At 40.3% G+C, this 144179-nt stretch overlaps 1 protein-coding gene across 1 annotated transcript; it reads right to left on the minus strand.

Annotated features, from left to right (window-relative positions):
• Nucleotides 1–14671: 14671 nt before the first annotated feature.
• Nucleotides 14672–90105, minus strand: STAC (SH3 and cysteine rich domain). The gene is made up of 11 exons (XM_064443970.1): nucleotides 89637–90105; nucleotides 65203–65479; nucleotides 44988–45088; nucleotides 42822–42903; nucleotides 40968–41083; nucleotides 36519–36600; nucleotides 31594–31658; nucleotides 30615–30703; nucleotides 26799–26850; nucleotides 26532–26669; nucleotides 14672–17715 (listed from the first exon to the last, which is right to left on the minus strand). Exons 1-11 carry the CDS (start codon nucleotides 89751–89753, stop codon nucleotides 17617–17619), a joined length of 1218 nt encoding a protein of 405 aa, XP_064300040.1. The 5' UTR covers nucleotides 89754–90105; the 3' UTR covers nucleotides 14672–17616.
• Between the last annotated feature and the right edge of the window lie 54074 nt (nucleotides 90106–144179).

Consider the following 144179-nt stretch of genomic DNA (forward strand, 5'->3'; position numbering starts at 1 on the left):
GGTTAGCAGCTTCAGTGCTGGGTAAATATTATTTTCTGAGTGATTTCTTTCTTAGACTGAAATTCTACCGAGCTTCTAGTGTCTTGTCCAACTGGTCAGTTACCCTTGCTCCTCAGAAAGCGGGCCTTATTTCTCGTCTGAATTTGTCTCATGCATCTTTGAATCCTTGGTGCTTTTTTATCTCTGTCTTGGACTAAAGAACTTGTAACTGGCCTTGGCCTTGCTCTCTGAAAGTAATAACACCAGATGAACAAATTACTTAGAAGCCATCCTTTTGATGAGCTTCTGAATAATGACCTGACTATAAGTCATTTTTGATGTGTCTGGCATAATTTTTGATGCCCTTTCCAGCACCAGGTTTTTTAGCACCTAAATTGCAACTAGTTCTGTAGCTGGTTGATAACACATCTTATCTGTGTTGCCTGCACAGGTAATACAATCTTCCTTACAGTAGGACACATATTTCTTTTTTTTGTTTGTTTTTTAACCTATCCTAGGATCTTTTTTTTTTAAATCCTTACAGCATCCTGCTGAAGATTCTTTTGTGCTGGGTGGGAAACCTGTACACCTTACATACTTTTCAGGATTCCACTGTCCTGATCTGAAGGTCTGTGGTTTCTCTGTCTTAGCACAAAAAATCTCTGTTCATCTGTCTGGGAAAGAACTTATGTCTGCAGGTGCCAGCACACAGCATGTTTGAATGGATTGGCTTATGAGTGGCTCACCTCCTTGTGAGTACCTTTTGCCATAATTTTCCAAAAAGATTGGCGCTGTATTTGTCTAGTGCTAAACTGGAACTTCAGCATCAACAATACAATTTCTATTGTACTGAACATACTCTGGAAACTCCTCTCACCCAGTCCTGACAGTCCTAGGTCTTTCCCTGGTATCTTCAACATAAACTCCAAGTTTTCATGTGTAGAAAGTAAAAAAGAAAAATTAAAAACTCTAAGGGAAAACCTAGAATCTACTTTTTTTTATGCAGTGTCTTTGGGCTAGCATCCTTTTGCTCAGGGCATATGACCTCACACAGAAGTGACTGGGATACTCATTCCCCTTTACTGACAGTCTGTACAGCATCTTCTTCCCCCTGACTGTAGCATCTTCCACGGGCGTATATGCACGTCACCGGATCCAGTATGTTCTTTCTTTAAGGAATACATATGTAGGCATTCAACTTCAAACTTCGAAATTTTAATGATTATATTTCACTCATGTATCTCTCATTGTCTTTAAATTTTAAGTTTTCTCCCAAATGCATCAGTCACTGTCCCTTCCTCCGCTCTGTCCTCCATTACATTTTTTTTTAAAAATAGTTATTAATCCATCTTGTTTAGCCTGACTCTTAATTCTTTTCAACTCTAAAACACAGGCAGTGAGAGGTAGGATCATATTCTCCATGGGAGTCTTACAGCTGACTTCAATGGAAGAGGGATTAGGACCTGTTTAGTCTGACCTCCATCCTGCTGTGAGCTCTTGGCAGTTAAACATATTTGCCCACACAAAACCCTCTGGCACCACTGGGGCTCGATTCACTGGGGACGAGGGCCATCATTTAAAAACAAGGATGGAGCATAGGTATTTTATTTACTCCTCTGGGATTCCACCATTTTCTTCAGGAAAATAGAGGCCGTTGGAGTTGTTATTTTGCTCCCAGTTGTTTCAAGGGTGATCAGTGCTTAAGTACTGTATGCACCTGCACAACGACAGACATGATCCTTTCTGTTGGCTTTTCTGTGGTATTGATTTAACAAAAGATGCCTGTCAAGTGGGAGGGTGTGTGGGTGGGCCAACACAGGATGACTTTCCTGGGCACATGTATCCCAGCATTTCTGTTTTCAGCAGCTCTCCTTTGACTATGGAAAGCAAGGCAGAAAAAAGGGCAGGTGGCATGCCCAGTGCAAGGCTAGTAAGGCTAAGCATAACAGACAATACATGAGTTGCATGGATTTAGTTTGCAATGTTGTGGCAATTTGGGTGTGAAAGCTTAGTGGCTCTTACAACAACATCAGATTATTTTTTGCTGGAAGGATGCCTATGTTCTAGAAAAGCCTTTATGAAGTTATTGTCTTCTTTTAATTTAATTTAAAATCATCTACCTTTTTATAACATCAGCCTCTGCGTCTTACTACTGAGAGATATTAATTTTGGAAAAAAAAAGGTCCAATAATTAAGTTACATATGTGCTTTTCTCTTCAGAGACAGAACAGCAGCAAGAGATTTTAGAGGGCTGTTCCTTCTCTTTGCTCTCTGATACCTCCCCATTCCCTCTCTGTTTTTCTTCCAGTTGCCAGACCTGCCATCTCTTCTGTTCCCAAAAAGAAGCAGCAGAGGTGGTAAAGCGTGCTCTGCTTGGCTTGTGCATTATGCTCTGCACATGCGTTTGCAGATATGGAGGAGTATGAAATCCTGGCAGCAACAGGTCGCCTTTTCCTTAAACTAAAGCAAAATTTGCAAAGAGATTTATTATTTGTCAGCAGCACTTGAAATTATCTAGTGCCGTATAAGACGCCACCTGACAAATATGAAATTAATAGGAAGAACTACACGGCAAATTTTCAAATTCAGACTCTTAAGTAAAAAAAAATAAAATTAAAAAAATTGCTAGGAGTGCAGTACTTACACTTTTACCACAAATATCTCTACTGAGGGCGCAAAGCCAGACCGCAGGTTTCCTCCGATGGACAGGTGCATGGCTGTGCTTGGACCTACCGCACCCAGGGTAGCACTGCAGAAACCAGGCGGGAGGTTTGCTGGGCAGGAATGGGCCTCTGTGCTGAGACCTGCATTGCAGGGGAGCTGCTGCAGGTGTCGGTCCTTGTACAGGTGGGCAGAGCTGGCTTGTGGCCCAGGGCTGTTTATCAAGGGACTAAAAATACAAGGGGATGCTGGAATATACAGGAGTCCCTGACCCTCAAGTGCCAGCATACCTGGGCTTGGTAACAGAAGGCCTTATGCTTCATTTTTTGTGATTATCACACACTTCCCTTAGGATGCTAGAAAAATAAAGCATGTCCACAGCCCATTAGCAGGGGCTAGATGACAGGCCAAAACTTATTCTGAGACGGCTCGTTTGTATGCTCCAGCCCCATCTGCCTATTGTATTATTTATTCCTGTGGCTTTTCCCCTTTAATCTCAGTTTTCTGAAGCTCAATTTTCTCTAGCTATCACTCTGTGTTGTGATGTATCATGAGTCATGCCCCATATTCTGAGCAGTAATAGTGCATGCAAAGAGAATTGTACCAGCCAGCATATCTGAAGGAAACGATTTTTTGAAAGTTGAATCTGCCCTGTTGCAGCGTAGCTAGTTTCAAGTTCCTAGTCTTAATGAAGTTGTTACATGAATCTTTATTTTTTTTTAAATTTCTTTCGAATACATGTGATTACAACAGCCTTGGTATCTTAAAAGACAGCAGAACAATTCTTCTCCAAAGCCAGCAGGACTGTAATTAGTATAATGTCCACTAAATGACAGCCCAGTGTGTGAACTTCAGTCACAGCTGCTCTGGGTGTTACTGGTCTTTCAGGACTTAGACTGAGCCAAGTCATGCAGAAATGGTGTTAATCTTGCATTGCAAATATGACTGAGAGCTTAATATGAACTTCTCCAATTTCCTCAAGATTGATGCTTTAGATCAACCTGGCTCTGTGTGCTCCAGCTAGCAGCTGAACAGATATTTATGCAAAAAATATTATTGCACCAAATATTGAACTTTGATTAGAAGGCATCAAAGATTTATTAAAATTGACCTTTTATTCAGCAGGAATCAAAAAGTCATAACTGGATGCTTCACAGATGTGGCACAGGGATCAGTCTTCAGCTCCAGGAGGTAAATGCTTTTTTATTTTGCCAGCTATCACAATGCGAACACTACCCTTTCAAATAATTTTTTCTTTTTTAATGAAGATGAAAAGGAGAGTTGTGACTGACAAGCTGCTAGTTTATCTGGAAGCCACCCCTCCAGACAAAAGCCTGCTCCAAGGTGTAACTTCCAAGAGGCCCTGACCTTTGGTGGTTGGATGTCAGGATTCACTAGGAAATGGACAATCTGGGCACAGAGAAGCTGAAAACTTAGTCCTGGTTGCCTCTGCCCCAATTTAAAGACTATCAGTTGTTCAGTAACAGCCAGGAGAGAAATTTTGACTTCTGAACATACAGCTGTCTCTGAAGTGCAATTTCAGTCCTGTTCTCTCTTTTCTTCTAGAGAGTAACGGTAACAGCTGATAATATCAGTGAATTAATTTTTCCTCCTGGAAACCTTTCCATTCCTCTGGTTTCCTCTGACATCAAAGCTTTTATTGACAGCTGCTCCAGTGAAAAACTGGGATTCTGCTTACTCTATGGTGTGATTTCTCTGTGTCACACCAGACCTCTGCTGAAAATCCAGATATGCTCAACAGGGAAGCATGGCAGAACCTGCCAATGGGCACCACAACACCCTGTAGCCCTACTGCATGTTTACAAGGTCCAAGTGTATAAGAAGCAGCACTCATTGCCATGTCTGTTGAGTGAGTTAAATTTTTTATAATGCACTTTCTTATAGAAATTGCAGTTTGTAGAAACTGAAGCATTTGAGTCAAGATTTTACTTATCGTGATAAAATTCCAGCTCTGAATATGCCATCAAGAAATTTTTTGCATGGGTATGGGATAACAAATTTCTTTAGTAGAAAATGTATTGAGCTTAACAAAGAGGTAGAAGTAACCCATGTGGAAACTGATTGCCGTTAAAAGACTATATGTTGATCAAATCATAGGCCCAAAGACTTCTATGAATGCAGGCTTTTTACTGCAGAACATGGTAAAAAGCATTTCATCCCTGGTTGTTCTGACTCTGGGGCTTTTCAAAGGAAAGACCTCATGAATCTTTTAGGTATTTTTAGGTTGTGCGCAGGTTTTTATCGTGTTGTGTTGGCTCATCAAAACAGGCTATTTCATTGGCTTTTGGCACCTCCTTCAGAAAGGAGATAAAAGCAGGAGGTGCTTTGGTGATATTGTCTGCCCCTGTAAAACAATGCCACAAGCCTGCGTCAGATCTGGGAGAGGTGAGTGGTTGGCAGGAGCTTCTTGGGGAGCCCTTCACACAGAGGAAGGCTCGTATGAGGAGGAGGAGGAGGATGGTGGAATTCGTGGCAGTTGTGCCGAAAGCATGGGATACTTAAAACCAGCAAAAGTTATAATGAGAGCTTGTGCAACTCAGCGGCTGCAGCATTCCAGGATATATCTCTGTGGTGTCCTCAGGGATCTAAGTGGGAGAGAAAACTTTGTCACAGAGATGCATAATGCAATCGCTGTCTGAAGCTTTCTTCTTCCAGAGCCTCGAAGGTGGCTGATGTTTGGCTCCCACTGCTTTGTCTGTGTAGTACTGACACAGCTAACATTATTAGGAGGAAAGGCAGAGTCAGAGGTTTCCCACTGAATAATTTAAAACAATAAATAAATGGGGATTATCACTATAAACCTTTTTCTACATTTATTTACTGCTTTTTCTTTTTACCTTATAACTAATTTTCTACTTTTCATCTTTGTCAGCCAAGATTCCTTACTCAATTTTTCTTAATATCAGTCCAAATCTGTTGCCTATCACCTGCTACTTACTTTTGAATAAAGAGCCTGTCCCCATCTTACTCATTTCAATTAATTGCCATGCTTAAATGATCTTTTCCAATCCTCTCTAACCCCAAGGCAACTCTTACCTGCCATCTTGATAGGTGATTAATGACTTTCCATTCCTAGAACCAATGTGAGAGACAAAAGAGAAATAAGACAACCCAGAAAAGACTCTCCTTCTAACCTTTCTTTCACCTCAATCATTTCATGAAGGAAGAGGAGAGGGGTAATAATTGTTCCACTCTTCTTCAAGGAACATCAGCTCTGTTGGTCCCCAGTGTTAATAACCTGAAAAATATTTAAATGAGTGAACACAGCTTGAAAAGAAAAAGTCCTTTTCTCCTGCCAGGTTGGGCTGGTGGCAAAAATAGATTTCTTCTGTGCCTGCTGACACTGTTAACACCCCCTCCCTTTGAGTAAGATCTTTTGTTTCTTCCTGCAATCCAGCCAAACCTAAGAACAAGAGCAACCCATTTTGTGGGTGTGATTTTAGACCTAGCCATGTGTGCCCTTGGAGTTAATCTAATTCAGTCTACAGTAATTTACAGAGCACCGGTTTCTGCCAGTTGTCTGTGTCGTGGTAACACTGTGGGCTCCAGTGGTACAAGATTCTCAAAGTGGTTTAAAGTCTTAACTCACCTTGTGCCATGTTTAATGGATTTTTATCACCCTTATCCACTTGTTCTCAGCCCTCAGCAGCATGACTGAACACAGAACCAAACATCACGTGGCATACAGTCATTATTATGCCATTGCCCTTGGGTTGCGGAGGTTTATATTTATCCACAGGGCCCTCCCGGTTCCCTTCATCTTCCCTAAAGCAAAACCAGGTTCCCAAACACATCCCACATATTTGAGTGGTGATCTGTCATGTCAGGACTTATTGCAGGTGCTTGACTGCAATTTGACACACAACTGTGGCTTTTAAATACCCCAAGTCTCCCTCTGCTATTACCGCTCTCCTGGGGGCTCTCTCCATTCCTCAGCACCACTTGAATCTGATCAGATGAATGTCAGCTGGGCCTTCCTACCTACAATAATCTCAGAGCCATGGTTAACTAGCTTATTTCTCAGTCTTCAGGTGAGTAGAGACTCACCATTCCGCTGCACCTCTGTGCAAAGCTGATGATCCTGTTTTGGGAAGATGGGACTTGTGGTGATGTACGAGCTTGGAGACAGATTCTCAGGAAGTAGGAATAGCATATTTTTCTTTGAGAGTAATTTATGGCCCCATTTTCAGTTCCTGTGGGGACTCACACTGTTTAAGGGTAGCCTCAAGGATGGCTTTGATATAACCTAGAGTGTTTTGGTTTTATTCAAACCAGCTCATTTTATATTAGTCTGTATCTGGTGTGGCTAGGGGGTATCGTGTAAGCTGGTTAGCAGGTGTCACTAATGAAGCAATGAACCCTGAAAGCAACATCTGCCTCATCCTACTCAGGCTCTCAGATGATAATTGCATCACCTGCTCTATATCTCATTAGCACTGACAGCTCTTCCTTCCCTTGTTCCCAAGGCAGTGGCGGGAAGGCACTTACCCCATCTGTGTTTGGATTTCCCCTAAGCAGGTGCTGAATCTTCATCTTCTGTGGAGAGACTTAGAGGCTACAACATTACATTAGATACTGCTCCATCTACTTGTCAGGTCTTTCCCTGAGCGGTCTGAGACCAAAGCCACAATGGTGCTGCTTAAAAGACAGTGAAAGCTTGCTTACAGGAAGGCAACATCTTTGAAAGCTGGTTATGAAGGTGGTATTACTTTGAAGGACCAAGGGGTATCCCCCCAGTTTTTAAGTTAAAGCATGCAAAGAGCACTACCTGGTGATGCCTGCCTGCAGAAATGATTCTTTGGGCCTGAGGATGACCTGGCTTAGTCTGGAGGTGGAACCACCCTACAGGAATGAGAGCAAAAATGACCATTCTTATTCCTTCTGCCACCCATGCCTGCACTGAGCTGGCAGGAAGAGGAGGTCACTCACAGAGATGGCACTGCGGGCAAGAGGCTTCTTTGATGCTTCTGGCCTGCTGCAGATTGTTTCATTAATTGCTAGCTTTAAATGTGACTAGTGTGCTGAATCTGTGAGGGGGTTAACTGGGGCACTGAAGCAGGAAGACTTCTTAAAGAGCTCTTAAACTCAAGAAATTATGTAGCTTCCTTCTTAATTAGCAGTTTTTGTGTAACTGAAGTCTAAGGGGTGAGTAAGTACAGTGATGTCAGATGAAGGGCTGTGTGTCTGCTCCAGCATCTGATCTCTCAGCTGATGCACTATGTTGATTGAGTTCGTATGTTTGGGGGTGGGAAGGGGGCATTACACAGCAAAGCAGACTGTGTTTTTGCAACCCTTACTAATGTCACACAAGTCAACATAAAGGGCACTGGGATTTTGGAGAAACCAAGCTAGAGCATTGTGACCTCTGAAAACAATGCGAGCAACACTGGGCAGACACTGCCTGAACACAGACTGGGAAGTGGTGTTTTCTGCACAGCTAACATTCACCCGGTGCACCAGCAGTGCTGCAGAGCAGCTGAGACCTAGCCTACAAGCAAAGCTTCATTATGTCTGCATGGAGCATGCTGTATGCCCAGCATGCCACCTTTCCCTTGCGTAAAATGCATATAAGTGTGCAGGATACAAAGATTGTTCCAGTTAACACTGTGTGCTGGCTTGCATCTCCCATTGCACTCCATTGGATGAAAGGCCAGCACGGTTGTCTCTGAGGTCTTTAAAGAGCACAGCCTTGTAAGCAGCATGGAGGATAGCAATGGTCTTGCTGCTGCAGTCTTCAAGAAGAAATCTGTCTCCCAGTCTGGGCACGTGGGACCTTTTGCCCTTCAAAGGAAGACTGTAGGAAATGTCTTTTACTGCCCGATGAAGATTTATGTACAGGAATTAAACTGATTTGCTGTTCCTTCTGTAACGCACCTGTGAGATTGTTTCAGGATGTCAGTAAAGCAGATTTGCCTGCCATTTGTACTCATAATTCATATTACAGTAGCCTCTAGAGGCCACAGGACTGTACACATCTCTACAGAAAAACTACAACAGATGGTTAAGAAGCTGCACGTGTAAGATGATGGGTGGGAGTAAGCTAATAATTCTGTCTTGGGCTATTTACCATTTTATTTACTTGGTAAATGCTGCAAACTATAAAAATGCTGAAAAAACATACCTGCTCCAGTGTGCTTTTCTAGACTGCCCCACCACAGTATTAACTTTCACTTTTGCTCCAGTACCATTAGATGAAGTACCTTGTCCATGGTTAAGCAAGAAACTGAACCCATGGCATCTAGGTACTATTTTGTGGTGTACCCTTCTCTTTACACTATAATAGCCTGGGCTTACTTCTTCCCAGTGCAGCTGATATCTCATTCCTGGCAGGGCTGAGCTTCAAATGGCTTAGTCAATTCAGCTAATACTTAGTAATGTGGATAGCTGCGCTTAGGTAATACATACCACATGTACTGTCAGCTTAGTCTCCCCCATGCTTAGTAAAGTAGGATGATGTACTTTATGCCTGCCTGCAAGCATGAAAGAGCGGCAAGTGAGTCTGCTGTGGGTGATTAGGAGCCTGATCACACTCAGTCCCACTAGTCAAATAATTCACCTTCCCAGTACCCATTTGGGGTGTAGAAACTTCCGGTTAAGGGGTCTCATATTGATCTAAGAAAAACCCAAGCAAACCAAACATGACCCTACATTTCCTTGAAGCAGGAGTGAATTGCAAACCAGATTGCTGTGCTGGCCATCTTCAGACCTGATTATGGTACAGGTATGTTAGTAGGGCTGGATGCTGAAGAGCTGGAGATCAGGCCTCTTACATTCAATTTACTCCAGGCACTGCCCAAAACACAAAAATGCTCATAAGGTCATTGCCTTCCCTCCCTTCCTTCTGCTTGGCCATTGGTGTTCACAGCATGAACAAGGATATCTTCAGGGACCTGCTTTTTAACAGGGGACACTATCAACATACAAAATCCTGGCCCCACCATCCTGCAGAGAGGAATTTCTCACTATACTTTGGATAATATCCACAGGAAGCATTGCCTTGGGCAGGAGAAGAAAAACCATGGAGGGGAGACCTTTGCAAGAATGAGCATAAAGACAAGGCAGCAGCTGATTAGAATGTGGATTGAGTGAAAGAGGGCAGGAGAGATTTGCATTCATTTTGCATTTATTGAGCCAAAATGTGGAGCTATAGCATAATAAATAATGTGAATAGGCTGAAAACAGAAGGGTTTTTGCCATGTTTAATATGACTCACATACCACTTGGGCCTTAAAGACCCAGACTTCTTTCAAAGGGTTAAAATAAGGTAGTGTTTATTTTTCCCTTTCCATCCTTGATCCCATGGGAGTGGACCCTCTCTGTCCCGAGCGCTGGTGGAGATGTGTCTCGCATCAGCCCCATATCTCTTTGAATGAGGGTTTCCAACCAGTTCACAGAATCACAGAATGGCAGGGGTTGGAAGGGACCTCTGGAGATCACCTTGTCTGACCGCCCGCCCCCCCCCACCCCCGGCTTGAGCAAGGACACCTAAAGCAAGAGGCACAGGAACATGTCCAGGCAGGTTTTGAATGTCTCCAGGGAAGGAGACCCCACAACCTCTCCGGGCAGCCTCCACTGCTCTGTCACCCTCACAGGAAAGACGTTTTTCCTCATATTCAGGTGGAACTTCCTGTGTTCCAGCTTGTGCCCATTGCCCCTTGTCCTGTCATTGGGCACCACTGAAAAGAGTATAGCCCTGTCCTCTTGGCACCCACCCTTGGCACCCACCCATACAGCATTGAGACGATCCCCCTCAATCTTCTCTTCTCCAGGCTAAACAAAGCCAGGTCTCTCAGCCTTGCCTTGTAAGAGAGATGCTTTTGTCTCCTGATCATCTTCATAGCTCTCTGCTAAACTCTCTCCACTAGTTCCCTATCCTTCTTGAACTGGGGAGCCCAGAACTGGACGCAGCACTCCAAGTGTGGCCTCACTAGGGCAGAGTTGTGGTGGAGGCTAACCTCCCTTGACCTGCTGGCCACACTCCTTTTAATGCACCCCAGGACACCATTGGCCTTGGTCACAAGGGCACATTGCTGCCTCATGGTCACCTTGCTGTCCACCGGCACTCCCAGGTCCTTCTCAGCAGAGCTGCTTTCCAGCAGGTCAGCCCCAACCTGTACCGGTGCATGGGGTTGTTCCTCCCCAGGGGCAGGACCTTGCACTTGCTCTTCACAGAAGAGCATAGAAGAGGGCTGTATGGAAAGGCTGGTGAGCCAAGGCCAATGCCAGCCTTGCCTTTTTTGGGACAACTTGCTTGATTTAGTACAGACAGCAAGCATTTAACAGAATGGATGCACTGGATGGACCTGAAAGGTTTTTCTGGCAGGACCGAGAGTGAGACTTAGTAAGGGTAAAACGAGGCTGACTGGTGGTGTGTTGGTGAGAAAGGTGCTGCAGCCTGCCCAGTCAGACAAGAACCAGGAGCAGTAGAGGGGAGCGACCCCTTGCAGGAAGGCACAAAGAACAACCATTTCCTGCAGTGTAGTTTGCAACATGACAGGGGTGTGCAGGAAGGCCAGACTCCAAGGTTTTGGGGAGTGCTGCCACACTGGCTGCTTTGTTTGGCTTCTGTTTGCTTGGGATCATTTTGGTTATTTTTCTCCTGCCAGACACAAGGGCAAGCAGTGGCCATCCAGCAACAAATCTGGCACAGTCCCTGGAAGGAAAAGCAGCTGGAAAGAGGCTCTGCTGGCCTGGGCTGGGCATGCTGGGAAGAGCCCAGAGGTCTGCTCTGTGATTGCGCTGGTGCACCTGCAGCGCTGCCGTCGAGCAAGAGCATGGGGTGGGAGCTGCTGCCACGGCCACCCAGCCCGGCCAGGGAGAAGGGGCTATGTGGAAAAGATAAAACACATTGAAAGGTTTGCTTCAGTACCACTACTGGACTGTTTCTTTTACAAGTCTGATTTTTGCCCACAGCTACCTCTTGATTTTTTTCCTTTTTGTGATGCAAAGCTGAAACAGTTTTTCTCTCACAGTTTGTCATTTTTGTGTTGTCAGCCTCTGACCCTATCAGCTGGCAAGCCACTAGTAGAATAGTAATTACTCAGATGTTGATTTACTTCATTCTAATGAAGGTAAATTTATGTGCCTTTCTCATGGGGTGTATGTGGGACTGACTAGCACTTTTAAAAAAATTTTAAGCCCATAGGAATGCTCCCTTCAGGCCTCCAAGGAGAAGTTATTCTTTATTTTCAATATCTTGTTATTGTGAGGCAGCCAGGTCAAAGAGGTATGATTTACATGTTGTTCTGACAACGTTTTTGGGCTGCCAATTTGTATGCAGCATGCAGTCCTAACTTTGCCTGATGAATGACACACATTTCAGAGCGGCGAGTGTCTTAACTGTTCTCAATATATTGCTTATTTGCAGTTCAATTGCCTGTAAGTCTGGGTTCATATATTATATGCTTTGTCTAACACAGATAAAACTTGTCAAGGCTAGACTTCTCTATCCGTACAGCGTCTGTCTCAGTACTTGTCGGGCACCAGTTGCCATCATAACTAGGCGCTAAGTGCATTAAGATAAGGAAAAAAATTCAGTCAGGACAGATTTTTAAGGGCATGTGCTCTTGCCATTGGGTTGATGTTAATCAATGTTTATGTGCCGCTGGTATGTACATACATAAAATAAATTGTTTATTTGATTGAACAGATGACATTAATGTGGGTGGGTGTTGTATAGAGTTCCTTGGGGTACTTGGGAAATGGACATACACGCTGACCTGAAGCAGCCCTTCTATAGTTTTCCTGGGCCTCTTTTGTGGAGACCCTGCCAAGTGTTCATTCCCCAGGCACATAACAATTTTCTATATAAAGAATGGTTTTAAAAATAACTCTCATGTACCTCTTAGATTCAGATGTTCTTTTTAGCCATGGAAAACTCAAAGTTGTGATGACATATATTCCCACTGGGGAAAATATTTATTCTCCTTGCTTTACAAAATGTAGTGGGCGCAATCTGGATGATAAGTTGGGACTACATTTTTATGAAATGTCTCAAATATGAAATTAAACACTTGTGTTGGTCTGACCCTGTTTGTAATAGGGCAATGTGCAGAAGGCGTATGCATGGGAATATCATTCACACTCCTCCCTTCTTGTATTTTAAATAGAACCTGACATACTTTGTACTTCTTCACTTTCTTTTGTCCTTACTTTCACTGCTGTATGAACTCTTAGATAAGTGTATCACCAATGAACAGAAAGTACATGCCCACGTTTTGCTTTTTGTTATGTATTAATGAGCACAGCAACACCCGCCCTTGTCTGATTGCCCAGGCCAATGTTAATCCTTCTGGTGGTTTGTAGCAACTCAGATTGTTGTCCAGCAGAACCACTGTGAAATGTTAATAGAAAATGAACCACACATCAATCTACCTCCCTAGGCATATGGTATGTGTGTGCTGATGTTGCTCTGGGAACTTGTGGACAGTCAGTATTCTTGCAGGCAGGTATAGGGCCATGCTAATATTCTTCACTTTCAGTATTCTAAATTAAAATGTCCTAATAGGATCAATTCTACATAGTATTAAAGTTATGCTTTAATTTAAATGCAAAATATTCTGTCTGGGAAATCACCCTTGTCCACCAGCCAGTAAAGGAATTTCTATAGGAAGAAAATGGGGTAAAAATGCACCTCTTTTCTAATTTCTGATAATAACCATTACTAGTAACTTCAGAGACATTGTAAAATGTACCAAACAGGCACATGGTAGTCAGATGAATGTGTCACAGCTATGTATGTTACACCTACACATCCAGAAATTAGGGCTAGAAATTCTTCTGCCCTGATACAGATGTTATGTCTGCAGAGATCTACAGCTGACCCAGCTAGCCAATGCTCCCTTGATTGTCAATGTGTAGAAACAAGCACTTGTGAGGCACAATCTAAGTCATGCAAAAGCCGAAGTCTTCAGTCGGTCAGATGAACCATAGTACTGAAGCACATGTTACTCTCTTTTCTGGAGAAGGGGGAAAGCAAATTGATTTGCTAGCTTAGTTGCAGACATCTGCAGTTAGGTCAGACAAATTACATCACAGATTTTTGGGAGAATGGTAACACTGACTAGCCTTTTGCAAGATAACAGCTGAACTCCAGTCCCTGTGGCATTCAAGGATTCTTTTTACCATGGACCTAAATGGGACAAGATTTATATGGTTTGCTGCATTTATTCAGTGTCCTTTAGGAAAAGAAAGATGTTATTTAAGTGCTCAATAAATCAGACTTGTCTGCACAAATTTAAAATAAATGAGTTGGGTTCACTTTCCAAAAATATCTGTCTAGTGCCATTTTAGACACCCTACATGGTCTCCGGTGGCTTTTTCAGAAGGTCATAGCTCTTCCAGATCTCCAGTGTCACTGCCCGCTGGCCCTGTGCTGTTTCCTCTAACAACCTTCTATTTAGCTAATTGAATCTCAACAAATAATTAGGGGGAAAAAAAAAAAGACCCGTAAGCAATGCTAAAGATACACAATATTTGTAGGAGCAAGCGTCTTAGTTCCCCTGGGGCAATGAGTCCACAGCTGATGGTGCACTGCAGCATCTGTCTCCAGAGGAAGTCAGTGAGTCAAGATGGCCAAATGTAGAGAAAGATGATAACAAAGTGAGATACTGTGTTATTTACGGATGGGAGGAGATCATGATTCAGGCAGCCCATCCTCAGCTCGTGTTGATAAACTATTCCTAGCACTTATGAAAATATTCGGTAGCCAGTTTTATGCTGTGATGAGCTGTTGAATGGCTTAAAATACATTCTGCTCTGCCAGAAACAAATGTTCAGGATGGCCCCATCACAAAACTTCACTCTGAGTCTACACAAGCTGCGTACATTGCAGAGGAACTACATTAGCAATGGTTTGCCAAACGCGGCAAATGCAAGTGCTGTAGATTTCAAATGGAAATGCACAGTAACATGTGTTGCTGACGGGTTTAGTGAATTTCTTGAAGGTGGATTACTGAAAATGATACAGACTGGTGCAAAGAAGCCAAGAAACATACACTTCTATTCTCCTTCCAACCATCGCATAGTCTTTATTAAGCAGAATATTAAATTAAACCTGAACAGCCTTTATCTCCTAAAATTCAATTTTTCCAAGCATATGCCAGACAAAGTCCATTCCATCTTCTGTTTGACTTTTAACTGCTTGCTAATGCAGTATCTATTGCGAAATGCATATGGTAGGAAAAAAAATGATGGGATGCTCATCTGGATTCAGAGTAAGGCATCCAAAAGAAATTTGAGGAAAGTGACCTTAATCCAGCAGATTTCCTCAGCTTTAAGCATGCAAATAGCCAAGGAATCACATGCTTAAACTTGAGCAGAAACTCATATATGAGCTTCTTGCTAAATTAGGCATAAATTATGTCTCCGTATCAAACAGCAGCAAAAGCCCAGTAAAAAGATAAACAAAATAAACAAAACAAAAAGAAAAGAAAAAAAGAAAATATAACCATGAAAGCTTTGGTTTAGAAGCAATGATTTCTCAGATGTAATACAGTCCACATAAGGTCTGTTTTGTTTTTACTCAGTCACTTTATTATTTATTGCTCAGTATCAAAAAGGAATCAAACCGACATTGATTAAAGGCCATTGTGAGTTGTAGGTAATATTTGTATAATTCTTTGAATAGTATGATGCACATTGTAGGGATAAAATGAAATCATAGGAGACTGAAATTGGAGGGAATCACAGTATGATACAATCATGTAAACAACAGCACATATGTATAGATAAATACAGATTTCCTTTGCCCACTTGATAGGCCTGATCAAAAGTAGCAAATATTTTAATTCCAACAAACACGTGAGTTTTTCCTTTGAACAGGTGAATATATATAAAAAATAATCTTATAAAGCAGACTGGATTAATTGTCTCTACTGCTTTTCCTCTTGATCCTTAAGGCTTATCAGGCTCCTCTGTCCTCCCACTGAGTTTGTTGGTTACTTCGGAAAATGAGCTGAGCAAGTGTTCATTGTTTGAACCGAAAAAACCTCAATTTATAAATTGCTGATATTCCCACAGAAGATATGAAATCAGATACTTTTGATCAGCCAGGAGGACATTAATAATTGGTATAGACCACTTACGTTACAAAGGAGCACATTTCAGCAGCTGGCACCTCTGCAACTTCCTCCTCTGCAATTAAGTGATACGTAAGTGCTGCAAAATGCGTCTCTCAGAGGTTGGAGACTGATTTGCTCTGTGAACTTCTGGTCACGTGTAGAGTTGCACTGGATTTCATAAGGCTTTGTGTAAGATCAGCTATTCAAATAGGGCAACCCAACTATGAGACCTGGACTGTGCCACACAGATTCAAAATTCCTCAGTATATCAAAGCAGACCTGGCAGCTCGTTTTTAGAAATAGCGTCAACTTTGCAAAGGCCTATATTAACCTATCAGGATTTAGGGCATCAGTTTGGGGTTAACTGCAGTAAAGAGTGGCATTCAGTCTGAAGCTGTCAAATAAGGCATGAATTCAGCAGGGGGCTTTGGGATAGGACTTAATCTCTACGTCAAAATACATGCTAAGCTGTTTAAGTGTATTTGGTGCAATTACATCCAATTAAATACTTGGAAATTAGGTTCCCTATCTTTAAACATCATAAGGCTTCTCCTCTACAACAGGATTGGCACTGGCTGACATGTTTAATTTGGTTGAGATCCACAGGTCCCACAGACTGCTCTCCAGGTACCGAAAGGATCATATGCCCAAAACATATTTGAAGATGAAGGCTTATATGGACAAAACAGACCTGTCCGCACAGTTCCACTGGGATGGAGAATATTTATGGGATGCTGTCAGTGGTTTATGCCAAAGAGGAATTCATGTCAGTGTACTTACTGCTGAATCTGCAAAACTTCTGTTTAGCAAATTAAGAAGAGGCCTTTGGTCTGTGAACACAATGCTAAGACACTCAGTGCCTTTCTGTCACGAGTTCTGGATTTCAATAATTGCAGACTTCACCTCTATGTGCAGTCTGTCCTTTCCTAGCATTTTCGGTCTTCCAGGGGGTTAGTTAACTGTTTTATTTTTTATAAATAAGATTAATATATAAAATCTTTTAAGTGCAATAAACACAGAAAAATATAAAAGGTTTCAAGCCGGTGGCTCTCTCCCAGCATTTCTCCTATTTTCTGTATCACCAGATAAAGGTGCAGGAAACACAGAGGGACGCTTCCAAGCAGGCTTGTGAATCAGAGGACTGGCTATTTTTGTGAGCTATGAGAGCAGCCATCACACCCAATGTAGGCTGAGAGCTTTTGTTCGTATACAGAGAAAACAAAGGACACACAAGTTCGCTACTCCTTCACATGGGAAGATTGCACAGAAAGACAAAGCTGCCAACTTCCAGGGCACAGTGCATTTCTCGGACTGACGTTCACATGGTGTCTCCAAACTGCTTTGTTATGAGACTAAACACCAGGATTAAACGCTTAAACTGATCGGTTGATACTGGGGACAAAACTGTAGAACCACAGCCACACTTTACTACAAGCATTGGACTGTAGTACGAGGACAGTTTGAATGGTAGTTTCCCCCCTCCCCCCTAAATACACACTTCAAACAAGAAAGCAGTCCAACAGTTTTCTAAGACACAAGAACAGGACGTGAATTTAGTCCTTCAGAACAAGCTGTCTGTCTCCATCAGGTTCGTAACAGCCATCTTGCACCAGAAATCAGCCAGACCTTTTTTTCCTTACCTTATTCCTGTTAGTATGCAAGGACCTCTCATTTCCCTAGTGTTTTCTGACTATATTCCTTTCAATCGTTCCACTTTTCTTATTTCTTATTGTTGCTGTGGCAGTCTAAATGTCTTTTTCTTCTTGTAGTTGCAGTTTTCTCACTGTTTCCCTGAACATCTGCAAGACAGCCCATCTGGGTTGACACAGTGTGAGATGAGGCAGATAGGCATTGCCAACAAAGGGCTCCTACTGCAGCAAGCAGGCTGTTGAAATCAGATGTTTTCTAAGACATCTATGGGGACAAAGCCTTTCTTCTTCCCGCTGTATACTTTGATAAAGCCATCGTGTTCCTTTTCAGAAGTCACACAAATCTGAATGCAAAGAAGATAGGAAAATAATAAACTCTTTGCCATGATCAAGTGACAAATTATTCCAGGTTGTTTATCAGATGGGTTAGACATCCTGCTAGCTACTTCTATAAGTAGAACAACCCTTTTTAGACTCTCACTACTTTGATAAGAAACTCAAACTCACATATTTAGAGAATTACATTTCCCCCTGCCTTCTTGAAGTACCACATATACATACGAGACATTAAAATTGTGAAGAATTTTCTAGTGGATAAAAGATTTTGAAATGTGAATTATGACTTCAGCCTACTGTAGTAATGGTGATTTAGTTGTCTGTGTATGAAAGGATTGGATATTTCAGATCATGAGCTAGCTGGCGCCCCCAACAGCTGGTGGCAAAAAGTAATCATGATGCCAAGGCGGGTCACTCGTAGCAGCTCATCTGAATGCAAGCATATTCCACTTCGCATGTGTAAGGAGCCCAGGTACTTCTCAGGTGGGTGGTGGGTTGTGTCATTTACTCAGTTCTTGCACCTACAGGTACCTGTGCCTGTTGAGGATACCGAAGTATCTGATCTGAACCCAGCTCTGGGAGTGTGTTTACATAACACCCACTCCAAATGGAGGCAATAAAGGTGAAACTATATGGTCTGTACACTAGTACAACTATTACATCATGGTAATGGTTTGCTTTTCCTGAAGACCTTTGTGATATCAGGTATTTCCTATTTAGGGCCCATCCTGAGATACTTTTGGTAACAGCTGAGCCATTTGAAAGCCTAGTGGCACAGGTGCTTTGGACTGGGCACTTGAGCACAGAGCCATACAAAATACAGAATTATTTTCAAACATCTGTGCCAAGGAACTATGTATTTCCTACTAAACAAACAAGGTTAAAAAAATAGCCATAAAACTGATGGTCTTATTGAGACCAGCTCACTGATTCCTCATGATGTCAGTGCCAGGTATTTAAAGCCCTCTGACTGGACTAACGCTCACAAAGGCTCTGTCTGATAGGTATTTACAGTGTTTAATTACAATAATTCAGAGGGTATGAAATGAACAAAAATGACTTGAAAATGTTCCTGGATAAATGCATTTCAGCATGACTGTTATGGATTGTATGGTGACACCTAAATACCACATCTGAATTCTGGGCCAGCTTGTCCTCCTGTTGTTACATACAGAAAATTTACTAGTACCATTAATGCTGCCAGAGGGAAATGAAAGGTCATGAGAAAGAGGTGAAGCTGTTTCATATTTGCCACCTGCAGTATTTGGAAATGGTCAGGTGCATCTCTGTACCTGCAAACAAAGGTTTGGAAAGCAAATGGACTCATTAATTTTCTTACTTTAGCTACCCAATTAACACTAACTGAATTGGTTCCCTGAGGCAGGACGACTGAGCACACCAACAGAGCTGACATGCAATTAAAAAAAATAATATATTGTTGTTTGGGCTAAATCACACGGAAAGTGTGGGAGAGATATGGAATTGATGCTGTTTAGTTTAGGTATTGTTGCAAGAGAGCCAAGCTCATTTGTGCTCTGAATCCCTAGCAGAGCAGCTGCTCCCTCTCCAGTTACATCACTATTTAGAGGCAGAGAGGTGTAAAGCATGTGTACACAGGAAGGTGTTTCTGACTACTGCTAGGTGTTGGTCTGTGTCTCCTAGAAAAGCTATGAAAACTTCAACAATGAGAGGAAAAAGCCTACAAAGAAACTCCAGACTAAGGATGGTTGAGTGTGGCGGAGTATCCAAGAGCATCCTGGTTGAAAGATGGCCCTTCTTGGTTGACCCCTGCTGCTCTGTGGGAAAATGAATCTTTCCAGACCTGGCTGGTTAAAAGGAATGCCTGACCCCATCACTGTGCTTTCCCCCTAACTAAAGATGTCTGCAAGACCTCTAGCCTTTTGCATGGGCCAAAGAAACCCCCAAACTAGTCAGATCTCCAGAAGGGACCTGCTGCAGGTCTGCACTGCTGCATTTCTGCCTTAGCTTCTGGTGCTGTGCAGAACATATTGCGAGAACAGAGAACTTTTCCTTGATGTCTTGTACTGTCAGCAGAAAGATTTGTGGACAAAAGAAGAATACTGAACTTTCTGAACACTGGTTTTCTTTATTTTTGGAGTGAAAAATGATGGCAGATTTGGTCTTTTTTTCAGAAGGCTTTTTTGGTTCTGCTGCTGGTTTGAGTACTCCTTGATACCAGCGGGAGTGCTCTGCTACAGCAATAGCTTTAGACATTCACTGGGCATGAGGAGCACAAAGCCTTTCTGGAAGAACTCTCACTGTACTTACTAATACGTTGATCTGAATTCTTCCAAATTCCAGCTGAAATTCTTTCACACTAATACACTAATTCTTGCATGTGCTGGCCCCCAGATGGCAGATTTTTTTCCTACTCCTTCCAAAGGAAGGGGATGTGTTGGGGGCAGAGTGAGCTCAGCCACAATATGCCATACTTTCCTAATCCTGTGTGACTCAGGAGGTCCCCTGGGGCTGTGGCAGCTGCTGGAGCTTTCCAAAGGCCTGGAGCTGTTCCAGATTCTGCAGTTTTGGAAGGGAGGGAACACAACACCATCCTTGGTCACTTTTGTCCTCATCCCCTTTTGTGAGTGCTGCCAAGTATTTCACCCACAAGTTGTAGCTTTGGGATTTGGCTCTTGACTTTCTTAGGTGGGTCTAAATCAGGAGTAACCCCAGGTAAGTGCATGGTGGTATCCAGAGTTTTGGACTCCACTTAAAGAATCAGCTGTCGCTGAGGACTAGCTTTGGTGACAGATGGCCAACATGATGGTTGTGAGGGCACAAGGTGCCACAGATACCACCATGGTTTGCTGTATCAATTTGGAAACTACTTAAAATGGCAGCTACTCAGGCTGGCATGTTTTGGGGGGAAGGCTGCTGGCCTGACAAGGTAAGTGAGCCATTGAGCAGCCATCTCCAGTGAATTTGGTTGCAACACAAATGGAGACAAACAGTTGTTTGTTTTTTTTTTCCGTGCTCTGGCTTAAGAGGTTAGTAGTGGGGTAAGCAACCACATCTCAGGCTATTTCTCAGTCATAAGTGATCTTCAGAACTAGCTGAAAGTGGGATCTAATATTATAATGTCACCTCCCCACTCTTTCACCTATTTTTTTTTTAAATCAAAACAACACTAAAAATAAAACCAACAACTGTTTGGATCATGACTGTTGTCTGAACTTGTCAACATGTGCCCTCAGGATTTTTTTATCCATCAGTAAGCCCCAAGCAGATGGGGGATACGAGCAATTAGGAAATGATCCTTTAAGCTGCACAATCATTAGTACTCTTCTGTTCTTCTAAGTCCTGTGCCTTGAATTTAGGCTCAAGTGGCAAATTCTGTTTGTCCAGGAGTAACTTTGTACTCGCCGTAATTTTCTGCAGCTGTCTTCTGTTTATCTTCTCTAGCCCTTATATTTGACCCATCTGTCAGTGACAGAATGGTTCTGATGAAGTAGGAATTTAGTTAGGGGGACAGTACAGTTTCAAGAGCTGTCCTGGACCCTGCAGGCAGTGCCAGGTCAAGAGATTTGAAAGCTCAAGTCTTCTGTTTGTCTGTAAGAATGACAGCACAGCAACACTGAGTTTCTACATCTGCTGCTGCCTGTGCACTGAAGCTCTTGCCTCTGAGCTTTGTTGAATGGAAATAAGAAATTCAGTTTTCATACCCATTCAGCCATAGTGCAAATGATGATGACAGGTTTTATATCAGCTGTTTCATCAGCTTTTGGACTGGGAACACTGGCTTATTTTACCTACAGCACGTATTTAGGGGTTTAAAGATGACCTCGTCTAAGCTGGATGCATAATGGGTTGTGCCCACGTTTTGGACTCTCACAAAACTTGTGTGCCACTCAGTATCTCTGAATGAATGGGGACATCCCTCCCTGTTCAGCAAGACTGATGTCAGTGGAAATCAGAGATAGCTGAAGACTCTCTTCCCCTTAAGTCTAGCTGTGAAGTGCAGCAGTTATACCTGGGAAGCACAGGAAGAACTGCAACATCACTTTCTGCACTGGGTGTGTGTTAAGTGATTCAGTCCAAATGCATAAGTCACTATGATGCAACTGATTTTCAAAGGCAGCTGAGTCATGCTTTTAGCAATTTAGCTCCTTTTAGAGTATCCCAGGATGAAAAATTTGTGGATATAAAGTAATTCCTAGGCAGTGAGGTGAAAAGCCAGGTAGCAACAAAGCAGACTAATCAGAAGAACACTCGAGACAGGTGGATCCCCTGGGGCTGTAGACCTGGCCTGCAATCCCACCTTGTTAAGCCTAACCTCATGGAGTTGTTTAAGCCCATTGCCAGGCTCTTCTGGAGTGGCTGGATCAGATTAGCACACAGCTGCTAATGTATATGTGCCTAAAAGTCGCTCTTCTGGAAATTTGTGTTACTGGGCGTTGGGGTAGGAGGGAAGTTTGTCCCCTGAGCTGTGGTGCCAAGGGGACTGCAAGGCTGACAGCTCTGGTTTGGAGGTTGTGACCATCATAACAGCAGTGGCCCATCTGCAGTCACCACAGAAGCTGGCTGGGAGATGCTTAAGGTGATGGCTATTTTATATCAGTGACATTTATAAAACAGATCCATTGCAAAATGGATCTGTTGCACTGACCTTTATGTAAACTCACAGTCCACATTTGGATGAGGCAGAGAATTTCTGATTGCCAGTCTGGTTACAAATGTCATGGTTTGGGTCATTTCTATTGCACACGACCACTTGTGCAATTTAAAATCAGTTGTGTTATTTAATCACAAAAAGCCCAGCTCTAAAGTGGTTTGTATTAGTGTGACTGTAGACGTCAGAGAGGCTGCCCATGAAGGGTGTGAGTAGGTTTTTATTTTAGAGGTTATTTCCTTTATTTAAGTAGACTATTATAAGAGGAGTAAAAACACATATTCAAACAATAGATTATTATGACTTATTTAAAGATAAAGATGATAAAAAATGTTAAAGGCATTTTAAGAGATGCTTTTCCAAACATTGGTGATATATTAGATACATATTTTCAAAATGGTGACTTTAGTGAAAAGAAGTCAAATCAGAGCCTGTAGTGATGCAAATAAGCATTTGTATAATGTGTGGTAACAAATTCGGGCAGGCTAGAGCAGAAGTTACAGGATGGAGAAAACTTTAAATATCCAAGTGATAGTACAATCAATCAGACTTGGAAATTACACAGCCAGTATTTTGTGTAGAAAGAGTGGAAAGTCACAGAAATTGGCTGGGTTTGGTTTCCCTGTTAATTATCTCCCTTTATTAATGTCAGAGTGTACTTCTGCCTCCCTCCCATAGATTCCTGACTGAACCCTGTGGTGACCAGTCATCTTATGAATTTGTTTCAGGACCCACAAATCTGTCAGTGAACACTAAGCTCCAAGATGTTGATGTCTCTGAAACAGTACACTTTTTCTCCCCCAGGATGGGCTTCATATTTCATAGCGAAATTTTCAAGGGACCCTTTGTGAAGACCAGCACATGCATATTGCTCAAGATGGGTGAGTGAATTGTGTTGGTTTCCTTCAGTACCCTTCTTGAGTACTGGCCTTTCCAGAAAGGTTTGCATAAAGCTGAAGCTCGCAATGTTACTCCCAGGTCATGAAACTGCCAAGTGATTCCATAGAAAGCCTCACCCACTCTGTTTCAAACTTTGAAAATACCTCTGCTTACCTGAAATGGTTTTTCTTAAGGTATTCTTGTGGCTTTGTTGATGTGAATATGTTGTCTTTTGCCTTACAAGAATAGACTCTCTACCTGGGAACATTGATATAAGGCACAAAGGGGATAGAGACCTGCAGTATAAACCGTGGATGGTATCAAGCAATATACTGAAAATTCTTATTACTGTTACTGGATAAGTTTTCCTGGTGGCATATCTTGCTTGTCTTCATTGTCAGAATGGCTCTGGATTCTTGTTAGAATCTGTAGAATATGATCCAGTGAATTAACAGTGTAAAATGAAGACATTTTGCTGTACTATAGCCACAGGAATTTATTAGACCAGTTAATGAGTTTTTCTAGCTAAAGTGAGACTTGACAAGAATTGGTAGCAATGAATAATCTCCCCTTCTTGCTATTCTGGGACAAGCTTGTGCTTTGCATGTAGTACATACATTGTGCTCACAGACTCTGGACACTGTGCCCAGAGGCAGCTAAAATAGCTGCTTACATCTCACAGAATCCCACAACAGAAGAAAAAAAAAACAAACAAAAAACCCAAAACAAACAAAAAAATTCTGTCAAACTTTTCCCAGAAGTCCTATTCGAATGATTGTTTTTTTCTTTTTATCCCTTCCCTACTACACCCCTCTCTGCTTCACATTGAAAACAATGGGGAAATAAAGGACAGAAGTAAGAGAAATGGCCAAAGAAAGAAGAAAGGATATCTGACTTTGAAATAAAAAATAAATTTTTAAAGTAAAAAATTCCCAATAAAAATTAAAATGTTTTTCACAAACAGAGTTGTTCCACAGCAAAGGCAAAGTTGTTCTGCTAAGAAAAAAAAAAGATGAAAAAATTGGGCTGTTCAGGCAGTGATCTCCATAGCAGGCACACGGCCCACAGGCTGGGTTTAGGAGTCCTTGTGCTCCTGTCCCCACACTGCTGCTACATGTCAGCTATGTGCAGGCTGCCAGTTCTCACAAGAGACTATTATGCAGGACTCAAACCCTGCATGGGGGTTCGGGGGAAGCAGATGAGTGTTAATGGCTTCGCTGTGACTGTCCTACCTGGAAATTACTCAAAATGGCCTTGAAGCTACTTGAATGTCCCCTTTTTGCATAATTTGTGCGAGGGTGGAGTGGGATCTGTTGCCTCAGCTCCTTTCCTCTCATGTCTCTGCATTCGTGTGTTTGTTCAGTCTGATCTCTGCCCTCTGTTTATGCCAAATATTTATTTCATTCTTCCTCTGAGGCCTCTCCTATGTTGAGTGAGAACCTGACAGCATTCACATTCAACCTCAGCATTTGCATGGGTTTGAGATAGAGCTGAATAAGTCTGCTAAGAAAGAGAGTAGACAGATGGGTTGGATTCATCCCTTCCTTTAGCTCCTGCCCTACCAGAGACAATGACAAGCTCCTGACTGCAAGCTCCCTTGTGAGCCTATTATGAAATAGGGACAATAGGAAGTCCTCGTGCTTAGGTGAAGCTGCCAGACCTGCCATGTGGAAACTGTGGTTCTGTGAGAAATGAGACAAGAAGCTGCGCCCTCACTGTTTGCAGCAGCAACCATACTAACAGAAAGGATCCGGTACTGATGAGAAGGGACTCAGACCTTGACCATTCCCTCATGCTGGCGCGCCACATTCCCACACTACAATTTCCCCAGGCTTTGCCCTTGTGCATTGCTTATTCTAGAGCACAACCAGTGCAAAACCTCTTGTTCTGCTTTGGTAATGTTTTTTTTCCCCTTTATGTGCACATACATAAACAATCAAAAGAGGTGCTGGGTGAAAAGAATTAAGCACTTTCTCTGTTTCTAGCAACTTCAGGGCTGCCCAATGTACTATGGGCACAGGGGCGGTTAAAATATATTCTGGTCACTGCATTGCTGTGCCTTCCTTTAAAAGGTGTGTATATCAAGGATTGTTAGCACTTGTGTGTTTTGCTATGCCACAAGGCAGCAGCAGCAAAGGTACGCCAGTGGAGTGAAGCACTGCAGAAATTCCATGTGGAAAAACCTGTGGCCCTGAAGTCTACCCTGATGCTGACTTCTGCTCTACTTTATTAAAATCAGTGGTTGCCCAGGCACTTAAGGCAAACAGTTCCTGGTAACATGACATTTTTTGCCAAAGAAAAGGAAATACCTAATGTGGTAAGAACATTAGGCTTCACAAGAGGCAGTGAGAAAAATCTAGCTTTCTATTTCATCCAGGTGTCAGAGAAGCCAGGCTACGCACCTCACTTAGTCAACCATCTTCCTATTCACATGAGCTTATGCCACAAACCTGTCCCTTAATGTAGCTTTTGAGCCTATCCTTCTTTCATTTTACCTCAGCAAGCATTTACACCCCAGAATCACCAGACTTGACACTTGGATGTATTAAATATCTGGTCAAAATTTAAAATTACTTTTAAATTCAGACCATAAACGCATCTCATAATGGCAGCCATAGCTTTCATCTTGTGAATGCACCTGAATGACACAAAGTAGAAAGAGCTGCTTAAAGTACACTGAGTAACGGACCTTGTGAGTCTTCACTGTACGTGGTGTACTTGAACTCACAGCAGCATTTCTAGTTTAGAACAAATTACAGCCTTAGAGAGGATGTGTAAGTGGTGACACAATCCATTAATGATTAAAGATACTTCGCAACTGGTGAGTAAGAGTTAAAATTAAGATTTACAGGTTGGTTTGGTGCTGTCTTAACTCTGCTGCTGAACGAGCAGTGTTTAGATCTTTAGGCAAGGTAAGGTCTGGGAAGGGAGCCACTATCTTTTATTAGATTAACTCTAATAGTGAGGAGAAAACCGAACCATTTTTCAAGTACACAAGCTCCACCTCTAAGAATGTGTTTTCTTTAAGCTATCCCTCTGAAGTCAGTAGGAGAGTGCATAATATGTAAAGTATCTTTATGAATGCCTGTGAGGCTGAAAACTTAGGCTATGTTAGGTAGGGTGTACGCATTTGCACAACACCAACTTTGCTCTTAACTGACTACTAGACACTATTACCATACAAATAATAAATTTTGTAGTAAAATTGCAGTGAACAGCATCTGCCTATGCTCATCTTGCACAACTTACTTTCCAGTCATTTGTCAGACGGCTGGATGCTCAAGTCTGGTGGGGATCTGGCACAGGGGAACTTACCTGGTTCTCTTTCAGGGTTATCTGTCCCTGTTCCTTGCAGCCAATGAATGTCCTGATACACCGATAAATCTTCTCATCCTGTTGCACTCTTTGAACAAAGTTAGCAGGAAAAAATCCAGTTCTGTCATCAATTTTCCCCTGTGGAGAAAACATATTGAAAGCAGAAGGTTGTTAACACTAGTAGCTTTAATACAAGTTCAGTAATGAAAATAATATCTTTTTCCCTTTGGAAAGAAAACAGATAGATATAAAATAATTAGCATATACCTTCCACCAGTCTTCATTGGAGTCTTCCAGAAGTGTGATCATGTCCCCTGGCCTATAAGTAGAATAGGAATAGGAGTTAAGATGACTTTTAATTGATATGCTTCATCAGCTTCTACAATTACCTTCTAATAGAAAGGTGGCCCTACCTTGGTCATTTTATCTGAGCATTCACTGCAGGTAGACTCAACGAGGCAGCAAGGTTTTATTCAATCATACATGGTAATGTAGAAAGACAGCCTCTGTATATTGGGGCTAGATCTTTAGTTTGAGGCAACATCTGTGAGCTGGAATTTTTGCTTCCTGTTTAATGAGAAACTGTTTAAAATACAGGCCCTATTTTTTACAGGCATTGTCTTATTACTTCACGACATTTCACATTGTTGGGATACACCACTTTATCATCTGTGTTTTCAAGCTGTGATTGCAGAAGGAAGGCAGCAGGAAAATAGTTCTATTTAACTGACAAAGGCAATTAGTCAGCAGGGATATAATTCTGCCCAGGAATGTATTTTTGATTTGAATGGGACATATTTACCTTTATAATGTGTGGTGCAGGGTTGTAATTGCTAAGTATCAGCATCCAGCTGACTAGTTCCAAAGCAGAGCTAGGAGAATGATTTGGCTAGGAATGCTAATAGCAAAATGTGCTGAGCTGATATTGTGCAGGAAGTTGAACAGTTGTTTGACCTCCTTCCCCCCATTGGTGGCACTTCATCAACGTTATTATGTAATTACAATAGCGCTGCATTGTAGGAAGTAAGTGGCAGCCCATTTCCAAATGGATTAATCTCAGAAAGTTCTGTCTGCTTTGATCTTAATAAAATTAAAAGTTGACCTCTTCCCTTGACTTCCCTGTTAGGCTTATGGTATTGTTGAGGTATCAGCACAAGAGCTTGCAAATGCGTCTGGAGCATGTGATGGATAATGGGTCCAATTTAATGGGCTCTGTCAGAGCATGCATAGAAGTTATGACCTGTCTAGGATGCAGCTGGAGGTGGGGGTGGTGCTGGGCCTTTTTGGCCCACTTGTCCAGTGGTTATCATCGCTGCTGACAACTGGAGAAACAGGCATTTAGCCTTCCAACACTGTGATTTGAACCACTTTTCCAGCTTTCACAGAAAGGTGCTTTCAATAGGGCACCAGGGTAGGATTTTCTTCAAACCCTCTTCAGGAATCTGTTCCAATGTGTTTGGAACAATTAAATGTTGCTGAGGTGAGAAAGGAAGCTAAAGAGAAAGGACAACTTGGTATCCTAGTGCTAAAAGATTTCTTCCATGGGAAAGGACTTCTGAGTCCCTTATTCCAGTTAATGTTTAATATAAAACACTTAAAGAGGTTTGAGGGAGCCCATCTTGCCACTTCAAAGTGAATAGATTGTAACACCATTGGAGCCCTTACACTGCAAGGAAGAATTCTTTCAACAAGAAGGATTTATAAAGCCCCATCCTCCAAATACCCTTCAGCGTGGATGTTAGAAAAATAACACAGAAAATATGAATTTATTTTGCTGTCAGAGAAAGATGGCAACTGAACCTAAAACCTCTCCATATCAGTGGTCTGAGCACTGAGATTTTTAGATGCAAGATCTGCAGATTTTGCTTTCTGATATTTTTTTAGCACAGGGCTAACATAGATTTTAATCTTAAAAAAAGGATTAAAAATAGAAGTCCCAGCTGGACCTATGCTAGTCTTGCTTTCTAGATTTAGGCTGCTAATCCCTGAAAAGGGGCAACTTGCTTGGTGTTTACTACTGTTTGAAATTACTCTCAGGTCTCATCTTTTTCTTCTGTAAATCACAACCCTGTATAAGTTGTCTGCCCTACATCAGTGCTCTAGATTTGAGTAGGTGGCAAGATAGGTGCTCATTAACCCTGAAGTGGCCAGGAAACCACTGATGATCATTGTAGGTCTCCTCCAACTATTCTATTCTATTCTATTCTATTCTATTCTATTCTATTCTATTCTATTCTATTCTATTCTATTCTATTCTATTCTATTCTATTCTATTCTATTCTATTCTATTCTATTCTATTCTATTCTATTCTATTCTATTCTATTCATTGCAGCGCCTGAAACCTGGGGCTGCCTGTCTCCAGGACTTTCCACCTATTGTAAAATAAAGCCATCTCTTAGAATAAGCATATTACTGGAATATCCTACTTTACTTACACCAGAGCTTTGGAAAACCTGACTGGCTGCATCTGTTGTTGAGGAAGAAATCAAGGTTGTGGCAAGTGCTAATTACTGCTGAAATCAGGGCTGGCACCTCTCCCCTGCAGTAATCTGCCACCCATCGCATCCCCTCACAGGTGAGCTGAGATCTTCAGAAATCTCCCCTACCTTTTCTTCTCAGCTCAGCTACTTGCCTTCATTATGTTATGGCTGATCAGTGTCTGGCTGGTCCCTGACTTGGGTTCCCAGGACAGTGCTTGTCAGTCTTGACAACATTGTTATGCTGAACTCACCTCCAGCAACTCAACTATGTTAAATGAAAATTCATGCAACTGAGCTGAATCTTGACAGGCTCTGCAATGACCAGAAAACATTACTAACTATTTGGCATCCCTTATGAAGCAGTCTTAACCCATGTATTAATGAATTTATGGCCATGGGACAAACAACACTGCTGTAGCTGAGTAACACTAGTCTAAAACCTGGCTGGTGTCTCTGGAAAAAGCCTGTTAGTCATGACAGTCCAGGTTGCAGACCACAGGTTGCTTTTCCCTTAATATGAGTGGCTGGAGAATTTTGGAGAATGATGTGTTTTCTGGATTGCTATGTCTTAATGAGGATGGTAGTCCAGTGCAGGCTTGTCTGAGAGGAGTTCCTTTTCATGGAACAAATGCACAAGGTGGAATACACCCCCCTAAAGGAGCAGAATGCGAAGTGGAATCCCTCAGCAGAATAGCTGGCAAGTTGTACTAAAGGTCACCATATGCTGTGGTTATTTCCTGAAGAGCTGACATTCCTAAAATAATGATCAGGAAATGCCAGCAAAGCAGAATGATGGGGAAGCTTGTAATTTCTGCCTTACATCCTACCCATTAGTTCCAGAGTGATAAGAAGGCACAGCTGGGAACAGGAAAAAGGCTTTCAGTAAAGGAGAGGCTGACAATAGGGGCATTTCTCTGGCAATTCCCAAAATTCTGTGGCATGTGCATGATTATTTTGATGTAGGGGATGCCTTGAAGAGAGCTGACACATTTCATGACAAGAGCTCTAGCAAGACAATGCAAAATGTGAATAGCATGAGTCAAACTAATTGCACCAAATGAAAAGATGCCCTTTTACTTCAGTAGGCTTGGATTAGACCTTGCAGTACTAGCAACTGATGCAGAACTGAGGAAGATAATGTTAAAAAAGAATACAATTAACAAGGTTATTTTTGCAAAGATCAGAATGCATCTTTCTCATGTGAGAACACTGTCATCCAACAGCTGGACTTTGTTCTCTTTTCCCAGACATAACCTGAATGTGAGGGAAAATCAAACAGGATTGGTAAAATGTTCAGCATTAACATGAGAGCTGGTGAGGAATTTGTAGTTGAAAACTTCAGGTTGAAAAAGCAACTAAAAACTAAGTATTTTCTAGATGAAAGCCATTTTGCTCCTAAAGTGACGTAAGTGTTTTTGAAAGTTTTTACTATTGTGTCCTTGCCAAAATGTTGGTCAACAGCTTTTTATCTATGAGAATATCTTTGTATCTACAAGTGGATACCCCTATAAAAAAACCCCTCCCTTCCCTGATGTCATATACAGCCATATGAGCCTCAGTTTGCATGGGTCAAATCAACTGATAAATATTTTGGGGCTTTACCTCATCTCCAAGTCTTCGTTTTCTTGTGGTACAAATTTGTACAAGGCAACATAGGTGTTCATTTGTAACGTGCTTTTATAAAATGGTCCCTTTAAGAAAAAAAGAGAAAGAGAAAATATAAATATCTGTCCTGTGCAGGAATTTGGTTCACTTTGTTAGAGACCAAGGAAACACCGCTTGATCTTCCAAGAAATGAGCTGGAATCTTCTCATGGTTTTCACACCTTGGAGCACTATGGCCCACTAAGGCAGTAACTATCTTCATTTAGAAATAAGATCTTTTGAAGCCCAAGACCAAATTCCAGGCTTCTAAAGAACACAGGCAGAAATCTGTACAAGTTGGTCTTTTGGGTGAGATCTTAAAAATGAGTCTGCCTTTTGCTCTCTGTTAATGTATGATTCTTATGAGCCCAGTAGTGTATTACTGACTTTATATGAGGTGTCTACTATATAGTCCTCATTATGGATGGAGCTAGAGTTGTACAGTCCACAGGTCCAAAAAACAGGGTGGGAAAATCACTTTCTTAAACAGAAAGCTGCTTGCATTGGGCTTCCAACAGAGAAGAATGGCTACTCCCCCTCCTCCCTTTCTCTACTGGTAATCTGGAGGGAAAAAAGCATGTAAACCAAACCCCAAATATTTTTTTCAAATCAAATCTGTGATTTTTATGTTACTGCAGTTCTATTGTAATGACATGGCCTCCCCACTGGATCTTTTGTGTTCACAATATCAATTTATAATACACAGAAGACCATAAAAGGGACCATAATGGGTAAACCAAAGAGCCATACAATCTTGTATATTGCTTCCAACTGTGGCCCATGGCCCAGAAGTGGTGTAACAACATGACGGTCAGATATCAATGCTTCTCAGAATAGTGCCCCAGCAGACCTATTCATGGTCCTCAGCTATCCATAAAAACAAGAATTTTATATGACTTCATATTCCCATTGCATTCTCACAAAATTTATGCCCATACCGGGGAATGTATACTTTTTGGTTCCTCTCCAAAGTGTTCCGTGCCGTTTTCGGAGTATGTAAACACTGAAATAAAGCAAACACATGACATTTTAAGAGTAGTTTAAGACTCTTCACCTCAACAGGATCACTTTTAGTTTGTTAATCTCTTGCCTTTCCCCCTTACTTTCTTTGATCCCTTATGCTCTCCTCTGAACCCTTCTACACCCCCAACCAAACCACGTATACCACTGGCACATTGCACAAAACAGTATCTGTCCTGAAGAATTTACAATGAAACGAAATAAACCATTTTGATCAGATGAATATACACAAGTACAGCACTGGGAATAGAACCTAGGTCCCCTAATTACATTACTATTTAAAGTCCAGCAGCCTTTTTCTCACATTGAATGTTGCATTTTCATGCTTAAGCTGAACAGTATTTCTCTTTTAAAGCACCTGCAAAACCTGATGACTGTATATAAGCAATATTGTGGGAAGTTTTTATGCAAAATCCCTTATTCCCCATCTTTGACCCTCTATCTTCGAATGTTTGATAGCCTTCTTTGGTGTCCCTCTCCAGAGGTACCTGTCTGGGGAGCATTGGATATGCTGCCTCTCTCTGATTTTATAGAAGATGCCTGAATTTATTTCAAATTGGGGTGGGTTATCTAAGACCTGTATGTGTGAAAATTTGCTTCAAAGTTACTAAATCAGAAACTCTCAGAATAAGACAATGGTCACAACACCTAATTGTAGAATCACAGAATCGTAGAATGCCAGGTTGGAAGGGACCTCAAGGATCAGCTGATCCAACCTTTCTTGGCAAAGGCACAGTCTAGACAAGATGGCCCAACACCCTGTCCAGCTTAATCTTGAAAGTGTCCAATGTTGGGGAATCCACCACTTCCCTGGGGAGATTACTCTAGATGCTGATTGTTTTCACTGTGAAAAATTTTCCTCTTGTGTCCAGTCAGAATCTCCCCAGGAGTAACTTGTACCCATTACCCTTCATCTTTTCTGTGTGACTCCTTGTAAAAGGGAGTCTTCATCTTCTTCGTAGACACCCTTTAAATACTGTAAAATGGTGAAAAGGCCTCCCCTAAGCCTTCTTTTCTCAAGGCTGAACAAATCCAGTTGTCTCACCCTTTCCTCATAAGGCAGGTTTCCCAGTCCTTTGATCATCTTTGCGACCCTTCTCTGGACCCTTTCCAGCCTGTCCACATCTTTCTTATATAGTGGGGACCAATACGGGACACAGTATTCCAGGTGTGGCCTGACAAGCACTGAGTAGAGAGGGATAATGACTTCTTTACATCTGCAGATGATGCCCTTGTTGATGCATCCCAGCATCCTGTTGGCTATCTTTGCTGCAGCAGCACACTGTTTGCTCATATTGAGCTTGTTGTCCAGCAGGACTCCCACACCCCTTTCCACAGAGCTGCCTCCCAGCTGGGTAGATCCGTAGATTCCAGTCTGTGCTGCACTCCTGTTTATGTTTGTCCAGGTGCAAGACCTTTGACTTGTCCTTGTTGAACTTCATAAGGTTCTTGTTAGCCTACTCTTCCAGCCTTTCCAGGTCTTCCTGCAGGGTGGCTCTCCCTTCCAAAGTATCTACTTCCCCACTCAGTTTGGTATCATCAGCAAGCTTCATCAGGGTACACTTGATCCCATCATGCAGATCACTTAGGAAGACAGTAAACAGCATTGGGCCCAATACTGATCCCTGGGGGACCCCACTTGTGACAGGTTGCCAGTTTGAGAAGGAGTTATTTACCACCACCCTCTGGGTGTGGCCTGTCAGCCAGCTCCCCACCACTGCACAGACCAATTCTCTAGACTGTAATGCATCGGTTTCTCTAGGAGGAGGCTATGGGAAGCCATACTGAAAGTCTTGGCAAAATCCAGGTAGACAATGTTCACCACTTGCCTCACATCAACTAAGCAGGTTACTTTGTCATAGAAGTCAATCAGGTTTGTCAAGTGTAATTTGCCCTTGGTGAATCTGTGCAGCCTTTTCCCAATCACGTTTTCATTTGGCTTGTGGCAGCCCCCAGGAGCATTTGTTCCACAACTTCCCCAGGGACTGAAGTAAGACTGATGGGCCTATAATTTCCTGGATCCACCTTTAAGCCCTTCTTGTAGATTTTGACCTAACATACCTGATATCTAATCAGTTACCTTCTATTGTAATTGTTTCATGAGCTGACTGATGCCTGTCCTCAGTTATGTCCCTAGAAAAACCACAGCAGCTTAATTACATTGACTGAATTCCCCTTTCACATGTTAAGAATTGCCTGGTGTTTCTTGCTTCTGAATGAAGTTCTGAATATGATTTTAGTAGCTGGATTTTTTGACCAGCTAGAACCATCAGCATCTTCTCCCACTATTTACCTCTGCAGGTGTTTTGAGCAGAAGCTGGATTTTGTAGTCTCTAACAATTTGGAAATCTCCAAAATGGTAATAAGCAGCAGGCTGTCTGACTGCATTTTCTCTTTGTTTCTCCGTGATAGTTACATGTGTTTTGGGGAAAGAAGGTGCCACAGAACACCTAACTGCTGAATTTCTTTCCTCCTCTGCTCTTTCACTTGCTCATCCTTTGTTCCATTAACACATATTTCTGTGGCTATTCTACACTGTAAATAACAACTAAACAAAGAGTCCTTGAAGAAGTATTGAGTGGAATAATAAGGTTCCTTGACAGTAGAAAGTTGTACTTAGAAATTGAAAAAATGTAGTGTTCTTGTAACAGAGGAATGATAGCTAAAATGGCAGCCACAGACTGCATGAGAAAGATTTGGTACGAAGTGATACGCATCCATGAGCACACAAAAGCACATGTTCTCTGATAAAATGTAAGACAATATAATAGTCATAAAGTCCGATGTGTGAATGTGAAGACAGCATCTGAGCTGATACCTGCAGCGTTTAGCCTTAAAACATCCCAAGTTGTGTCCAGGTGGTCTGACTGCAGCTGACCTGGGGGCCTCACCGTGCTCCTCACCAAGTTCTGTTGTAGAGGGACCCTGACCCTCCAAACTGTCCTGAGTACCAGAGGGAAAAACCTTAAAAATAAAACTAATTTCCTCTCTCTTCTAGTATAGGGGTATATGTATATCTGACATCAGTATAAAGGGATGTAAAATGCTGCCATTACAATCTGGCAACATTAGTGTCCTACTCAAATTGCTATGATTTGGTTTTTATGTCCAGAGGAAAAGTTAGGGAGGCAAATAGAAGTTCTGGTGAATAATGAATTGGGTAACAAGGAGCATTTTGGACTCACAGAAAGTCATTCACCAGACAAAGCGGAAGTATTTCAGCAGCATGTTTGAAGCAATTTCTGCTTGGTGACAGAAAATAAAGCCAAGTTACTAATTTTACAGCCTTGTGAGCAGTGGAGCTGACCCAGCAGGTGGGGAGGGAGTATGAAAAGGATTTTACCGTTTCCATAGCTTGTGCAAACAGTGCGGACAGTTTATTAAAAATCTACCAAGGGGAAATTTTTGGAGTGACTGATGCATAATTTATACCCTGAGCCTCTGAAGGATGGATTGTAAAAAAGCCAGTGCTGATCAAAGGAATCGTTAATGTGCTATGGAAGTTGTTTGGAGGTTTGACATATATTGAGTTTTTAAACTAATCTCTTTGAGTAAGTTCCTTGAATGCCTCTCAGTGCATTCAGTGAATGCAGATCTCAGAGAAAAAAGTTTCTTTGAGTTTCAGAAATGAAACTACTGATTGAAAATGAAATAAAAATTTATGTGAAAACTCAAACAAGGCCAAATTAATCTCAGGCTGGCAGGATTAAACAATGTGAAGTTGACTGAATTCTTTATCTTTAACCAGGTCAGGTCAACTCACATTTGCAAGGCAGAAAACCTAAATAAATTGTCAGGAGAAAGCAGATAACATAGATGGGATGTTCACAAAATGAGAGGGAGGAAATGACTGAACACAGTGAGAAGTGATGGGTCCAGGAGGGGAGGAAAGGAATAAAGAGGTAGCATAAAATGAGAATGGACAGCTGAAGCTGGCATTTCACCTACATGAATTGCTAGCAGCATGTAATGAGCATTCTGGGTCTAACAGAAGAAAACTATGCTCTCTGTGACTTATTTTTGTGGTGTACATCTCATGTGAGATTCAGCAAAGCACCCTTCAGGTGCTGTTAGAGAAGTTGCTCTGATGGTTAGGCCTGAAGTTTTGCTTAGTTCTCCAAAACTCTTTGTACTTATTAATTCCCTTACCATGACTGAGTTCAAGGACAGGGTCACAAACATCATCCTTCAGTGGTTGAGATTTCATTACTAAGCTCTCGATTGGTATGTTGGTCTCAAAATCCCAATCTCAAAATACCAATGCTGTAAAGACATTACTGTTGTACTGCAAGCAGAATTGGGCTATTAAGATTAGATGGGTACATCTAATTGGGCTATTAGATGGGCACATACTATAGTTGTACTGAGAAGCTGCAATTACAATCAGGATTTATTGTGTTGGATATTTTACAGACATATGGGTATTATATGATTCATTTCCCGTCCCAAAGAGATTATGGCATATAGAGACATGTAGACAAGTCAAACATATGGAAGGGAAAAGACGTATTTCTGTTCCACTCTGCCGATGTGGAACTGAAGCATGTTAAGTGATTGATTAGTCTACAGTCATGTTCGTGAAGCGTAGGAGTTAGGGAATAGGCGTGAACCTTGTCCAGTGTCGAGTCTGGACACAACAAATTAAGAAAACTGGTGGGTTGAATTTCATCTGAATGGCAAAAAGAATTGCCTAAATTCTTGCACCAACTGCATGCCCCCCTCACCTCCCACTCTGAAAACCAGAATGCTGCTAAAACATGGACATGCCATGAAAAAAAATCTGAAGTAGGTTGTACACAGGCCTATACATCCAAAGATGCTATCCTGGTCTAGCAGCACTCACCACTGTTGCTGCGTTTCCTGCTTGTGCCAAGGGTGCCTGCAGAGCTATCGCCTTCCTCAGGAACTTCTGCCAGGTCAGCTGTCTGCGGGGACAGAAAAGCAAATGAGGTGGGATAAGCCAGAAACAAGCAAGCGATGAGGTGAAATAAGACCACACAGACCCTTTGGGGAATGCAATACTTGGGTGCTATCAGAGCAGAGCAAGTCAGCCTAATGGGATTGCAGAAAACATTGTATCTGGTGATGCACAACAAATACCTACTTCACAAGGAGCAGTGAAAGCCCAGAAAGAACTCCAGAGCAAGTTTCCAGTCTGAAGTACAAAAGATTTCTGCAGTATGAAGTGAAGTGAAAGTTAAGGAACAAAAGGATTAAGGTAAACAATGTGGTTTTCTGTATAAAATAGAAGGGGCTTGGGGGAATTTTTAGATCTTGCAGGTATACTAAATATCTGTCTACTAAGGAGACTGGACATTAATTGAAACTGTTGACTATTAATTTATTAACCCTGAATAATTAATTCAGTAAAATAACTGTAATGTAAGGGTGGTTTTAATTCTGTTAACATGCTGTGAAATAAGTGTGATGGGATTGGTGAAGTCAGTCTTTATCTACCCTCGTTTTCTTTTTAAATAGTCATCTGTCTGGTATGGTTAAGGAAAAATGAAACTCAAATGTTCTTATTATAAATACAATGAATTCTTATTTGTACCATATTAATGTCAATCATGATTAGGGACCCCTTGTTCTATGGTGTAGGAAAACGTGGGGTGAAATAATCCCCAGCCTCAGAAGTGCACTTTGCATAAGGCACTGGATTCCTTCGTTGGGTAGTTGGCTTCTTGATGTACAGCCCGACAGGAACCAGGAGCTACTCCAAACAGCTCTGTATGAATCTGACCTTATGGAGCATCAGTTTCTGAACTCTCCACATGTGACTTCTTTTGGGTAAAATGTCTTTTATAACCATAAAACCCCCAAATATTTAACTTGAGTCAGGTGTCCTATCTAATCTGAAAAACTGTAAATCCATATGTGCTCCTAAGCTTTATTTATTTTGTGTTAACAGGATTTTAAAACACATGGAAGGATTTAATTATTCCATGATGCTCTAGAATTATGCTGTACACATAGCTCTGTCCATTGCTTTGCAGACCTTTGCCTGCATTACAGAAAGAAAAGCCAGATGATGAACATTCACTGCCTTTGTTCAGGGAGCGCAAAATCTGAATTGCTTTAGAGATTTGTATATGTATTTTTCCTTTTACTAATGTTGACAACAAAGGTGTTTTTTAGAAAGTACTTTGACAATTTGATTTCCCCTATCTAGTACTTTTCTAGATATTTCTCCATCCAAGGATACTAATGACAAAGAGGTTAAAGGTAGACTTATGCCACAGGTATCTTGCGATTATCTTGCTTCCCTTGCTGTTTTAAGAGCATTCTACTTTACTCCTCTGTTATGCTTTGGTTTTAGACTCAGCCTTTCGCAGCATTTCATGTTTGTCTTGCATCTTGCCCAAATGGGTCATCCCTGGAGAAGAAGACACTGCAATAGCAATGCTAACACAGAGTCAGTGTAGAGCATGTCTAGGGATTTCTACTTGCTGGGTGGGGAAGGGAAAGACTGGCTTTGTTGAAATGGTAAGACCCAGCTATTTTTCAGCTCATTACTATACCATGTTCCTCAGACTTCATAGACTAGCTTTGTAATTGCTGATTAGCTTCATGTTTTATTGGACACTCCTGTATATGGGACGTGCAGTGACTGTCTCTTCAGTATACACCTCATCCAAAACCTCCTGACGTAACCTCAGTTACCTTTAATGATTTTTCAGTCAAGAGCTATATGATAATGGTCTAACAGAAATTATAGAGATACAAAGCTGCTTTTGAGAGGAGCTGATCCACAAAAAACTAACAAAATCGGGAATCACATTTACATCACCTCAAGTGACTTTCTGCATAAATGTGGGTTGCAGAAGCACATTTTTGAAGGAAGCAGTAGGTAGTAAATCTGGAGCATATGGCCACTTTTTTTACGGGCAATGCAGAATCTGGGCTGAAAAATCACAGTGGGTGTGTCTACGCAGCTCAGTCATGTTAAAAATATCTTGGCTAGTTCATAGCAAGAGGGGTTTTGCTACTCTATGCAGAGACATAAACTGCAATCCTGGAAGCTTCATGGATATAGAGGCAGGGCACAGCTCCTAGGCTAGTCGCATTTGCTTTTAACTACCTTCAGCAGGAGCAGATATGCCCTTTGACAGCCTGGACACAACCTGCAAGGTACAGTAGGATCCCAGGTGTCACCACATCCCTGGTGACCCTGGTTTTGTCACATGTCAGAACCTTGAAGAACTCACCGGCTCCTGGGGCTGGGGCACAGCCCAGCCACAAAGCCCCAGTGCTGCTGTGAGCCTCACAGCTGCATTGCTCCTTCTGCTTTGAGAGAAGCAGAGCAGCACAGAAGCTCATTTCTTTTTCCTACTGGGGAAAAATCTTAGTCCCTATGCATTATTAACTGCACATGTGCTCCTAGCTCATATAGTCTGGTGCATTTTTACCTGGGCTCTGAAGGCTCTGTGTCATGTCCCTGCTCTGGTCACTGGTCAGTGCCTGCTCCTGGGTCACACATCACAATTGTAAAGCTCCATGGCCCCATCATTTGGATCAGGGTTTGTCTGCCCCTGGTTTTTATCCTTGCATCGATCCACAGGCTTGCACTGGCGGAAGTTATGGTTTCACGTGTCTGTTTATTCAGACTCTAATGTTTTCTGTCTTCTGTATGCTGACACGTTATATTCTCTTTCAGCCTCAATACCCTGGAGAAATTCCCGTAATGAACTTGCGTTCCTCATTCTACACCCACACCCCACCTAGTTATGATCAGATCCTTAGGGCAAACTGACACAGCGTTTGTGATTTCTACACTTGAGTTGTCATTCATAATTCAACATAATGCTTTATTGATTTAGAAAGCAATAATTACATTTGTGGAACTTCTGTTTCAAAGTAAATTAAATAATTGAAAGAAAGAACTGTAATCACAATGTGACAGGTGGTAGAGTCAATCTGGGTTTTAAAAAAGAATGGAAATTACCAAATTCCTTTTGAGACACAAATAAGGGTGGATAGAGGACATTTCCTTTAATAACTCCCTTGCAGATTTCACTTAGTTCTTGTTTAAATTTTCCTGTCTTCTTTCTCATCTGACATAAATGAATGTCTGTTTAGAGGCCACCTCTACCACCTGAAGGTTACAGTTCAGCCGTGTGAGTGAGTGTATATTTAAGTGCCAGGGAAATGTTGTATCAAACATAAACAGATTTTAGCACAACTTTAAAATAAACATGTAAGCATTTGCTCTCAGGTCTGGAGACCAAGTCTTATCATATCTCTGTGCCTGGTGATTTTTATTCTGAGGTGAGCTCAGGAGAGATTGTCAGATAATATTAATGGGTCTGATTTTTAGACACGACAATTAGCATTAGCCTCCAGTGTATTCAGGTGTGATTTTTTTTTTTTTTTTGGGGGGGGTGGGGTGGGGGGTAGGAGTGGGGTGAGTGGGGAGGATTTCTTGGGAAAAAAATGAAGCTCCAAGCACAGGCTTAAGTGCCTGTTTATGAGAGGTGAGAGAGTACGAAATTTTCTTTCAATACCATGCATGGGCTCCTGATCTCATGGGTCCCAATACTGTTGAAATAACCATTTCTGTAAGGAATAAATTGGTGTTATTGTTGAACTAGGTTTGGATTAAGCAAATGCAGGGGTAAGGGAACTACCATTTCCCTTGTCCTCCTTCTCCAGCTCTTCTGTCATAGTCCTGAAGAAGTGACTGTTATGATACGAGAGAGTGAAAGACAAGGGTTAACATGAAGATGAAAATCTCCCTGTATGGATGCAACAAGCTGAGCACATCCTCCTGTATTTGGGTTTTGGAGGGAGGAGCCCAACTCTGTGATGCCTCCCTCCTGAGTCTACACTGGGCAGGGGTCAAGGTGCCAGTCCATTGCCCTGCTGCATTTAGCAGTGGCTTAATTTTGGCTGTGCTTGTAGTGTGGAGTTCGTACTGTTAAATCTAGGCTCTGAGGACTCCAACCCATTGCTATCACTTGCATGAAAGGTAAGTACCCACCACCACCAAGAGGCAGCATGACAGTTAAATATCTCTGTTTCACTTTTATACAGATATGCAAAATCACAAGAATATAATTTCCTTTTCCAACCCAATAAAAGAAGATTATTAACTTAATTTGTATTTTTCTCTTTTTCTCAAGAGTCATCTAAAAGATACTTAAAACCCAAGTTTACAAAAAGAATGTGTTTTCTGGTCTCATTTTTGGAAGCTGGAAGTAAGATTTTTTTTTTCTACAGTTTGAAATACAAGTTTTGTGAACTCTGATACAAGCTCCTGTAAATGAGTGGAAGAAAGAAGTGACATACTTACTGAGTTTCTGTTGGGAGAGTCAGACCCACTTCCAGAGCTGCCTTTTTTGGTTTTCTGAGCTAAGGAAGTCCCAAAGCGGAGAGTTTCATACACAGGGTCAACCTTATTTCCACAGGCTGCAAAAGAAGGACCAAAACATGCATCAATCCCTTGAAGATATTTCTGGTCACATTCCTGCTCCACTTGGAGAGACACCTGCCTCTACCAACATGTTGGGGTATATACTTAGTCACAAGTTGAGAGACTATCCTGATAAAAAGTGTTTGATGAACTTAGTGGAATTGGCTTTTGCTAGCAATTTTTTGCTGCCTCTCTGCTCCCATAAATATCATCTTCCTGACATACAGGCTCTTTGGGTCCCTTCCATTGCCTTGTCTCTCTTCACCTGCCATCCTCCTTCTCTAATCACGACTGATGCTGCCTACACTGAGGTAAGCAAGACAAAGTACCAGCAGGCTTTAATCAATATTTGCTGCCTGTTTCTACCACTGACCTCTTGGATTGCTCTCAGACACCCTGCATCGTGTCTGAGCATCCTTGTGGTATGGGTGGGCCATCATCTTTATCCATCTACCCTCACAGTGCTACTACTTGGCTAACTTGGATAAACAGGATGGCCTGGATCTTCCTTGAAAGGTACTGACATCCCCACTGTGGGGCCATATGGGGTCTGGAGGCAGGTGTGAGTGGGTTTCTGCTGTTGGGAATGTGCTCCAGGTTGCTCAGCTCAGTCTAGGGGTAACCAGAAAGGCCACGCCCCCATTGGCATGTGTCCATTCAATTCTCACTCCCACTCTCCCTCATAGATTGCCCCAAAGTCATCTTCATGGCAGAGGAATGGATGTCTTCAACTGGAATAAGCAAATCCCATTCAAATCCTCTTCTACATACTGCATTATTAGACCTCAGCCTCCCTTGCAGTACAAGGCAGTAGACACATGGAATACAGTGCATTTGTAGCAATGTGTAGAAAGAGGGAAATTTTGGCCAAAGTACTGAGAAAATACATGGATATTGAATTTTGACGAGAGCAAAGTACACCTCATTTTTCAGCCAGAGTTTGTTCAAAATGTTTCTATTTCTTCTGACAAAAATTATGGATTTTTTTTTAGAAAGAGAAACTTAGATGAAATCCATGTAATTTACTTTTTATTTTTTTTAAACTGCTGAAAGCAACAAAGTAAATGTCCTCAGACAAGTCACTTTAAACTGACTGCCTAGTTTTGGCTTTCATTTTTTGAGCTGCCAGGCTTGCCTAGTTAGAGTTCTTGTGGGGAGAAATATTTTCGAGAATCAACTCAACTTATCCACTTCAAAATCTTTCTTTTCAGGAGTTTGGTATTAGAGTGAGCAAAATCTGGACATTTAAATACTTGGACAATATGTAGACATGGTCAATAAGGAAAAATATGAGGAAAGTAAGAAGTGTGGGTGGAAAAGGCCAGGAACCTAGCAAAGTCCCTCAAAAGCCAGACCAGAGGTTTGAATGCCTCCTGCTGTTTTAACGTCTCTGTCTTTTATCTGATACTTCCCAGCTCAGAGCTTCACCTCAGTATTCCAGTGTTTCCTGCCTTTTATGTCCCTATCTTGATCTCAGGCAGTTATTTTTGTAAACAGAGTGATTATTAAGAGGTTATATGTATGGGGGGTTGAGTGAAACGCACAATAAACACACCCTCTCCTCTTCCAGCTTTGTATCTTTGAAGTGGTCCTTTCCTGAGATGGCAGAAGGACATCCAGTCACTGAAAGGAGCTGGAAGGCTGCTGAGGATAAATACCACGGCTGGAAGTCTGCCGCTGCTGTTGCAGAGCACTGCCAAAGGGAGACTGAATGGAAAAGCAATCAAAACCTACCAATAGGCATCACTTCTTTGATGCAGCCAAACTGTTCATGAATGAGTAGTGGTGAGCTGTAGTACCGTCGAAATCCCTTTGGCTGGAGGGAGAGAAAGCAAAACCAAATGAAGTGCATTGCTGCCATGACTGGCGTAGTAGATATAACCTCAGCTCTTCAGCTAGTGGTGTAACAGTGTGGTGAGGCTGGAAATTTTCTTCCTGTTGTTGAGTCACTATGGAGTTTACAGATCAGGGATTTATTTGATTTTTCTCCTGGAAAAAAACTTTTTCCTGTATTTATGTGGAAGGAGGAGGAGGGATTCATTTTCAGCCCCACTTTTTCTTTTGTCTCACACAAAAGCAGCACTGATTAATTGCACCAGAAGTGCTGAATCATTAGAGGTCCTGGGAAGTTTCCCTCCTTTTCTTCTTATGTAATGTGAATTTGCATTGTTTTGCATTTGCTAAACTGTTCTAGACTATTCTTCCCTACCCTGACTCCAAATCCTCATGTTCCCACATATACATTTGTGAAACCTAAGGAATTTAGAGTGTTTCTATAGGTTTTTCTAAGGTTTGCTACTGACTGACTGCAGCTTCCACTGCTTTTTTGTATTGTAAGATCAAAAACTCCCCAAATTGCAACCAGAAGAGTACCCAAAATGAAGGTGCTAATATCTAAGTCTTTGGAAATGCCCTTCAAAGTATTAGAGCTTCACAAACGGTCTCTCAGATTTCTAATTTTTCCAGACTGTGAGATCTTCCAGTTACAGTGAGAAGTGGGAAAGCCTCATAAGAATGTGCATATTTTCCATATCCTATGTTCAGTATACAAGAAAAAATGATAGACAACTAGTTCTTTTGCTAAAGAGCTGCAGCATAGATTGAGAGGGAATGAGGGGATTGATAAATTTGGTTTCTCAGAGGAATAAATTTGATTCCTCAGGCTCATTTTGCCCCAAACAAACTAGATTCAGACACATCATCTCATAAAATTCCCGTGACTTTGCTGGACAACTTCCTGCTGTAAATATGGCATCTACTTTTCTGCCCTTTTAAGCTAGTGACCACAAGAACTGATGCTGGAATCAAGAACTGTGTGAAACAATTCACGTGATTTAATATTTGGCTTATTCAAGGCTTGCAATGAAGTAATTCAGCTCTTCACAGACCAACTTCCTATACCAGAATGCTTCATGCTAGGGCTACAATTATGGTTAAATGCATAAAGATTTGCCTCAGGTATATAAACAACAATAGCATTCACTGAAAAGTCTTGGAGAGAAAAGGTCTGTCCAGTGAAAGGTCAGTTTTCTAGCCCTTTTGAAGTCTATGCTTGCATTTTTTCATTATTTAACCCAGTGAAACTGTTTGGGTTTAGCTCGTATTTGTCTCAGGTGCTTTCAGGTTGCAACAGATCTGAGAACATCTGAAACATTAATATATGTATTCAGTTTTCGTATTCCAAATAGTCATTTTTGCAAGTTCTTTTTCTAGAAGTAACCACAAGAACCATGTTCCCATAAAGGTCAGCAAGCTGGGTTAGAATCATCTCAAATGCAATGTCCTGCCTTTGCCAGTAATGAGAATTTGCTGCTCAGAAGGTGACCTGGGCACTAAGGTGCTGTGTCCATACAGGGGCAGGTCTCCTCCCAGCCTCCCCTACTGAGAGATTGCTTCAAACTCTGCAGTGGCCCACGGTGAAGTACCCTTTGGCTTTCTTGTTAAGATGAATTATTTTTTTTTCTTCAAGCCCTAACAGTGGAAAAAACAATAAAACTTAATTTGAATGCTTCTTCATTTGTTAAACTCCATTGAGATATTTTGTCTAATTTATAGCATTCATTGAGAGATTTACACCACAGCAAGCACAGTTTAAATCAAGAAAATGAATTATTTTATTTAGCTAAATTTGGGTTATGTAACTATTTTCACATCTACAATGCGGACTAGATTTGTGTTTCATTTTTGTTCACGTTTTTGAGTAGCAGCAATTGCCCAAATTGATAATAGGATACCACCTGGCTATACTTTTCCCACCTCAGTAAAGTGACCTTGTGTCAGTTCTGTTAATACACCAGCTAAATGCCATCCAGGGGGTTGGGGCTTGGGCACACAAAGCAAGTAGCTCCAGCACAAGCTGATGCCTCCCACTGTACTTGCTGCCCTGAGCTGCTCACTTACCAGCTTGCCCATGCAACGCTGTTGTCCAATGCTGTCTACACACTTGTGGTGGATGCTCATCTTACAAGCCTTACAGCGCAGTCCGTGCTTAGCGTTTGTCCCTGTGAAATGCACAGAAATGATTTAATTACATAGAATCAATAGTTTCCGTGCATTTAACAAATGACCTGAAAGAACTGATGGGGAAGTTGGTTACAGTAAATACTGACAGCATTTTTTGCCTTGCCTACTTTTTTTATGTACATTTATACATGCATTTTCTCTACAGCCTCTCCATTTTAGGCATTTCTCCCCTAGGCTCTTTCCTAGGCTATTGCTGCCTTTAGATACATATTGGATTATGCTCTGTTGTATGATAGTCTTATCAGTGATGCCTCTGCCTCATGAATATCAAGCAAAATCCTTTTGTTCTTTTGAAAGGGCTTGGCATGAGAGCTGTGCATGGCTGAGGGAGCCACTGAAGGAACACCCAGGCTCTGGAGCTGCCCTGCGGAGACAGGACATCAGTGAAAGGCCAGTTTTTTTGTGTGAGAGGTAGCTCCAGGGATGGGTGAGGGGCCTAAGCCAGCTCCCTTACCATTGTCCACCCACGCACCTGGGGACTGCTGCTCTCACCTCCCTGGGCCAATGTTCAGAGGTTAAAGAAAGGGCTTCTTGCGCGTCCCTAAGCAGGGCAGTGAGGCTGCTACGGGTCTGACCTTGCTCTCCTTCACTGACAGCGGAAAAATTCAGTGGTGCAGGTATGGGAGCTCCAGGAGAAATTTTGCCTTACAGAAGCAGATTTCTCCCACTTGGGCAACAGTAGTCCTGCATTATCTTCAATATGGACCTAGTCTTAAATGACAGAGCCGAGTTTGCTTCCCAGCAGGAACAGTGACTCTTATTCATACACCTATAGTCTTTGTAAACCACACAGAAGCAGTTAAGGTGCAGCAACTCTTCTATCCCTGCAGGACTATATAAATGGAATGAGTAAACAACATGTCAGTTCATTATCATCTACTGTGAGAGTAAGAAACAAAGTAGTAAAAAAACCACCAAAAACTCTTGACATTTTAACCAGCCCTCATTAGTCAGACGTGATAGGAATATTAGTCAGAAGGATCCTGCATCTGAAAGTACTCATGTAGCTTTTGGTTATTTGAGTAGTTAACTCCATGTACACACTTCTGACTTCATTCAATGAAGCGCTACGTCTGAAAGAAGCACTTCAGGGAAGGGTTTATCAAGTTGGTGACAAAGGCCAAGCCTTGACAGGACCAGTTTCAGGGGAAAAGGTCCCTGAAGTGGCCAATTTCAAGCCAGAGAGAGGCAGGCTGGAGGAGCTGGGGGCAGTTGCAGTGAACCAGGCTCAGACGTTTCACTTCTGAGCTTCCTGTAGGAGAGGGAACTGATAACCTCCCCACTTTCCCACTGAGACTGCTGGAGACATGAGTGAATGGGTGCACCCTGAGGACCTCTATGGAGTGGGGTCAGCATCTGCTCCCCACTTATTGCCTGCCCTGCCCCTCTCAGCTGAGCCGATGCATGGTGCCTCACTGCTCACCTACGTGCAGATATCCAGCCTCATTCCTGGGGTCTTTTTTCCTAGTAAACACAGGATTTACTAGAAGAACACATCCCTGGCTTTTTTTAGGGTTTTTGTTTGTTTGTGGGTGGTGGGTTTGGTTTTTTTTTCTCTGCATGGTTGCATTTGGATTACTGTGCTGTGAGGTTCTTTGCAATTACAGTTTCTTTTCAATAACACATGCTCAAACCAATATTGACTTCTGTGGCTTTGTGCTTTTATTACTAATGATGAAATGTTGAATCACCCTTCCTGATGGTCAACAACTGACACAGTGAGAAAGCAGGACTTCTCCACATTTTTTTATTATATTTATAAGGTGGAATAAAAAAAAAGGAAAATGAAATCATATTTTGCCTATACAACACATATGTAATGTCAGTGCTTACACTGGCTCTAATTCTCCTCTCACACTGGTCTGTACTGGTATAACACCTACCTGCTTTACCAAGCTACTCCTGAGATTCAGCTGAAAAGGCAGTCAGTCTCACAGTTGTTTCTACTGGCTGTGTTATGCACTTTCAGCCATTTTAGTGTTAACATTACAAGGTGGATATTGCTCCTTACATATTATAACCATGCAATTACAGAAGACACACATCTGTGAATATAACTGTGCATCCAAATGATGTACAAAATGAATGCAAAGTATCTGTGCTACTTTCAAAAATCAACACTCAAATCTGTGGTTATGTGAAAATGAGTAAGACAATAAATTACAAAAGAGCAACACTATGTTTCTATTGCTGAACACCATTTGTTACCTCTGGGTTACAAATGAACTTCAACGAGAAGAAAAGTATTTTAGTCACACACTTGAGTCTACAAGAAGTCTTTGTAAATCAGAATTAAATTCCCTATAACTACCAAAAGCTTCAATCTTTAATCCATTGTCATTTCTAACTACCTGGTTTACTGTGGGGCTAGGCAGCTTGAAAATAATTTGCATATATCTCCCTGCCTCCCACTGAGGAATAACTAAAGGGCTTAAAGAAGAAGTTTTAACATTGTATTTACACTTAACTACCATATCTCAAGCTCTGAAAAATGGCATTTCTACAAGATACATTTTCTTTTTTCCCCCAGGATAATTCTTTCTTCTTCAGTTTCTGAGCTCCATCACACTAAATCAAACCTCCTCAGAGAATCATGGCTAAGCTATTTCAAAACTGCATGGCAGAGATTAGACAACTATATGTTGGCAATGTGTCTGACCCAAAAGTTTCTGAGATTCAGAACTGAGACACAACCACAGCTCACATTATGGAGAAGACCAGATCCACATTTGGTATAGGTGTAAATGAGCCCAGAGTTTGACCCATTGCATCAGTTTTTGGCCTCCCATGTAAGCAAGTTTGCTGGTTTTGGAAGGCATCCTAGTAGTCTGAAATGGGGAAAAAAAGCAGGCAGAACGTGGATCTTGCAAACAAATTATGTAAAGCTGAGTGAGTATGGTGAGAGTCCTACAGTCATGCCGGTATAGGAGAGGTGTTTCATTATGCTTGAAGTAGTGGCACAGGATACAGCAATGTGTTGAAACATTATTTGCCAATATATTCCACCAGGGAGCATGAGACAGTTAGGAATTTGGCCTGAACATAAATTAAATAGTAGAAAATAAGTGGTATTAATGACTAAAAGTAAAAAGTTATGACAATAATAATAATAATAGTAATAACAACAACAACTCAATGGGGCAGACTATTTGAGGGGAATTAGAATAATTTAATTTATCTGCCATAGGATACCATTGCTTGTTTGAAGTTGAAAACCTCTCTGTGGTGTGCTTTTTCCCACTGGGTTAATCTTTCTGTAGATTGAAGCATAGGGAATGGGAAGAGTAAGGAGAGAGTTCACATTTGAGATAGCCACAGCGGTGCCTGGAAGGGGCAGCGTTGCTGCAGAAGTAGTGAAGTCGGGGATACTAAAACAGTCTTCTCAGGGACGACTTCTGAACATACTCTGATGACCTGCAAATCTGACCATCACTCTCTTGTTTGCTTCCTGATCCCCTAAATAGCTGACAGCCTGATTGCAGACTACCATTTATTCCCACTAAGAGGTATTCCCCTATGCCAACCTTAAAGCACAGCTGGAAGCTACTAGTATAAAGTACTCACTGAAATGTCTTAGCACACCTGGAATCATTCAAATTTGTAGCGGATCAGAAACAGAGGAACTAAAGGCTTAGCAATTAAGTTAAACTTGGAGTACCCTAGCTACTTTTTTCTCTGGTCTTCATTCAAAGGGATAGTAGACTAACAGCTTTGATGGACTCTTTGTTATTACCTTCAAAAAGTAATCATGCTTCCCACCGTCTTCTCCAAAGACCCTTACTAAGGTTACTTAATCAAATTGCTAATGCTGAGCATGCCACCAGAACAAAGGTTCTGCTCAGTCACTTTTTGACTGCAATCTAGGGAATGATTGTCACTGTTTTTATTAAGGCACACTACTTCATTCACTGAACTTGTTTTTTACTTTCATCAGTCAGTGTGTATCCTTAAGCATCATCTCTTGAGTACCATATTAGCTTAATGCCAAGGCAATTAATAGCCTCATGGTCTTTCCCATGGGCTCACTGTCTTTGTCTCTTTATGCCTTGCAATATGAACATGTTTGCCAAAACTTGGATGGGATGACTCCGATTTGAGGGACTAATGGGTAAAACTGTCAGAGGTGTCACTAATATGGCACTATCTGGCCCAGATGGTGGCATTTAAGTTGTAAAAATTGTAAGCTGCTAAAACTGGGGATTTAGAATGGAAAGTACTGAACACGTTTAGCTGACTTGTAGTGCCCATAGACATAACTGTCAATGTAGTAATGAAATTCATATAGGAAAAAACCACTCACACATACATTTGCACATATGTCCTCTGTGTCCTATGTATTGATGTATCTATTAATTATTTCACAGTCTGTAAAGGCTGGTATTCCTTTTGCAGATGAAAAAGCCAAAACTGAGAAAACAAACAGTGTTTCACTGGAAGCAAATGAAGAAATTTAATGTTAGGATAACCGAGTAGCTCTTAAATGAACTTACAAATGAGATTCTGCCACAGTCATTTTCTTCCAATACCAGCTAATGCATCCAGACACCTGGCACTGGAAGGACGCATTGTTTTGAGAAGCAGGTCACGTTTAATAATGCCTTGCTAGAAATACTCTACGAATGGGTCAGCTCCCATCTGAATATCTAAACCAGTGGCTAGGTTTTCCAGAACAGCCATGGAAAATAGAATTTTAAACTGTTCTGATAATCTGACCTTAAATACTACCAAAAGGACACATTGCATCACTTTTGTAAATCTAAGCCTTTTTTGGAGGAAGCCTAAATGGAAACAGAACACCTTAATATAGGTGAATGGAAAGACTTGGAAGCAGAGTCAGACATAGGAGACAGGGCAAAATTTTATTCCAAGTCTTTATGTCTGTCTCTCCTATAAAAGTAATTTAGTAACTACTCTGCATTTCAGGAAAGTGACATTCACCCTAAGGAATGAAAGAGAATTATGTTTGTCACACACATGCAAAGGGAACCTTTACCATCCTCTTGGCCAGCACAGCTATGGCCATGGCACTGTTGGCTGATGTTTTTCGCCTGTTGTTTCCAGGCTCAACATAAGATTAATAGAGGGAGGGAGAACGAGCCCTACAGCCTGGAGAAATTTGAAAGAAAACTGAAACATTGGTAACAATGTGATGTTATGCTGACTGTATAAAGACAACTATATTAGGCATTTATGCTAAAGTGGGGGGGGGGGGGGGCAGGGGAGGACAGGATAAAAAGGTTCAAGTCTATAGAAGAGAGAAAGAAGAAGGGAAAGAGACACAGAGATACTGTCACCTCCAGCTAATCCAGCTATGACCCAACCACTATTTTTTATCGTTCCAGCTAAGAGGAATGTGCCAGTCAGAAATTGTTTTGATTTAAAACTTGCATAAATAAATACATTTAAAATTACATATTTTCCATAGAACTCCAACTTCTGCTGTGGGAGGCTGATAAAAATAATGAGTGCCTTGCCCCTGTCTCCCCAGCGCATTTGCAATTGTCACCAGAAAGCTGTTTCCATGCCAGAATTTATGGGAAATGGAGAACTTTAAGCAAGCTGGGCCACTATTGTAGCAGTGAAGAGTTTAGGATGTCACCTTAGAAGGAGAAAGAAATGTCCCTGAAAAGGCGCTGGTGCCCCTGCAGTCATCTCTAAGCCTTTGCGCAACCTCCTCTCCTGCCCTCTTTTTCATTTTTAATTAATTGTTTTTGTGTAGAAGCCCTGATGCTGAAAGGGAGACTATTTTTAAAAATTCCTCTATGTCTACTTCCTGCCCCTGCGGCTGGCTGCTGCTGGACATGTACTTGCCCTGTTTCTTCTCCTGCTTTGCCTCTGTCGAGAACTGTGGGGAGATCAGAGAATGGCATTTTCTATGCAGGACATTCACACCTTTAAAGTTAAAAATCTTGAGCCTAATTCCCCCAGATCATTAGGTTTGTAAGGATGAGCTGGGCATCCCTTTGCTTGCCCCTCCTTGGTCTTCAGACTCCTTGGGTGCCTCCCACCACCTCTGGAACTGCCCCCTTTATCTGCCCTAATACCTGGCACCCACCTGCTTCTTTTTCTTAACTGATGCTGGGACCCCATTGCCTACCCCAGCTGACATTGTGGAGAGGACAGAGGCACAGATCCTCAGCTGGTCATCAGGCAAACTACAGATTAAAGCCTGAACCCAGATTTCTCCAGCCACCCTAGATGTCTAACTGCTGGAAGTCATTGCTGTCTGATGCTTGCCTGAATATTCAAGTTGATGGACAGACAGTTGCTGGGTCCATTGACTGATACACAGATATTCACCTCACATAAAATTACCAGTACTATTAGCAACCCTCCCATTACACTTTCCAGTGCTAAATACAGGCTGAATGGATTGTTCAGAAAAGTAATAAAAAGAGGACGTAATAATTTTGTGGTCTGCTGTGTATTGTTCCTATCTGGCCCACAGATAAAAGTATTATGGCAGCTCTTGGCAGTGTCATTTTGGTGATTCAAAAGGATCAATTCTTCTTTTTTAAGGAGATGAAATTGCACTTTACAGACACCCTTCTCTTTTGACCTGACTAGATAGTCTACACTCATTTGAACGCTGTGGCAAAGGCATTCTATGCATGAATAACAGGCATGTGAGATGAAAAAGTTCAAAACACATGGAAAGAACTAAGCAAAAATCTTATTTAGGCAATTTTTCATGAATAACAGCAGTATGGGATTGACTTCAAAGGTTTTACTCTTTAGTAAGGGAGAGGGGTTTGTGTTGTTGGGGATTTTTTTGTGGTGGGTTTTTTTTTTTTTTAGAGTTAAATCTGCCAGCTCAAAATGTGCAGAGTTGTGGGTACGTTAATCACTAGCTCCTTGCGATGGGGTTACACTGTACAGGGACATCCAATAACATGCGGGAGCTAGAGGAGGAACCCCTCCATTTGGGACCAAGCTGCCAGGTCTGGACCTGACACCTTGACTGGTTGGAGTGTCCCATTCCCCTGAGTCCCCCCTGTGTCAGTCTAAACCAGTGGGGAGAAGTTGGGACTTGTATATTTATGTTCTATAGAACAAGACTTGATATCTAACTATGGTATCTGTCCTGCCAAATTAATAAGTTTCACGTTATATGTCACTGAGGGGTCTGTTTGAGTGCCTACCCCACCTGATTTCCCCATAATAATATCCAATGTTTAAATAGCAAGAAAAGTTGCCTTGCATGTAGGCAAGCTACAAAACAGTGCATAAAATTAGAACTGACTTCCTAGTGACACAGTTTTCTTTAGAAACGACATTCTGAGAAAAAACTGAGGCAGTAATAAGCAGGTTTTTCTTCAAGGCTGTTACAGAAAAGAAAAATATCCCTGCTGAAAGAAAGCCCCTTCTAACTTCATGGTTTTAAATCATACGTATCAGCAAGAGGAACTGTGTTTATTCCTCTTGCAAATCAACTCTCTAACTCCTTGACAAAGAGCTTCCAGTGCTGCCAGACCTTTGATTCTGTGGTTCAGGAACAATGAGACTTACTTAAAATGCAAATAGACCTTTCCTGATTTTTGGTCCAAAAGTGATTATCGTTCTTGACATCTGGTGATCAGAAGAGGATGAAACTCACTGCCCTGTGCTGAAAAATTTGGCCCCAAGAGGATTTTTGCAATGTACTTTTCACATATTCAGCAGCTTTGCTATAAATGTCTGTCCCTGAAAGGAAATATCCACCTCCATACTTCTTAAAATATCATCTCAGGTTTTTGATCATCTAAATGTTAATTAAGATGCTGGAATGCCATGATAAATAAACTAACAGCTAACTATTATTGAAAGAAAAACTCCCAGTCCTCTAAACGCCAAACACGATAAATCATATCTAATATTTAATGCTCTAAACAAGCTGACGCTGATATATATCAATACCTATTTTTCTAGGCAATTTTCTAGACTGTTGAGCCTGTGCTTGTAGCTCTTTGCACCATGTTGCTTTGCTGAGAAGACAGGCATAGGCTTGCCTATGGGAGGTGATGCTGAACTGCTCCAGAGATGATGATGGTGCCAGAGCTGAACAGGACAAGGGAACATGGAGAAATTAAACCTGGTGTGGTGTCCCAAATGAGGACAAGCAGAGAGCAATGGATGATCTCAGTCTCAACAATATTAGTAAACATAGTGTGTTCAGTAACTCTTCTTGAGATGAAGATGATGAAAGTCAGATTTCAAACAAGATCTCCATGCTGGCAGGCTCAGGTTATCTGTACATGTGTTCTTAACATGTGTTGAAATGAAAACCCATCCAGTTACAGCCCTTTTTTAGTGTTTCAAGACTCTCTGAAAAAGCACTGAATTTTGTAGGGCCGCTTATATGTGCCGAAACCTTGTTCTTTCAAGGGCCTTGTACCATTATAGAGGAGTTGGAAAACAGAAAAAACAATATCTGAACAAAAAGTAGGCTGTGAAATGAAGAGCCGGGCTCTGGGCCTGCTGAAAGTGTGGGAAAAAGAGTTACAGAACAAAAGAACAGTCTGCCCTCAGCAAAGGGATTCAGTATCATCTCTGGTCTGCTAATGGATTTTTAACATTGCCTGTTGCTTACAGAGCTCCATCATCAATGACCTTGAAACTAGATGCTGCTATGTGCCAGAACATTAGGACAAGCAATTAGGATTATACAAGGTTTAGTTAAAAAATAAAAGTCTGATATGTAAATAGCCAGTTGCTCTCTGGCCTTCTGCTGTTTCAAACTTACTGAGGTTTTTAGCTCTTCCTCTTGTAGCAAAAATCCTCCTTCATCAGTACAACCTCTCGGTGATGTTCCTGGTCTGTGTCATCAGTACAACCTCTCGATGATGTTCCTGGTCTGTGTTAGCACAGACTGACTGGCAGCACCCCAAGTGATGGCCTCGGCACATGAAATACTGGTGTGTGACTTACCATGGCCACGACTGCTCTCCTTCCCTCTTTTGCCCTTTTCACAGTAACTAGTAATGGAACTGGAAAATGGAGCAACAGAAGATAACTACACGTGTCTCCACCTGAAGCCTAGGGCATGGTCAGGATCTGGCCACACGTGGGCTTCTGCTCCAAAGCCACTTATTCCCTTGGATCCCACATAGCTGAGGAGGACTTAATCAGAAGTTACAGGTGTAAGTGACAGCATGATTTATTTAGACTAGAGATGATTCAGGACACCACCGTAAGTAACCAGGCAGTTATACCACTTTGGTGGGATCAGTTTTCAGGGAAGTTATTTTTACAGTCAGTCACAATGTGTTGCTTCTTTACAGAATTTTACAATCACATTTTATAACACAGTGTTTGAGCTTCTTTTCTACAGCAGTTCTGAAAGCAAAAAATGAAATGGTAAATGTGGAAAGACATTCAAATGAACTTTCAACCCAAGTGCAAGTTTTTTTAAAATCTCTTTTTTCCAGAAATAGTTACTGATTTCAGTGAAATCACACAAGTTGGGCAGAAAACCACTTTTGTTTACTACTGTCATCTGCTCAAAGAGTCAATCTCAGCCTTTACTGTAGGGAAGGGGAGACCTAGGGAGTGAAGTGATAGCGGGGAAGGAGTGTGAGAGACAATAAGTAGGGCAAAAGCTGTAATGTCACTGATTCTTCCATAAAACCTGGTATCCAGATCCTCTCCGCATTTGTATTTATGCTGTCTCACCCTTGACAAGAGCTCAGCATGTTTTTTGACTATTTCATTAAGAAATAGCCTAAATTTCCAGAAGGGGCATTTTGACAGGTGTCTTTTCATTTGAAGACATCTCTCTGTGAGAGACGCACCCAAATCCCATCAAGGTCTTAAGTGATGAATTGCTGTTGTTCTTCAGAAGTTTCTGTTTCAGCTAACAAAGAGTTTGTTGCCCTTGGAGAACACCACTAAGCAGTTCAGTCTGCCAGAGCTTGTCATCAGCTTGTTACAGAAAACAAGTGCTCATCAGAGGCTATTGCTCATCTGCTGCTTTCCAAGAGAAACCATCCTGTGTCCTCCCATCTGGTGGCATTTGAGATCCATCGTACTCAGTGGCTGTTTATCCCATTGTGCTGGTTTTGGCTGGGATAGAGTTATTTTTCTTCATGGTAGCTAGTATGGGGCTATGTTTTGGATTTGTGCTGGAAACAGTGTTGGTAACACAAGGATGTTTTCATTATTGCCTTGACACAGAGTCAAGGCCTTTTCTGCTCCTCACCCCCCTTGGCCCCCCTTCCCCCCCAGTGAGCAGGCTGGGGGTGCACAAGGATTTGGGAGGGGACACAGCTGGGACAGCTGACCCCAACTGACCAAAGGGATATCCCACACCATATGACACCGTACTCAGTAATTAAGCTACAGGGACAGTTGGTTGGCAGAGGGTCTGCTGCCTGGGGACTGGCTGGGCATCAATCCATTGGTGATGAGCAATTCTTTTCATTTACATTACTTGTCTTTCTTGGGTTTTATTTTTCTCTGTTATTTTCCTTTTCATTACTACTACTACTACTATTATTTTATTTCAATTATTAAACTGTTTATCTCAATCCACAAGTTTTCTCCCTTTTACCCTTCTGATTCTGTCCCCTATCCCGCTGGGGACGAGTGTGCTTAGCTGCCAGTTGGTGTTAAACCACAACACCCCCCCAGAGGTTATTAACAGAAAATGGACTTCCATGCTCAGCTGTGTTGAGGGACCAGATCTAGCAAAACAGACCAAGCACCTTGGTGTGACCTCTCCATATTTTCTAGCTGTAACACACATTGCGAGACAGACAACATCTCACCTTGCAGCTGTAAACAGATATGCAGAAGAAACCCCTGATGATGCCAATATGCTGTGCCTGGGCTTACAGAGGAACAAAATGAGGCTGCACATAGCAGCCTCTCATTTCAAGCCCATTGATGATGGAGCTCTGTCAGCAACCAGCAATGTTTAAAATTCATCCCCGTGCTTCACAAAAAAAGACATGGGGCAGCACAAAGTCTGTCTGGAGAGCTTAACGTGCCACTGATCTCAGGATATGAAAGATTACTACACTTCTGAGAGGTGCAGCTAGAAAAACAGGCAATATTAGCACTGCAAACAAAAGCTCCCTCATCAATACACCCAATCCTCATTTGGAGGGATCTATGCATTAAATTTATAGCCTTTCTTTTGTGATTACCGAGGAAGTGAATTAGGAACATACTGACTACGATGCTGTGATTCACCCTGGCTCCGGGCTTATACCAGCCATATGCCATTTCCTGCCTTGGCTGGGAAACTGAAACTCTTGTAGGGAGAAGACATAGACCCCTTTTGGTTTTGGGATTGTTTTTGTTTGGTGGTTTGTTTTTTTTTTGGGGGTGTGTGTGTTTGTGCAGTTTTTGTTGTTGTTGTTGTTTGTTTTTTTCTTTTTTCTTTCTTGCTTCCAACCCTTCTATTAAGCAGGAAATAAACTAGTTGTGAAAACAAAATATTTCAAGATTTTCAAGAACTGCCTGCATGTTATAAATGAAACTACAATGTAATCACAATTTTCAACTGCGGCGCGTGTCTTCAGAATTACAAGTCAGGGAGGGGATCCATGTGAATGCAGCATCCTTCAGCATGTAAGACAAACTTATGTCAAAGAGGAAAAAAGTTATAGATTGTGTATACCTGGATAACTAAAATTTAGACAGCTTAGAGAAGATAATTGCTGAAATTGCATTTACTTGCATTCATATTACCAAAGCAGAAAGAGCATGCAATGCTCCACGTGAGCCAAAAGGATCATTGCTCTCTGAGACATTCTTCTATATTAAGGACAGCAACAAGCAATCGTGGGTAGGCATTTTACTCTACATGGTGGCAATGCTCTATTTCTTGCAAAAGCATTTCTGCTAATTGCCTCATTTTATGGCTTCTGCAACTCATAGAAAGGTGAAGCTCCTAGTAATTTCCCTTCTAGATGATGCTGTTGTCAGCTATGTGGCAATGTAATTATCTACATAACAGTGATACTTTGGTAGACAAAGACTTTAAGTAGAAAAATAATGGTTTTACTAGAAGGTCAGCTTCAAAGAAGATGCATTTAATTTACTTATCTGAAAACACACAGTGTCCCATATGAGCTTAGGAAAAGTACATAGCAGGACATAAAGAAAGAAATCTTGTATTCTGCTTCATCCCTAGGTGTTTAACAAACCCTAAGCTTACCATTATGTTCTTCCCTAGGGCTGATCTCAGGTGAAACAGACACTACTGAGTAGGGTGTTTTATGTTTTTCAGTGTAGCTTTTGGTCAAAAAATCGTCCTGGCTAACATCAAGTTAAAATACTGATTGTAGAGATGTGCTGGAAATTTTTATTGTTTTCCATCCAATTAGGCAGCAAATGTTGGTCAACATCTTTAAAGTCTCTTTTCACTGAGGATTGACTGCAGTTTCATATTAATTGCAATTTCCCCAAAATTACAGTGAGCTGGAAAATTATCTAGTAACAAATGTGAAACATGCTTGATGCTGTTCAAGGACAAATTAGAATTTAAAATACATTTCCACCCTCTTTTCTCAGCTAAGCAGTTCCTGATTATCCAATTTACTGATAACATTCTTGCCTCATCTCAGAGGAGGAAGCCCTCCCAGAGGATAAATAGACTAAATATTTGCTTTTCAATATTTGCGTTAAAGTATGTTTAACTCTTTATTACCAAAGAAAACTATTAATTTAATGCAGGGATAATGTGTGGCCCTCTGGAACTACTTTACAAATGTGGGGCTGTATGAATTGGATGCGTTTTGTCATGCTTATTAAAAATGGGAGATGTACTGATGGAACACACCTATATTGCATATACCATTTGTGTTTCTACCTCTTTCCATCTGTTCATCCCCACTTCATGCAATTTAACAGACAAACTATCCACTTTCTGGAAAATTTGCAGAGTCCAGATGACATTATGTATACCTGACTAGTCTATAACTAACAGTTAACTGTATACTGTATAGTTTGATTAATGTAGTACTTAACTTCATATTTCCAGAAGACTTTTGTTTTTCTCTTCTTACAGGGCTCCTTTCAAAAGTGGGAAGGTCTACACTTACGGAGAATTATTTCCTCAAGAAAGAAATTCTAGGAGAAGCCAGGTTCAATTTCAAGCTAATAGATATGTTAAAATTATTATTTTTCATCAATTTTTTGCAGATGTGTGTTAAAAAATACAATGTTTCTGTTTGCCCTAAACCCTAGCACAGCAGGCGAGAAAGGACTGAAGTAATTCTCACTCACACCAATTCTCAGAAGTGTTAGAAGATTTAGGTGCCGAGAGCTATTTGGCATCAATTGGAGTGAGAACCTAAGTGTCCAGGAGTGCATTTACTGAAGGAAAGGAGCAGAGAGAGACAGGGACTTTAGAGCATTTAATAACATATGGGATGGCACCTGGTACCAGTCACTGACAAGGTTACACAACTGCCCCTTTTCCTCACAATCAAAACCAAAGGAGGCTGGATTCAGCTGCTTTTGAAAACCTCTTTCCATAGGAAAACTCTTTGCCCTCTTGCATTAATAATAAACAATATTCACACACACAGAGTTTCACACTGTAATAGTCTATTGTGTGGAAAACAGATCTGGGAAGTTTCAGCTGTGACTGCACAAGCCCATTGGAGAGGTGGACAAGAAGCCACCTCCACAATCCGCTTCAGGAGCATCTCCTCCTCACTGGCAGCTCATTACCCATCTCTACAGGGGACAACTCCCATGATGATGCAGTACTACCATGAATGCCTTCCCCCAAGGTCAACTGGGCTGGGAGGTGCTAGAGAGACTGGGGAGAGTGGAGGGCAGGGTGAACACTAAACAAATAACATTATTTTTTCCTTTATCCTGCAAGAAAAGACTCAGTAAATAAAAATGGATTTTATTTTTTTTTTTAAACAGCTCTGGAGGACTCCTCCAAACTACCATAGCCTTGGAAACACAGCTTCAGTTACACTCATGCTTCCCATGCTTCAGTCATGCTTCTACTTTCTCTAGCTGCCAAGCAGTGGTGATCAACCTGTGACTGTTTATCACATCCTGGTCCACCTGGATAATGCCGAATAAAGGCAGGTTTGGATCAAAACAGAATACCTACTTAATGGAGTGAGGCAGCAAGCTTAGAAAAAAACCAAGAATATTCTTTATGAGGCAGCTGATCAGACTGGAGGCAGAAAGCACTGTGTCATAGTTCCTGTGAAATTTTGCTATATTTAATAAACATCCACATAAATCACAGTCATATAAACACTTCCTCAAACTATGGCGTTTTTCCATTACTTATTAGTCGCAGTTACTGATAGTCTAAGAGAAGAGGTTCAGATATAGTGAGACTAACAAAAATGGGGGACCATAGCTCCAATCCAGATCGCTTTCTTTCTTCATTCCTGCATTTAAAAAGCTGGGCCGATCTATCAACTTTAGGCCTAGATTTACAGAGGATGTTGCATTACAGCTTTGGGGATAAAAGTGAGTGAATGTTTTAGTAGCCACAGCAGCACAGTGGAATAAAGTAATCGAGGCCACTTTTAAAAGATACTTCCAGAAAGAAATATTCATGGCACTTTGTTAGTTGTTTGAAAAGACGGTGGTAGGAGAGAGTAAATATTGAAGGGATGGCACAATTTCACTGCTTAAGCACTGTTGATTATTCGACTGGAAGTAAACTGTGCTAGCGGTTTACTACTGGTTTTATCTTTTTGCTTGCTTGTTTGTTTTCTACATTTGTCTCTGACTGGAACCTAGTTAGCTCCCTGAGAAGGCAGGTGCTGAATTATTTACCTCCAGAGGCAAATGTCTGGACACTCTGCATCCAAACCAGAAACTCGATTGCCCTGAGACCAACTGTAAATGCATATATCTCAGGTACCTGAGCCAGCGATGGCATGACCCAGAAGAGCCTGGTTTTGACTATTATTAGACATTGCAGACCACAATTTTGTCTGGCCTTTCTGGAAGTTTGTGGCCTTCTAGTATGTCTTTCCAGGCAAAGATACCCCAACATATATGTCAATAAAACAGGTGGTTGGTCAAAATTCTGTGTCAGAGTTAACTTTAAGTGTGGAATGAAACTAAGTACACTTTTGAAACACAAAGAAACGTACAATGTTGTTGGTATAAATGAGCAGCTATTTCTTTAAAACACAGCTTTAAAGGACTGACTAAAGTCAGCTATTTTTAAAAGCAAAGTGGCTTACTTTTTTGCTACACTACTTACATTTGACTTACATGGGAATATATTAATTGCATGTAATATGCTTGGAATGTGTGGAAAATAACATTTTTTCCATGTGAGTCAGCACAGGAAATGAACTGCAAATGAGTAAAATGTTGAGAAGTCTACAGAGGTTTTTTTTAAATACACAATGTTTGTCAAGAGTAGAGTACTGACATCATGTTTTCTTCAAGAGTAAAGTATCACAGAGATGACTGATGACACACCAGAGACTGAAGAAGATCAAGAACTTGCTTCTGATCAACATAGGTTAAGACTCTACTCTGATGCAACATTAATTTAATAGTTTCTGTCTTTGCTGGTGCCAGGCAGTTTTGCCTCCCCTTATTGGACATTGCCAAAGCTCACCACATTCTTGCTAAACACAGAAAATGGTAGATAACACGAAACAAACTCAGAGGTGTTCTGACTTGATTTTCTTTTCACAGTGATTTAAAATAAGCAAACCAGTGCCTTCTAAATAATGCTCTAGTGATACGTTCCACAAGATACTTTGATTTTTAAAATTTTCCCTTGCTGGGTTTAGACGTTAAAATATTAATAAATACTACTAGTAAGAACAGCAAATGAATGGGTTTCTAAGGCTCCTACTCTGACAGGATGTTCATAGGTGGATATATTTAGGAAAACATGTTACCCACCATGGAGCTGAATCCTTGGTCCTAAACTAACCAACGCTTGGAGCTCACAGCAGCAGTGAGTGGCAGAAAGGAGTACTGAGTCTGCTCCAACATACTATTGATTTGCTCTGAAATTATAAGAATTACTACCGTTGACTTCAGTATTAGAACTGATGATTGTATTGGAGTATTTGATGCTGCAAGAAGGCCGCACTAATGTGAAATGGATTCTCCATGCACTCCTCAGAGTTCCCTTGAATCTGAATTTTTCTCCTTTCTTTCATTCGGTAGAAAACTACTGCTTCTATATGAAGTTTTCCTTCTGTTCACCGAGGTAGAACTTTAGCCTCAACATCGTACAGGTAGTAGGAACACTTCTACTCCTGTCTTTAATGTAAGGTGTGAAGCACACTACTAATAATGTTTTTTCTTTTTTGAAATTGAACCAATAAACAGAGTCTTTTATGAATATGTTGCATTGCACTCTGGGATGCATGAAAAACATTGGAATGAGTAAGTCTGCATTATATTGATCCTAGTAAACATCTTCCTCTGAACGCTGAAACCAATTACATATATTTGGCCTTTCTCCTATGACTGTACTTCTGTCAAATGAACAAACAGGCACACGTGCAAAGGCAGCATTTGGCTCATAGTGCTTAACAATCAAGAAGAGATGATGCACATATTTTTTGTAGGAAGATAATGTTTCATGTTCCTTTGCTTTAATGTTGCTGTGAAAAGAGCAGCACAGGGAGCCTGCTGCCTCTGCTTCGAGTGTCCGATTCGCTCTAAAGCTACAGATAGATTCTGCCATGCCAGTGAGACTGAAGTGTGTACCACATGCTCATGCTGTGCACAGTTCATCATGCTGCCCTGTACCAAACAGAGCTGTTTAGTTCATAGATCAGAGAGCCATTTAAGGTGAACCTGGAATCATTCTTGGTGGCAAAATTGAAACCATCTAAAGTCAAGACGGGATTTTCCTGGACTCTTTCCCCCAGTCTTCAAAACATGTATCTGTCTTTGCCTTTATTCTCATCAATAAGGAATTTAAAGCCATAGACTCATTACTCTCAAATGTCACTGCCTGTGAAAAATGCAAATAGAGAGGACAAATAGGCTCCATGTTGCAAGTGTAAATTTCGAGTCCCTGCACAGAAGTAAATTTTTTTCAGTCTTTCTTTGGGAACAGACTTTACACAATTTCCTGAAAAGCTGCCTGTTTTGCTTCACTGTCCCCATAACTATTAGTTGCACAACTTATATGGATTAATTGAGCTGCAAACAGTAACATCCAGATCTCCTATGCTGCTTAAAACACAATGCAGCAAAACTAGGCATGACTGCAGTAAGGATCAAAGGGAAAGGATTACAGGAATAGAGTAGACATCTATGAGAATCAGGGCATCTAGACTCTAAGGCATTATAAGGTAAAACTCTTAACATCTTTTCTGCCATACCTCCAAGCAAAGATGTGCTGGAGGAGGTCAGAGCAATTCACCTGACTCAGACTGCTGCCAGACAAAATAGGGCATGTTAGCTTCTTCAGCAATTATGAAAAGCTTCTTTCTGTAATGAAGTGGCTAAGATGCAGAAAAGGGAAGCCCTCAAAGAATAGAAAAGAACAGAAAATGTTCAGAAGGCAGGTGGGGTTAAAGCTGATGTTTTGAAGCTTATAGCTATGCCTCAGGACTTTCCTATCCCAGGCGGAGGACAGATTGCCCAGCAAAGGAGAAGGGCACGAATGTTTATGAACCGGAGTTACTCCCTGCAAAGTTTGCTGCCAGTAATAATCCCTCTTGAGCAGCAGTGTTTTGAAACAGTATTGCTGTGTTGTGCAGATTTGTGATGATACTAATCTCTATACAACTTCACCAAAAACTGCCAGAAATGCGAAACACTTGTATTTGCAGTATATATTTGTGAAACTAAGCTTTGATAGAACATCCATCCACATTACAGAGGAAGACAAGTTCTGGGCCTGCTTCCATACATAAAGCTATTTCAACTAACTGCCTGTCTTCCAGACATCCTTTCAATCTCTGGACTATGAACTTCCCTGATACTGATGCTTTACTCCTTCTCCCTTTGACCTGTTCTTCCACTTAAAGTAGAAAGAACTTTAAAAGACTGGAAAATAACACCAAAATCTGGGATCAAAACTCCTGCTTTCCTGGATTCAGTAGAGCTGTGGTACAGAGAGGATGAAATCAGGCCTTGTGTTTAATTCTTTAATTCTTTAATTTATGGAAGCAGGATTGTCTTTCATCAGATTTAATGTTCTGCAGACAGCTGCCTTTTCCAAAGAACACAAATTCCCCACACAAGTGGGGGACAATGAGCACCCTCATGCAGAAAAGGAGATACCATTCTCTGAAAAAAAGTTGAGCAAATCTATCAGCATCTATCAAGAACTCACCATACTGCTATCTGAAAGGCAGTGACTTCCATGCCAAGGGACATGAGTTTCTTACAGTAAGCTGGACAAATTGCAGAAAATAGTTTATACTCAAAGACCTGCACTACTTCTACATGAAGCTAAACCGTGGTTTCACTCTTTGTCCTGCCTAAAAACCTGGAAATTGCACCATTCACTTTCACACTGGCACACTGACACTAAATTTACTCTGATCTACTGTGCTGGGACAATTGGGTGATAAGCAGCAAGAAGATCCAATCATGTGCAAACAAGCTAGCTGCAACAATGTGAATTTCTAGGGCCAGACTTCTGACCAGCAACTCCTGTAGCTTCCCACAGTGGTGATCATGCATGTTCTACATCTCCATCCACCTGCCACCACTTATTTCCTGACCTCTCCTTACACAGCCCCATATATAATCTGTAGCATGAAGGCTGGCTTTTTACCTTACAAGCAGGACTCAGTATGGAGTTGTTCTCTGCACACTGAAGAGAATAATAAATTATTAGCTCTGTCCACTACATCTGTCTGTCAGCCAGTCCCTGGCAGTAACTTACATACCCATGGACAGTTTTAGAGAGAAGACAGGGCAATCCTTCAAAGGTATAAAGTTTGTGTGAAGACTTGTGAGTAGTAGGGATCGGGCAGAAGAATCCCAAGGAGGTCTGCACTGTTATTTGTTCTGTTGACCTGGTCTCCTGTCCTGGCTTTGGCTGGCATAGAATTAATTTTCTTCCTAATACCTGGAATAGTGCTGTGTTTTGGATTTAGTATGAAAATAATATTGATAACACACTGAGGTTTTAGTTGTTGCTAAGTTGTCCTTACAGTAAGTCAAGGACTTTTCAGCTTCTCATTCTCTACTGACTGAGAAGGCAGGAGGTGTACAAGGAGTTGGGCGGGGGCACAGCCAGGACAGCTGACCCAGACTGCCCAAAGGGATATTCCATACCGTATAACATCATGCTCAGCATATAAACTAGGGGAAAGCCGGCTGGGGGCACCACTGCTCTGAGACAGTGTGGGCATTGGCTGTTGGGTGGTAAGAAACTGTTCTTCATTTGCTTGTCTTTCTTGGGTTTTATTTCTCTCTCTTTTTATTATTTTCCTTTTCATTACAATTTATTACTATTGTTATTTTATTTCAGTTATTAAACTGTTCTTATCTCAACACACAAGTGTTCTCACTTTTAATCTCTTTATTATCTCCCCCATCCCACTGGGGGTGTGGGGGGAATGACCAAGCAGCTGTGTGGTGCTTAGTTGCTGACTGGGGTTAAACCACAACATCTTCCAAAACATGTGTCCTAGGCAGCCAACACACACAGAAGCAGTCTGGAGCCTACCACCCAGCAGATGCTACTTCTTGCCCAATTGTCACTTAGGAGACATGGGAGGCAGTTGGAGGAGGCAGGCATGGTCGCCACGGTGAATGGGAACTGGGGGCAATGCAGGGTGTGGGGGCAGACACAAGGGACAAAAGAGTTGGAATTACTGCTGTGGAAAAGAGTAGGTGTAGCAGACATAAATTTGCAAGATGCATTTCTGTCATTTCTAGTGTAACATACAACAAAGTTTGTGCGTGGTGCTCAGTATAACCTGTACAAGAGAGGAATTTGACTCTAGCTGAAACCCTCACCTGTGATTTGTGATAACAGTATGTCTACAAGGCAAGAGATCTCTCAACAAATATAGAACTTGTATTAGCCTGTGGCAGATGTGACATAAATCCAGATCCTTTTTGCATGAATATTCTCAGGTAGACATCTGGGCTCGCATAAGTTATGGAAAGGTCATCCTGCATGTTCTAGCACAGACACACACACAGATGTAAAAAAAAAGTTTCTTACCAACAATCATGTGGTTGCAGACATCACAGAAGGTGGGTTTTTTGAAGATGTGCTCCTGGAAGATGTGAGCCTTGCTATTTTCTGGCAGCTGCTGGGCCCTGGTGGGGGAGGATGCCTGGCTCTCTGAGCTGGGGAGCTGCCCAGTGCTTGTGCTCACCTCAGGCATCAAGTCTACTTGCAGTTTCACATCGCTATTAGTCCTCTGGAAGAAATTGTCTGCACTTTTACTCCGCAAGCTTTTGGTCTTGAAGGAGAGTGATCGTTTCAGTTTCTGCAGCTGCAACAAATAAGCCAGATCCAATTACTACCTTTTCCTCTCCACAGCGAGGCAAGGCTCCTGGTTTTGGGGTGTGCTGTTGACAAGCAAACCTGGGAGCCACTGACAGACCTTGAACCATCTGAACAATAAAACTGACTTTAGATTTTAATCAGCATTTTAAAAGGAAAGAAAACAGATCCCAATCAAAAAACAAACTACTTTACATATGCTTTCTGTTAGACAAAAAACTTGATAGACCTAATGAATGCTTCTATCGGTCTTTTCTTTCAGGTACTACAGCAATGAGGTACTGCAGAGAGCTGTATGCATTGGAGACTATATCCTCTGTATTCAAGCATCAGAGAATTTAGAGTATTATTCATCCTTGCATGGTCCTTAAGCAGCTTGCAAAGCCATTTCAAGAACAGCTTTTAAATGGTGTTACAAGAGGAGTGAATTCAGTAAATATGTCTCATATACTTAAAATTCTTGATTTTGACAGAAAAAGAAATTATATGAAGTTTTGACTTAGAAATTCTTTTTTTCTTTTATTTTTTTAATGGAAAGAAGGCTAAGGAGCAGCAACAGTATAATTAACTAGCCAATTCATAGTTAATATATTAATTAATTAATACTAGTTAACACACATTCACATATCACAGAATCACATATAGTCTTGTATATTGTATTGTATATTGATTGTCAGACTATTAAGCATCAAAATAAAGCATTATTAACTTACATTTGTTAACTCAAACTTTTTACCTGTAAACTGTCTTGTACCTTATCAGAGGTCCTCTTATTCTTCCCCCACCCCCCAAATTTTATATAAGGCTGAGAAGGGTGCTAGGTGAGGCACAGAAGCTATCAGGATATCAGCTACACATATTTGCAGGTTTGTCAACTCCAACAGCCCACAAGTACAACTGGAGTAAAAAGGAAAGACAGCTCTGCATCCACTTCACATTTGCTACCTCTGAAGTGCAATACCACTCTACCACCTTTCACTCAGCATTATTCCAGCCACCGCAAAATCATTTCAATCACTGCTGCAATTCTCTGGGGGAATGCGATGTAACAACTGAAATTTTCCATGCTGCTCAGGCTGCCTGTGGTAACAAGCAGGAACAGTTTATATTAGAAACTGTTTATGTTAGAAGCAATGATGATTGGGAATCATAATTCACACTAATATAAAGGGAAGGAGTTCACATACTTTCCCAAAAAAGCGCAGCACTGGTCTGTCACACTGACTTAGTGGCCTCAGAGCACTTGCCTCCCTAGATTCTGTTCCTGATCCATCCGTCTTCTTTATGATGTAGCCGAAAGCATGCTGTCAGAGGCGACCCTCAAAGCATCCTGGGGGGAAGCCTCTCTTCCACCTTGAGACACAAGCAGCTTGATCTTGGAGAAGGGAGACACTCCAGCACTCTTTCCCATATTTCACAATAAACTCTCTCAGTCCAGCAAATAAAGAGGTGCCATGGCCTCCAGTTAATGGCGTTTGGGTTTGCTACATGGAAGCAAACTGCATTCTACTCCCTGAGCTGTTTCTCCACAGTGACTTTAGGAGTAGGGAGGGGTCAGAGCCAGGGGCCCATCCCACATGCACCACTCTCACCCACAACTCTCTCTGGGTTTATGGTAGAAGCCCTGGATCCAAATGAAGGAAATACTAACCTGTTTGCAAAAAAACTCAGTCTCTGGGGCAATATGTAAATAAGGGCAATTAAGCCATTAAATACTAACTACTAGGTAAGAGCAGTTTCTGGTTTCTGAAGCTCTTTCAGCTAAAGCCTACGTCATGGACCAGCTGAGCCCAAAGCTCACTGTACAACTGCACCAAGAAAATGTGACATCTTCCCTCTTCTGCCTGGGTGTTAAGTCACCAGCTCCTGAAATCACTGAGGTTGCTCAGTACTGAGATTACTTCATCTCCCCAGTGACAGCCAGGAACTCAGCAATAATTTACCCTCTTGCTCCTGAAATGCTTCTTACTGAAGTCAGACATAATTAGTGTAGCAAAACACAGAGAATTACAACACCACAAGGTGACTGAAATGGCATTCATTATTGATCTGCTATCCATTTCTACAGTGCCACATGAAGTTAATTAAATTTCAAAACGCTGCTTCTGCCACAGAAAGAAGACTAAGCTGTGCAATACAGTATTTATTTTATCATGAAACAACTGCCCTGCTAGTTTGGACAACGAATGCAGTATATTTTAAGGAGCTCTGCATTTACTATCCTTATCCTGTTCTCCTGTGCAGTCATCTGCCAGTCAAGGGATGTACCAGCAGGCTTTCCTCCTGCAGGCAGAGAAGTCAACAGTTTTCCAAAGAAGGGTAGTCCAGCATTTGGGCTATGCATGTCCAAACAGGTGCATACACACTAAGGTGAGCATGCAATTGTGCATACTCCATGCATCTCCAACAACAATGTTCAGAGAAGAATACACTTTCAAGAATGAGTTGACCAAATTACCGTCACGGATCTGGCAGACATCTCTGCACAAGCTAATAGTCCTCTCTGAGATGCCCTGAGCACTGTCCTGTGTAAATGTGGTTAATAATTTCCAATTAAGTGGCCATCTTTGTTGTTACCCAAATGCAGATTTCATACTCATTTACATTCAGGCTGGAAGACACCTACATGTTTGGACTTGCATTGTGGACATAAAACACCAACGGAAGTCTAAGCTATTATATCCCAAATAGGTTATATGTGTACAGAAGTGACTATGCAAAAATGCAGAATGTAGGCAACGTTTAGCATTTTGCACAATTAATTATACACTTTGCTCAGTATGGTTAAAAAGTACCTCTCAGATCAGAGTGTTTTACATCCAGCTTGCGTAAGTGAGAGTATACAGTGCAATAGAAGATTGGCATCAGGTTTTAAAATTTGATCCAACTTTCCTTTCTCATACTAGGCCCATGAGAGAATTTGAAATAAGGTACAGGTTTATTCAGTTTAATACTGACTGTTTACTCAGGAAAAGTTGGCTCAAGCAAGGGCAAGGGCGGGTTGCTGTACAGATAGTATAAATTATAAAACCATAAAAGTGTAAGTAATTATTATGCTGGAGTCAAGGGAGCATCACTTCCCTTAAATATCACCATGTCCTCATTTTGAAGTTTGCTATGGCCTAGCCCTGTTCTTTTATTGAGAGATTTGAAATGTAATTAAAGACAGATATGTAATATATGCCTGATTTTGATCTGCTGTAAATTGATTTAATGCACTTGAGATGCCATGGTCTCCTAATAGAGCTGCTACAGCATTCACCTGAGACAAGAATCAGCTCTTTCAATAGAGAGGAAAGTAAGCAAACTTTACTATTTATAATTTCTTTCTGCAGAGTGAATGAGTCCAAAGTTAAATCTTAGGAAGAAACACTATCAAACTTTGGAAAAACCTGTGACTAGGGTTGTTCTGCACTCAATACTTACTTCATCACTTCAGTGAAAAATCTTGCATTGTGACTGAAAAAAAAAACATTAAACCAAGCACAAAAAGGCTTTAAGAAACATATTTGAGATAAATCCCCTAAGCTTTTCACATTTTCTCCTCTGCAAGGAAGGCTACAAATTAGGTTTCATTTAAATAAAGATAAAATTCCAACAAGGACAAGAGTTTTTGTAGGATTGTGAAAGCATCACGAGACTTTACAACGTTGACACTTCAGAAACATGAACCCTTGATATCAAATCCAGGATGTCTCTGTGGCTTGAAATTAGAGTCAGGAAAAAAAGTTTGCCTCTATTGAAAAGCATTTTATCAGTCACACAGACTCTCAGTGACTGCACATACTAACCCTGCAGGCAAGGTAGAGATAAGTGCAACAGCTCAACCACAGAGCTTGATCAACCCATTTTTTTCCAGTATCTTCCAGCACAATCTCCGTCTTCCTCGGAATTACTGAATGTTCAAGCTTCAAGGGATTAGGAAGCACTGATGAACCGTAGCTTATCAGCACCTCCTCTTTTCCTAATTCCCCTATACTACTCTTCAATACAACTCTTCAAGTGCTATGAGCAGAAAACAGGAGGCAGCAAAAGGACAGCTATTGAAACTCATCTCTAGTGTTAACTAGGTGCCACTGCTTCTGATGTGAATGGGAAATGCACCTGCCCTCACCAAGACTTTATTTGACTTAAGCATTGGACGCACAAAACTCTTTTCTACACTTTTGGTTTAAGAACTTCCCCTGGAACTTGGGAAGATTTGACTGAAGAGGGATTTGAGCTGTTTTATAATCCCTAGCTTTGCAATTACAAAAGATAGTAATCCACCCTGCAGAGAGTAATTTATTCAGGCTCCTAGCTTCTCCCTGATATCTAGAAACTCTTTTTCCTTTGCCTCTCCAGCTCGTCTATATTAGAAGTCAGTGTGGCTCAGCAGGAGTGGATCTAGAGAAAGAAACAGGGGCTGTTGAGGACCCAGCGTACACACCATATGCATTTCAGGGCACAAAGCTCTCTGAACCAGACCAGCCCATTAGTCCTGGTGTCCATTAGGTGCACACCTGGAGCACAAGCAATCCCCCAAGTGATGCAGCCTGTGCTCTATGAACCATAAAAAGGGCCAAACTGGGGTGAGCAACAACTGGGAGATTTGCTTTGAAACCATACTCCCAAATCCAACTAAAATGCTAAGGTAAGTGTCCCCTATGCCATCACCATTTCTCTAGCACAACTTCTTCATCACACCTTGTCACCATTCAAAGCTCAGGAAGTCTCACTCCATTCACATCCTACACATACATGCTTCTGTCCCCTTCCTGAAGCTCCCTCCTTGGTGATCTCAGAATGAATGGTGATTACTAGAAGGATAAACTATATTATATTATATTATATTATATTATATTATATTATATTATATTATATTATATTATATTATATTATATTATATTATATTATATTATATTATATTATATTATATTATATTATATTATATTATATTATATTATATTATATTATATTATATTATATTATATTATATTATATTATATTATATTATATTATATTATATTATATTATATTATATTATATTATATCATATTATATTATATTATATTTGCTTGGGCCATCAGCTTTGGCATTCAGAGCAACCCTCATGGAGTCTGCCCGCATCAGCTTATTTCCCAATATGCTTGGTCTTGTTCCCGTCTGAGCCACTGTTCATCATTCTTGCCAGCAGCAGAGGCTCCTGTGTAGCGTGGGGCCAACAGGGAGATTATTTTTATACATTTCCACTCTTAACTATCTTCTAGGAGAAATGAACAAATGAACCAGGCTTATCAACTGTACTTTACTGACAGACCATATAACCAAACCTACATTTTCAGACATCAGCTGTCTGCTGTATTGCTACTGTGCTAGCATTAAAAGAAAGATATTGCTTGCTCTTCTCTAGCCCTTTCTTTACACTAGTGTTAACAATATTATTAGATGGATTACAAGTAATACAGGCTATTAACAGAGTTGGAATGAGCTATCAAGCCAGTTTCATTCTTGTAATTCTTATAAAACATAGCTATGTTGTTTAGCTTTGCAGACTAAAAATGCTCTGTCAGCAGATTTCACTCAGCTGAGAGATAAATATCCACCTTCTGTAAGGAACTATTTCTTCTTCCTTTCAAATTCTTAGACAAAGTTTCCAAATTATTTGACTCACATATTATTATAAAAGAAGGACTTAAATACATAGCACTCAGATGATGTTGTGTAGACTCACTAGGGAACATATTGGGTACATGGGATATTACCAAAAGGGCCTCAGACCAGAAGACTTTCAAATAAGGGAAAAAACAAAAGTCTTGATGAATTACATCTATTCTACTAAGTACAGCCCATTTTCTGGGTCAAGGAGCATTCAATCTATATTAGCAACCCTCAGAACGTACTTCAGACTTTAACTAGATTTGTCGAAGGACTGGATGTTACCAGTGTGTGAGCTAGCCTGGCGGCATTGTTGGGCTTCAGCTAGCTATGCGGATTAAGACCACACAAGGAACCAGTTTAAACAGAACTGCTTACTTTTCATGAGCATGAAGGCCAATGATTTTCTTCTTATAATTGAGGGATATAAAAGTAGGTGATTTCTGAGCACAAAGGTGTTTTTTTTCTGGGTTTGATTTGAAAATGTACTGCCCTGATATTTTAATGAGCAAAAATAAGGTTATGACATGCCCAAAGCCAGTATGCAATTTCATAATATGTGTGTTTGCCTGCTGATGAGGGAAGTACCATGTCTTATAACATTAACAAGATAAAAGGATATTTCAAACACTTAAGGGGTTGGTACTGGTTATTGGCAAAACATCTGTGATAAAATTTGTTAGCAATGCTGATACCTTCTTCTTTCTAAATAATAAATGGTACAAATACTCTACTAGTTCAAATTGAATTAGCTAAACTGACTTCAATTGTAGCCGATTTATACAGTCTGAGAATCTGGCCCTATCATGTAATTGTGTCTGCCCTAGCCAGCTTTCTTGGAATCTGTATCCTTTTAATCCACTACAGACAAAGAGGGAGTGTTCGTTATTGCAGAATCTGCTATGTATTATATTTGTGTATTTTCCCAAACAGATTGCATAGCTGGCATTACAACAAATATGTTTGTTATTGTTGTAAAAAAATAAATAAATCAAACTGTCTGCCTGAATACCGTATTGGACTAGTCAAAGGGGAGACATTTTCCATACTACTTAACAATAGCATTGTTAGTGATTTGTTGGGTACCTCCAACTACTCTGGTTGGCTCTTGCTGCTCTGATCATCATCCTCAGATTCTCCTCCCTGCCCTATACTGTTTTTGAAACCCACTCAGTGATCCTCAAACCTATTTAGGATATAAGCCTTTTCAGGCAGTGCTCTTTCTGTGATTTTGTTTCACAAGTAGAGGATTAACTACAATGGAATGCTCTGATTGGCATGCCACGGCATAACAGCAAAAATCCCTGAAAGGGCCTCAGGGTTTGAAAGCACGAAATCTGAAGGGATGCTCAGTTGTCACTGCTTCCACAGATGTCACTGTGAATCACACATTCTCAGCCCTCTCCTGATGTACTACATCCTTGGCAGCTGTGCGTTTGCATCTCTAATTGGCAGACCTCTAAATTATCAAGAGGTACAGTCTGCACGTGTAGCCAAAGAGTGTTTGCTTAGCAGACCTGTTCCTTCTGTACGACTCTCTGGTTTGGTTTAAACTAAGTAGAAATATTAATCTAGTTCTCAAAAATTGCTTCTGCAGCTGGTTTGAAGTTATCTTACAGTTTTGGGTATGTCTTCTTCTAATATTGCAAAGAACCAGGATTAGCAAATATGTGAGACAAATGTGAAAAAGTGTTGAAAGTTTTAAGGCCTGAAAATATGAAAAAGTCTCCCTTGTACTCCAAATTCCTTTATATATCTTCAAAATCCAGCATAAGATGTGACAGGACAAAATAATGCAGTCCAGGGAATGATAGATTTGAGGAAACAAAAACAAACAATTTATTAACTATAACAATTACCATCAAATCCCAGGGAAATCCTTTTTTTGGACTCCATTATGTACAGAACTGTATACTTAGTCTGAAGGCATCAAGAGTAAACTACTTTGTGTTAGATATTCTACAATTGTGACTTACCCTGAGCTAGTATTACCTTCCCTGCCAAATATATTTTCATATTAACTTCAAAAGACTCACAGTCATTTAAACAGTTTAAAACAGCTTGTAAAAAGGAGGAAACAGATGCAAAATAACTGTAATGATACTTTAATAAATGTAATACTTCACTAAATATAATGATGCTCTCAAATCCAGAAAATTTTAAGGCTTTTTTATCAAAACATAAGTAAAATCCCACCACCCCCCTGACACAATACATTTATTTATTTAGCCAAAACTCTCAATTTTTATATCTAACAGCATTTTTGCTCTTGTTTTTTTGAGCAGCCCTCTTTAGGTGTATTCCTTCATTTTCTTTTAATCAAGCTATATTAGAAAGAGTAATCTAGAAAGAAGAGAGTGTGCATTACATTTCTCTTCCTGACAGATTAAGTGTCTATCAGTATTTCTTCAAACTTCCTAAGAAGTTTGTTTCGAGTTTACTTTGGGGAAAATACTTGCAGTATCACTCAGCCATGGTTTGTGTTCAGCCTGCTTCTAGCAGAGAGGAAGAACAGTGAATCTCAAATTTGCAGCATTTCAAGCTGACAACTCACAAGATCTTTCAGAAGCTTTACTGTAGCTTTCCCAAACTTACTATCCGATTCATGAAAATCAGATTAACCGTCCCAAAGTAAGACCTGCTGGGTTCATTGTGTTGAGTTCAATGATTGTCAAGTCTTCCTCTTTTGTGAACCTATGCATAAATCAAAACACATTACAAATCAAAACAAACTAAGTAACACTCCATTACCAAAGCCTGCTGCTTGATTTATAATGGGGTTGGAAAACATTTTGTCCCTTTGATCTCATCTCCTGCCTCACCTAACAAAAGAAGAGCTGCTCCTCTCAGGAGCAGAGGGAAAGGCTACAAATCCCATATTTATACCTAGGATTATATGTATCTCCCTGCTGCTAAACAGCTGTTCCAACACGGTTGGCACCAGCTGCCAGAGATCTTTTATAATTCAGGTTATGAAAGGTGGTTGGTGGAATAACCAGCTGTAAACCTCTGTGTGGCTCCTGTCTCTCTTTCATGGTCTGGCAATTGAATTACCTCTGGTCTTTTCTCCTGAAACCAACAGTAAGCTCACAAAGAAAGCAAAATATTGTTAGGAACAGTCCTACTTTTTTTTTTTCAATTCCCCTGTACTTTCAGATTCAAGACCAGTATGTGCTTACAACATCTCGTTTTGTACTTTGGGTTTCACCTCAGGCATCTGGTTGCTAAGCAGCCAGTGATCTCCATACTTTGTCCCCATTAGGATGTGGTTATCTCTTGCCTCTTGACATAGAAGGAATTTGGACTGTTATCTCTGAGGTCCCTTCTGGGAATCGTGCATTTTGCTGCCCTGTTTGGATATCTCCTTTCCTTTTCAGCTTCTGAATGGAACAGTGGTTTCCCTTTGGTAACTCCCAATTTAGTCATTTACTAATCTTTGCTGTGGTGGAAGTGGCACAATGAAATTTGGAGATGAAAAGGCTGGATTTCAGAGCAATGTAAATCCAGGCAGTCCTGCTGAGGTGAAGGAAGCTACACCGGTATCTACCTGCTGAGGGTCTTCAAGAATAATAATAACGGGGCCTGAGTTTTGCTTATTTTCCTTCTCATTAATAATCTGCAATGAACATGATTGCAAGAGTACAATTGATCATCCTTGATTGTATCTCATGTCTGTCCATCCATGATGTGTGCACCATTATTTTTCACTATAGATCTTATAAGAAATTAAAGCTCAATAGGACCCCTTTGGACCTTTAAGAAAAAACCCCAATGCTCTGCTAAAAAGTCTTGGTCTACCTATAGCGATAGTTTCCACTGATTTACTTTACCCATTTGTTTTTCTTTCTTTTTTTTTTTTTTTTTTTTTTTTTTGGTCAGAGCAGTTTTATAATACTTTAAATGGTAGTATGCCTCTTGAAGCAAATATGGAAATACATCTGGCAGGGAGACTGATACTAACTGAGGGCAAATTAACATCAGCACCAGATCCCACATACTGTATAATCACATTAGTACTGTCTTAAAACAAAAAGGAAGACAGATCTACTGGGAATTGTTATAGTTAATATTCTGTCAGTGTTTCCACTCCTACATCTGGGGTTCCAAACTTATGCTGTTAAAATTGCTTCGCAATGAAAACATGTAAGTGCTCAGCTCTACAACAGAGTTATTGTCACTGGGCCAAATCCTAAGGTCTTTGCTTACTGCTAACTCCCGCTGACTTCAGCGAGCATATTTCCTGAATAAAAGCTCGGGGTTTGGCTGGGTGGTTGTTTTTTTTGTTTTGAAAAGAAATTTTTTTTTTACTGTTTTACACTCTGCACTAAAAACAAAAGCTTTCTGCATTCATCATGAAATAACACCTGGCCACATTTGGTATCCTGTTATCTGGCTGACTTTATTCAACCCTTCTCAATTCCGTCCTCATTTTTGAAAATCTCTGCTCCTCCACAACCAAATATAGACACCTATGCTTCTTGCTTCTTTTGTTCTAGGCACTTGTTTCAAATTCATACTTTGTGTGACTTAATCCTGCCCAAACTTCTCACTTAGCTCCTGAGCTTTGACTGAGATGATGTTACCTCATTTCCTTATCAAAGAAAGAGCTAGAAACACAGTTGCAGAATTTGGGTGCTATATGGCCTACTGGATTAAAAAAAATGCCTCCAAACACAGATATTTTGGCTTATTTGATCCCACGTGTTTCTGCACTCCCTTCTTTGCTGCCTGTTCACAAACAGAGATTCCGATCCAAATTTTAGAACTTGTTTCCATCTTTTAATTTCAAACTCTTCTAAGTGGGAGATGGGGTATCTTATGCTTTACAGAACATTAGCAGTGTTTGTTGGTTCACTTCAAATCTTTCTTTTTCACAATTCCCTTTCCCTTCTTGTGCATATTTTTGCGATCAGGTAGAAAATTTGCTCCCTCCCATCTTCTTTTTATCCCTTTTGAAGACTGACACACTTTCCTATCCTGTAAACAGTGCTTCTTGCCAGCCACTCTGGAGGGCAGGGCATGGTGCTGCCTGTGGCTGCCTGGCACTGCCTGTTTTGACACCACAAGTCCAACAGGACCCATATGGCCCTGAAGCGGAGCCACGTTGCTGCCCTGGCACCACTCTGGCCTGAAGGCCTGGATCTGGGGGAAGAGCTGGCAGCACAGTTGAGCGAAGCTAGTTAATTCCTCTGGGCCTCTCCATGCTTTACCTGGGTACCCCCTGAGTTTCCTTCATCTCTTATTTCCAGTTCTAAAGTCCTTCAGCAGGTACCAGATACACAACAAATGCAGTACCAATTAAATTTTTTTTCCTACTTTGATAACGTATTTCTTGTTATTCATTCTGCATCCGGTCACCTTACTGTCCACCATGCCAGGTATCTGTTTATTTCCAGATCCACTCCAGATCTGGCACATTTTTCATTAAAGTGCTTCTCAAAGTGTAACATAAAGCATGCATTTATCCCTTTCAACACACCTACTCTAGCTGCTTTCTAATTTTCCAAAAAGTACTTCCAAATAATTTTGGGAAAAAATTACACCTGTGGTACCAGTTTCCAAGGAATCTGTCACTAGTACAAACAATTTCCATTTCAGTCTTTTGTCTTCTTGTTATTACACGTTAGTCATGCCTAGCAGAAACTGCATTCAGTGTCCTACATAAAGAATAGGCCAACTCTCCACATGAAGAATGTGTTTAACTTAATAATGATATTGTCATATATAGGACATACAGTTACTTGGCACTTTATGGAGATGTTGAAGGCCTAAACACTGCTTCAGGAAGTTAACAATGTAAATACATATATTTGGAGATGTTATTTGGCAAAAGTTGTTACGTATGAGATTTATCATACATCTTTGACTCCTTTTGCCTCAGCCTAAACCATTTCTTTTATATTTTTTTCCTAAACCGGCAAGCTGCTGAACATCTTTAGCCAGCTATTGTTTCAAGATCAACCCTGCAAAACAAAAACATTTTATTTTTATCCTCACCAGCTGCACAACTTTCCTCCTCAAATTACCTCTATCAAAGTTTCAAGATTAAAATGATGGTTTGAATGGCAAAAATGTGCTAGTTTCATGTAAAAAGATAGTTACAGACAGAATACCATAAACAGAAGGGTAGAGAATTTAAGACGATAACTCTTTCTGAAGAACTACAGTTGTTTTTCTTAATGTTAAGAGATATTTTTTTAAGTCCCTCAGAATCCTCTGAAGTTAAACTGTTGCTAATGAAAGCCTGCACACAAACAGCTAATAATGAAAAAAAGAAAAGAACAAAAGCTTGTAACTATCACAAGTTTATACTCACCTAATAAATGAAGCATAGCCAAACTTCATATTTTTGGTGATGAGAGAGAAAAGAGCTGTTGGTATTGACATAAGTTACCAACAGATTTAATAGGAGTTGCTTATTTGCTAGGAAAGTGTGGGGTCTTGAACTGGTAAAACTGTGAAGTCTGACAAAAAAAGAACACCAGCGACTTCAACAGCAACAGCATATTGCACAGGGCTCCATGAGGGACTCAGGCAGGAGAGCAAGGGAACAGAAGAGGGAAGAGGAAAGGAAAGTCAAGTTAGGACAGAGAGAGTTTTAAAGAACGTTAATATGAATCCTGTGTAAAAGGGGGAATTTACACTAAATACCTCACTTTGTCTAGTCTATGACTATTGTTGGTATTGGCAGAGTAGCACTGACACATAAGGAGTGTGACATATTACAGCATCAATCAGAGCTGCGCACCACTGCTGAACTGAAAAACAAGTGCTGTGCTAACTTCTGAGATTTCTATCCATTTTCTCCCATCAATTGTTTGGGTTTGTTGTTTTTTTCTTTTTCTTTTTTTAATATGCAGTAGTGGCTACAAGTACCACTGTACTGGAGGGATGATAACCCATGGAAAAGATATTATTTTTCTGGAACTCAGCAGCTGGTAGTAAAGACAATGGCATTACCTCTGTTCTACTTCAGGAATACTGTATTTATGGCAGTGTGTTCCCTACAGTGCTAGAAAAAATAGGTTAGCTTTCTCATTTTGTTTAAAAAAGGCCTAACTTCTTTTTGATCAGACTGAGTGGCTACTTCTTATGGCCAGCATGTAGTCATAGCTGAGTTCTCCTCAGCGGCAAATCACACTGTTAAGATATTTATTTTAAGGCTTAGCTGTCATTTTTTTTGAACATTTGGGAAACACTTTTTATATCTACATTCTAGCAGGATTCAGGTAGGTCTATTACAGCTGTTGGCATTCACTTTAGCTTTGATAATCTCTAAAGAATCATTTTTCTTGGATACCAGGCAAGAACTGCTAAAAAAGCCAGTGCTGTTGAAGTGCGGAATTGCAGCCCAGGGAAGTCTGCATGAACCTACAGTGCTGTGGAGGCAGGAGCTTGAAAGCCCTCCACTGGCAGTGCGGTTGAAAAGGGATCTCCCGAGTTGCATTGGTCTTCAACTACCTACCCAGAAAGGAGGAGATGAAGACAGGAAAGACTAAGAAGAGGGCTTCCTTTCTTCAGCATAAGGAATGTTTTCTATTACCTCATTGCCTAAGTTTTAAATTTATGTATAGTTTCCTGCATATACATATAAAGAAAACATGAGGTTACATCAAGAGATAAAGAGGCATCCACATGCAAGGAACAGACTGAGTAATCCCAGACAATGTAAGGAAACTAAAATGCAACTTAAAGCATTTCTTTGTGAATAAAGTAAGCACAGCTTGGGTATAGGTGAAAGGGAAAGCACGAACTGTAGGGTTTGCTTTTTTCTAAGTGCACTTATTGGTGTGAGCACCAGCATCCACACAGTGTTTATAAAAGTTCCCTTCCCCTAACAGAAGAACCACTATCCATTTCCTTAACAGGAATCTTTAAACTTGGCTAAGCTTGGAAACCTGGTATTTTTTCCTGTAAAGATAGCCCTTGCATTGGCTCATTGTATGAGCACCTGGTCTTGGATTAAAGCATTTGGGTGAGAACAGGAACAGAGATGAAGCAAAGGAACATTGAAAGGCAGAGCGCAAGTGGGTGAGCTAGCAAGAGAGTTAACTGTTTGCCTGGATCTTTAACAGCCAGGAGGATGAAGTCCATTTGTCATTACGACTAACTACAGGAGATAGATCTAACTGCCGTGAACCTGCCAAAGACTCCTGTGTGCCCATACTTCATGAAACTGGTACATGATTCATCTTGTGGCTACAGTTTAATAACAGCGCTTCACATTTTGAAGCCTGGATAGGCTCACATTTTTCTCTCTTTTTGTCATAGGTTCATAACTTTCCATTATACGACTGGCTGGAAAACAGCAGTTCCACTTAGCAAAAATTTTCAAACTTTGAATGATTCTGTTCCACATTGACCTAAAAAACAACTGCAACCTTTCAAAAGTGCTCTTTGAGAGCACTGTGGGCAGAAGAGGGGAAAGTCAGACAGACTAACCTGCCAGGAGAACAGACGACTGACTAGTTTTTGTAGGCAAGGTTCAAGACCTCGTTCTGACAGTCTCACAGTGGTGTTCACCCTACTTAAATTCAAGCTTTCGATTCAGCTGTAGCTGCCTGCTATGGTTAATGGAAAAAGATTTCCCCTCAGAGAGGCTAATTTAGAGCACATAAGGTAGGCTTTTCCTCTAAATTACCTTTGATAAAACAATTTTGGTCTGTGTTCCATATATAACGCAGGAAGACTGAACTACTAACTTAACTGCCTAAAGCTGGTCCCTAATTACAGGTGTGACTGTAACCACACCTAGGATGAATTAACCTAGGATTAATTTTCTCCTCTTTTGCCTGGAAATTTCACCTCCGACCAGGGAAAGCTTCCTGACAAAAGTTTACACAACCAAGAAAACAGTACATTTCCTCAAAAATGGAAGTTTTGATGTAAAAAAAATACAAAAAAAGAAAAGCACTTGACAACCACACATTTCACTGGAATGTTCATTACCAGAAATGTCTGGCAAATCATTACAAGTCACCTTACGTTTATTTGTAATTCCTTAATTAGATTAACTTGAATTAAAAAAGGATGTGTGAACATAAGAGAGCAATGAGCTACATGCACTTATAACTAACATAAATAGGTACGCTAAGAGGTACAACAAAATTTGCATATGCCAGATCCTTGAGCTGATTGATACTGGTTGATAACTTCACTTAGGTGCATTTTAAAAACACATATAGACCTGAATGTCTTAACAACTGGATCCTCAGTTTAACTGCACAGAAGTCTGTGGTGCTCTGCCAAGTTTACCATGTTGAATTTTGCCTAGTATATTTTGATTACTTGTGAGGACAGAGATGCCCAGTCCAAGGCCATTTCTTACCCTGTGTATGCACAAAAGCAAGTGAGGCTGGGTCAAGGTTTTCAGCCTCTCAGTCCAACCCCAAGACATTTTGGTTTTGAGAATTGCTACCACAACATTTAAAATGGCAGGGAAAACACTGGCAAATCAATAATGAATAGTACACCTATACATGCGATGTCTGAGGAGGTGACTTGTATGCGTCATGCCAGAAATCTGACTCTTGGCCAACAAAAGCTGATGCCTCCCTTTACTGTGCAGGAGCAATTTCTGTAAAAAGCAAAACGAAGTTAAATATTGGGGTAATGGAGATACAAGTATGTTTCTAAGATAATATTCAAGAGTATTTGCTATAACAACCTGTCAGGTTGACTTTGCTCTCTCACCTGAGCTATGCCTCCATAACATACATTTCTTTGTGTTTCTCTGATGAGTAAGCTAAGAAAAAAAATATTATAAATGCTGATTTTAATAGCTTTATGAATACTAGTTTATAGTATTTTGCTCCTTTCTGAATTAAATCTAATCATCAGTTACTATAGGTCAGCTGCATTTTGCTTTTCTATTCAGAACACTAGGCTGCTAAAACGATCTTTGTTAATAAAGCAGTGCATGTGTGGCATTTTAATAAAACTTTTAAATGGCTCTCAGAAATGGAGCATATTATGTCTACAGAAAAGAAAAGCATTCAAGTTGTAACTGTTACTCGCCTGAAGGAGCCTCTCTGAAATTCCATATCGAACTTGTAGCCTCCTGCGGGTTGGAAACTCGTCTCTCTCACAATTATTCATGCTATGGTGTTTCTAAGTTTCAGCACTGCAACCCCTAAACTGTAACATCTCCAGTTGACGGTGCTCAGCAAACTACTCTCATCAGTTAAAACAGGTCAGCTAAGAAATTCTGACCTGTCAATGGGAAAACTTCTGTGAGCATCTAGCACATTTAGGCAAAACTACAGATGTGAGACTCACTTTTTTAACTAAATAAGAATTTATGCAAGCCTTTTATCATCTTTAACTGCTGATGCCAAAGACACAAGGAGTCTGATTTTTAGACATCCATTGTAAATATGTTTTGCAGGGTTCCTGGTTTGAATTCCCTGTCAAAGAGCATATATTGTATCGGTTGCTCTACTGAATCAAGGGAGTTTCCTCAAGCAGAGGCATATGTCAAAGGAAAACATGGGCAAGTTATTTCAGTCATTCACACATGAATTTCTCATTTTCACATATGGTCCTCTTTGCTATTGAACACGCAAAGTTTGCTTCTGCTTCAGCTAGAATATAGACATTCATTTGCCTGGAAAAGGCAAATGCTCATTTAACATTGAATGACCATTTGCCTGGTGTAACTGGAAGTGCAGGAATGAATACTGTGTTAAGAACATTCTGGAAGATTAGTCCTTTGCCTGACAAACATGAGCACAAAATTTATCAAATATGCAATCTTCTACCTATCAAGTGCAATGGCTCAGGTAGACAATAGGAGAAATGCTCATCATACAAGGAATTATAGTTTTCTATCAGGTGGTTATGATTTACTTCCATTTAAATTACATAAAGTGTAAAGGAAAAATGAACCTTTAAGCCAAGTTTTGGATTTCAAGAGGATAGCCTTTGATGTTCTAAGTTCCCTTGAAGAAATTAAAAGCCTTCAGCACTCTCAGCTCCTTAGGGATATATTTTAGACCACATCACACTCTGGAGTGTGACACAGAAGGATCCAATCTAGTGTCTGTCTGAAGATATGAAGGACTTAGCAGTGGTCTGGAAAGCAGCACAGCTGTGTAAACATGTCACTGCATCTGCTAATGCATGTTGGCTCTCAGCAAGCACTGAGTGCTGATGAATCCAGAGGACCACGGGTTGCAGAAAAGTCTTGGCCTTTGCTAGCCTTGAGGTATCAGGTTAGAGACATGCTTCATCGATAAAGACGACTGATCAGAAACAGTCAGATACCTGCATGTGCTTGGAAGTGTTTGAGGCCTAGAATTTCTTCAAAGTAAATCTGTTAATGTCACCTGGAATACGAAACAAAAAGAAATAAAAAGATTACGTGAATGTGTGCCCCTGGCAAACTGCAAGAAACCAGTCATCTCAAATAGGAAATCTGGAATAAACAAAGAGTGGTGAGGAGGGGAACAAGAGAAAGAAAAAGAGGAAAAAAAAACAGTGTGCAAGTAAAACTGCAGATTTCAAGCAGAGTTCCTTAGGTGTAAGCATGTTAATTGTCAAGAAAAGCTGAGTGAGTCCTTGAAAAAGATATTTAAGGAAAAGTCAATGGATTGATTCAGGCTAGGGAAAGCAAAAGAAGAAACAGGCTGTGGCACAGTAAGGCTGGGATAAAAGGCTCGCTCAGACCTTAACAAACACTTCATCTTTCTTCCCAGAACAATCATCCTGGGGCAAAATAATAGGAATAATAGGAAAGAGGTTGCAGAAATGGATGGTATTACATTAAAAAATCAGTTCAATGTGCCTGCTGAGGTGAAAGGGATAAAAGAAACCAGTTAATCTATGTTACAAAATTTTACTTTGGAAGTCTAGGAACAAGTTTTCTTAACAAGCTTTATCAAGCCAGATATGATACAAAGTAAAATAGAAGTCTGTTTCAAGAAGCAGAAAAAATGACCTCAGCAAATAGAGATTTGTAGATCAATAGTGCTTGACAAAAATGAAAAAAAAAAAAAAGGTAGGAAAAAAAGGTAGATCCTCCTAGACCGGTTGTAAGATGAACAATTTTTGAGACAAAGAAAATGTTTTAGGTCAAAGGTAGATTCTGTCTGTTTGGATTTCATTAAAATTATTGAGTATGCTACCAAAAGGGAATATATATGCTAAGATTGAAAAGAATGGAAGTAGTAAAGAAATTTTGAGGAAAGTTCAATGGGAGATGATTACTGTTGAAAGGAGAAGTACTAGGCTGAAGGAAAGTCATTGGTGGAGTTCTTCAAAGAACAACACTGACCTAGTATTAGGGTTAGTCTTGTTCTCTGTATTTTTATTACTGGATTTGATGCAAAGATTAGGCATGTCATGGTGCTATTTTCCTCTGACATGAGATTGGAGGTATTGTCAAAACTGAGGAAGCCTGAGGCTTGAGGGATGGAGTTATGGAAATGCGACGAAGTTCATCTGTGGAAATGCAAGCCTGTGCGCCTGAGACCTGACCCAAACCACTCTACATGAGGACAGAAAAATCTATCCTGGATCCACTGGAAATCACAGAGAAACAGAACAGTGACCTCTGGTTCACCAAGGGATGATTAGGAGACACAAACATCAGAAGCACGGTTTATGGGAATGTTAATGAAGCATTAGTGATACTGTACAATATTTCATGTAGAATACCATGCACAAATTCAGTCACTCTTTTTCAAGAAAGATTATTCAAAACTGGAACAGGTACATGGATCTGCTACTAGAATGAGATGAAGAATAGAGAGTTTATCTTATGTCAACCTGGCTTGTTTAGTATAGAAAATAAAAGGCTGGGAAAGATATAAAAGTCTATCCTTCATGATGGAAATTTGCACAAAGAACAGAAAAGATATGTTTAAGCTAAAGCAACATTATTGAAATTACAATGCCATACAAGCTGGCCAGAAATAAACTTGGACTGGAATTAGAAAGAAGCGCGGAGCAGAGGGCACCCCTTAGACATTAGAGCATCCAGGTTCTGGGAGAGTCTTTTAAAAGCAGCTGTAAGACCTGAATTCAACAGGATTACTTTATGAAAGAGAATACAGCATAAGAGACTGAGAAGGTAGGAGTGGAATGTCTTCCAGCTTTAAAAACAACTTGTTTTTATCCAGTGAAAATTTGCACTTTTTAGTAAGTCTATTTTTTTACCACTCTGGATTTCAGTCAAGTCATCTTTAGCTGTTGAAAGGGAATAGACATTTTCTTCATTCTGGCAATGTCAAAAGTGTGGATAGAAGAAAATGACCTGATCACGTTTCTATTTTGCCTTAGATAACAAAATGTACCTAGGAACTGATCTGGCATATATATATCAAAGCAAAAACAATACCAGAGTGTTTTAATTAGAAAAAGAGTAAGAAAGAGAGAAAAGTCAAAATAAGTGTAAATACAAGAACAAGTCTACTCAAGAAATTATTAATAGGGTAGAGTTTTTCTTTCCTGCTCTTAATGAAATCTTTCTGTACATAATCTGCTTTGTTTCATCAAAACACACTAAAATGCTTAAGCTCATTTTTTTTCTTAGCCTTACCTTCACAGTATATACTCACCATTGTAAGCAGAGGCATGGAGGTAAGATTAAGGAAGAGAACCGTTTCTTCTCCCCCTTTCACAGGATTTTTTTAAAGCTGTTTGGTATTCCTTTGAAGACTACAGCAGTAGTTTACATACTGGATATTTATCACTGGTGTGGAGGGTGAAACTCTAACTGTACACCATACTCCCTGCCCTTTTAAAATATTAATTGATGAGTAACCATCTATGGAGCCTCATAAAGTATTAACTTTTTAAGTGGAGAAGATCTCTGCTTAACAGCATAGAACAAATCCTACATGATTTAAATCCCATACAATCCTCTTAAAATGCAGAGAGTTTCAAGCTGTTTATGTTAGTTCCGTATCTAATATTAACACCTGGTTTTGAAACATCACATAAGCAATATTGTTCTATTGGACCAGCAGGACACGGGAAAGTAAGTTCAATCTTCTTGGCCGATGTGGGGATATAGATAAATGAAGGCTACATCTTCAATTTCAATGCTTAATCCTTTTCTTAGTTTGCTACTTTTCACAACTTCCATTTTACATACTACAGGTCAGGTTAGCGAGTGTTTGAACAATTGTGTTACATCTGAATTGCCACACCTGAATTTGAAGTTAATGGTCTGCATTTCCCTGAATACTGACCAATGGATACTCAATGTATGGCAGTGTCAGGCTGAGACAGACTAATTTGTTTTGTGAAATACATAGTCCAAGTGCCATCTTTATTTGGAATTTTAGTTTGGGGTTTTTTTCCCCCCTTTTTTTTTTCAGCTATTCAACTTAACAACTGGTCTGAGAGTAAGGTCATGTATTTGTGGTTCAGAGGAAAATTTTGAAGCTATCACACCAAAGATGTCTGACGGCAGTACATAACAATTGTGGCAGGGCTTTATAAAAAGTAGATGGCAATAGGAAAAGCTGTAAAAAAAAGCATTTGGTCTTCACAGATGTCCACCGATATCTATAAATAAGTGAGTTTTACATGACAGATTGCCTGCAATGGCAGAGGAAGGACTTGGTACCCCTTCTGGGGTGTATGAGAGAACCTGAAAGATGTCTAACATACTTGAAGTAAAACACTAATAGCTTTAAGATGACCAGTGCTGACCAACCCTGCTGGTACCAGCTCAAACATCATAGGTGCTCAGGCCCCCCTAAAACTTAAAAATGGTATGGGAATTTTCTAAGATGTACATATTGTCTGTGAAAAACCCCAGCCATTATTCACAATAAAGTGATAATGACTTGACTCACACCTAAATCAACAGGTGGGCTCTTTCTTCTTCATATAGAAACGTCAGTTAAATATAAGAAGGATAAAGCTAACAGAGTTAAGTGCCAACTATGCCAAAACATAAAGAAATATTGCCAGGTGTAGGAATCTTTTCTTTAGAAATATATTCCCTCAAATTTTAGTTTTCTTTACTAAATTCCACAGTACCTTCATATAAGAGACATCAGAAATATGATCTCTGATTACTGCCACTAGATTTCTGCTTATATTGCTCAGTTAGTGGTTGTACAAGTCTCCAGTGTGTCTTTAATGGCTACCACTAGGAAGAAATTTCTCCCTAGGATTCATTAACTGACTTCCTCCCTTGCTGAGTTGTAGATCTACAAAAGTCTTTGGCAAACTGGTCATTTGTCTTCTTGTCTTCTTGGAAGCCAGATGTGAAGGACCCAAATAGGTCCTTTAAGTATCTACTCAAGTCATACTTAGGTGTGAAGTAAATTATATCAAGAGCCAATAAATTAATGTAATAAATTAATTATTAGTTTTGCAACTTTATTAACCACCAGTCAAGCTCTAGGGTTTTTAGCAGAGTAGCAGTATATATAGTGCTACAAGATGACCCAGTTACAGCATGTTTGCTACATATTTGTAGTTATTTTAATGAGACAGTACACTGGAGGTGCTATGTGTAAAGTACTTGAGGACACATAATCCAAAAGACACAGTCACGTTATACAGCAATATATATACTATGCCACAAGGCAAACGTACTTAGAACACATAAATGGGTTTGCTTTTAGGGCCCAGGAAATGCAGTGAATTGAAAGCGTATTTAAATTTTGACATTCTAAGCAGTTGTATAAGTCCAGGTGTTCAGGTGTTCATGATTAAGACGACATGCACGAGACACTAGTCTTTAAGCTTTCAGCATCCTAGTGTGCTCACCTTCCTAATCCATAGGAAAACGTGGTGGGAGGCTTTAGCATTCATTAAAGAGCGAGTTGCTTTCCTGGGGCAGGGGTGTGTGACTAACACGAGAGTCATTCTTCCAAATTTCATCTACTTGGTAGTAGCCTGAAGTTCTGCCTCTCAAATTCAGGCTAGTCAGGGATTGCAATATCTCCTCTGTGTCATTTTCTAAGTACAGTCAGGAATGTGCTAGATAAAACAGTTTCTGGGCTTTGGTACTACAAGGGGCTATGTGCCACAGTTGCCTACAATTGCACAGGACTGGAAGCAAGCTTGCTACTTTAGTTCTACATTAGTTTTTCAAAATTGTTTTTCTGCTGAAATGTTTTCAAATGCATTTGGAAAGCTGCTATTATCCATGTTGTTTCTGTTCCTATATTTGGAGTCATAATAGTGTTTTGCCACAGAAACAAGTCATTGTGGGGTAATTAGATGCTGCACAAACTCTTCTGCGGTAACTGCAGCAGACATGAACTTGTTAACCTATGCAACAGAGAGTACCTGAAGAAAGCTGAGCTCTCTGTGAATGACAGGAGAGCTCCCTCAGCAGGGGACACCATGGGATAAAAGCTTGCACACAGGCCCTTGGCATGCACTGGCTAATGCCTTTGTCAAAGTCATTAGCTTTTGAAGTACATCAATTCTCTTAGAATAAAAAAACAGCACAAACAACATCTGTGAAATCACTGAGAATTTCCCCATCCTGCTGTTTACTAGGACCAGAAAAAGAAAGCTTATCCCATTACCCCAGTGATCAGAAGGTTCTTTTGACTCCATCTACTGAAATGAGAATACAGCAAGCTTTCTGATCATATTTACAGCTCTAAAATGTAAGTACAGAGATTATATATTTACTAAAAATATCTGTATGCAAGTAACGGCATCAAGTGCACAGTCATAGCTTTTGCCTGTTCCAGTGTGTCTCTTAAAATGCTCACAAGACTGGAAAAATTGATGATAATATGTGATTATAAACCAGTCTGTAGTCTATTTGTTCAGTGGTCAGATGTGCCTAATTCCTGTTGTCATTCTTGTAAGCCGACATGCAGCACTTCACTTTCTCTCAGTTCAGGATTCATGCTGGTCAGTTTGTCTTGGGCACAGCACTCCATGACCCAGTGGGAAAGTCCCTCAAGCACCATTGCAATGAGGTGCCTGACCATGTGAGCAGCACCTTTTGCTCCATAACCTCTTGCCTGGCACTGAGTGAGGACCATAAGTGGGAACACACAGACCTCCAGGCCCTGTGCACAGCCCAGCACACAGAGGAGCTGGTGCTGGCAGTGCAGTGAAGGCTCCAGTTAGCTTTAGGACCTCACTAGGGGGCTGAGCCTCCCACTGGCCAAATAACAATTCAGCAATTCCAGAGAAGTGGTCTCAGGGGAGATTTAGGTACCAGTCAAATGGATACCTTTAAGGCCTGGGGTTAAACCAATAACCCATTTACTTTTCATTTCCCATTAACCATGAAGACTGTAGCAGTGTCCCAGTAGTGCTGAATGTGTATAGTGAATAGTGTGAATAGTGTATGCTATTGTTGCTGGGAGATCTCTTTTCTTTTGAAGAGGCTGTTTTACATAGGGAATACCTTAGCTCTCTTCCTTGGAGTATAACTTCTAATAAAAAAAAATTCCCAAAGCCCACGTCAGAAGTCTACCCACACAGACAGATGATTTCAACTCACTCTCCAGAAACCTAGCTGTAACTGCAGAATAACATAGCAGTCTTCCTACGTTAGACCCAGGCAGCCACTGCCTTTAAACTCAGGCCAGCACAAACCTTCCCTGTCAAGCTGTTTTGCTCATACAGTACCTCCTAAGGCTCTACCCAGCTGTAAGCTCCTAGAGACAAGGACCTCCCTATTTTTACATATTTACCAAGCACATAACATCACTATGAAGTTCACAGGAAGATCTGTCAGGTGCTATCATGTTATCAATCATAAGTAAGTAACAGAGGATCAGTACAAGCACATTACCCAGGTAAGCTGCAAAGAACATTCATTATGTAAGGTTACTACTTTTCTCCCTTTACCTCTTTATCTTCCAAGTAACACATGGCAGGCAGAAAAACTTTTCTTATACAAATCACTTAAAAATTCAGAGGCCGTGCCACTTGAGCTGGAAGTTGCTTTTCAGTCAGGTAAATTGAAAAACATTTAAAAACTAATAAATAAAAGGCTGTGGGAAAAAGAGATCCTTTTCTGGGTGGTGTGCATAAGGATTATTGTGCCAAAACTGTCACTTACATGCTGTTTCAACTGCTGGCTCGTTAAACATTGAAAGTTCACTGATGGGTCTGCCAGAGAAGGTGAGGCAGGTGAAACACCCCAAGCCCCCAGGAAAAATTCTCTTCTTTGAATCTGTGAGAAAAATCAATCTTTCCAACCATGAAGAAAACCCCTTAAGTGATCTCATGCTCGATGTGAAAATAGCTAACAACTACTGGCATTGATCCCCTCCCTGAGCCCCACCACTCCCCCAGGCCCTTACTGTAATGAGGAGAAGAAAATAAAGCAAAAATCCCCAAGCCCAAACATCTCAAAAGGCAGGTATTTTCCCAGTTCAGACTCCTGAGCTGCCCAGGTGACAGGGAGAATTCAGAAGTAGGAGTGTCAGAGCAGGCACCGCAATCAGAGGTGGCTCATAGCATTCTACTGCTGATCCTGACACAGGGCTCCAAATAAAAATCAAAGCAACATACCTCTCTTCAAAACAAAGAAAGAGAAAAAAAAAATCTCATTCTCTGAGTACCTTTGATTCCTGGCTGGTAGTTGATGCTGGAGAGGGGGGCTGCTCTGTGCTCTCCACTTCATTCTCTTTCTCCACACTATCCACGCTGACTTCAGCCGTGCTGCTTGGAGGAATCATTTTACCTCTAAACCACTGCTACTATCAGGAAAAAAGCTACAGACCTTTCTTGCCTTTTTTCATTTAATATCCTCTTTCTTCTCTGCTCTTCTAGAGCAAATGAACTCCGACTGCTCGGTTTCTTTACATTTGCAAGACTAGAATCCTCTGGATTTTCCTTTTTCCCTTCTCCTCCCCCTCTTTCTCCTCTCCCTCCTTCCTTCCTCCCCTCCCCTATGCAATTCTGCTGCGAGGGAAATAAGTTATCGATGGCTCTGTAGGTCAGTTGTGTGCCTGCTTCTGTGTTTTCCCCAATCCTCCTCCCCTCCGTGTGAAGCCCGGAGGTGTGGAGCAGAGTCGTGACCGCCAGCCCCGCGATCAGAGGGGAGTGAGCTGAAGCAGAAAGCCCGAGCCACGCACGCACACACGGGGCACTGGAGGGAGGAGTTGTATTTCTAATGCTGTGAATAGCTTTGGAGGAGCATGTGCTGTCATAGTAGTGAAAGAAAGTAACGCGCGCATGCACACATGCACGCACGCACACAGAGAGGCAGGCAGTGTTACCGAGGTTTGGGAGCATTTTACCTTTTAACAGGCTGGAGAAGGCAGAGTTGGAAGGGCAGCTCTATAGTCTTACAAGTTTTTTCCTGAAGAAGGACTCTAGAAACAGAGGAGAAAAATGAGTCTTCCCTTACCTTGTTCCAGAGAAGATTATTTAAAATCATAGCTACCCAGTGTCTCTAAAGCTCCCACCTTGCCTTACATCCCAAACTTGCTAGCAAGTGACAGAACAGAGTCAAGGGAGAGTCACCTGTGGATCCACATGTTCTTTGATCCCCTCCCAGGCAGGGAAGCCCAGCTCTGAGCCATGCACACGCAATCAGGGTCAGCTGGAGCTCCCGCTACCGAGCACATCCTATACCTGTAGGTTGTCATAGTGATAACAGTCCATCGGGCAGCAAGAGCAGAGGCAGCTGTCGGGAAAGGCCTGCTGGCTTCCCCCAGTGCTGTCGTTCCCGAGGATGCGGCACCCAAAGTCATGCTTGGGGCTGCAGTAATACCGGCAGAAGGTCAGCATGACTTTGCTGGCTGGCTCAGATTGCTTTATATTGCTCGAGTTTTTGCCTCTGATCTAAATCTGCTGCAAAGGTGCCTGTCAGCCCTCTTTCCTGCTGAATGAAAGTCTGTATTGAGAAAGGTTGAATGGATGCACTCCCCACCAGACAGATGCTTTGCAGAGCGGAAGCCACTCCATATGGCTGAGGAAGATGCCTCTTTCATTTAAAGAAAACAGAAAAAAGCAACCCAAACATGTTTCCAATAAGCAATACTTACATGCTGGAAAGTGAGAGGAAAAAAATTGATGCTTAATTGATCTATACTGGAGGTACAGGTGTTTGGAGGTGATTTGCTGAGGTTTGAGTCAGAGAGGAGTTTCAGTACCTTGTAGCTCTGGAAGAGGGTACCAGATTCCCTTCCAGCCCCATCCCTTAGAAACACAACTGGTACCTGGAGCTGCCCTGCAGGCCCCCTCTACCTCAAATAGATCATGCGTGAAAGTGAAGGCAAGTTTTCAAGATAGTAGGGGTTATATGGTTGAAAGCCAGAGCAGAAATCACCCTGCAGTCTCTGTATTCTTAATAACTATGCAGAAGACCAGAAAAAACCCAGCTTTTCTTCGAATCCACGCTGAATTTTCAGGACTGGCAGTTAGATGGGGAAAAAGGCTTTATTTCTTTGAAATAGAGCATATAAGATACTGAAATCTTTAGCAGACAATGAACATGAAATGCTGCAATGTTATTTGTACAACTACTTCAGAGCAAAAGTGTGTCTTAGGAGTCTGCTATTATTTGGCCTGTAGTCACTAACACCATTGGAGACATCAAAAACAGAACACTGGTTGCTGTTGAGGCAATGTCAGTGACAACTGAGATTGAAGCAAGGAAATACAGAGCTCAGAGGAGCAGATTTGGTGGGTAAGTAAAAGAATTTCCAAGGGTTTGATTTCTAAAATACAACAGCATCTTAGACTGTTCTTTTCAGAGCTGGATGAATTCTTCATGTTCAAAGCTGATTTCTTCCACTCAGCAAGTGAGATTTGGCTTTGCTGTAAAATCAGCCTTTTAGCAATGAGCAGGGACTGGGCAGAGTCACAGTTTGGGAGAATTAGGGCAGCTGTGGGCAATGGAGATCTTGGCAGGTTGACAGCGACTGAATGAATACTCCAGCTGTGGCAGTGGTGTCCTTCCCTGATGGTCCAGACTAGCACAGCCAAGTCAGGGCCAGGGCATGGGGTCTGCCCCCTGCAAGGACTTTTCTGTGTGCTCAGTAAAGTGACAGGTGAGAATGATGAAACTAATTATTGTCCAGTTCCCCAGCAGTGTTGTGAACCAGTCTTTCTTGTTAGCCGGCTCAAAACCGTCTTCTGGTGAACGTGTAGGTCACCTTTGAAATGGACCTGGAGTGGCTGGTTAATAGTTAATGCTCTAAGTGTTGTAAAATCCTGCACATATTTTGTATGAAAAGCTTGTAACGTCATGACTGTGTAAGTGACTATCATACCACTCTCCACTTTTTTTTTGTTGTTGTTTTACCAAATTAGTACTAACACCTGCTGTACTCCCTCCCTTTTCCCAATTACTCACTTGTCAACCACGACTGATCTGTCAGTTTCTTGACAATTAGCCTGGGAAAGATGAGTCAAGCCTAAAATCTTACCAAAAAAGCAAAAAGGAAAAGAAGCTGGATTTCTTATACTTTTATTTCCTCCACAGGAGCTGGCTATTGAAAATCAAATATCCAGTATAACAAAACAGACTGATCAAATTAGGTGAACCTACATCTCCCTCTCCCTCCCATGCTTCACTCCTGAGAAGTTGGACTTGTGTTTACCGCCGATCATGCTCTAAGTGAAGGTACTCAGCAGAAATGTGAGTGCTGCAGCATAGTGCTAAACAAGAGGAAATTGAACAGATTCTGTAGCGAAGAGATGAGTGTAGATTTCTGGAGTGGGGAAAGGCAATTTGGATGAATAAAACATGAGAGCCGATTCTCAGCCCCCAGCTGTTGTTGCACCATGTAAAGGTGCTTGAATGTTGCCAAGCATTCCCCTGCTGGATGGTCCAAGGCTGACCGCATGGGTGCTACACCTTGTCCATCCTCCTTCCCACTCTCTGGCTGCACACACAAAGGTGACAGGGTGTGATGCAGAGCACTCAGAGCGCTGCACCAGGGCTCCAGCAGTTCTTTCTAAGCTCTAGCTGCATCTGGCTTGATAAGAGCATCCCAGAGGCTCCTGACACCAGAAATGTATACACACTGTTGTACTGCCAAGTCCTACCTGCTGTAGAGCTCCACAGTGGCAAGATTAAGCTGAAGCAGAGGTTTTGGCCCACACCGTGTTCTTTTGCATTCTTTTTTTCTGGTACAGATATTCCTCTGAAATATTTGAGCGCATTTCTGAAAAAGAGGTACACGAATAGAGCTGGATTTCACCAAAGGAAAGATATGAAATCAGTACTTATCAAAAGATGTTATTCCCTTTTAGACCCCCATACATTTACTAGAGAACAATAAGACGTACAAAGGAGAGAGGGAGCTATGGGTGTCATTATTCACTGCCTGGTACATAAACCATCTCATACTCCTGAGCCAAGAGGGTATAAGGGAGCATATAGAGACAATACTACTGATAAATGGCACTGGTTTAAAGTACTACGTACCTCTCTCTAGAAATGTACAGAGCAGTGAGGAATCAGGCTGGTTGCCACCGAAGCAGAGCCCTCAAAGAAAAGAGGAATTAAGTCTTCTGAGAGTCCCACATCCAAGAGGATGCAGACTGAGTGCCACAGAAAATTATTAGACACAGAAAAAAGGTTGTAGTTCTGGCACTTGTGATGAAAATTGATCAGCCTCTCCCCAAGTCCCTCAGACCAATTTGTGAGTGTTCCAGGTGAGGAATAGTAGCTTCATTTCTTAATTCAATTTTGTCTTTCTCGCAACAGGCAACAGGGTACCCTCTATTGCCATTTGTGATGGGAGTTTTACTTTTGGCATGGTGCATTTGGCCAGATGTACTGGTGGATGTCTTCACTAGGCTCTGCTTTCAAATATTCACTATTGCCCACAGCTGGCTACTAGACTACAAAGACCGGACCATTGCTCTAGTGGAATATCTGCTTGTGTCTCCAAGTAACAGGCTTGTGGGCACTTCTCGCCAGCAAACATTGTACCCACAGAGAAAACAATATTAAAATAGTATTGGGTGGCTGGGTTTTTTTTGCTTATAGTCACACCCCCCTTGTTTGCTTTCAGTACAATGTTGGCAGTTCGTTGAGCAGCTAACACAGTAACAACCCCCACCCCCACCCCCAGATTCTGCTTATCAAAATGCCATCTGAGGGCTAAAATCACCAGCTCATCAAGCTGGAAGCACAAGCTGGTCAGTGCTCTGAAAGCATTCCCAGTACTAATGGGGTACTGGTGGTTTGCATTTTGACTAAAATGATCTCAAAGTACTTTTTAGAGTTAAAGTATTAAGCCTCCTACTGCTCCAGGGAACGATTATACTGTAGCAAACAAGTAACAGTGGAGGAAGCCAAACCAACAGATTTGTGCTTGTACTTAAGCAAGGAGAAAAATAGAACCTCTGCCTGAGTATTAATTTCAAAACCCTCTTTCCCTCCATCCACAGCAATGCTACAGGGAGTGATGCAGACATCACACTGCATCTTGAGCAACTTGAATCTGTCTTTCAGAGGGATCAGGATGAGATTGAAACACTATTACCCAGACATCTAGACCAAGAGAAAGAAGAATGCTGCATCCTCTTGTGACAGCAAGAAATGTTTGAGAAGGGGAGAAGAGGCTGTAATTATAAAAGATGGAATTTAGCCAAGATACAGCATGTAATATGTTCAGTCTTACAAAAAGCATTGCAATACCTTTAAATAACCAGCGACAGTCCCGACCTGATTTTACATCTCTGCTAGCAATATGATTCCTTCTCACTTTTTATAGGAATGCGATATAAAAAGAAGAGGCCCGTGGAATCAGTAGAACCATTTCCTGCAACTCACAGATGCTCTTAGATATTCCTGCCATTTAATAACCATTTACTGACTTGGTCCCATATGACTATAACAGGAAAGCCGTGAAGCAGTTCAACGGGTTGCTGCAGTGGCGATTTAACAATACACTAAATCTTTTCAGGGTATCCATGCTCCAAATATTTAAAGAGATAACAAAGATATGATAATTAAGATCATCTCCTCAACTCTTTCTGGACTCTGCTTTAACCTCACTTCTGTTTCCTTGGATAGTCATTAAGACTTTTCCTGATGGCTCGCAGTACCCCTCGGAAGGGTCTCAAATAATCATACCATCTTAGCCAGCTCTATCTACTTCTTTTCCTGAGCCTTGAGCCTTCTCCATGGTGGGGTGGGAGGAATCCCCCACAGGGTCCCATCTTGGGCTTTTTTTTTTTTTTTTTTCTGAAAGGCTTGCAATATGAAGGGAGCTTTCAATCGCCTCTTTCTTTCCTAGACCTTCCTTGACCTGAATTGTCCCTTCAATTCCTTTGTCTGGTTGTCAGGTTGTCAGCCTTTCCCGGCTGGGTATGCCAGCTTGCAAGGCTTCACTGGATTTTTCTCAGGTTCCTCTTTTCTCCATTCACTCTGGTATTGAATTCCGTCATCATGAGCTATTTCTTAACTAATGTCAGTGAAAATGCATTGAGAGCAATGTTTTGCTTAGACTGTAAATAGAATCCAAAATAAGATCTGGCAAACATTCCCAGCATAGCTGGTGGTGAACACAAGGATATGTATATGCATTTTTTTTTTTCATACAGATAACTTAAGGCTATGCACCAATTTGCAAAAGGCTGTACATGCACAGTATTTCCTGTCTCAGGTAGTTACAGCATGCCTGTCACTGTAACATTTGGGCACAAACATGCATGCTGAATGCAAAATGAACCTCACTGTCAGCTGCAAACCTGCAACAGTTGTGCTATCATATTCTGCTTTGGAATCAAAAAGGATTTCTTAGTGTGCCAATGACCTTTATCAGGAAAGTCGGGCTTTTCTACAGGGTGTGGTAGAACTCTTACAGCAAATCTTTTAAATGCCTTTGGACCATCTAGGATGAAAAGCTTCGTAGAAATATCAGAAATTATCATTATCTAGATTAACTTTCCACTCTACCAGATTAGTGCATATGTCAACTGGAATAGAAGTGTGTATGATGAGGGTTGCCCACAATTACATACCTTATTATAATGATCTATTACAGCTCTCAAACAAGAATAAAGAAAATAAATGTTCAGCCTGTTCCAAATCTGATGGGAAAGTGAATATTCTACAGCCCAAATATATTGGTTTTGTTCCTTGAATCTTGATAAGAGGCAAAATTTGAAAGATATTGCTGGTAGCTGGGTTGTTATCTTTCTACATAGTTATCGGTTCAAAATAAAACTGGGAAGTAAAGTTTGAATTGAGCAGAAAGTAAAGGTAAACCTTAAAAACACTGCAAGAGGTTTTCTATAATGATTTGGTTTATTTAATTTAAAGCAATAAAAAGCTTTTGAGTCCAGTGCAAAATGAAAATAGGAGGGTAAGTTTTTAAAGAAGGTTAGTCTTGGTAAAGACTATTCTACAAACTTACCAAATACAATCAATACCTTTTTAAAAGGATTCAGGTCAATTTACATAGAAAAAATCAGATCTTACTATTAAATCCACAAGCACTGTAAAACCACTAAGCACTGTAGTTGAGAACCTTTCCAACCAGATTTCTTCATAGAAATAACATCCATTTTTTTGAAGTGCTCCGGTGCATACAATTGTTATATCTTGTTGCTTAAAGCAATAGGAAAGAATATGATTGCTTATTTCCATTTGAAATCCCAACACAGAGCGTTCTGGACTCACTGCTTCTTCTGGTAAGTACATATCACTACCTCTTATTATTCAAAGGGGTCAAGTTCAACTGCAAGAGCAAATGATTTCACTAGCAAAGACAGCCAAGATTTTTAGAAGAACAAATGTCAGAAAAGAAGAGAAAGAAAAGAAAAATGAGGGGAAAATTGTCCAAAGTATAAGTGTCTTTACCTTTCACATTCATAACTATTTCTATTCTTCATTGGATTTAAGAAAAAAATTACTTAAGTTTTCCTTATGTTTGTTAGTCATACCACCTGCAGTAATACCACTCTGTAAGTGTCATTCTGATGCCTCAGAGTGTCTGAAGTGTTCGGGCAGAAAGGGATTGCACACTGAACCCAGTAAGAGCTGGACCTCTCCTGTTGTTTCCATGGAACAGGTTATCTCAAATTCAAATGTTGATAACTGAGCTCTGTGGTTTCAGACTTTGAGTAAGCAGGGTACTGAAGTATGTTGTAGATGTATCCATATAATTGGTCAAACCGATTTTGATAAGATAACTGAGATGCTTAAAGTTACATGAATGATGATTTAGGTAATATAGCTCCCTTCTAGGGAGGGCTAATATTTGGGATGCTTTAATTTAGCCAAAAGCAGAACTAACAGAACGGAGCACAGATGGTTGGACATATATAAATGCAGGGACCAAAAACTAAAGAAAGCAGCAGTTTATCGCAGAAGGGATAGTCATCATCCCAGAATTTCAGGGACTGTTTCAAACTGGGGCATTCTTCTGGGATCCCAGATACAAGGAAATCCAGCAGACTCGACAGTCCACATGATCATAACATTCAAGAGATACAGACATTAGTCAGAAAAAAACTTTGATTCACAAGAAAATATGAAAAGGAAAGTAATAGTAATGAAGCTGGAATACTACAGATGAGATTGTCTCTCCAAGAAGATGTAACCAGCCCTCAGATATGAACTCCTGCAAATGCAGAAGGTTTATATCTAAATTGTGAGCTCTTCAGACTAGGTATTGTCCTTCTATTTTGAGTCTGTCAGCACCTAGCAGCTAGTTTTGCTTTCTGTCTGGTCTTAGGTATTAAAGTAAAACAAACAAATAATAATTTTAAAAAATGCATGTGTGTCCACTCAATCCCAGCAGCAATATTAGGCTGTGTTCAAAGATTTTATTACCAAAATTTTCCCTCTGCTCCTCCCCCCACCCCCCACCATCCATTCTGTTATGATAAATAAATTCTACTTTTCTGGACAGCTTATTAGAAACTGAAGGAAGAAGTATAAGGACATTTTTAAAAATGAAAAAAGAAACCACAGTGGTATTTTCATTGAAGTAAAAAAGTAGAAGCTGAACAATAGGGTTTTATATATATATATATATATATGTTCATATGCTGCCTACTTAGCCCAGTAATGGCTTCATATATTGTACCCATATTGAATGATAGATATTAATAGGCAATAATGCTCAGGAAAGATAGGGGAAAGGTAGCTGCAGTAAGGACTCCATACATCAACAAAAGTATTGTAGGGAATGACCTGATTCAGAAAAAAATGTCTTCTGTCTATTTGTGTGACCCCCTAATGAGAGCTTTGTGTAGGAAATCTATTTTTATCTTCCACATAGAAAAGCTAAGAATGTGGAGAGCTGTGAATAATATGCTTTAACTGCAGACAGTTGATAAAGGCTTTGACTTCTTTGGGATATTTTTAAAATCCCATTTCAGCCAGTGGAGTTATAAGGATGCTTGCAATATGTCTCAAAAAACATTTCTCCATGAACTGAAATACACTGTGCTCAAATCATCATGGGATTTTTGAAAACTGCTTCATGGACCTTTCTTTTCTTCCACAGATGTGAAAGCTGCCTTCCTTTGACTGGGACAACAAAGCTGGACCATAATCGAGCACTTAGCTGAAAATTCTAACACTACTTTAGTCGAAATCTGTTTAGGTCTATTTTGCTTGTTATAATTATTTTTTAATTATTATTAGGCACCTAAAAATTACTTCTGAACCCCATGCTCAGAAACAAAAAGTAATCTGGTGCTGGCTTCACTTACCTGATGTCCATATTTGTACCCCTTAAAAAGTCAGGATTGAAAGCTTTATTCTACTGAATCAAAATTTTATCTGATCTAAAGGAAAAAAGTTGTAAGTAGCATAAAATACATGATAACAAGCAGCTGCAACCAATTTGTTTTCCAGTCCTTTATTGTTAGGTGTTGTCTATTTAGCAGATGGTAAATAGGCTATTAAAAAAGACTTGGGGACAATTTTCCAAAAGACATGAATGACACCAGAGTCCTGAACTTTTGTTAACAAAAGAGAGACAAAGCTAATTTTTAGTTTAAAGAGAACACATCTCTCTCCCACCCGGAGAAGAACATTTTGAAAATTACAGTAAAAGCTTCTGTTCCAATTCTTAAAAACATCTTCCCTGAGCAACAGAACTTTGCACATGAAGTTTCAGTTCTATTATTCTATTGACAAGGGGGAGTAATTCACATTCAACTATCAAAAGAATAAATATTTTGAAAGAGGATTAGCTTAAATGGAAATTTTGAGGATGCACGCAAAATCCTGGGGCTACTGAAATTAGTAAAAAGGTCCCAGGATTTCATCCCTGCAAATAAATCCAGGTGGCTCCTGTTATACATGTCTGCTGCTATCTGTGGGAATAAAATGATTCTGAAAAACCAGGCCATAACAGTTATCTGGCACACAGATCAGACAGTGCTATTATAGTCAGCATGCAAACCATTTTCCCTGTTAATTATATGCGTCTAATGTCAGAGATCTAATTATCCAAGAAAAAATTAAAATTCCTAAAAGAGCACAGAACTGAAAAAATGGAACACAGCCAAACTTCCCTGAAGTTTTCACTCATGACAACATTAGCCTGAGAGATCAGCACCGATTTTGACTTTAGCTGTGGGGTTTTTTCAAGTGGCATGAAAAGAATTAAAAAATAGTTCTGGGGTATATTTCTTTCAAATGCTGACCTCTTTCCAGCGCTTCTTGTACCATCTGACTGCACCAAACTACCCCGGTTATTTTTCCTTTCAGTCATTGCGAGAGAAACATCCTGGAAACATACAAAATGACTTTGTGAAATATAGTTTTACACCAGTATTCATTTCACCTCTGAGAAGACCACTCACAAATTCCTAGAGCCATGAAAAATATCAAAATCTGCTGTCTTAACTATTTAATCTCATCAATTGCAGTCGATACATAAAACAGAAATTAGAGTTTAGGTGAAATTCCTTCCTGAAAACAAGTTTTTTCTGCATATGTGTTCGGCTTGTTTCACCTAATTCAAGAAATGAAATGGCTGAGTTAGAATATCTTCTAATGACCAGTATTACTAGGCTCCTTTCCATCTTCCTCCTAGAGGTTCACTGGACTGAGGACCAGCTACATCTCCAAGCCTCTTGGGAAGCATTATCCAAGTCAAGAGCAGGTTTGCATTTGGCAATGTTGTCCCAGGGTTTCCTGCTGAAATAGCTTGTCATCCTCATGAATCAAGATGCTATAGGACTGTGCTCTACAGGCTTTTTTCTTCCTTTAAAAATATAGCACTCAAAAAAAAAAAAAAAAAAAGAGAGGGAAAATTCTGTAAAATGCCCAGGTATTGGGTTGGCCCAATACTGGTTTGTATTCAGATGGGTTAAACAGCCACAGCTCAACTGAATTTAGGAAGCTATGCTAATTTACACTAATGGGTTTAGAAGCATGAACTAGCATTTGAAAGCAGGTGACCCAGAACCTAAGTTGCATCTGAAGATACATGTGGAAGTTTCATTTTGATAGCTCTTGGACATTTTTTAGATCAAGCCTAAAGTCTCCGTTCTCAACTTTCAACTTCTCTACTACCAGAGGGTATAATAGGAGCTGAGAATAAATTTATAGAAGAATGCACCAAAAGGAGGAATAAGTATTAACTTGATATTACAGAAACTATATTAACTACATCACCTGGGACCACAGAAGAGACGCTAATTAATGGAATCATCGCTCTCATTTTTTAAGTGCCTACTCATGAGGGAGCAATCTGACAAAATATCAGTTACTATTTTAAATGACAAAGCCAAACCAATTCGTCTTAGCTGTCAGACACTCTTACCCAGAAAGGACAGTCCGTGCTTTTAGCACACACTTTCTTATTTTCTGTATTTTTCTTTATAGTCTGTCTCACAAAAAAGTATAAGTATTCCAACGCATCTCGGCACAGTTTAAAAGCCATGTCCCTATTTCAGCCTCAGGGGTTCCTATTAAATCTCTTCAAATGTTACATGTTAGTTCAGGAACCAAGGACTTTCTACTTTAATTAGCCACCTTAGTTATCAGTTCATATTCCACTAACAGTCCTGGACGTGTAAATGATTTATATATTCCCCATAAGCTTGCTTTGATATTGGGGGCCTCATCTAACAGTTTGTCAAGGCTTTCCAACCAATCTGACTTACTATTTTGTTCACTCATAAAATACCACTACACTATAATCTCTATTGGAATTTACTGGAGATGTAGAGAAGCATGGTTATCATCTTAGGCAGTGTTGTAAGCAGTTGGATAGTTTTTCCCAATGTGGAGGAGGTGAATTGCTGCTCAGTAACAGCACTGCTGCTGTCTTGGCCTTTATTAAAGACTCATTGCATACCTGGTAGAGAGCCATCAACAGTAAGGCTTCCTAGGGGACAGGCTTTGAATGTATGAGAGCATGCCTCTTTGAACTTTGGCCAGATGATCTTCCCTTCTTCCCCAGGTGGGAAGGGAAAGAGCATGGAGTTATAAAGCGATTTGTCTACACAAAACGTGTGTGCCTTTGTTCACACCATGTAGAGTCAGGAGAGGACTGCAGGCAGGTTTCAGAACACGTTTAGAAGAAAGCTAGGATTATCTGCCTCCTTAAATGGAGGTGAGATGAATAACTGCTTCCTATTTATTAGAAATGAATGCCTATTAACCATAGACTCATCAGCTGTTTTGGCTTGATGCTAGCATGAAAGTCCATCATTAAAACTGATGAGCAATAAGCGTTGGGTATTTTTTAATCCTTGAAATCCTGAATCAACAATGTAAAGTATCCTATCAATGATTGTTGAACCTTTCCTAAGCCTAGCTTTTCAGTTGTAATGCCTTAGTCACGTTGGCATGAAGACATTAGGTAATACACTGAAGGCTAATACTTATATCTAGTTATTGAACCACCAAACATATCTCTTAATTCCCTCGCTCTCAGACCAGTGCAAACTACTTTCTCCCACCCACACTCTACCTTGGCCTTTGATTGGAATAGTTGTTCATAATTTCTCTCATCTCTTCAGAAAAATCTCTCCAATATTTATCATTTATGATGTGGACAAAGCCTTTCAAACCTGTGAGTTGTTAGAGTTTGATCAAACCACGTGAGCTGATGAAAGGAGGAAGGAACAGACTTGTGACTTCAGCAAGGCTTTTGACACGGTCTCCCATAACACCCTCATAGGTAAGCTTAGGAAGTGTCCGTTAGCTGAGTGGGCAGTGAGGTGGATTGAGAACTGGCTGGATGGCAAAGCTCAGAGGGTCATGGTCAGTGGTGCAGTCTGGTTAGAGGCCTGTCACTAGAGGTGTTCCCCAGGGGTCTGTGCTGGGTCCAGTCCTGTTCAACATATTCATCCATGACCTGGATGAAGGGACATAGTGTACCCTCAGCAAGTTTGCTGATGATACAAAATTGGAATAAGTGGCTGATACACCAGAAGGCTGTGCTGCCATCCAATGAGACCTGGACAGGCAGGAGAGCTGGGCTGAGGGGAACCTCATGAAATTCAGCAAAAGCAAGTGCAAGGTCCTGCCCCTGGGGAGGAACAACCCCATGCACCGGTACAGGTTGGGGCTGACCTGCTGGAAAGCAGCTCTGCTGAGAAGGACCTGGGAGTGCTGGTGGACAGCAAGGTGACCCTGAGCCAGCAATGTGCCCTTGTGGCCAAGAAGGACAACGGTGTCCTGGGGGGGCATTAAAAGCAGGGTGGCCAGCAGGTTGAGGGAGGTTATCCTCCCCCTCTACTCAGCCATAGTGAGGTCACATCTGGAGTACTGCATCCAGTTCTGGGCTCCTCAGTTCAGGAAAGACTGGGAAATAGTGGAGAGAGTCCAATGGAGAGCTATGAAGATGATCAGGGGACTGAAGTGTCTCTCTTATGAGGAAAGGCTGAGAGACCTGGCTTTGTTTAGCTTGGAGAAGAGAAGACCAAGGGGGGGATCTTCTCAATGCTTATAAATATCTAAAGGGTGGATATCAAGAGGATGGGGCCAGACTTGTTTCAGGGATGACCAACAACAGGACAAGGGGCAATGAGCACAAGTTGGAACACAGGATGTTCCACCTGAATATGAGGGAAAACTTCTTTATTGTAAGGGTAACGGAGCAGTGGAATGGAACACACTGCGCAGAGAGGTTGTGGAGTCTCCTTCCCTGGAAATATTCAAAACCCACCTGGACAGAGTCCTTTACACCCTGCTCTAGGTGTCTGCTCAGCACAGGGCTTCGACAGATGATCTCCAGAGGTCCCTTCCAACCCCTACCATTCTGTGATTCTCTGACTCTGTGAAATGTTTTGCTTTCTTATCTGTTGTGTGTCTGAAGTAAGCCTTTTTCTAGGCAACCACTCATGAGTAACGTTCTTTCTATAAAAGAGGGGATACACTGGGTATACTGTGTTCAAATGATCTTTTAATTCTGAATGTAAAATTCTTCTTGGATGTAAGCTGTGCATACTGAAGCATATTTGAAATGGAAATGGTTCAAATGTTGCACAGTGCTGCAGCTGTATCAGCTTCCTTGTCTTCCAAAATGGAACAATCTGATTTTTTTTTAATCCCTTAAGAATAAATAGAGGTAAAAGCAGAATATTAAGAACCTGGATCTTTATAAGGAATGTGAGGTTTGGATTTAGTTTTGCTGGGTAAGATACATGGATGGTGGAATTCACTGCACTGCTTTCCAAGCTAATGGCAGCACTCAAAATTCGCACAGCAGAATATCAGATTATGAAACACTCTCACATGCAATCAAATGAAATGGCAAAATTTGTCTGTGATTTTGATGTAAGTCTGTCAGGTAGTTAATCTATTTTAGAGGAACATGATTTCTGTAAATTTTGATGCACCTGACATTAACTGCAACTTAACCATAACAGAACTGGAACCCACTAGAGCACCTGATAGTTTTAGGTTTCCAGACACTTAGAGCCATTTTCCTTACGAGGGTCAACAAAAAAAAAAAAAAATTGCCCATATTAAATTCAATGTTATCACAGCATTCCTGTGACTGCTTGTCAAAGTCAGTGGATAATTTAAAGGCTGTAATGGAAGAGCTACATTTTCTTTGCAAGTATGGCAATCCAACATTTAGGAGAGAGTTCAAAATCCAATTCATATAGGTATATACATATATGAATGCTGCAAATGCTTGGTGTGCTGTACTAATTGTTTTAAATACGAGAATTTCACCCAACAGAGCATTAACTCCTGGGCCACCACTATGGAGTGGGTAAAAGTCACAAATCTAAACATCTCAAAATGTGGGATTCAAAAGACAAACCAACATCTGAATTCTGCATCACACCATGCAGCCTCCTCCTCCCCCCACCTCTCTCTTGGTTTGCAGCCCAGAAGTCAGATAGCTTGCTCTTGTCACAACCCTATCCTATCCTTCTTGCTGCTCCAGTGTAATTTATCAAGCATCCCCTCAGGTGTTTTCATGTTGCTGCTACTACAAAACTATTGTGCAACACTGGAAGCTGCATTTCTGAGGTCAATGGTCCTAAACAAATGTCTCAGTCCCTGGAGGAGAAGTGAATGGGATCACTGCATTACAAAAGGGCTGCAAGAACTAGGTCCCAAAACTACATCTGTGGTAGCCTCACAGCCTCTCAAACAAGCACAGTGCTCTCAGATCTTTCATTTATAGCTACTACAATTCAGATTTAAAGCAATCTGGGATGGCCAAACTACTTTTAAATGGAAAACCAGATTAATTGACCCACACTAACCTCCATGTACAGATCACTGTTATAAGAAGGTGGGTCCTTCCAAGTCCTTAACCTGCAAACACCCCAGCCATTTTTTTCTCTCGATGCAGCCACAACTTAAAACTAAGACCTCAGTGTCTTTGTGACGTAGCTTACCCACAAGATGTTAGGAGAACAGGTTTTTACTTCTTCAGCATTACATTGGTCATGCATCTTTGCTTCTAGATGGAAGAGCGGCTCACAAAGAACCTCAGCAAAGGTTAATTTAACAGAAGGCGAAAGCAGTTAAGAACTAAGCACACTGAGCCAAGAACACCTCTCAATCAGGTTGGCTCAGCACTGTGAACCAATCAGCCTAATTAGACAGACATGATGAGGAGCTACTGTCCTCTGCAGAAACACCCAACTGTGCATAGAGCTGGCAACAGTAATCAGCCTTTTATCAGAGACAAGAAGCAAAACATTAGCATTACAATTACCACCGAATGACACTCAGGTGCAGAGCCTTGTGTATCTGTGTGTGTGGCACTTGGGCATTTTTAGGTTGCCACGAAACTGTGCTCCAGTAGCTAGGCTTAATGAGAAAGGAGAAAAAGAAGAATGAAAAACGGATTTAAGTTCTAGTGGAATTAACTGAAAACTGTCAAAACTGTTAGATGTTGGAAAAAAAGCTCAAAAAAAGGCAATTATATTCCTGCAGTTTATGAAGTTATTTCTGCTTTAATTAAAAAAGAATTGAACAAAACTTCTTATTTTAGAATGTTGAAATAAGAGACAGAATTTTTTTGTGCTGTCGTATCTGCACACCTTTTTGAATAATTATAGTTTCTAGTCCTTATGATTATGACTATAATTTAGAAAACATTAATTGGAACACTATACAGAGTAAAAGTGTCTGCAGTCACTGAAACAATAGCTTGGATGGATATGAATTACTTCATCCACCTTAGCATATATTAACTCTGAAGACTGATAATGGCAATAGTGTTACCATTTCAATACTATTCTTGTCATTTGAAATATCTAGCTAAAGCACATATCTCAAAAACTTATATTAGCTCTAATTATAAAAAAACCCCATGACTATATTTTGTGTAATCAAGTATGAATGGATATTCTTATAAAATCATAGAATCATTTACATTGGAAAAGACCTTTAAGATCATTGAGTTCAACCATAAATCTAACACTACCAAGTCCACCATTAAACCATGTCCCTAAGCACCATGTCTGCACATCTTTTAAAGACCTCCAGGGATGGTGACTCAACCACTTCCCTGGGCAGACTGTTGCAATGCTTGACAACCCTTCCAGTGAAGAAATTTTTCCTAATATCCAATCTAAACCTCCCCTGGTGCAACTTGAGGCCAATTTGTTGGAGCTCCCTTGACAGAAAAAATGTTTTCTTCTGGCAAATAGGTTCTTTTTGCTCCTCAGAAAGGGTCCACTTCCAATGAAATATGAACATTCAATAAAACTAAAACATTTGTCTGAAGCTGAAGTTGACAAAATCCGAATTGGAAGCAGCAGTTCATTTCATATTCAGGTTTGTAACATTGTGTATTGCATTTCCCTTGTGCCGTGGTGTTACCTCTCCCTATACATTTTTTTCTGAGACTCCAAGGACCCTGAAAACTAAGGGTCCTTTCTGCAAAATAGGTGTAACCTTAACTAACATTTAAGCTTAGCTTCAAACAGTCTTTAAGTTCCTTCAGGATCTGGTTAACCTAGTTACAAGCTGCACCACATTAGACAAAAGCCAGAAAACAGAAATGCCAGAAAGCTTTTTCACCAGTTTGTTCCCCCTATTTTTCTTCTCACAGTGAAAAAAAGGAACCAAAGTGAAAGACTTCATTTTCTCCTAATTCCTCTTACATCTCTGCGATATTATTGGGTATTTTCCCCTCACTTGCACATTCTTTCAGATGTAGATCTGCAAAGTAGTTCCTTGTTTCTAAATTTGTGTCACAGGCACAATGAGCTGGTGGGACATGAAGGCAGTGGAATTCCACAGGCCCCCCACTGACTCCAATTAAAATGAGGGCCAGAAAGCAATTACTCTGTGAAAAAATATATATCTGCAACCACCCGGGAGGGGTGGCATTAATAAAGAGTTTTAATGCTGTTGCCTAATTAGGAGGAGGAGAGCTAAGGTTAGCAGTTTTGCTTGTCACAGTGATTCAAAGCATGACAAAAGGGAGTGAGAAATGGTATTTTTAAGGTAAAGGAAGCTTCACTTTCAAGCTTGAGGCAACTACACTTTCATGTGATGACTGCATGACAGATGGAAGGAAATAGAAAAAGCCCTAAGAAGCCACAGCCTAAGAGAGTGTCACAAATTTTGGAAAGCTGTGTCTTCACAGGCCCCCCGCCCATGTCTCACATTTGGGCAAATGCCAACTCAAAACGTGTGTCTCTGGGCTCTGGATGCTCTCCAAATTTGCTGGTGCTTTTGTTCCTTTCACCATTAAGTAGTGAGAAGTTCAGGGGCTGAAACATCTCTGTTAATATTGTCTGGATCACTGTGAATTGATTTAAAAGGGCTCATCACCCTCCTCTTGATAATCAGGTCTCCAGATTAATTCAAGGAGTAAATTTGCCTGATGGCCCACTGGGCAGGTGGGCTCCAGTCTCCAGCTCCTCCTTTCGGACAATGACACCTGTGTGAAAAGCTAGGTCCTTACCTCTTCTCTAGGAGGTTGGAGAAGGGTTAGAGATCAACTGTTCAGCCAAATCCACCTGTACTACAGGGTTTGCTAGTGTACTGGTTTTGGCTGGGATAGAGTTATTTTTGTATAGGGTTGTGTTTTGGATTTGCACTGGAAACAGTGTGGATAACACAGGGATAACACAGGGATGCTGAGCAGGGCTTACACAGAGTCAAGGCCTTTCCTGCTCCTCACCCCACCCCACCAGCGAGGAAGCTGGGCGTGCACAAGGAGTTGGGAGGGGACACAGCCGGGACAGCTGACCCCAACTGACCAAAGGGATATTCCATACCATATGACGTCATGCTCAGCATATAAAGCTGGGGGAAGAAGGAGGGGACATTGGGAGTGATGGCATTTTTACTTTCCCAAGTAAGAGTTACACGTGATAGAGCCCTGCTTTCCTGGAGATGGCTGAACACCTGCCTGCCCATGGGAAGTGGTGAATGAATTCCTTGTTTTGCATTGCTTGTGTGTGCAGTTTTTGCTTTAGCTTTACCTATTAAACCGTCTTTATCTCAACCCACAAGTTTTCTCACTTTTACTCTTCTGATTCCCTCCCCCACTGCGGGGGAGTGAGCAAGCAGCTGTGTGGTGCTTAGTTGCTGGCTGGGGTTAAACCACAATAGCCAGGAAAGTTTTTCTAAGGGAGCTGCATCGTCTGCTGAATTAAACTGCCCTTTCCCATGTGACGTGAGTAGGTCTGCTCCAATTCACACAGGCAGTTATACTGCATCACATTTAGTTTGACTGGAAGGAGAACTTGAGATGGGCATTAATATAATTATCCTCACTAGGAATGATAGGAAATTCCACTCTCATGGCAAGGCATATAAGACTATGTTATGCCCGTTGTTCATCGGGGCCTTTGTTTTAAATGTTATTAATCTGGCAACATGTCCAGTATCCCCTACAACTACTTTGGATCATTGCTGAATTTGAGGAAGAAGCACAACCATTGACTCATTTCTTCCTGCACCGTACCAGGTTTCCAGCCACTTAGCAACCACCTTTGCCCTGGCCAGATTATTAGAATTCATGAGGCCATAGCCCTCTGGACTCTATGTGCTGCCTAGACAGACAGATGCAATAGGTTTATATTGGATGAACTGGCATTGTATGCTGTTTATTAACAAAATGACCTCTTCCCATGTGCTAATTATTTACTTTGCTACTGGAAAATATGCCACAGTAATATCATAGAGCAGCCAAGACATAACATTTACACAGAACTTTGAGTCATTTCAAGTACTGTTGTAACATTTAAGAATGGGAATCTTGGAAATGACTACTACTTCATCTATTTAGAGTATGACCAGAACAAGCTTAATTGCTCTCAAATGCTACCATCTCTTTATATAGTGTCAGGAGGGTTAAAGGTGGTAAAAGTAAGTATTTATTAGTAAGACATACTTCCTCCTTTGCAGCACAATTAAAACAAATAATTGTTTTCATCTGCCAGGCAGATAAAATATATGTATACATTAGAGTAAAATGGTAAATGTCTCTCCCCAGGGCCAACTGGTGATGATGCTTTTAAAGATCATCCAGAAAGATATATGCTTAAGTGCTATTTTGCCTCTGTACTGCCAACTAAAAAGAGAAAAATAACCTCAGATACCCTTCTGACATCTGGCAGTTGCAGACTTTTCCTCCCTGCAAGCAGCCAGTTGAGGGGGTCAGCCAATGAGAGCAATCCCTGTATTTTAGGCCACTCAGAAACTATTCCTTCACTCTTACTTTCGTGAGAGGGAAGCAAGATGCTTAAGGAAGTCTGGAGAAGTTACAGGCTTTCCTCCCTTTGTACCACCCACACAACAGGTCCACACACAGGACAAGGAGAGCACTTCCAAAGGAGAGAAAAAGATTGCACTCCCAAGGCCTGCGAGTAGCCAAACACCAGGCTCTGTCTTAAAAGCCAGCATCCATCTCACAGGCTCCTAAGTGGAGCTGCACAAGCATGCCAGGATCCCTGCTGCTACTGAAAGCCCTCTTATTAATTTCAACCAAAGCTCAGCATGTTTCACCCACGCTGTCCTGCTGGGCACTCTGGCCAAAATTCCTATAGCAATAGTTTTGGTTAAAAACAAATAGCAGAGAGAAAGAAGACAGCAGAATTGAAAGAAAAAAAATTTTAATCCTTCTGAAATCAGAAAGATAGTGAATATACAGAGCATGGGTATATTACATGATGAACCTGTTTCTTCTAGGATAGAGTTACCATAAGTCTGAATGTTCCTGGTGTAACATCTTGTCTCTCATACATTTTGTCTCTCATACATTTTGTTCAGGAAGAGATATGGCATTTAGATACTTCCCTGGGATTTCAATATACACAGACTTCCCCTTAGAGCATTTAGTCTAAGCAGACTACCCAAAATCCAGAGGTCTGGACAGCCCTTCTACAGGCATCAGCCATGTGTACATCACACATATACACAGCCTGGATACTCTGGGTGGCAAAAACTTGCCCTGGGACAACTGTATATAACCTAAATGTCTATCTAATAGACTAAATTACAGTCCCAGGTAGAAACACAGGTGCATTCACAGTAGAATCGACTTCCATATGATCAGTATGTCTGATATATTCAACATGCATTGGGTTCACTCTGAATGACTTTATATGTATGTGTATCTGGATGATACCTGGGGAGCCCTGGTCCCATACATGGTGCTGATCTGCCACAAGAGTATAGAATGATAGTGCTGAGTACCTGATGTCTTTTTACGTTATACAATGAAGTGCAGAAGACTTTATGATAAAATAGCAATGCTACATCTACTCAGCATGTGTCTGCACCATGCGATTGCTTTAGTTCTAGTCTACCTGGCTTATTTTAGCTTGAGGCAAATGTTTTGCTGCAGCTTTGACTCCATTTTGAAATGCTTGCCTGCTGTACTGTTCTCGCTGCTTGATAATTTTCTCCTGACTAGCAGACTTCTTAGAGCCTTTCTGTGGGGATGTCTGCACAGAAAATTTCCTGAAAAATGGTTGTTAGTACCAGCTATAAGAACTGAAGGTAAGGATCCTGAATGTGCCAGAGACTACAAAGAAACAGAACAAAGTCTCTAACAAGTAAGAAGAACTTACTGTTGTTAAGAAGAAAGGGGCAAAGGGAAGGGAGTGGGGGATTTAAAAATTCTCTCTTTAAATTATCAAAAAGGAACTAAAATGGCACCCAGTTCTGGTCTTATAGTCTTTGGATCCAATTTTCTACACTTCCTCCCCACTCCCTCTTTCCCCAGTCCTCATTCCTTCCCAGCTCCATACAGGACATTTTAGTGGCTTGATGGAGACTTTTTCTTGATGCTACCACTTTGTGGAAACAATACATTTCCTCAGTTCAAAATTGAAACCTTCCTCTTCTGTAAGTGGAGTTGAAGAGCCATTCTGCTTATTTAAGGGTTGGCATCATACCCATGTAATGATGCATAAGCAGTAGCTGAGTTAATGAGTTGAGTCTATAAAGGAAATCTGAGATCAATGGGACTCTCAGGAAATCCTCCACAACTTGAGACTGTGGTGCATGATGCTTAGAAAGAAGTGAGTCACCATTTCCAGCCAGCATCAACACTTGCACAGCTTTTCCTTAACCTTTTAGCCCGCTGCCAGCACACTTCTGGCCTGTGATCCCAAGTGCAAATCTAATCCTGTGCCTTGGGGATGTTTTATGCTAAAGCCTTGCCCTCCCAGTGACAAATTAGAGATCCATCCTACCTTGTAGGCCAACCTCACTATTTTTGTGTTCACTGAGTACCAGCAAGTGTTCAGCCCAAGCAGAGTATCTGAAAAGAGAAGGGGACTTTGAAGACAAAAAGACAGGAAGAGGAAGAGGGTGACTTTGCTACATGACAGTATTGATTGTTGCTCATTATCAATAGGCAGTGACTCCTTTATGGATGTGGTAGCTTTATACCAGAATTACAAGGCCTGAAAAAGAGCTTGTATGCTGACTGTGCCTTTAAGTACTTGCAAGTAAAAGACATCACAAACCACTGTAACCTCAAGGAATTGAAAACCCCATCAAACAAACAAAGCCAGCCAGATACACCGCCCTCCCATTAAACTAGACATAAAAATGCACTGACCTGAGCATTTTTTGGATTGCAAAACAAGTTTCGTTTAAATTCTGAAAAATAAAATATAGAAAACTTGGCAACAAAGGCTTATAAACTTTCTCTGCTACCAGAAAGCACAGGACTCTTGCAGTTCTCTATTAGTGATAGGAAGAACTGTGTTTTCACCAAGTATTTCACCCTTACTTGAATTCAACCCCCATTAGGTGGAAGGAGATTCTTCTGAAACTGTGTTTGAAGAAAGTGACAGAGCTGTAAGTTTGCCAGCAGAAGCAGAGCACATGAGCATGGCCCAGTTTAGGCAAAGAGGGACTAGTGCATGCCAGGAAGACCATAATGGATAAACTTTTCTATAGCTCTTTGCCAGAAGCGAAACCGGTACCTATTTGAAGCTCATAAGACTATCTGGACCAGCATCTGCTGATGAGGTTGAGGAGAGAGAGAGACAAGGCTGAAATGGCTTCAGTCATGGCCATGCAAAGAAGCTGAATAGGCCCAAGATACTATAAAGTACATAAACACATCTGCAAAGAGGCACAGGGGGATGGCCAACCCTGGGATCACACACTGAGATTTTAATTCCCAAGCAAACCTGCCCTCTGTGCAAAGACAACCTACGTAGAATAAAAAGGCCTTCAGAAGTGTGACAGTTGCCTTTGCAAGTGGTGAGTTCTTTAGGATAATTCGGCACCCATGGGCACTAGCTGCAAAGCAAGTGCAGGTGACATGTGTAGACAGGACACATTTTTCTTATGATGAGGGTAGTAGGAAAGGTGCCTGCAAAAGCCATGGCTCTAGCAGAAAGCCTGGTGTTGCCACAGCCCTGTGGGTTGCCCAGTAAGGCAACGGGTGATAAGGCCCAAGGTTTCTCAAGCACAGTTAGCACAGTGCTCTAGGGGTGCACAGCCGCAGCAGGGAGGAGTAGTGGCCTTTCTGAGCAAGTGTCAGCCATGCTGTTCATACCGGCTCCCATTGTCAGCACAACACGGGCAAGGTGTATTTAAAATATCCTCTGTGGACTCCCAGCATGTCAGGCGATGTACTTGCATGACAGTTCCCAGAATTTCACAGCAGGCAGACAGTTGAGGCATTTGGCCTTGAACTTGCTGCTGGGGATGTCTTTACAGGACTATGTAGACACAGCCACTACCATGAAATGTCAAAATGCTTTTCGGTTCTACAGATTCACAGCCAGAAGGATAAACAGCAAGGTCCCAGATCAGCTCTTCTAGGGTTTTTGTATTATTTTGTGCTAGCATGAATGCATGTTGGGTTTTTTTTATCCAGGTTTTTTTTTTTTAAGCTGACAGTTTAATATCTAACTAGATTGACAAGGAAATTGTATGATGAATTTCTGTTATCGATTTATTTTCTCACTCTTTATTAAGGTAGCCAAAACAGTGCATTTACTAGAACAAAACCACAAAAAAGAAGATTAAAGAAACAGACCTGCTATTACAGCAAATTTTATATCACTTCAGAATAAAGAACATTTTTCTAAAATGGCATTTCTTTTCATGGGCAACATGATAAAACATATGGAAGAATTAATTTGAACTCCAGGCCAAAAAACAAGTGCTAACAATTTATATTCTTCCCTATGGTTGACTCTTTTGTGAGGGGTGAAGGGGAGGAATGTATTTTTGCTTAAATGAAACAAGTTCATCAAAGGTTGGCAGAGTCTCTAAAGGTGGGAAGCTCAGGAGTCAGTTATAGCAAGATGAGGCCATTTTAGTACTTCTCTGAAGGTGTTGCAGCTTTTTTTGTTTTGGCCAGCTCTGACGAGTTCTCTGTGCCTAGTACAATAGGTCATCTCATGAGTTTCTCAGACTCATTCTTCTAGTCCCAGACATAAATGCAAGACAGTCAGCTTTCCTTCTGCTATTTTACAAGTTCTCTATAAAGGCAAAAGTCCATAGCTGCAGGAATAATTAATGAAAGTCTCAAAACCTTTAAGCTATTTTTCAGCATAGCACTTGGCAAGATGGAACTGCAGAAATAATTGATTATTTGGGGTTAGCGACTGAAACTATAAACCAGCCAGCAACAAACAAAACCTAATTTGGATGAGGTGCTCTGAACTGTAATATTTCCTCCAACTTCTCACTAGATTAAAAAAAGCAAAAGCATTTTTTTTAGAGTTTAAAGCTTCCCTTTTCTGTTGGCACTGGTTTTCTCTTTCCTAAATTTTAATTTTGTTTATCATAACCTAAAATGTGGGTTTGAAAAGATAAAATGCTTTCACTTTGAAAATGCTACATTAAATATGAAAAGGAATGTTATGATAAGGTCTTCAATTTTCCCAAAGGAAATTTTCTTCTGAATTTAGTTCCCCACTGGGACATTGTTTAGGTCATGCAGAAATTCATTTTTCAGCTAGTAAACGTGGCTGAAAACTTTTGCCTAAATCCAACTTTACATCCAATTTTATCAAAATCAGTTCAGCTATCCTAACCTCATTTCATAGGTTACTTTCCAGATTTCTTAACATTTACTTGAAGACTACCATCAGATATGTCATTCAATCAAGTAGTAATTGAACAGTCAACTCAATAATATGTATTTCAGTAACTGCACATTTACACAAAGTGTATTAAAAACTTTGGTCTTTTCTGATTGCACATTCCCAAGAGTTTACTAGCACCCACTAACAGGCATTAACACACTGGGCCCTCAGGTCCTCTAACTGGAATATCACACCACATACAAAAAATGTGTAATCATGGAGGAAAAAACATTTCTCTGCACACAGTAATGTATTCATAAAATATGCTTACAGACAAATGCCCACACTTAACATTCTGTGCACTTTAAAAAAATGTGGAGGTGCCAATTAGGGGCACATGTGATGTGCATTTTAAGAAGGTCTACAGAATACCAGGATGGAAAAAGACCCCCACTGCTACAGAATTACAATGCTGAAAAATACACCAAAACAAGCTCTATGTAACAATGTACAAAAATGTAGCTGGTTAATAAAAGAGTTATGAGCAGGGTACATAGTCCCACTATGGCTGGGAGGAGATGAAAAAAAAATTACGAAGATAAAATGGACAATAAATGTGTAAGCATATTTTTTTGTGATCTAAAGAAGAGGGGATAAAACAGATTATAAACCCCCTTTATATCCTGGCTTTATGCTCTATAGCAAGAACACAATAATGTTTTCCTCCTGAGAAAAGCACATACACATATAAACTGATAATTAATAAGGATTATATTTCCCTGCCTTTACCTGCAATTCATTGATAAAGCTGAAGAACAGTAGTATGTAGCAGAAACTCAAATGGTCTGCCATGGCCTTGGGGCCCATTGAGCTTATTTGGCATAAATCATAACAATTTCTGTAGCCAAGAGAGCTATTTTATTGTATTTGTCAATTTGAAGATGTCAATGATCAAATTAAAACTGACACTATCGTGTTGTGGCTGATGTTACCAACTTCTGGAGCTAGTGCAAAAGAATCTTATTTTCGAGATGCAATTTCACATTTGCCTTAGTTAGGACAAATTACATGCTGCAGCTATGCCAGGCAACGCTAGCAGGTGATGTCATGTTAGACCATCCCTGAAATAAACATCCACATTGCTGCCATCAGTGTTGTTACTGGTTGCATCTTCTGGGAATTAAACAAGATCTGAATGCTTCCCAGGAGATGTGCGTGTCCCATCTTTGCTCTGCTAAACAGCGGTAGAAGAGGAGGCCAAACACTTGCATCTCCTAAGAGCAGAGCAGCACAGCTTTGCAGTTCAACACCCTGAAACACAGGCAACAGCTTATGCAGCTTGACAAGAAGGTGCTCAGAGGCAGTAGTTGTCCTCGTTCTCCATCTTGGGTTTGGAGTATTTCACCAAATTGGAATCCTGTTTCTACAAGCCTTGGGTTTATTTTTTAGTCATAAATTTAACTGTGGCTGATTAGGGCTATTGTTTTCCCCTGGTAGCACATCTCAGTGATTCAGAGTCTGAAATGATTCATTTAAAAACTCAGGGACATTCACAAGTGATTATTTTTGGAAATGGCCAAAACATCCAACCATTGCAATAGCATCCTGAGGAGTCACTTATACAAAGGCAGAGATGACTAGCTGAGGGATCATAAGCAGCTGAACCTACAGATCTGCTGTAAGCCAGTGTGAGGAAATGTTCCCGTGTGTACGTCCATTTGACTGCTAATAAGAAACGTGAAAAGATGGTAAGCAAAGCAGTGCTATGACTCATTAGGGCCATCAAATTATTTTTTCTCCTTTAGCTTTTCATCATTATTTTTTGTATTTTATGACCAAAGTTTAAAAAAAAAAATAAAAGAAAGAAAAAGAATAAAAAGACGGCTAGAGAACAGACATAGTGTTTTTGTTTGGAAGGATTTTAAAATTAGTTTTCCTTTAGGTAAATAATTCTCTCTAACTGTTCCCTAACTAGCAACTCACACCAAATCCACTAGCAATTCATGCTGTCAGCTTTGGAAAAAAACTGGCAGTAGAGAGGGAACAAAACTCTTATTTCAAAGGCATATGATTTAACAGCCCTCCCTGAGTGCAATGGATCAGTGCAGTGGGGTATGTTCAATGCAATGTCACCCCCCTCAGCCCCAGGCAGACAAATTCTGCATTTAATGGGAGGAACAAAAGCTTCCTGTCTGATTCCCCACAGTATGAACAAATGAATGGGGACAGCAATAAGTGTAGGAGCAGTTCTGGTTTCTCTCTTGTGTCAATAGAAGAGAAATAACTGCTGGCAGCACGAAAAGGGAAGACCACTGGAGTGTGAAGTAACCACCCTCCCCCTAGACTGAAAGGGAGTTTCTCACACTCATCACTTCTCATTTTATGGCCATCTGTATAGTTTTCCCTGGGTAAGAAGTTGTGCAAAGTTACAGCACATCTACCTTCTTCACTGGCAGCTGTGTAATGTTCACAATTGAAAGGCCAATGCCTCCCCACAAAACTCTCAAGTGACCTACCCAAGCCTTACTATAACATCCAGTGTGAAACCAATAACATCCAAGGTGATGCAACTTCATGCAAACTAAGTCTTGCTCTGAAGAAGAGGAGGAGGAGAATAAGATGAATTTCCTCCATGCTTCCTGGTATCAGCAAAAGTGTATCAAGGAGGAAAGTCAGAGAAAAAAATCTAAGAGGTTCTGTAATATGATCTAGCTTTCTGTATAAAGACAATTTTGGAGTGGAGTGGTGTTTGTTTACATTCAGTTTCTGCAGCTAATCCTTTGAAACCTGAGTCCTCAAAAAAAGTTGCATATTCTCGTCATCTCATTTCTATACATATCTGCATTTTACATAGGAAATCCATTCTCACAAGACAGGACGCATTCTTCTGCCTACATTAGGAGGTCTCATCAGTGAATAAGACTTTCTGAAAATGCTGGCCCTTTTCTTCCTGGTGTAGGTCAGGACTCTTTTGATGTTACATAAACAGCAATTTTACAGTCATGGTAATTATAATTCTCTCACACTAAGTTTAGGAGTTTGTGACTGTTACACAGACTGTCCGCCCTCTATATTTAGATTCATAAACTAATATCCTTTGCCCAGAAAATATCACATGCTTTCACACTCAGATCTGTCCTTTCATACTCTTGAGTATTTCACAACTTTTTGCAATAGTACAAATGAGAGAGGGGTTTAGTTTTCCCTTATACTTAATCAATGGACAATGTCATAGTCTGAGCTCTCTTTTTTCCTAAGAATTGTAGCTTGTAGTAAGCAATTTGGCTGCTTTGCCCCAGTCCTACTAGAAACTTTGCTGTTGATTTCAGTACAGGAAGAACAGTTCAAATAGTTGTATTTTACATTTGTTCTGATATGAATTATCTTTAGGATACCGCAATGATACTCCCTCTGCTTTATTATCTTTTTTTCCATTAATGGCCAGTAGGTTGATATAAAGAATGGCAAAAAATATTTATTATGGACTAGTCTGTCCTTTGCAAAAATATGTTTCTAAGGTACTAGACTTTAGACCCTTCAAGACATTGAATTTTGTCTAATGCAACTGAGCATTCTTTTTATCAGCCTAGATGGAATACCAATAGTAAGCAATACTGTTTTGTAGTGATGTTTCCTGGGGTGCTTGCTGGAAGCTTGGATCAAAATTTAATAGAATATCTGATAGGGTTAAATGAGAGTACAGATAATTAATTGCAACATTGATTTTCCTTTTTTTAAGTACCAGTTTGTTTGGTGGTTGTTTATTTTTCATCAGGCTGTCTGCTTAACATATGACAAAGCACAGAATACATTACCTGAAACAGGAAACAAAGGTAATCGCAAGAAGTGAAACCCAGAGACTCTCAGGTACAATCTACCTAGAGATAGCTATACGTTGTGCCTGGGAGAAAAAGCTTATCTTACAAAAAGGATAAAGCACAGACAAAGGTAATAAAGCAAAAAATATATTTAACCTGAAAGATATCCAGTAAAACAGGTATAGGATAATATCCAAGACATGGATTACAAAAGCTATATGCAAAAGAGAGAGGTGTGTGTATTACATGTGGGTTTTACCTTAACCAAATGAGAAGGTTATTTATGGATTACATCTATGCATAATTTAAGTACATAACATATTTTTACACACGCACACAGCTGGAAAAGTACGCTCAGAGATATAAGGATAAGCTTTCTGCTCATCATGTACTTTGTGAGACAGGTGGTTCTTCTAAGTCTAATATTTAATGGGAATGGTACATGCTAGCCACTCAATTCTGCACTCAAATAAAGAGTCTTCTAAGACTTGGGATAGGTATGGTAGAGGTCAGTGAATATTCACACATTGCAAATTGATGCCCAGAAGGCACAATAATTTCCTGTTTATGACTCCATCAACTAAGATTACTATTTTAAATGGATGAGAACTCACAAGAAGAAAGACAAAGCTGGACAGTGGAGGTGAGATACCGAAGAGGAAACTGTTTCTGGGAAAACTAGAAGTGGCACATAAAAAGTTACAACATTACAATCTTACCTCTACAATGACCAAATTCAAACCAACTTTCAGTCCATTCCCAGTAGTTCTTGTGCCAGTTGTGGTCTTTTACATCCAAAAGGGTAGGAATCCCTCTGCACATCTGGAGAACGACCATATCCAGAGTGATATATTGAAATGGTTTTATCCTTGAAGGTGGGAAGAGCTGCATTTTTATCTGGCACACTTGCCAAGGATATTCTGAAGTTGTTATACTATGAAAAAAACCAAATAAACAAACAAAACAGACCCCAAACCCAGCACCTGTAGTAACTAAGAAATCACAAAACATGTTTTTTAGCAATTGTTAAGTGGGCCTTAGCAGTTGGCAGCAAAGAAAAATCACAAAGAAAAGAAAGTACATTTAAGTTGATAACCCTGGTCCCATGAGCATAGCAGTAGGGAAATAAGAATTACTACAAAGAACCACTTTTAAAGCAGTGAGCTGCATTCATTTGATATTCTTCTCAGTGTTTGATCTGAAACATGGACACACACACAAAAAGATTTATAATAAAACCAGAAAAACACAGACTTGTATTTGCTTTGTCAAAACCTCACCTAAAAAGATCTGACTTCCAGCAGATCTTCATCTGAAGTGTGGGAACCTGCATAGATGTGGCTAACACAGAACAAAGTCACCACCTCTCCCAGAGTGACACAAGCTTGTGTGTCCCTCTCCCACCCAGCTTGTTGTCACAAAAAAAAAAGTTCCATGCTCCTGGCAGGTTTGGTTAATATTTGCTAATGGTATCAAAGTTTCCTGGGATAAGTGAAGGTGAGGAGATTGGTAGCCAGACTTTGTGACTCTCAACACTTTGTTGTCCTAGGAAATGCAGCAAAACCCTCTGGAAAATTAGTCTCCAACACCATTTAATGGGGAGAGCCTTAATTTTAGCAATACTGAGTGCATATTCATCCTCTGGACCAAAGTGACAGGGGAGAAGAGTCTGTTATAGCTCCAAATAAGGATGAAATAGTAGTATCACAGGCCATTAGAGATCTTGGTTCAATTCCTGCTTGCTTAGCCATCATGGCAACTGTCACACTATCATAAATTATGCAAAAAGATATCTTAGGAGCAGTTCTGGCAGCTTTCTCTACTACCTCATTCTTAGCTGTCTATTTGGTAAGTGACAATATCTGTCAATTAAACATTGGGAAAGTGAGGAAAATAGGGCAGAAACTGGAAGACTAGGCAAATGCAAAATGAAGAACGCATGGTTTTGTCTTCAGAGAAGAATAATTAGGGAAAGGGCATCTCAGAGAGTAACAGCAGCACAGCTAAGAGTTTTGCAAGTACATATAAGACTTCACTATCAGCTTTAATTAAAGTGTTTCTTCAAAACACTGTGTAATGCGCTTTGATCAGAAGCAGCCAGACGTAAGAAAAGACATGTTTTTCTAGAATACTGCAAATATGAGTGAGAAAACAAACCCCTAACATTTAAAAATATTTTAATACCCCATCTTCATGCCCTTATAGGTGCTAACATAAGAAAGTAGAAGAATTGAAACCCCAAGCACCTAACCATACATCAGCATTATTAGAGCATTCCTGACTTCCTACAAAATTATTTGGTAAAATCTCAATTAAAATGCAGATCATTAAACTGTAATTAGATAAATTTCTCTCCATATTTTCCCTCTGCTTTCATGCAGGAAGCTGTAAACAAATATTTATAAAACATACTGTGGCTGTAATTAAAGAGATCACAGTGTTGGTAGAGAGAGGGCTGACATGGGTTTACATCAGTGTTCCTCTCAGAGTTTCTATTAATTTAAGAGACTAAGCCAACCATCATTCCTTCCAAGTTTTTGAACAAATCTGACAATTTTAGGAAATAAGAGAAAGGCTCGTTGTTCCCCCTAAGCCTAAAATGGTGTAATTGTCAAAGATTTGATTAGATCTGTTAATAATCAATATTATTTTTGTTAACCATCAACATTTCCAGTCAAGGCTTTAGGTGACCTAGTCCCCATCCCTTTGTGTGCTTCATCTTTGGTGTGGAGCTCTATTTTGGTTCTTTTAACACTGTCCAAGATTTGTGAACTTGTTTGTTGCTTAAGGGATTGAAAGGTTGCCTAAGGAAACCTCCTCATTTTTGTGCTCAGGTAGAGAGCTTCTAAACTGAAGTCTGGTCTTGGTGAAAGAGAGGAGATTCTTGCAATGCAAAATGGTCAGCCCTTCTTTAACAGTACAAAGGGCAAAACGGATCAGCTGGACCCACATTGCAATGGAGCTGTGCCAAACCCATATTTTCTCCTACAGAATGACAATGAAAAGTATAACAGGGGGTTTCTTGCATGTTGTGTAACAATCTTGAAACACAGTGAAATTGTGCTCAATAATTGTATTGGCTACTTGAACGCAATAAGTTAGTCTTAACACTCTTGTCAGCTTCACAGACTAAATGTCCCGCCTTGGGCTTCCTTGTCTCTGAAATCTGTAAGAGAAGATGTCCCTAAATAAGAGCGTCAATGATAAAAATGCCCACTTAAAATACCCGAGTGAGCAGTGTTTATTGACTTGAGTAACTGTGTTTCATGCTATGAAGATGAGGAAGACTGGCTTAAAGTCCTCAGTGCGCATCCACATCCAGCATACAGAGGATGCCGAGGGAAGCGTTTGCCCTAGTTTTCTGTAGGAGACAAGCTGAGACTAGGCATTTGCAGGTGAACTGCGGGAGTCACTTCCCAGAGCTGAGAGCTCAGCGCAGCGGCATTTTAACTCCAGGTTAGAGGAAGACCATTTTCTGTGTTCCACCCCCTTGGTGAGCTTTCCATGGAAAGGGGAGCTGGGTATGTGGGACACAGCCAGACTGCAGAGCACCAGCCCCTTGCCTGTCAAATACTCCTCCTTTTCTGTATCACATTCACCGCAAAACCCTGCCATGATATAGCTGAGCTACAGCTGCAGAAATGTGCTACGCAAACGAGATGAGAAACTGTTTTAATATTCTCTTTCCATGGGCTCTTTTAAACGCTGAGGTCTCATTTTCTCAGTTTCAGGAAATCTGCTGCTTTGCTTTTTGTTTTTGAGGCACAATATTAGATTGTGTCCACAAGTGAGAACAGAATGACTAGCCTTTTATTCTTTGTTCTTATTTTCCTTAACATGACAAAAAAATTAACAAACAAAATATTTTGACTGACATACTTGTGGTTTTTTCTTTTCTGCCTGCTATAAACAATGTTGTAATGAGTTCATTTTAGTTCAATTCCCATTTTAGGGGTATTACAAGCTGTACCATTATCTCTGCACTTAAAATGGAGCACACTTTCTGCATCTGGCAAAGGCTCCACAAACATTAAAAACTTCATTTAACGTGCCCGTTATATTTTATATTTAGATTGCTTAATTAAAACCAGTGGGGAATTTTCTATTGGTAAAACTTCCTGACAAAAAGTGTAGATGGGTGTGGGAGAATAAACATTTTTTCAATAAGAAAAAAAATTATTTTACACGAAGAAAAGGAAATATTGTGGTTTATGCCTGTTCAACCCAGAATATTTCAATTTATCCAATTCATCCAAAAGCAATAACCATCTGTCAGATTGATAAAATGTTCTACTGAAGTGTCCCTCATATCACAGCACAGACTTGAGAAAAATGAATTCAGGGTCTTATTTTTTCCCCCATGTGTTGCATTCCCTAGAAGTGTAATACTTTCAGGGTAAGGTTATACAGTACTCTTCTTTGTATAGCAAAAATGATATAACATGTTCTATCACCTGCCTGTTCCTGTCCTCCACAGTGCCCCAAGCGCAGCATACCCTCAGGCTGTCCCTGTGTAATGCCCATTGCAACCATCCATCTAATGCTGTTGATTCACTAAACCCAATGGATGAGGGTATTATGGGAGATGCATCCCATGAGATGGATGCTCTGTCTTGTTGGAGATCCAGAAGGACCTGCATTTCTAAATTCTTATTTATTTTTTTAAACTCATGCTCATGAGAAAACGTACTGTAATAAGTTACCTCAAAGTATTGTGTAATTTCAAAGGAAGCCATCTTTGAGAATTTTAATTGGAACTGCTGAAACATTTCTAAATTGAATGACTTTTGAGAATTTTTACCTCACAACTATCCCAGTTTTTCCACTTTCACCACCAACTGACAAAATATCCTATAGTTTTCTACAAAATAGAAATCCTCTGTGTTTTTATTTCAATGACATTAGAAATCAGGTATAAAAATACTTTATTAACCTTTGTGTAGTGTTTTCAAGTTAGATAAATACTCAAGGAGTAAAATAAAATAAGCTGCAACAAGAATGATTTAACATATTCAATGGACAGACTGAGCACTTCAGTTCTGTTTTGGGTAGACTTTTCTAACCTTTTATGGGGTACAGGAAGTTCCCTAGTGTGCAAAAAATATTAAAAAACAGAAACCCCAGGTTTCATCAAAGAAAGTTGATTGTTTTCAACATGCTATTCACAGTGAAATAGACACATAAGGTATTATCAGTATGGAAAATGTCACTGAGAGAAGCATGAAACAAAATATTCTAAGCCCCTTTTGCTTTTCTAAGCAGTTCAGCTTAATAAACAAATTTGGAAAATGAAGTTGGTCAAGTCAAAGCTAATTTTGGGGTTTAAAAAAAAAATCTAAAAAACATTGTTGCCCTTTTTTACTCCAGCTGCTATTTGGTCGTCAGTGCACGTGGCTGATACATCCACTCCTGAGCACAGACATTGATGATCCACCAGAATAAATGAAAGATGGAAATCTAAACCACTTGCCATGCTCAGTGGCTGTGGGTAGATGTATACGGTTCATAGTATTGGAAGATATTAACCTTCTAATGGAAGAACAAGTTGGGTTTCCTGCTGGGGATGTCAAAAACATTATTGTTCTAGTCCTTCCACCCTTCAATATATTGGTGTAGAGGAGCAAGCCTGACTATAATAATCTTTTGCATACATAAGCTTATAAGACTCATCACATTTCTCATAATGTGTCCCTAGACATCAAAAGAAGATCTCAGAGAGGACCGACTATATTGCATTAGGAAAACTAATTACTCAAAGTACTCAGCATATCTTGGAAAAAAAAATCAGAAATGAGCCATTTTACATGCTTAATCTGCAACACTTTATAACAAGCTTGATCATTCAGCCTTTCCAAAACCAAGTCCCTTCAATGATCAGCAGCTAGGCACCCAAGTCATCAAAAATCTTGCTCTATAAATACCCATGCATTGAAATTGCACTTCAGATAAATGAAAGAAGCGGGTAGTTGAATCCCTCACTATTCTTTTTTTCCTTTAACCTGGGGGTGAGAAAAAGGCGAGGAGACATCAGATGACTGGTTCAAAATCTCCAAGAAAGTTTCTGGAAAGTGGATTTTGTGTCTGACTTCTAGTCTAGGCCTTCAGCCATGGGACTGCCCCTTCCAATGATCTCAAAAGAGGAAAGAACAGTATGCAGTGCTTGTCATCAAGATGTGGTCTCTCAATGAAAAAGTGACTTAAATATCTAGCAGAAACTGATATATTTAATGGAAAAGGGTTAAGGACATGGACTCTAACACTTGCAAGAAGTTATACTTTAATTAATATTATTGGATAAATTATTAAGAAATGTAATTTTTTTGAATGACTAAAGCAAGACATGACCCAAACATAGCAATGGTGGCTGGTCATTTAAAATGTACCTTAGAGTTTAAGCTGAAAAAAAAGAAATGTGGCCAGAAATGTTAAAAGAAAAAAAAAAGTAACTTGTTCATAAAGAAGTGACTGGACATGGCATTATCAGAAGTCATTCTGGTACTCCCAAAGTTTGCTGGTTTGATTATATAGGTCCTTTAGGATTAATTTACTGTATGTCTGGACTTGGAATATGCTGAGCATGAATAGATTTGTGTGGTGGGAGGACTGGACCTGTCTCCATCAAATATTTTTAATGTAAATTTTGGACAAACAGTTTTAGAGAAGTCCTTAAGTTGGCCTATTCTGTGGCAAGGTCAGGCTCCAGCCAAGTAGAGAATCACAGAGCTGTCAACAATTCCTCCGTTGCTTTCATATTTGTTGACAGAGGAGCGTTGGGTCATGCCAGAGAAACTGACTCAAATAATTAAAAAAAAAAAAAAGGGTGGTGGTGGGGATGTTGGCAAGAAACTAAAGAAAAAGGGAAAAATGTCTCCGGAGACTGGTTTTAATATTTAAACATGTCTATAGAGTTAAACATCTATTATGCATCAGATACTTAAGCTGTCACACTGAAATACAAGTCAGGCTGCAGAGGTTACTTAAATAATGGTGTAGAATAACAGAAAACCAAAAATATTTCAGGCTCATTTCATCAATCTCAAATAAGCTATAGCAGTCAATAAGAACACTTGAAATAGTAATTTTTTATAGGCATTTTTAAGTCCTAATGTAGCTGATCCATTCTCCACACCTGGTCCTGAGACACTTTTGTTCCCTAGGGTCATACATAGTGTTTCATGTAACTACTTTAACTGTCTTTCAAACTCTTACTGCTCACAGTAAGCGCCACCTTAAAACTGCAGTTTGTTCTTGCATGTAAACACATTATATGTACTGGAGAAATTACAGCGAATGAGCTCTGAATGTGTATCTGTATACAGGAAGTCATTATGCTTTCTGTGGAAATATAGAATATTAATGACATTTTGCATGCTAATGAAAATTTGCTGAAGTTCTAAACCTACTGAGATATGAGACTTATTAAGATGACCTAGCAGCTACCTAGCTTCCTTGCCATTTTAGAAGCAGACTGAACTGAAAATTTTGTATGTAAGCAACGCAGTCTGTTTCTACAAACTAACAAATTGAATTGAAAACAAAGTTTTATTTTGGGGTAATATTACACCTTTATTATACCTGAAATTAAGCATACCTGGAGTAACAGACTATTAGGAAATTAAGCTTCTGCTGCCAGAACAGTGCCCCAAAAATCATGATCAGTTGTCTGCAATTTAAATAGCCATATCCCTTGCCCAGAGAAACACATTCTTAATGTCTCACTGATAGCAAAGCGAGAACATGTATTCCTAGTGAGAATATCAAAAGACAGACTTTCTTTCCTAGCCTATTTAGTTAGCACATCACCTTCCCTATCCTTATGATACTCCATACTTTATGGTTTGGTCTTGTAACAAAGGGAAAACTTATTCCTCTTGTTTTCAGTCGGCTCCTTCCCAACTTAAGCCTGCCCAACCTTTCGTCTTTGATTTCACACAAAGCAAGGAGGGCTGTAACTTCCCAGCCCGCATTGCTGGCTGCCACTGCTCCCCAGTAAATATGAAAATAACCTTACTATGTCCTTTCCCATATTCTACATCTGAACGTTGGAAAGAGCAACCTATTAATAACCGCAGTATTACGTTCTTATTCACCTCCACTGACTTCCCTAAAACTCTCACTCCAATGACTACAAAAAAGCACAACTTAGTGCCCATTCCTCACCTGTCTCCTACATGTTCGCAACTAAACACAAATATTAGGCCACAGATGTGCTAAATCCATTCACTAATATCCAAGCATTTATTTGCATCTTCAAACTTGTCTTCATCTATCTTGCATTTCTATCCTAAACTCTCATGAAAAGATATTCCTAACATATAGCATATAGTATAAGTTGAGCCTAAACCGTGTCTTGACATCCCAGCCACATGAATTATAAGTAATATTCTTTAATAATGAAATGTCTTCCTACACTTAAAATACCACCAACTACCACAACTTCTTTTACACAATACTTAAAACATTTGAAATTTGGGCTTTCCATCTATTCAGCTGTATCCTGTATAGTGAAAAAACAGTAGAAGAGAAAACCAAATAAGTACACCTGTCACAGAAACAGTTATAGAGAAGTGTGAGAATATACTAATAGACAACTACTGGTGGCAACTTTCTGTTAACTCTTTTGGCTAGCTCCCACACTAATTTGTTGACACCTCTGGGAGAAGCTGTTTGTGAGCAAAAGATAGCCATGCATCTTCTCTCAGTTAGAGATTTCCTGTTTTCACTTCAATATCAAAGTGAAACGCATGCAGGTTTGATTAAATATTTTATCATACTTTGCTAAACTGATCATCTAAATCTGAAAGACTTTAGCAAATGTAACTGGAGATCAGTTTCTTCAAAGGTGTAGCATTCATTTAATTGCCAGAAAAAAATGGCAAGTTTTCAGAAGAGCTCATTATGGTAGATACTAAATAAATCTAAAAACATGGTTTTAGTCTTTTGAAAACCTTGCCCTGGACACTTTAAAACAGCTTTTGTTTAAGATGTGTCCATAGGCAAGTTCTCAAAATCTGAGGCTTTGGTACACTGCTACTTCAGCTAACCCAGACTCATGCTTCTCTGGATATAAAACAAGGATAATACTAGCAGAAGAGTGAAAAAAATCACCAAATACACAGGCAAGACATAAAAGCATTTCTAAATGCTTGTTGCTGTCCACAATGATGCTACAACATTATTACAGCATCATAAAGGGATCAAACGCAAGACACAGTAAAACAGAGAAGCATAAATTTGCTTTAAAAATAAGCATTTCTAGCAATTAGCAAAAGAGGTACAAAGTAACTCTAACATGATAAGAGTCTATTTCTTCTATGAGCTGGAAAGCCTCCTTGAAGCTGCTGTAAGAATTTACTGAAAAGATGAACTTTTAAAAACTGCTTCTATGGAGACCCTATTTGGAAGAAAAACTGTCCAAATACTTTACTCTGTATCTATATTACTCCTGTAAGTTAAGGGGAGCACAGGAGCAATTAAAGGGCAGATTTTTACTGACATTCATCTTCACAAACTAATATAACATCAGTGAAAGACTTCATACTTTCACCACAACTACAATGAGATTTTTCTCACAAAGGTTGCAGCAGTGTCCTGTGGGAAGGATCCAAACATACAGAAAGGCCAGAGAGATGAGATGAGATATAAGAGAAAGGACCACCTCTCTTACACCTGGAATGGAATTGAGGGAAAGAGATTTCAGAGTAGCTCAGCCCAGAGAAACACCCAAGGTAGTAAGTGTCTTTGAAAGTTTCCAGAAAGCTAGTCTTTTACTCCCTAGGCACTATGCAATGACCAACTTGATTATCAGCTATGGCTCTTCTACTGTATTGGTACTTGAGAATAAGCATTTCTATAGCTTCAGAATCAAAGGCTGCAGCATGTTCTAACCATACATATGGTAAAAAAATATTGGAAAAGTTTCCTTGAAGGGTCCCACTTCTGACTTAAACATAACCATGTTTCTTCATCTAAAGATAACATCGTGATGGCCATCAAAACAAGCTACCAAATAACCCAGTGTGTAACCAAAAGGCCCAAAAGGCATTGCAAAGTGCTAATTGTTTGTATACACTGAGTACCAGCAGGAAATGATCTAAAGACAGGATGTGATTTGAATTGCCAGGCTGAATGAATGGTAGTAGACATAAGCATTTTGTGTGTGAAGTATTTGTCAGGTCATTCATTATCCTAATTAATGTCTTCCACAGGGGATATTCCAGCCTCTTTCTGCAAAATTCCTTGGATTTATGAAAAGAAATAGGTCAGGATTAAGAACCACAGCAAATCATCAGTTCAGTGGAGATTTTTTTTGTTGTTTTTATTGTTGCAATCATTGTAACAAAAGCCTGTAAGAACACCTCCAATTTCCTCATGGAAGATGGATGATAATTCCCCTCCAGCTCACATACACACAAGGTTTCATGCAACATTTCACATCTCATCTCCAGAAAGAGGTTGCATATCTACCGGGATGTTTAAGGACAGCATTGCCTTGTTTGCAATACCCATTTGCATTTTGAAAACTTCAAGAAATTGCCTCTATGGTCTAATTAATCTTTTAGCAACAAACAAATCCCCAGCTCACTGGATCAAAGGCAACAAGGAGGAAACTATATATACATTCTTGAAATCATATCAAAATGAGCAAATTTTATCCGTCTATATGATCTTAATCCTTTCTCCCAGTAAAGAAAGATGGACAAATATTCAAACACTTGACTGACTGTTGGTCAATGTGTAGGTGCAAAGAATCAAGCGATCATCATTAAGAGTCTTAGTACTATACTATGTTTCCTTATGCACGTACTCTTTACCAAATTTTTAAGAGTATTTGAACAATAGGATAAGTAGTTCATAAAAATCCAATACTATGAGACACAGATATACTGACATTAATTTTAAGACTACATTCTTCATTCAAGTGATTCAAAAGCCTTATGGTGGACAGCTAAATTCTCATCTAGATCTCATATGAATTGCTGGAAAGATGTCCATCATCATTAGTAGTTCTAGATCAGAGCAGTCTATGTAAACTACATGGATTGCCAATCCTAGACCTTATTTCCCTCCTTACTTCCCAGTGGTTACTGCACATCACATATTACACCACAGTGTTTTATAAGCAGAGGCAGCATCTTCCTGCATCTAGCGTGAACAAGCTCACGCTTTACAATAGGCGTCACCAAATCAAAAGTGATTTCTTTACCACTCTGAACTGTATTTGTGTTGATTTACTTCCTTTCATAAACAAACAAACTGGAGACAAAACTTAGTGACTTGCTCCAAGTATCTGTAGAGTCAGTAGCAGAGATCAAGTCCAGTCCTTTGCTGCAACGTAGCACCCAAGTGCAGTGTAAACCTGTGGCGAAATCACCATCAGTGCAGACCCGCTTTGGGTTACAATGGCAAAGGAAGAAATGGATGTGTATTAACAGTTTGCTCGGTGGAGGAACCTAGTATCAAAGTCCATGCTCACCACTTTATGCTATCAGAGTGTTTTAGTTAGCATATTGCATGTTTGGTTTTTTTAAAATGCCTTACGTGACAAAGGAGGTAAAAATGTTGTGAAAAGGAGTCAGGTAGTACTCTAGATAAAATGGTCACAAAACACATTTCTGAACTAAAACTATTTATAGGGAAAAACAACCTCTTTTGATTATAGTTGCTATCATTTCAGTCCTGCCAAAATATTTAAAATTCTCTGGTGGAAGCCAGTCACATAATTCCTTGCATCCAGCACAGGTGCTGGCAGCTCAGTGCTACCAACACCTCTCTGGATGCAGGTGAACCTTTGTCTGGCAGCATGACTGCATATGTTCCTCAAGTTATTTTCCATCTGCAACAGAGGTGAAGCTTTTGCCTTTCATTAATTGTAAAGTGCCAAGAATCCTTAATGAGATAAACACAGTGTTTCTCAGAGGGCAGAATGGTTTAGTCTTCATGAGATGACTCTAATTGCATGGCAGTACTTTATTAGGGCTGAGTCTTGTCACTGTGAATCAGGAAATGGATTGCTGGAATGCCTAGCACAAGACTTCAGATGCTGTGGCTTTCTCATTTGGATACTTAAAAAAAATAGGTTTATTGTGTTTTTACTTTTATTTCTTTCCCCACGAATTGATCTACTGGCTACAGAGTAGTCTGGAAATTGAAGAGGGTGTTACCATTAAAGCCATTGCAAATGGCTCAAATTCTGTAAACCAGGCCTTAAATAAAACAGGGCCATTTGGACCCTAGTTCTCCATTTCTTATCCTTCAAAACTACAAAATATTTTCCAGTTTTCATCCTGGATTTGAAGCATGGAGCTGAGGTAGAATACAGTTTTGGAAGAGGTCTGCAAGCGTTATAGAAACAGCTGGAGGGGAAAATTCTAGAAGTACAGGGAAGCCATGTCAGAGCCTCCCTCTGTTCTCACTAGGGCCTGTGACAGGCATAAGGTGCAGAGGAATTCCTCACATCTGTGGCAGCACCAAGGTCAGCTGGGACCATGTCTCTACAGCATGAATTAATACAGCCTAGAAGCAGCTTTGACTCTTCTGGGAGCCATGGCTGGCCTTGAGATTTGGAACAACTTTCCAAAATTTCCCTCTCTTACTCCTCTCCACTAAGCCAGGGATGGAACAGTGATGGCATCCATGCCACCTCTTCCTAGGCTGCTGGTTTAATTCAGCAGTACCAAAGTTAAAGCTGCAAGGAGGAGGGGATACAAAACCTGAACTGCAAAGCTGCACAATAAAAAGGAACCATCAAACTGCACATGAGCCAGAACTCAGAGCTTTCTGCATTTAACTAGGGAGGAGAAAATAAAGTAAGTGTCTGAGGTCTATAGTTAGAGAGGCTGCTACCTTGACCTGCAAGAGAGTGCTCTTTTCTATTTTTCCTTTGTCCTCCATTGAAAACTGGCACAAGAAGCCAGCAGTAAAATTATTAAGGGATTCCTTCCTAGCTTTAGACTTCAGAGGATTGTTTCTTATTAAATAGTATGGGTGTTGGGAGAGAGTAATGAGAAGAGATTTTAACAATTAATAAAAATGTTAGCAAGCACACACTATTTTCAGATCTCTGCTGGTATCACTCTGGATGCTTGTGCACAAATGCGATGTTTTGTCAAGTAAGGTGTTATGTACTGCAGACTCAAGTTATAAAATAAAAATAGCAAAGAATTTCAGCTTCATCCACAGCACTGGGAGTTGGGGGGGGGAGGGGAGGAAAGTGGAGGTGGAATGGAATACTTGTGGAGTGGAAAAATTCAGAATTATTTGGGGGTGAAAAAAAGAGGAGGAAAGATTTATATAAAACCTCTGCAGAAACTACTGAAAAGAACAGACGAAGGTGAATGCAGGCCTGGTCTGTATACAGCTTTTGCGAGAGTCTACTAGTCTATATGTACAATGCTGTGTATTGCATACCATCATACAATTCAACTGCAAACATGCTTACTTTGAAACATTTGTACCATATGCCTTTACATATATACTCTCTTCAGTCAAATAGCCTCATTAGAATGAACAATGTAATTAGTAGGTCTACAATAACTTGACTTAGACTGCAAAGAGACTAGAAAATTATTACATAGAGAGCTCAGCCAGCAGAACTATGAGGTACATAACTAGCAGCTATGGATTCAGCCAGCAAAAATTATGCAAACAAATGGCACAACTTCCTAGGTGGGAAAAAAAATCTTAGATATTAATCTATGTTAGGATAGTCAGGAGAGTTCATCTGGAATATTTTTTAATGTTGATTTGCCACACAGTCTTAAAATTCATAGGTAAACACTTATTCAGTGTAAGAGTAGCCAGCATTCAGCGCTCTTAAAAAGTGAATAAAACAAGCTTAACTTCAGCCATTTCTTTCACCAAGGAAAAGTCCACAAAAAGGTATAACATGGCTCAGCTATAATAGAATTATAACCTGCTTGAATTCTCTGTAATAGAAATAGGCAACCCAAAAAGATAAGCCTAGAGGTAGCCAAAAAACTCGTACAAGAAGAGAAATCCTTTCTCAATCAGATATCCATATATATGAGCACTCCATGCTAACAATTTAAGAGCAATTTCCTCTTTTCAAATGAAAGTCTGTGACAAAATAACATATGCTGAATTATTACAAGTTCTGAGCAAAGCAGATTTTCCTACACTTGATATTCATAAATTCAATGAGGCAAATCTTTGTATCACACAGTCTGTGTTTTCAGCAGAATCATCTTCAAGGCAGACAAATATGTCAATTTGTGGGATTTAAAAAGTCTTGGTTATAACTAACACATACACATTGCAGGGGATTTTAGCCATTATCATTATTTTAGTCATTATTAAGATTTCTCACCTATCTTGAGCCACTAGTGCCCTGCTTGGGGTGTTACCCAAGAACTCAATATTTCCTTTAGCAGTGAGGCTAGACCTTCTGTGTCCACAGCCACCCCAGTGGCCAGTCTAAGTCAATGTGTAATTTTTCTGGTGTTCTAGAGGTTTTGGGTAGTGAAGGCTGTATGAATGCCACAGTTACTCTACACAGCCAGTGTGGCTCTATAGAGTGCCATCTCTACATCTCAGGTGGGAGCAAAAGACCCAGGCAAAGTCAGAGACTGAGAAAATTTGGTCTTGCCTGTCCCCCTTAACATCCCATAAAATCTCCTGATTTCCTTAATAGAAAGCAGTAAAAAAGGAAAAAAAGAGTATGGTTCTTGTTTTGCTCTGAAGCTGCCTGCTGTATTGAAACCTAGCAGTAATACAACAGTGCAACCTTAGTGATGGTGTTTACTTTTATTTTTGAATTCTGTTTCGGCATATGAAAAGTGAAAAACTATTACCAAAAATCAAGCGAGAAAACAAAATACATTAATCTTTCTGTTGTCTTTTGAGACACTGCAAATAGCCATTTTAATACAGGTGTGTTTGACTTGGCTTTGACAGCGAGAGAAGCTAAAATAGCTTAGTGGCAGCAAAAAGTTTCAAATTATCATCTGCCCTTTTAACTGCTGAGGTTACGCGTATACTTGTGCCCTCACATTTCCCTCCTGCTATGCATTTGGGATGTACCTGCAGGTGCCTCAGGGTCCCATGTATAGACATACAGTTGGTCTCTTCCTTCTCAGTCATCATCAGTCTTAGGCCCAAAGGTCTCAGACACAATGACTGAATTTCTGTTAATGCTTTTAAGCATCTTATTTGCTGCAGGAAGAGACTATGAGCTTGCGTAAGTGTCATGCCCGGGTACTACCTGCTTATGAGCAACACTGAGTCCCCTAAATGCAAAGGAACAGAAAGTGGTCCCTGCTTTCCCTTGCCTTTGTAATGTAACTACCTCCACAGCACCACTCTTACCCAGTCGAAATTACTAAAAGGAAAGACAGGTAGTTTAGGAAAAGTGTCATGCAACAAAAACAATTTCAAGGCAAAGTGGGTTTAGACAGAGCATCACTCTACAACTTTATTCCTGTAATTCCTTTATAGACTTTAGTATCTGTTTACTCAACCAAATCTACTGGCTGCAGTAACAAAGAACAAGCCCTCTCCTTTAACTGACACTTTTCTTCCACTTCCCAAACAAAGTCCTCCAAGACAGCTGCCCAGTCACTCTACAGAGGCTTTCTGAGGTGCTTCCTACAATGCACTTTGTTCAAGGACCGTGTAACATTACTCTGCCTGCTTTAAGGCTGTGTGAACACAGCTGTCACTGGCTGAATTAAATGAAAGAGTGACTCATACTACATCCTTGATACTGAAAAAGGTGGGGGTAGTATTTCATAGCTCTCAAAAAGCTATGATTTCACATTATGTTTAAATAAAGAACAGCAATGACTTTAGAGCATATAAACCCTGGATGATAGATGATGTACCATGTATTAAAAATTTTTGGCAATATTTTACACAGTTCTGTCATCATCCGTCAGCATGAGGATCACAAACAGAAGAGAAGTTCAGATAAACTTTCAGAAGAAAAAGTATATGTTACAGGGAAAGAAAGTAAGGAATTAGAAACACAAAGCGCTGCTCTAGTCACTCCCCAGGTCAGATTTTCTTTGGTAGGGTAAGAAGAAAAAAACCTGTACATGCAGAGGCTCAGGCTATATTTGTCTTCATTTCACACCATCGGTCACATTTGTGCAAAGTGGATATTAAGTACCACTGTTCCTGCATGGTGGCATTCTCACATTTGCCCTCTAAAATGAGAGCACTAGGTCTTAGCAATGGAGAATTCTAGACAAGTAGTTTATGGGGTTAGAGACACACTTAAATTCCGCTTCACCCCACTCCTCTCTTCTGCTACTTACCCCAGATGTGTACTTTTGAAAGTATTTTCTACTTAGACACCTACAAATAAATAGTAGACACCAGAAGTATACTCCGCTGCTTATACAGTGCAGCCCATGGCTGGAAATACGTTGCTTTCAATGAGCCAGTAAGTTTTTGAAGTTACAACCTTCAAGACACGATTCCTTCCTGCAAGTATTAGATGCAAGAGAATGTGATGTAGAGGTTTTGAAACCAGGATCTAGGGAAAAGAAAAATTCTGTTTATGGAAAATATTGATGACAGAAACTTTTCCCTCCTTAACTCCTGCAGGAAATAAAAGTAAGGAAGACAAACCACACTTTCTAGGAATACCATAAGATGTACATTATTAGGGTACATAGTGACTCCTTTTTCTATTGAGAAGCAAGGCAGAAGACACATTGGTCAAGGCAGTAGTAAGGGAAGCCATTGGAAAGCTTGATGAACACTTTCCTTTTCGGTGCTTCAAACTGCAATCTGGCTGAGAATCATCTTAATTTTTAGCACTGTTCCTTTGTTGTTGCTGTTGATTCCAAATCAGCATTACTCATTTCAGATAAGATGCCAATGTAGAGGCAGGCTGAGGTAATCTGGGAAGTGTTAGCCAGCTGATACCCTGGAGGTGTTTGAAGAACTGGATTGAAATACTTCTCAGCATGATTTTGAACACCCGTAAAGTCCCACTTCTTCCTAGTAGCCAATAAAAGAGTGACTCAACCAAGACAGTTTTATTTTATTACACATACTTTCACCCACCTTTCTAACTTGCATAATATTATCTCAGGGATTTGCTGTCATTCTGCTTCAGTCCCCACCTCTCTTCTTTGTTGTTTCTTCAAGCGTACCAATGTAAGCTTTAAGTTCTTTAGGACTCTATAATGTACTGAATAAATAATAAGCTTTCACCAATATATTCCCCATATTTCTTTTGTCTTCATCATGGCCCATTAAATCTATTTATATCCATTGGAATGTCCCCCCAGCTACTCTCCATCTGTCAGAGCAACTAATAGTACATTCTAGACAACTGTGCTCAAAAGTCTGCTCATAATTCAGGTCCTACACACTCAAAGATACAGATTTACTTCTTTCTCTGATTCTCCTGTCAGCTCACAAAAAGGGTCAGGGAGAAGATGACATGGACTTGCAATCCAAGATGCCTGTTTGCTTTCCTGACCTTTTTCACAGTATGGGAACTACATGAGGAGCTAGAATCAACGGCTATTGTACATTTCAAACAATCTGCTTTCCCCAGAATCTTGTTCTTGACAAGATAGAACACAACAATGCCAGACTTCAAGAGACCCTAAACTCTGGGCTTATATTGGTTTCTAGATTCACATCTTGTGGTCCTTGGAAAAACTCTAGGTATCCAAAATTCTAGGCTAAGCATTATTTTTTTCAGTAACAAAAGCAAAAAGAAGAATAAGAAAGCATTTACTCTCCACTACTAGATAGGATTAAGGCTAGGGTGGTGTTGTTAGAATGACAGAGTAATTAAGGTTGGAAGGAACCTTTGGAGGTGATCTTGTCCAAAGTCACTGCACAGTCTGGGCCAATTTCAAAGTGACATTGGGTTGCACAGCGCCTTATTAACTCAAAATGGGAAACAGCAAATGAGGGAAGGAAGAGATAGCACTCTGGTGCTGAGGGTATTTCTCCATGTTTTAAAAGCTCTTTATTTAGGTATCAGAGCAAAAGCTTCTCTTGCCTTTCATCTTACTCTTTTATCTCAGGAGGAAAGATACTGCTGACTGCACTGTGGAGATCCAGCAAATTAAAGAGTGTAAAACCATATGAAATCTGTCTTTATGCCTTACAGCTTCCACATTCCATGCTGAAGGGAGTTTGAAGACACAAAGTGGTATTGCAAAGCAAGCCTGGCAAAAATATATGGAAGCAGTTTGCGAAGAAGCTGCTTCGTAGTCCCAAAGTTTTCTTCATTCTTTTTTCCCTCCTCCAAACCAAAACTGGGTTTAAAGCTTTTAACATGATTCTAGTAAGATCCTCCTCTTGACACACAACCTATTGGCAGTGTATCAGCTCTCTGCTCCTAGCAGCATACTTGTAGTCCTTGGAGATACCTCTATCTTAGGCTACACTGCAATATAAATGAAAGGAAGAAGTTTGTTGCAGTCATGTTTGTAGCTAGTCAGATTTTTAGCACTCTCTGCAGTGGATTCACAGTGTGTATATGCCCTAGGCTAACCCAGATTTGAGCAAAGTGACTTAAGTAACTCTAAAACATGTCTCCATTTAATGCTGTACCATCCCATTCTCAGGATGATGTTAACAAGGCCTTTGGCCTGAGGTGGGTGTCACATGTTGTGTATAAAATTGTTATGATTTTCTCTTAGAATGCTAGGCAGATAGAAGTAACCTCTCTGGATGAGGAGACGTAGGCAGCTTGCTTAGGAGTTGTCCTTCTGTGCCTGACAACCGTATGGTCATGTTAGAATCTTCCACCTCACTTTCCAGCTAGGAGCATGCAAGGTGCAAAGGCCCCTATGAAAATTTCACATACTACTCTTTTTTAATAAAGGTAAACAGAGAAAGAAAGAAGAGGGCAGTTAAGTAGAAGACAACGAACGGCCCCTCCAAATATGTCAATTGCTACTCCCACAAGATCAGCATGCTGACTACAAAGAGAGTTTTCAGCACAAATTTATGGTCATAACCAAGATGCCAACAGTGACCAATTCATACTATGTCAGCAAAATTTACAACTTAATTTTATCCTGTACAAACCGGCTAATGCATGATCTCAAAATATGGTGGCTAAAGACTCATCCTCCTGTGCTTCACTAATGCAAAGTCTCTAATGAAGTGAAGAGGGTATGTACTGACCCCATTTTGAGCAGGTGGCTGGACTAGATTACCTCATGAGGTCCCTTCCACCTGAATGATCCTAGGATTACTGAAACATATTTTGAACATGGCTTGCTTAAATTCACAACAGCTAGAGAGGTGTTTGCTCACACTCAAACAGAATGCAGTTTTAGCTTACGAGTATCAGAGTTCAACGTTAAAATGGGATGGGAGGAAGAGGAAGTAAATCATCCTAGCAAACATGGAAGGTGAATATTAGTGAAACATTACTGAGGAAAGTTAAAGCAACATAATAATGTCAGAAAGAACAATTAAGTAGAAAAAGTAAATTCAGTATCTACAGTTACTATGTTATTCAGCCTATGTTAGACCATATATATGATACAGTGATTCTCTCTCCTCCCCACCCCTTTCCCCTTCTCCTCCCGCCTTCCCTGCTTCCCACCAAGTTATTTCTCTTAAAAGTAAGAAAATATCTGATTTTTAAATGAACTGGAGCTCTCTAGAAAGAGAGCATTTGTATAGGAACAAAGAATTCATTACCAATGGAGTTTCTCTGTACACTTAAACTCTAGGAGACAACAGGACCACAAACAAAAGGGGACAGCCAGAAAGGTGCCCTATCACTTCCCTAATGCAGTGATTGTGGATGCTGCTGTCCCTTTGGTGAAGGAACTATCCTACAGTTTCCTGCTTGGGAGACAAAGCTCATCTATAAAGGGACAGGGGATCAACACCACACCCATCCCCAGCCTGATGTTTTACTTACGTATTCTCTTTTAATTTAGTGCATTTTACTCCTCCCAATGATAACCCAGCAGACACCAGCCACTCTGATCAAATGCCAGGACCCAGTTTCATTACCAAAACAGTCAAAAGAGAAAGACTGTGCAAAAAACCTTGGGACACATATGAATAAGTTTTTGAAACATGAACAGTGAATGAGAGAGGCTTGTTTTGTACAGTAATCGTCACTCAAAGTGTGTCAGAACAACATTAGTTGACAAACATAGAGAGGATGATGTGAAAATTTAAGAAGGTGGTTATGGATTAGGGGCATCTAATCATGTTTCCTAATTAACTTTCTTAAACAGTGACACCGTTTATGATGAACTTATTGCCTGATAAAAAAGAATTGTGACAGAGTGAGAAGCAGTTACTATTTTTCTGAAGCTCAAGGTCTTAACCAGGGAGGTCACTTCAGGGACAAGGGCAGAGGGAAGGCAGAAAGAGACTGCCGCAAAGGTCTTCTAACTAAACGAGATGGACACAAAGAAAAAGCATGAACAATCATCAAGTGTCCTCAAGAGCAGAGGCACTCACCAAAGCTAACAAATCACAGGCTCAGGACAAACAAAAAAGTAGTTCTTCAAATCAAATGTATTAACTGAAACTTCCTGCTGCATGGTATTTTAGGTGCTAAAAGCTGGCACAGGCTCTAGGCCTAATTGAACAGGTTCATAGAAATTGAATCAGTTTGAGCAATTAAAAAGACATCTTCACTAAAAAAAAAAACAAAACCAACCAAGCAAAAAAAAAAAACCACAAACAAAAAACCCCCACTTTGTAGCAGAGCCCCAAGCTATTTGGAAGCTGAGAGAGTCTTTGAAAGTAATAGTATGACATGCTTCCCCTATTCTTCCATACCTCCCTGAGAATCAGCTTCTGACCACTGACAAAGGTTGTATGCAGGTCTAGCTGGATCTTTGCTCCAGGGACCGTTTCTGTAGACATATTCTAGGAAAGTGTACTCTGATAGGAAGAGACCAATCACCAGTGTGACTGAAACAGTATATTTGGCAATTCTTTTCAAGAAAATATGCTTTGTCTTGCAGTTTACATTGATGGAGAAGCCTGAATGGAACCTACTAATGACATTTTAGAGTACTGGAGCATTCCAGGACAACTACCGTCCTGATGCAAACTACATACTACACTACAGAGTCAGTATATATTTGTGTAAGTCCCTAAGGCTCCCTCAAGTTTTTAGTTTTGTGCTCACACACACCTGTGAAGAATTTCCCATGCTATTTCCAGTCTATGGAATGGCCAGTGTAAAGGAGTGAAATTACAAAATTTCTAAGTCAACATTTTACTGTGGATGTCACAGATGCTCTGGGAGAAAAGGTCAGATTCCACCTACCCAATGAAATCACTCGGTAAATCCTGTAGAGGGTTGAGGAAAAAGAGAGCAAAAGAAAGCCATGCTGATGTTTCAAGTGCCCAGTTTATAAAGAAATTAAAATTGTTAGACTTAGGGAAGTACCTACAGTTATCAACACCAAACTGCACAAAATGGCCGCATTCTTCTACTGGAACGCCCTTAAGGACTGCATGGCAATAGATAGCAGTATCTTAAATAGGCATTAACAGTGGTTTGCATGGCACAAATCTCTGAGAGAACAGTTATCTAGCTGACAAACATGACTTGCTGAATTGCAAGGGAGAAAGACGTTAATGGCATGCTAAAGATAGACTGATACAGTGCAATGCTCTTTAGGTTTGGGTTCTGATCATTATAACACAATGGAAACTGTTGCTATGGCACTCTAACCTTTTTTATTTCAGCACTGAGGAAAGACTGCCTTACAGTAGGGAAATCAAAATAATTTAAGAAATAGAGAAGCTTACAATCTTTTTTTTAAAAGTTATTAATTATCTCCATCTTAAGGTAGATGCTTTTGAAAATTCCTAGCAGGGGTCATACTGCATTTTCTACTGACCATCTGCTTCAGTATGTCTACTGGCATATAGGCACCTAACCTATATGGGAGAAGGAAGAGATTCATCAACACCCTTTTTTACTTACACCCTACAACAAGAACAACTGGGAGGATCCTTCCTTTCCACATCTATCCAACAACACACCATTTTCTCTGAAAATCTGACATCATCTTCAGTGCCCCAGCTAACACATACAAAATTTGCAAAAAACCTTAACTCTTACAACAAAAGAGATTTCTACATAGTCCATGGGGAAAACCTTGATTACTTGTCCCATCTTTTCTCTCAAATCTCAAAGACCAATAAAAAAGCAGTACCCTGCCTTTTATTGATTTTTTTTTTTTAATTAAAGTTTTGTGATATTTAGGTGACATTCAAGCTGAATTCACAGAACAATGAATGACAGTCAACTAAAAGAATAGAAAAAAAAAATGTATAAACTTTCCTCTGGAAGCCCTAGGATTAGAACAGGTCTGTTTTCATCCTTACTGTTTAACTCACTCTACCTTTGAAGAAAGGAAAAGAGCAACTCCTGCTCTACTTTTAAACTCAAATAAAGAAGAACACTTGTTTAATAGAGGCTTTGAACTGGTAAAAAAGTACCCTCAGTTTTATAAACTATATTACAGTTCATTGTCACAATACTAGAGTGCTGCTTTGTTCTTCAAAGTTCCTCTGGGATGAGTTCACAGGGTGAGAAGCTCCATAAATATGCATGAGGCAGCAGTGTGCCTTGTGTTTCTAAATTAAATGTTTATGTCATTCAGAGCTCCAAACACTTCAGCTTATACAGAGCTGGAAAGCATGATGTGTAGTCCAATGATATATGTTATACAATGAAAAGTGCCAGACAAGCCCATTTCCTCCCACTGTTTTGAAAAGCTATTAGAAGAAAAAAAAAATCTGTCTTGATTTCGACCTATGGAAGATTCAGAGATAACTTTGTTAAGAATATTAGAGTTTCCCAAGAGGATGAAATCTTGCCTTCTCCAAGAACAGTGTTTTCAGTCTTAGGAGGACACAAGGAGAAGTAACATGTTCCCATCATCATCCTCTTGGGTGCCTGCCTTAATTTATCTGTCTCTGATACCTTGTGATAGGAGTGTAAAATAAACATGAAAAAACATTGCTTCTAAAGGAAAGAAGGGGAAGGGACAGTCAATGACATATTCAGCTATAATGAGAAACAGCGAAGACACTGACTTTTGGATGTATGAATTGACAGAGTCAAGTAAACACAGGAAAACTTGAGGAACGTACTTAGAAATAGCATACTTTGGAATGCAAATGTGAGTGATACCTTTTTCTCTATAGCTACATATAGACTAGATGGGTACTACATTACAGACTGGAGCTCTTCCTTGAAAGTTCAGTACCATTACAATACATTAATAGCTATAATAAACATAAGCCATGTGGCCACCTGATATTTAGTGAACTAGTTTCATATTGGTCTAATATATGCCAATTCACACCAAACGGTAGTCAAGCCCACTGATGAGTTGAATAGCTTAGAAAACTTTAGAGTACTCCAGCTACCCATGAAGAGTTAAATGAAAACTAAAAAGGAAAGTATGTTCTGTGCAAAGACTACAAATTTACCAGGTATGCGTTTGCTGTAAATCAGTGTCAATTTTTCTGCACCAGATTACAGCAACTGAAGAGGAGCTATTTGTAATTTTCTATAGCCTGCAAGCAAAACACTTGGCTTCACCATGTCCTTTGCCTGCTGAGATACGCAAAGGATGACTTCTTGCTACTGATGGCTATAGTTATGCAGTATGCCATGATGAATGTTGTAATGTGTATTCCTACATCTGCGTCTCACATGCTTAGCGCTAATGCACCTAACAAAAGGTAGGAATATATTTTTGTACTTTGAACAGACAACTGTTCAGTTGTGCAACCCCTTAGGCATCAAGGCTAAACACAACACCCACTGCCAATTAGTCCATTTAAAGCCAAGGAAAAGCAAAGCATGGGAAAATGCATGCAAAGCAGCTGCATGTACCCCATCACACACGCCCTCAGACACGGTATCTGCATTGCCACCAGGGAAGTATTACCTTACCTTTCAGGCCAGTTGATCATAAAAGTGTGTTTGCCCACTGTGCTGTCCTTCTCTTTTTCATTCTGGGCCCATTACTGTGAATCAACAAAAAAGTTAGGCTTGATGGGATTTAGCCTGCAGATGTATATGGAATGTAAACACTGTTTTAATTCTGTTCTGGGATTAGAAAGAAAGAGGGGCCAGGAGAACAGCCAGCTGAAGGTATGTATGGTTAATTCCTCTGTTTTGTTACTTTCTTAACGAGGAATGAAGAGTCCTGCTTGCACGCTGAATGTTTGAACTCAAAGAAGGATTGCCAAGTGTTTGAAGAAGCTGAATTGTGTTCTAGAGAAGTAGGAAATTCCTCCTACCAATGCAGGACTAAAAATGCTAGAAAATATTAGACTTTACTGGAAAGGAAAAATGCTCTGAAGCTGAAAGGTGACCAAGAACTGCTGCAGAAAAAAACTTAGAACTGTATTGTAAAACACAAATAATTCTCGCTTCGTATTACCAACCAGGGTGTAATTTTTTATCTTTCTTGAACACTTTCAAATTTTGTCCAGTTTCAGAAAGTTTGGAGTTTTAGAGTTTTTTTGCTATTAACTTCACTTTTAATATATTCAGTTATGGGAACAGGAAGGAGGAAAGGACAAGAGAAACAGCAGATTGTAGGAGATTTTTGCATAATTTTGAAGATGGAACTGTTTCATTTTGATTCCTGCAAAATAATGAAGTAAAAATGCATTTTAAATGTCATTACAAAACAGACACACTTTCCTTAATCATGTCCCTAGTAGGAACTCTGAAAGCACTCAGATTGGAGCTCTCATTCATAACATTCCACATCAAGATTATAGTTAATGAAATCACCTAGACTAATTGTAAGATGCTGGATTTTCTCATTGTGAACAAATGTAACAGTGAGTTATTATAGCTATTTTTCATTGATAGGTCTCAAAGCACCATACGTTCATTAATTATGGACTAACGCAACCTAATCTGCTTGAGAACCCAGCCTGAACAAAACCAGAATAACTTGCATAAACTTAAACTCCAAGTGAATAACTTAATGTTTTATTTCAAAGACATTATCATAGTTTACAGAGCCTTTTTGTGGTGTTACTGATTTTAGCAACTGCTCTAATGAAAGAAGGCTTTAAACTGTTAATCAATTAAAATACAGCATTTACACAGCAGCTTTCACAGAACATGTCTCAGCACTTTCTGAAAAATACAATGCAAATGCTCAAGTGCTTGAATACAAAAAAAAAAAAAAAGAGAGAAAATTCTAGAAAAAAACCCACAAGGATTAACAAACATGGAATATAGGAGTTCATTACATTATTTCCTGTTTAAGTTGGCCTGGGCACTGGGACAGTTTCAGTCTCAATAGAGGTCCTAATCCACTGGATATCTCTGCATCACCAAGTTTGTTAGCTTCACCAAAGCTCCCTACAGGCACCTGGATCCATCTGGCATGTACAATAGAAAGCATGCTGTGAAATGCAAAGCAGGATGTTAAGCTTCCTGTTCCACTGAAAAACAAAATAAGTCACCCAAGGATTCCTTTTTCACATTGAATTAGAAAAGATTTATTTGATCAGATGATCTTTCATGTTTTCCATGAGAACACAGTGCAAGAGTCCTGAATGTGGGAAAAACAGAGATCACCTAGCAGACAGCCTTGATCGGTGTAGTTGGTTGTGTAAGGTGATAAAAATGCACGCAGCATAATATGATTTTGAAGACTTAGAAAACCCAGTTCTCTTGTCTTTAGAAGTCAAAAAAGTACAAGCCTTGCCTATACACCCTATAGATCTAATGACATCACTACAATATCCCTAGCATTAGAAGATTAGGATATAAGGTTACAAAAATTTTACATTTCTACAGCTGTGCTTAGGACTGTACCACTAATCAGTAAAGAAAAAAAAATGGGCAAAAAAAGAAAGCAGCTAAACAACACAGCTGTAATAAACCCAGGCTTACTGATAGAAAGACCCATGTTTGGATAATACATTGGCGCGTGTGCTTGTGCTGTTAAGAATTTACTGAAACAGTTGAAATCTAACAACAAACTCTATGTATATGCCCAGGCCACTGAAATGCAGAGAAAGATGTGCTTGCATAAGCAGCTCCTGAGGACAGCCTTTTGCAAATCCTGCTACTAAGAGGAGAGTAAGGGTTTATCATATGACACGCTAAGGGCCCTAAAGTGAACAGTTCCTGGGAAAAAACTAGTATGAGATTCACAGCACAGTCTGTAGCAGAGCCCAAAGAAGAATTTAAAGTATAAGCACTGTGAAAAGGAAAATGAAAAATTATTCTGTCAACTCGAGTATAGTTTTCTAAGTGTCTCATAGCTAATTATGAATTGCAAGTTTATATTTCTCCCGGCCCTGACAGAATACAAATTAGCTGCTAATTTGTACCTGCTGCTAGAACCCCAGGTACCTCAGGCTGCTAAGCAAAAAATGAAAGGAAGAAAGGAAACAAAACCACAACAATTCATGTATCTTATATATATACACACAGAAAGGTGAAAAGTAAAAAGTAGAAAAAGGCAGAAGTCATCC

This window comes from Phalacrocorax carbo, chromosome 2, assembly GCF_963921805.1.
Source record: "Phalacrocorax carbo chromosome 2, bPhaCar2.1, whole genome shotgun sequence".
NCBI lineage: Eukaryota > Metazoa > Chordata > Aves > Suliformes > Phalacrocoracidae > Phalacrocorax > Phalacrocorax carbo.

Coding starts and splice junctions, on each gene's coding strand:
- STAC (XM_064443970.1), bottom strand. CDS start 89,753: ATGATTCCTCCAAGCAGCACGGCTGAAGTCAGCGTGGATAGTGTGGAG. Junction 36,601..40,967: donor ACTCTCCCAACAGAAACTCA/GTAAGTATGTCA, acceptor CTGTCCCCGCAG/ACAGCTGACCTGGCAGAAGT. Junction 17,716..26,531: donor TAACCCTGAAAGAGAACCAG/GTAAGTTCCCCT, acceptor CTTTGCATTCAG/ATTTGTGTGACTTCTGAAAA.